This window comes from Eublepharis macularius, chromosome 11 (assembly GCF_028583425.1).
Source record: "Eublepharis macularius isolate TG4126 chromosome 11, MPM_Emac_v1.0, whole genome shotgun sequence".
Taxonomy (NCBI): Eukaryota; Metazoa; Chordata; class Lepidosauria; order Squamata; family Eublepharidae; genus Eublepharis; species Eublepharis macularius.
This window is the reverse complement of record NC_072800.1, coordinates 357832-502010: the sequence shown is the minus strand read 5'-3', so window position 1 is coordinate 502010 and position 144179 is coordinate 357832. Positions and strand designations below refer to the sequence as shown.

At 46.5% G+C, this 144179-nt stretch overlaps 2 protein-coding genes across 2 annotated transcripts; both read right to left on the bottom strand.

Annotated features, from left to right (window-relative positions):
• Window positions 1–61437: 61437 nt before the first annotated feature.
• LOC129337803 (interleukin-8-like) lies at window positions 61438–66291 on the bottom strand. Its single transcript, XM_054991753.1, has 4 exons — window positions 66135–66291; window positions 65547–65682; window positions 63312–63395; window positions 61438–62398 (listed from the first exon to the last, which is right to left on the bottom strand). The coding sequence occupies exons 1-4, from the start codon at window positions 66202–66204 to the stop codon at window positions 62377–62379; spliced, it is 312 nt and encodes a 103-aa protein (XP_054847728.1). The 5' UTR covers window positions 66205–66291; the 3' UTR covers window positions 61438–62376.
• A 13343-nt stretch (window positions 66292–79634) lies between these two features.
• On the bottom strand, window positions 79635–120007 carry LOC129337859 (albumin-like). The gene is made up of 15 exons (XM_054991814.1): window positions 119872–120007; window positions 117264–117327; window positions 116304–116439; window positions 111652–111863; window positions 110709–110841; window positions 108636–108733; window positions 105540–105669; window positions 103905–104122; window positions 97677–97809; window positions 95292–95389; window positions 94756–94894; window positions 91502–91716; window positions 89114–89246; window positions 88060–88105; window positions 79635–79789 (listed from the first exon to the last, which is right to left on the bottom strand). Exons 1-14 carry the CDS (start codon window positions 119954–119956, stop codon window positions 88064–88066), a joined length of 1836 nt encoding a protein of 611 aa, XP_054847789.1. The 5' UTR covers window positions 119957–120007; the 3' UTR covers window positions 79635–79789; window positions 88060–88063.
• Between the last annotated feature and the right edge of the window lie 24172 nt (window positions 120008–144179).

The window sequence follows — 144179 nt, the reverse complement described above, 5'->3', positions numbered from 1 at the left end:
GCAAGTGGTGAAGCCCCGTAATTCTCATTCCCAAGACAACGGGTGGTCTGCAAAGATGCTTATCCTGTCTCCTAACTAATGTCATGATAGACTAGCTGAGAGAAACCTGGTATCTGTCTGTCTTGAACTTAATCAAGGAATTCTGATAGAGATATCTTACCCAGCAGGATAGAGATAAAATGGCTCTTTTAATCCCAGAAGGGTCAAGGGGTCCCTCCATGGATCATGGGCATTTGGCACAGCACTTTGCAGATCAATTGCTGTGTGTGTGTGTGTGTGTGTGTGTACTCTCTTACTGTTGCTTCTTGCTGTTGACTTGGGAACAAAAGCTGGGATGCATCTTGTCCAGATGGAGAAAGGTGTGAGCCACCCTGGGCAGGCAGGGTATAAATGAAGCTAGTAACGTTTGGTGTCGTGGTTAAGAGCGTGGGACTCTAATCTGGAGAGCCGGGTTTGATTCCCCACTCCTCCGCTTGAAATCAGCTGGGTGTCATGTCTGAGCCCCATCCATGCCAATTTTGATTCTGTTCTGCTGAACACAGTGTATCTTGCTATAGCTCAATATCACTTTGCTAGTGTCATAACTATTCTTTTCTCAGGCTTTCACAGGTGTTTATCTGTTGAACTGTAACAGCTTCCAGTGTTTATGACCTTGTGTTCATTCCAAGGCAGTGCTGTGTCTTGCTTCCTAGTAACTCAACGTGATATCACAAATATGTGAAATGTTCTCACACCAAGAGAGCGCCAAAGTATTGTTTACGGTTGGGAGGGGGGAGAAAGGAGTACACTAGGATGTTAAAAGAGAAGTTTCTCTCATGTGATGTCATTCCTGTCAACTTCTACGCCTGCTGCTTAGGTGTCTACCTTGCTTCTAAGTAGTCCCATGGACGTATATATGGAAATGATCTGATTTCTGAATAAAAGCGATTGTGACCAAGAACTTGTGTCTTGATGCAATGGTCCAGAGATCTGTCTGCTGTATCCTGCCACCCATAGCTTGACACTGGGTGACCTTGGGCCAGTTACGGCTCTCTCAAAGCTCTCTCAGCCCCACCCACCTCACAGGGTGGTTTGTTGTGGGGATAATAATGACATACTTTGTAAACCGCTCTGAGTGGGCATTAAGTTGTCCTGAAAGGCGGTATATAAATCAAATGTTGTTGTTGTTGTTGTTGTTGTTATATTGTTATACGCCCATGAAGGTGATTCCTGTACTAGCCTAAGGGGAGCTTTCCAGGGAATGGGAGTGGCCTGTCCTCCCCAAAATGAGAAGGAGAGGAGCCAGAGGTGTCGTACTGAGCTAAATAGCAGGAGGGACACCCCACCTGTTTTCAAGAAGCCAGATGCCACAGAACAGGTAGTTGCTTCCTGAACAAAGAAGCAAATCAGGCAGCCGCTTCGATTAGCAGTATCTGAAAGCTGCTTCATCCCACGCTGGACAAGGCTCGCCCTTGTGGCCTGTTGGGGAGAGAACCGTCAGAGGAGACAGAGTGGACCAGAAGCATGGACACGTTTTTCACTACCTTAAGAAACAGCTGACCCAGTGTCTCACAGCCCTGACTTGGTGAGACCTGTTCAGCCTATGAACAGACGTTTCCAGCCCAGGGCCGGGAGGGTTCTTTTCCGGGAGTCCAGAATTCCCTGTCCCGTATAAAGCAGGAGGCTGCAGCCCAATGAGCGAAGGCCATCCCATCCGGAAAAGGCGCCATTTGTGGCAATGAACGAAGGCCCTTAACAAGCATTCTGTTTCGCCCCATTTCGTGCCATGCACCAAATGAAGGACCAGATGCCCAAGTGTCCAGATGTTACCTCTCTCTTTTAACTTTGCCATTACTATCCACCAGGAAGAAAGAGTTCATGGGAACGTCGGCTCCCAGCCCTGATTCCTTGAAAATGGCCTGCTGCACGGGAAGGAAAACATGTGCAACTGTGCACGGGAATTGAAGACCACCTGCTGTCAGATGCTGGGCGGCCCTGGCCCGGGGGAGAGTGGGGGGGGCAAGCTGGAGCAGACCCCAGGGCCATCAAGGGAAGGCTGCTGCTGTCTTGGTAACCAGCACCAGTGACAAAGGGGAGGCAGGTCCTCAGGCCAAAAGGGAGGCAGGTTTGGGAGGAGACCATCTCACAGTACCTGCCAGTGAGATCAGGCCACTCAGGGCCAAGCTACAAGTGACACCTGACACAGGTTGGACACTTGTCAGCTTCCCTCAAGTTTTGATGGGAAATGTAGGCATCCTGGTCTTGCAGCTTGGCTCTCCGACTGCTGTCCAATGGACTTTTCAACTGTCACTTGTCCAACATTCCGCCAAGCTGCCTACATTTCCCATCAAAACTTGAGGGAAGCTGACAAGTGTCCACCCTGTGTCAGGCGTCACTTGTAGTTTGGCCCTCAGAAACCAGAGAGATGATGCCGAGGGGCATGACCGAGTCCCCCAGAAGAGTCTGAGGCTGCTGGGATGGAGCAGGCTGGGCCAGCAGAGTAACCCTTTTGTCTAATTTGGCTAAAGAAACAGAGGCTCAAACAGCCCGTATGCAAAGTTCTCTAAATCAACACCAGACATAATTGAACAGTCATAAATCACGGTATAGAGACTATAATTTCATGACTCGATTCTGGTCTTGCTTTGCACCAGGAAATCAGTGCAACATGTCAGACGTGATGAGGAGAATTTCCCTTTCCAAGGTGAGGCAGAGTCCTGCTTTAATTTTACTCATCTTTTCTTTGCCTGTAAATAGTGGTTGACTAGGCTAGCAGCCACCAAATGTATGGAATGACAAAATGATTTCTCATTTCTTTAAGTAGGGGTGTATAATCTAATTCTCCACTCACTCACTTGTTTTCACTGAATATATCAATTATTGGACACGCCACTCATTTCTATACTTAAGGTCACTTTATAATTACTTCTTTTATGAGATCTCCACAGAGCCAGCCCGTTCCACACAGACACACGTCAGCTCTGGGGACTGGCTTCTATAAAGACAGCCGAGAGCAACTGGGATCAGAAAGCTGCTGCTCAGAAAACAGCACGGGGGTGGGGGGGGGTGGGGGGGAAGACTTTCCCCCTTTCTGCTGCTTCATGTGCACACAATACCTCCACGTGGAGCAGCAGAAATGGGGAAATGTCTCCCTTATGCACTGTGTTTGCATAGAGGGGGGAAGCTTGGGGGAAAGGCAGGCGCGCTCCCTCCCCTGTGGCAGCTTTTCGAGCCCATTTGCACTCTTGTTTTTGTATAGAAACCACTCCCTGGAGCTGCTGTGAGTCTGTGTGGAGCATGGGTTGGCTTCAGGGAGAACGCGTAAAAGAAGTGAGGTGCAGAGGGACCCTTAGAAGGCAACAGTTAAGGGTAGGGGAGGGAGGCACACGAAGAGCATTTGGCCCCTAGTTCAAAAATGGCTGGGTACTTTGGGAGGATGCATTCTACATAAAAGGGCCTAACAAGGGTTGGTGCCCTGACCAAGCTCCTCCTACACAGCAGATTCTTCCAGTTGCTGTTGTTGGCAATGGAGCATTCCCACAACAATTCTCTTCATGCTTTCCTTTCTTAGCGTCCTCCTGGCTTTAAAAAAAACCTCACCAAGTGCTCGATTGCTGTAGCATTTAATGATCAACTTCCACAACCAACTAGTTCTTACGAATTCCTAGCCTCCATTTTAAATCTCTAGCCCCTGGCACGAGCTCACGCTTCCACGTTGTGCCAGGAACTACGTCATTCCCTTTGTTCCCCCAGGCCCATTCCCCCTGCAGCCAGGTGAGAGATGGCGGGGGGGGGCAGAAGCTGAGAGTGGGGGATCCCTGGACAGAACAGATTTGAATTACTTGCAACAACGTCTTCAGTAGGAAAGCAACAAAAATGGAGCCTCTGGGCACGCTGAAGCCAAACTCAGTAGAAATCGCCTCCGCTCAGCTTCAGTGTGTCCAAGCCCAGTGGCTCCTCCGTCGCCGGCCCCTGCGCACTCTTCTGCCCCCTTGCTTGCCACCTCCCCTGGCCAGGTGCGTGGGGCTGGGGTGGAAGGTGGGGTTGGAGTTTCCCTGACCCTGGCAGGGGGATGGCAAGCCTGTCTCAGCTCTGTATTCGATTTCAGCTGGTTATCAAATTGTTCTGCAATCTATGCACTGTTATATTGTTGATAGAAAGTCCCAGCTGTTGATCATATTGAATTACACGGTGTAATCTGCCTTGAGTCTCAGTGAGAAAGGCAGACTACAAAGAACGCAAATAAATAAATAAATAAATTAATAAATAAATAGTTCAGTTCTGGTGCCAACTCCCTGGTTTAAGTAGCCTTTATTCCATGCAAATTTGGCATGGCCTACAAGTAATATAAAGTGGATGGGGAGTGGGGGGGGGGATTATCTAGAAATAATATGACCCGGTACTCTATTATTTCTCCTTATGGATAATCTACAAATAAAAATGAATGTGATCATTTCCCTGTTAGTTGCTGTTCTGTCCTCCATCTGAAACAGAAATCTTAACTATCTGAATGATATTGTGCAGCCACCTGTGAACATGAGCATGTACCAGACCTTGTACATGACGGATTACAAGCCGTATCCGGACAACCAGCAACCGTTACCCACAAGTGCTATGGATCATAAAGAGGTATGAATCATAGAATCATAGAATCATAGAGTTGGAAGGGGCCATACAGACCATCTAGTCCACCCCCCTGCCCAGTGCAGGATCAGCCTAAAGCATCTCTGACAAGTATTCATCCAGCCTCTTATTGAAAACTGCCAGTGAGGGGGAGCTCACCACCTCCCTAGGCAGCTGATTCCACTTTTGAACTACTCTGACCATGAAAAAGTTTTTCCTAGTATCCAGCCGGTACCTTTCTGCATGTAATTGAAGCCCGTTGCTCTGGGTCCTACCCTCTGCTGCTAACTGGAACAGCTCCTTGCCCTCCTCCAAATGACAGCCTTTCAAATATTTAAAGAGAGCAATCATGTCCCCCCTCAACCTCCTCTTCTCCAAACTAAACATTCCCAAGGCCCTCAGCCTTTCCTCGTAGGGCTCAATCTCCAGACCCCTGATCATTCTCGTCGCTCTCCTCTGCACCCTCTTGATTTTGGCCACATCCTTTTTGAAGTGAGGCCTCCAGAACACACAATACTCCAGGTGTGGCCTGTCCAAGGCAGTATAGAGAGGGGCTATGACCTCCTGCGATTTCGATGCTATGGCCCCTTTGATACAACCCAGGATTGAATTAGCCTTTTTTGCCACCGCATCACACTGACTGCTCATATTTAGTTTACAGTCCACTCTTACCCCAAGATCCGTTTCACATATACTACTGCCCAGAAGTGTATCCCCCATCCAGTATTTGTGCTTCTCATTTTTGTGGCCCAGATGTAATACTGTGCACTTGTCTTTGTTGAATTGCATTCTATTCACAGAGTATTCAGGTCTTGTTGAATTTTAATTCTATCTTCTTGGGTGTTTGCTACTCCTCCCAATTTGGTATCATCAGCAAATTTAATGAGCAGCCCTTTCACTCCTTCATCCAGATAATTGATAAAAATATTGAAAAGTACCGGGCCCAAAACTGAGCCCTGTGGCACCCCACTGGACACCTCCCTCCAATCTGATGAAACGCCGTTGACCACCACTCCTTGAGTGCAGTCCTCTAACCAGTTCCCTATCCACTGAACTGTCCTACAGTTCACTCCACAGTCTTCCAGTTTGCCCATCAGAGGGGACCTTATCAAAAGCTTTACTGAAATCCAGATAAATCACGTCAACAGAGTTCCCCCGATCCAGTAAGCTGGTCACTCGATCAAAGAAGGAAACCAGGTTGGTCTGGCACGATCTGTTAGGAACAAAACCATGCTGACTTCCCCAGATCACTGAGCGGTCCTTCAGATGCTTACAGATTGATCCTTTTAAAATCTGTTCTAATATCTTCCCAGCAACAGAAGTCAGACTGACTGGCCTGTAGCTTCCCGGGTCATCCTTCTTCCCTTTCTTAAAGATTGGGATAACATTCACCCTTCTCCGATCTTGTGGCACATCCCCAGTCCTCCAGGAGGCCTTGAAGATGATGGACAGGGGTTCTGCAAGTTCTCTGGAAAGTTCTTTCAGCACTCTTGGGTGCACCCCATCCGGCCCAGGGGATTTGTATTCATCCAGTGCAGCCAGATGCCTCTCCACAACCTCTCTGTCAATCTCAACTAGCCACTCAGGTGTCCTGCCACATTTTCTGCTATCTCTAGATGTGCCTGAGTTCTTCAGGGAGAAAACAGAGGCAAAAAAGTCATTAAGCCTGTCTGCTTTTTCTCTGTCCTGCATCAGAGTTTCTCCATCTACTCCCAACAGCGGTCCAATTGCCTCTTTTGCCTTGCGTTTGCTTCTCACATATCTGTAGAAGTTTTTCTTATTGTAGCGAGCCCTCCTGGCCAGACCCAGCTCGTACTGAGCTTTGGCCTCTCTGATGGCTGATCTGCAGTACCTAGTAACCCTCATATACTCCTCTTTAGAGGTCTGTCCTTCTCTCCATTTCCTGAACATTTCCCTTTTCTCCCTTAGCTTATTCTGGAGCTCTCTGTACATCCACATCAGTTTCTTGGAGCCCTTACCATGTTTCCGTCTTGCTGGGATAGTGAGAGCTTGAGCTTGCAGAAGCTCGTGTTTGAGAAGGGCCCACCCTTCACTCGCTCCTTTCCCTTCCAGCACACTCCCCCACGGAATGACTCTCATCAAGCCTCTGAGTTCATCGATTTTTCTCATTCATAGCCATTTAAAATTCTTTACTACATACATAGTTTTCTCATAACCAGAACCCAAGGTAGACGTTTATGGCAAGTTTAGGGGATTCTTTTAAATATGCCTCAGGGATGGTTGTGCGAGGGGGTCTCTCACGAGGCACGGGGCTCACTGCTCAGTGGGAATTGGGACGTTTCCAGGCTGCCCTGAGCAACTGCATGGTGACTCTCCTACGAACCTCTTCTCCCCCGATTAACTCCGTCTTCAGTTACCTCCCTCCACTCAATCTATAGGGTATAAATGGCTGCGGGAGTGGGACCCCGGTCCTCTAAACCTTCCTACGGTGTTAACCACACCTAGTCCAGCCAAGCTGTAGTGGGAACAAACAGACACCCTTTTGCACCCTCGGGGACGGGAGAGTCACGTTGGCCCCTCTCAGCTTTGGGAACAGGACATGGCATGGGTGGGGTACAGAAATCCCACTTTTAGCATTTAACTTACAAAGGCTTAATCAAAGAATCATGCGCACTCACCAGATTTGGTACGGGCAACATGACTGAGCAAAAGAGCAAAAATAAAATGGCAAACTGCAGCCCATCTCGCCGTGACTAAACTTATCCCTAGCCAGTATAACTAAAGGAACAGGAGCCATTCTTAGAGGCACAAGCCCCAGAGGAGTAACATAGAGTCTGAGGTTTGGCCTTCTTCCTACTGTGTGGCATCACATGGTCAAAGTGGAGCCCAAGGGCGTCTTTCATGCCAGCTGGCACAATCCCAGAGACAAGCCATGGAAGACAGACCAGGAAGAGAAAGCTTCTCTTTAAGGCCCAAAGAAGTTATATCCTGTGCCCCCCACCCTTTGGCTGGTCTGACTGCTTTTCTCTTCCTGTTTGACAGGGGAAGGTGGCCTAACTAACCTTTAGTCCCCCTCTGTCTCTGTCGTTTCTCCTTCCTTTGATCTTATACTGGTGTTGGCTTGATTGTCCTTAGCTGGGGGTCAGTTTGTTCGTAGTGTCTTGCTAGCCCTGAGAGGTGAACATTGTTTTCTTATACCAACTCCAGCTCTGAGAGCCAACCACAGACCTCCTGCATTGCTCAATGGGACCTGTGTTTATAAATAGCAGTGGGCTCCCAGGCTGAGTTTCACTTTCAGCGAGCAGTGGAGTGTGGCAGAGCTGTTGCTTGCTACTTGCTAGCCTTTGGGGAGAGAGACAGAGAGAGTATAATTGAGCTTGGATTTTGGGGATAGGGATCTATCTCCTCTGGTGCCAGGGCTGCTGCTAGGCCCTGGGGCCAAGCTCAGTGGGCACCTCGGCTGTGGGCTCACATTGATTATTATCAGTGCCTGGTCTGGTCAGGTCTGTGGGAGTGGTGGGCTAGGGCTCTAGTCCCTCCCTCTGGTGCAAGGGCTGCTCCCTGGCTCTGGGGCCAAGCTCAGTGGGCACCTTGGCTGAGGACTCACAGAGTCATCTCCTTTTCTGTCCTCCTTAATTCTAATTTGGTGGCACAATGAGTCTTCCTGTTGTGTTGGCCACCAAGGGTGGTTGTGGGGTAAAGTGCGGTGGCAGTCCTCCTGGTTTACTTGTGGAAAGCAGTAGTGGGTGTAGCTCGGGGGCAGCAGAGAGTCCTCCTGCTCCCCCCAATTCATCTGTAGGGGCTGTGGAGGAGGCCAAAGATGTCTTTCCGCAAGGGGGAGAGAATCTCTCTCAACATTTTGAGGAGGGGGTGGGTGACGGATTCCTGGAGGAATGGTTTGTGTGTTATGAAAGATCCCTCCTGTCCCCATCCGAAACTCTCGGTGGTGTCCCCACCTGCAGTCCACCCCTCACCCGTTGTTCGTGGCCAGCTCCACAGCACAGCCTGTAACCGTTCATCCTCCTTCCCCTGGGACAGTTAGCAGTCCACATTTGAACACGTCTGTATGGAGGCATTTTCGGGCCCTTCCTAATGACCCCTGTGTGGTGCATTGCTGTGCCTGTGATGTCCTGGTGCGCAGGGGCAAAAACCCAAAGCATCTGTCTTCGACGGCCCTGACTCGGCACCTGAAGATGCACCACCCAAGCCTGTCTCCCTCCTCACCCAGTGAAACATCCATTGGGGGGAGAAAGGGGACAACCAGCTCTTCTGAGTGGGGATCAGTGGGAGGGTCACTTTGCCCTGAGGGTGATGCTGGTGGGAGCAGAGAGCTCCGGCAGGCCATGTTTGTGGAGGTTGTCCCTTTGGGGTCTGGGACAGCGCCTCTTAGAACCTCAAGGTTGATGGCTCAGGAGGCGGGCCTTCACGTCTTGGCAGAGACGATTGTCCTACATGGCTTGCCCCTATCCATTGTGGAGTGTGTGGGGTTCCACAGGCTACTAAAACATTTCGCCCCTTGGTTCTCTGTGCTGTCACCGTGCACCCTTGCCCATCGAGTCCTGTGGGTATCTTGAATGAGGGCTGGCACGTTTGGATCAGGTTTAGCCAGGCCCACTCATACTGCTAACAGGCTTCTGAGACCTTGCTAGGCCTTCCTGGCACAGCCAGATCATCATGACACCTCCTTTCTGCAAAGGTAGGAAAGTGGGTGATGCTGGCGGCAGCCTCCTTTGGGCACTTGTGCAACAGCTCAGGAGCTGTTGCACGTATAGTTGAGCCACACAGTACCCCTATCCATTGCAGCCAATCCACCGCAGAGCGGATTGTATTGTATAGGGATACAGTCAGTTGCACAGTGTGGCAGCTAGCCTGTCAATGGGACTGATGGGACCCCTTTCAGCTGGGTGGGAATGTGTCCCGCAACTACTGTCCTTTCCACCAAGGCAGGAAGGTGGGTGATGCTGGCGCCGCTGGAGAAATCCTCAGGGGGACCCTCGGGTGAGGCCCTGCGGTTGCTGGGGTATCTTGCCACTACCCCTCCAAATGACATGCGAATGCTACAAATAGATTCAGAGTCAGACAGAACAAGATAGCCAAATAGATAGAAAGATGGATTGAAAAACAAAAAAAAACATTGGGAAAAGATCAACACACAAGCATACATATAGATGAAGACAGAGAAAGGTATGTAGAAAACGATATAGTTATAGAAAGAGAGAAAAAGACAGCTAGAGATGGAAAGAAATAGGAAAGGGCAGATATACATAGAAAGAGATAGATTCAGATAGATAGTGGTGGAATCACATAGGAAGAAACACAGAGAGATAGAAAGTTGTGAATAGACAGTGAGAGGGAGATACAGAGAAACCGATAGAAAGGGGCACACAGATATCAACTGTTCTAGAACTAGAAACAGAATGCGAATGCAACAAAGAGATTGAATCGAACAGAACACAACACATCCATGGATAAAAGGATTGAAAATCAAAAACAGAGAAAGATACAAACATTAGAGAATGTATAAGTATAATGAACAATACACTAGAATGTATGTACATAAATTAGAGAATGTATGTTAACAGTTAGAGAATGGTATATAGTTGGAGAATTGTATGTAGAACACGATAGAGATAGAAATAGAAAGAGAGGGGACATCTGGCCCTCGCTGGGAATAAATGTGAGCTCCTGTGAGGCCAGGGGGATCTTCCCACTTCCCCTCCACATGACATGTCTTCTCCCTCCCATCCTTTCCGGCAAGGCAGGAGGGTGGGTGCTGTTAGATGCCGCCGTATTATTCCTCTGTGGGACCCTCGGGAGAGGACAATTGTATGTAGAAAAAAATAGAGAAATAGAGAGGGGAGATCACCCACCTTCTGGCCCTCGCCAGGAATAAACGTCCACTCCTCTGGGGCTTGGCAGGCGGGCAGACCCCCCACCCCCTGAGAGGAGGCAGCATGCCTCCTCCTCCCCGTGCCTGCCAGGCCTGGCAGCTGCTGTCATCACACACCTCTGGCCTGCGCTGGGAATAAGCGCATGCTCCTCTGAGGCCTGGCAGGCAGGCACATGGGGGGTGCCGCCAGTGAGCAGCCAGACCCCCCGCCCCTTGAGGGGAGGCAGCACACCGCCACCTCCCCGTGCCCGCCAGGCCTGGCGGCTGCCATCAACACACACCTTCTGGCCTGTGCCGGGAATAAGCGCACACTCCTCTGAGGCCTGGCGGGCGGGCACATGGAGGGTGTTGCTGGCAAGCGGCCAGACCCCCCATCCCCTGAGGGGAGGTGGCATGCCTTCGAGTACACCCCTTGTACAATGGGCCACCATCAACCGGTGGCTCTAATTGTATTGAGTGGAAGTTTCCTGGGGGCCTCGGATTGGAGAGGGTATAACTCCAAGATCCCTACTGCAATCTTGACCAACCTTGGGTAATGGCTGGAGGAGAGCTTGTTAAACACTCCCCGGGAATATGGGCTCTCTACGTCCAACGGAGGCCGTTCTGACGCCCACGAACCACGAACCTTGAACCGGTTCATCAGTGGGAAAAGTTCTTTGCGGTTCGCTAGTTCGGGTCCGGCGGCGGCACCAAACCACTAACCGCTGGTTCATTAATTTTTTTGGGTTCGTGCTCATGTCTAATCATGATACTCAATATATGTCTGCTTGGATCTGGTCCAACTCAAATGGTACAAAGACCTCAGAAGGGAATTTCTGAATCTCCCCTTTCTACCACTGCATGTTGCACACACCCCAGGCAGGCAGCATTAGGAAGGGCAGAACTAGAACTGGGGATCCCTAAGCCTGGTGCCTGTCTATCTCTGTGCTAGTATCTGTCTGCTGTGGTTAAATGGCTGAGGGAGAACAAACGGGAGCTTAATCCGGACAAGACGAAGGTGATGCTGGCTGACAGAACTGGGGCAGTGCAGGGAATTGTGCTGCCTGCCCTTGATGGGGTAAGTTTGTCAGGCTTTGGGGCTTTGCTGGATAAATAAGGTGAGGCATAGCAACACATGCCTTCAGTCAGTTATGTTCAGCGCTGAGGCTGGCCCCTTCTTGGGCCCCTCCCATTAATCTGCCCATGTTGCTTTGCGCAACAGTAACCCTGAGGCTAGACTACTGCAATGTGCTCTACATGAGGTTGCCCTTGAAGGTAATTCAAAAACATTCAGCCTGTGCAAAATGCAGCTGCCGCTTTACAGCTGAGGCAGGACATGCAATGCCTTTCCTGAAAACTACACTGGTTGCCAGCTTATTTCTAACTAGAAACAAAGCCTGTTGTGGGAAAAATACAATGGGCTCTAGAAAGGGGAGAGTGGGCAGGCCAGCATCCCTTCCTCCACTGTCACTGATCCCGGCCGGTGAAGGAAGGGGGTGGGCATTGCCACCTTTTCCACTCCTAATACCTACTGGGTTAAGGTGGGGGGTCGGCATTGCAACCTGCTCCACTCCTAATACCAGCTGAGTTAAGGCGGGGGTGTTCATTACCACCTGCTCCACTCCTCATCCCAGATCGCTGAAGCAGGGGCAGATATTGCCACCTGCTCTGCTTCTAATACCACTTGGGTTAAGGTGGGGGTGGTCATTGCCATCTCCTCTGCTCCTAATACCACCTGGGTTAAGGCAGGGGTGAGCGTTGCCACCTGTTACACTCCTAATATCCGCTGTGTTAAGGTGGGGGATGGGCATTGCTACCTGTTCCACTCCTAATACCAGCTGGGTTAAGGCAGAGAGTGGGCATATTTACCTGCTCTGCTTCTGATCCCAGCTTGGTGAAGGCACGGGCAGGCATTGCCACTTGTTCTGCTCCTGATCCCAGCTGGCTTAAGGGTGGGGTGGGCATTGCCACCTGCTGTACTCCTAACACCACCTGGGTTAAGGCTGGGGTGAGCATTGCCACCTGCTCTGCTCCTAATGCCAGTTGTGATAAGGCGGGGGTGGGCATTGCCACCTTCTTCACTCTTAATACCAGCTGGGTTAAGGTGGAGGCTGGGCATTGCCACCAGCTCCGCTCCTAATACCAACTGGCTGAAGGTGGGGGTGGGCACTGCCACCTGCTCTGCTCCTAATATCAGCTGCATTAAGGCAGAGAGTGGGCATATTTACCTGCTCTGCTCCTGATCTCAGCTCGGTGAAGGAGGGGAGGGCATTGCCACCTGCTTCGCTCCTAATACCAGCTGGGTTAAGGAGGAGGGTGGGCATTGCCACCTGCTCCACTCCTAATACCAGCTGGCTGAAGGGGGAGCGGGCATTGCCCCCTGATCTGCTCCTAATATTAGCTGGATTAAAGTGGGGGTGGGTGGGCATTGCTACCTGCTCCGCACCTAATATCAGCTGGGTTAAGGTGCGGGGAGGGCATAGCCACCTGCTCACCTCTGGCTCCCTGCCTGAACTTTCCACCATGGCATGTTTTCTGGAGCGATATGTTGATTTACCTGGGCTTTCCTCTGTGGCAGCGCCCTCTAGTGGTGCACCAGGGTATAAAGTGAGTTGTCTGAAACACGCTTACTCAGTTATATAAGTAAGATTCTGGGTGCTGTTACTTTTTAAAGCTCTTTATAGCCATACATATACATCTACACAGAGGGAGACTTAGCTTTAGATACTTATTGTTGCTTTTGTGGGGAGTGGCATCTGAAAAGTTTCACAATTTATTTTTATGTGCCTCATGTGTCATCATTACTTAACTTTTATTACCACGAGAGGCCTCAAGTGTCTCTGGGCCTCTGAGGAGCCTGGTTTGGTCACTATGTCTGGTCTAGGACTTCCTTGGGTGCTTCTCCTGTTGTATGGCATGGCCCTTATGAGGAAGGCTTCCATGTTACTAAGGGTAGGACTGACACCTAATTGTATCTGAGGTGAGGGCTAAGGCAGCTGGTTAGTTCTTTGGGATGTTCTTTTTTTTTTATAATTTTTTTTTTATTTTTCATAACTACAAAACACTACACCAGACTATCACAAGGAAAGGGGAGAGGGAAGGGACAAAGGGGGGTGGAAAAAGAAAAGGGGGGGGAATGAACTACAAACACTAAACACTACACTTCAATGTTTCCCTTCATACTGTCATAATACAAAAATAGCTCCATAGAATAATGATGGAGTGGTTAATCATACAGAGAATAAACATTTCAAATTCTGATTAAACTTTCCTCCCCCTTCTAGGTCCCGGACGCAGTTCTCTCTGTGCAACTGCTGTTGCGATGCTCTCCTCCTCCTCCCCCCCCTCCGGCTCCTCCTTTTCTTCGTTCTTGGTGCAGCAGAGTTCTGGGTTTTTATTCTCAAAATCCTTTAGTTGATCTTCTGATAATATCTTATAGGCCTGATCTTTATATCTGAACCATATTCCTTCCGGGAATAACCATTTGTACTTTATTCCATGGTCCCTCAGAAGAGCTGCAAACTTTTTGTATTTAAAACGCCGTTTCCGGACTAGAAATGGAACGTCCTTCAAAATCTTGACTTTCAAACCCATAAAGTCCAAATCCGCATTGTATGAGTTCTTTGGGATGTTCAATGGTTTTAAAAAAATTATTGTTATATAACCCAGTTTGAGTCCAGCTCTGGAGAAAGGGGTTTTTAAACTGTTCCAAATAAATAGAGTGTCAGTCCCTGGCAGGTAGACCTCTCAAGCCCATCCACAGTAAACACACGTTGGTTCCATCAGAAGTAGCTTTATTAGACTCTGTGCAGTTCAGGTCTGTTCTCCATCACAGAATTTGGCAGAAGTGACAATTCAAATCAAGCAGTCTCTGTTATAGTTGATTTTCCCGTGCTCCAAATGACAGTTAAGGTTTTGACACGCAAGCCAATAAGAGTCTTGTGAGAATCTACTTAGTTAGGACTATATCTCAGGTATACAATAAAATGTTCCCAGCATCTGGGAATAGCATTGAAAGCTGGCATCTAAACACACCAAAGTCACAGCTAGCCGAGACTCGCATATTTCTCAAAGAGAACTGAGGGGGCCCATTCTGGGTCCTAAGGAAGTAACATCTGCAATATGGTTATGAATGAGCAGAGAGAGTACACAGCACTAGTAATTATTAATCAATCAGTATAGCTTCAGCATATTGTGGCACAAGCAATACAACAAACACGCAAAGAATTATGGCATGGAAGGACACAGACATGACACAGAGAATATACAGCTTAGTCACATAATAGCAACTAGAACAGTAAAGCAAATGATACGGAAATTATAAAAACACAATTTCTCAGAGAAAGATTCCAAGGTAGACAGGAACGCAACTCAGTTGTTCCACATCTGCAGGATCTGAAAAGCTCTTTCCCAGGTCAGTAAGACAGTGCAAGGATTGATGAAAACTGCACAGAAGCCAAACAGCCCATTCCTCTGAAATCGATCAGCACTGCTTATTCATCAATGTGGCTATTACATTATCAGAGCCAAGCTACAAGTGACGAATGACACTTGCCTGGCAAGTGAACAGTTCTCCCTGTTCACTTGCCATTCACTTGCTCTCCACTTGATCAAGTGGAGTGCAAGTGAATGGCAAGTGAACAGGGAGGACTACACGGGAGTCTGTTCACTTGCCAGGCAAGTGTCATTTGTCACTTGTATCTTGGCTCTCAGTTGACTCTCTCTCTCCCCACTTCCTCCTGCCACCCTTGTTGAACAGAAACACCCCTAAAAACACCTGGATGGTCAAGCTTTCCCAATGGTTTTTGGAGGTCATTGCTTATTCAGTTCAGGTTTGGTACAATGTTTAAAGAACAGTGTGCATTTCGGTCAGGTTCTGATCAGCTCCCATCCTACTACACACCCGTAGAGGCATCCCACCCACTCATCCTAGCAGGATTTATAGGCAGTTGTTGGTGTGCTGTGATCAGGAGCAGAGCTTGTCTGCTTCTCCATCCTGACTGCAGGTGGAGCAGGGGTGCATGGAGGTGGGGGGGGGCACACCACTATCCTGTTTGTCTGTTGAGTTTAAAGGGAGCATAATCACAGGGAATGTACAGGATCATATACACAGGATACACTATGTTACTCTGATGCCAGGGTGAGGCCTGAGGTTCAAGAGAGCTTAAGATACCAGTCCTGCACCATCCTTGCCCATTCTGGTCCCTCTGCCAACAGATCGCCCACTAAGGCACGCATGGGATGTCCTGCTGGCTCTGTGGTGACGTCACAGCAGTGCAGCATTCCTGGCACCAGACTGAGGGGGCCTCCTTGGGGTCTTTTCCCAGCACAGGGAGAACAGGGAATGTTTCATGATGGAAAGCAGGGCAGCCAAGTGGCCAGTGAGGAATCCTTTCATCCAGTGGTGGTTCTCACAAAAGAAGATTGCATCTCTTTATTTACCCTTGAAGATGTTACTGAAGAAACGTGTTAGCTAGGACTTTATATTTTTATGTGTAATCTTTCTAGGAAAGAGGATGGAGACTTTCTCCACAGCCTCCACAATTCTCTTAAATTTCTCACCCATGGTCAAATGTGCTTTGTTTGGTACTTTGACTTCTGTGCCAAGACAAATTCTCTCCCTGTACAAACTAAATGAGCCAGATGTGTTTGCCAAGACCCCTGGGAAACAAGACACACTCACCCCGAGTAACAAAAGGTCACACACATTTCTACATTACTGGAAATGAAATGCTCAAAGCTATTCACGTATAAGAAGCACATTCAGGGGCTCACCACACAAGACAAAATACACTCGAATTACACAGGTAATTCGAGTGTATTTTGTAATTCGAGTGTAATTCGAGTGTATTTTGTAATTCGAGTGTATTTGAGTGTAATTCAAGTGTATTTTGTCTCATGTGGTTTGCCCCTAACAGTCTAATAACTCCTCTGCAAGGTACATGTCACATCCACCCACAATATGTGTACTACAGTCACATATATTCAACACAGTGCAAAATAGCTAGTACATCCAAAATACAAAGTTCAGCGGCAAACCATGTCTCCTCTAGGAGACCATACATCCATACTCTGTCTGTTTTTCATGCACACAAAGGAGGAAGAGACGATACAGAGCTGTACATTTTTAACTCAGGTCATTGTTGCGTTTGTCATTGGCCGGAATGAATCGACCCGTTCCTTTTAAAGATCTGTCTTAAGGGCTGCCGCCACATGTGACGCCAAGGCATTTTAGAGGTAATTTGTCCATGTCCCCAAGGGACCATCTGGCTGGCTTTCTGGTGCCCTTGTAGGAAGCCATTCAAGGCTCTTCTGATTTAACACTGCTAACGCAGAGTGTTGCTGGGCTCACTTGCAAGAAAGATTCCCAAGGAATCTTCCCATGAACACCCATTATTGTCTGCCTTGGTTCTGCAGAAATGGACACTGGAGGCCCAACTGAAGGCCAAGGAGTTTGCCCAGCCCATTGAGTATGAGCCTGTGAAATACGCTGAAGATCCTGGCTGTCAAGAAGTTCGGCCGCCTTACCCTGCGAGATGGGAGAGGAGACTGGGGGGAAGCCAGGATGCCCCACCACCATTCCAACATGCCCAAGAAGATCTCCAGAAGGATTTTCTTACAGTACTTGTTCCAAGTGCTAAGAATTGTCTCCTTCAAGACTCGACTCCTGTTGAGCCATTTGCCACACAGGAGAAGGAAGCAGAGGGACTCAGTCAGCGGATGGATCCATGTGTCATGCCTGGTAAAAGCCCCGTTTTTCATTGCCATTTCATAATTCATATGTGATTGCAACTAAATGACAGTACCAAAATCAGTAGTAAAGCTTTTTTTTTTTTACTGCCCCACTGGTTGTAGCGTGCATATGGTGGGGTGCTCGGATAAAACTGCCTGCAAATAGAAAAGAAGCATGACAGAGCAGTTCTGAACAGCCTTCTTCCTGGCAGGCTACCCTGCAACATGCAGGGGAGTGTTTCTTTTTGTGGGGAGAGTGGAACAGAAAGATATACCCCCCCCCCCCCACGCACACCTACAGACTATGGAAAGCTTTACCACTTGGTCGCCTTCTTAAATTAACTGGTTGAGAGCTTCTTATCAGTATTTTATCACGTTAAGCAAGACCATTTAGTGTTTAAATTCATTCTATCAGTTCAGAAGCTAGAAAGAATGTGTCCCATGTGTCCAAAGATTTTTGGTATATAGAAAAATTAGAAATCATCTGGGAAGAGTGGCCATTATCTTCCATCAGCAGGTAAAGACTTTTTGATATTGTTTGGCATTCCTTCACTAACTCAAAAAGAGTCCAGTAGCACCTTTAAGACTAACCAACTTTACTGTAGCATAAGCTTTTGAGAATCACAGTTCTCTTCGTCAGATGCGTCAAGAACTGTGATTCTCGAAAGCTTATGCTACAGTAAAGTTGGTTAGTCTTAAAGGTGCTACTGGACTCTTTTCGATTTTGCTACTACAGACTAACACGGCTAACTCCTTTGTATCTATGACCTCACTAACTCAGTGGCCCTGTTTGTTTCTGTGTCTGTATGTTTACATCTCACCTTTTTAAAAAAAATCTTACATACTAAAAGCTAATCTGCGGATACTTAAAACCATGGATTGGGAACACTTGGAAACACAACAGAGACTTCTGCAACCTGGTCTTTCTCAGGGTTGCAGAAAAATTTGAAAAGTAAAAATTATGCATTGGAGGTTTAACCCAGAGGATGCTCCGATTGGGAGAGAAACATCTGTTGGTGGTCCCTGGCTCCAAGGAGGCCCGCCTGACCCGGAATTCTCTGTCCACTGAGACCAGGGACCGGCAGGATGAGTCATCGTTTCGCTGGGCCTGTAAGACAGAGATGTTCTGCCAGGCATATGGTTGAGGTTGGGCTTGGCCTCCACTGGTTGAAAAATGGAGAAGAATAAAATCTGAATCCCTCCCTACTAGAGTTGTCCACTACCTTATCTTGTCGAGCTGTGTCTGCTGCTATTGATTGCTGCCATCACATGTATATTTTTACATGTGAAGGGTTTTTAAAAAAAAAAAAACCAATTGGTTTTAATTGTATAAATTAATTTTAATGTGTTTTTAAAATGTAATCTACTCTGAGCCCTTTGTGGGGAGGGCAGAATAGAAATGCAAAGAAAATAAACAAATAAATAAAACCACGGCACCGTGCCCACCTGCCATTACAGCACATGCCAGAGCAGCCCAGGAGGCCCAGGAGGCACCAGCACTTCAAGAAGGGAAGAGTCCACCCCACCCCCACCCCCCACCCCCCCACCACCACTCTGGGACCCATGGAGCAGGCCAGCAGGCGGAGGAGGGAGACAGCCCTGGGACAGCCCTCACTTCTTCCTCCTGCAGCAGCTTGAAGTCCCAGCGGAGTCAGCAGAGGTGCCGGTTGTGGAGGGTGCAGTGTGGATGGCAGCTTCGTGGACTTCCTCCACTCTAACACAGGAATCCATTTCTCATGGCAATTTTTGCCCCTTAAAAATTGCTGCTGGGCCCGAAACCACACAGCTGGTGCAGATTGGGGCCTCAGGGCAATTTTAAAACTTCTATAATTGCCTTAAACTTCTATAATTGCCTGTGAAATGGCATTGAGGCAGCAGCAACAGCAGAGAGAGGGTAAGCTGTGACTTACTGGGGGGGGGAGGGAAGGAAGAATGTATGCATGGGGACATTACAGGCAAGGGGGGGCAAGAGAGTTACAGGGAAGACTGGGGGAGCGGCCGAGAGCCCTTTCCCCACACACTCCCTTCCAAATGCCTTTCCCCTTTGGCTCCTCCCCCTCAAGGGCCCTCCCTCTCACCAGATACCCTTGGCATCCTTCCCCCCCCCACAGCCTTCCCCTTTTGAGGGGGGAGGGCAAAGGGAAACGGTGTTTGGGAGGAGGTGGCAAAGGGTACATTTTTTTGCAAGGGAGGGGGCTGGGACTGTGGCCCTAGTCCCTGGAATCCCCAGCCTGCAATTTTTGTGCCCCTCCCGCTATTTTATATATATTCATGTGTATTTTGAAGCTTCTTAAGTTGTGATTGTTCACCACCTTGGGGACTCTATGTTGGGTGGAAAGGTGTCATACAAATATTATTGTTATTATTGTTACGGTTAACAGCAGCAGTTATTATTGTTGTTATTGTTATCAATAATGTTCTGCAATGCAGTCTGTCCTTTTCCAGATAAAAAAGACGATGACTGTATCAAGCATGAACTGGGACAGAACTGGGGCGACTATCAACAGTTTGTCTTGGAAACGCAGAGAGCTGGCCAAAAACAAGCTCAAAGGATTAAGGGGCTTAGCCTGGGCTGTTCTGTGTTTCCAGAAGGTCAGTTGAATTAAATCAATCAAACTGTTCAGAGGAGCTTAGCATGTTTCGAACCTGCACCATCCCTAGTAGATACAATCAAAAGTCATAAAGTCAATATTCAAAAGAATACAAAAAAACATGTAAAGACACTAGATGACATTTAAAGTTGTGCATGCTCTGTTTAATGGCCTGTTATTTGATGTTTTAACAGATTTCATTGGTAGTGCTGATGCAAGTACTTATCAAAGGGATTACAAACACTGGCCCAGAATCCGCAGCGGATTCTGTCGAGCACATCGGAATTTCTCTAACCTTCTCTTTGAAGATGGCTACTGCAATGAGTGAGTACCCTTGGCGGGACTTTGGGAGCTGGCTGCGAGAAGGAATTTGAGAGGGGAGGTAATACACCTTTCAAAATGATGGATGCCGTAGAAAACAGGAAGAGCTCGAGGAGCTGCAAATGGCCATGGGGTCAGAGTCCAAGAGTCCAAGAGCCAGGATGGATGGCCTTTCCATTTCAAGCTAAGGCATCATAAAATTTCCTCATCAGAAGTGGGATCACCAGTCAGTAGTGTCTCGGCGGGAAGAAGTGAGCTGATCCCATAAAGTTCTGATGGGGTCAGCAAAGACACTCCCAAGCTGGGGTGGGGGGAGGATTAAAACTGCCTACCTGCTTTGACAATGTGTGTCAACAAAGACAAGGAATGGGGAGAAGGCTGGAGAACAGACTTGGTTAAGTTTCTGCTGCTTTCGGCCCATTTCTGGGAGGGGAATTCTATGGTAAAACATTGATCTGTTTGGGTTTACCAGATTATTCCGGTTATGATTTCTTTCTCATAATCTGCAACTTCTCTCTGTTCTGATTTATTTATCTGCATTTGGTTTATGCCAGATTTATGCTTCATTATAGGTATTTACTTTAAAAAATCCCTGGGTGCTACGACTGTTTTTAACTCTTACCTATATGCCTAGTTACTTCACAACATAGGAATACTAAGATCTAGCAAAGCTAGAAGGATAGCTCAGGTTAAGAGAGAGACAGAAGGAGCTCTCTCCCCTGCCCAACCACCACACACACACATGCATGTGCATGCACCCACACAGACGCACCCCACCTCCACCACCTTTCTCTTTCAGTCTGGTTTCAAGTTGGGCTATGGGACAAAGATGGCTCTGGTGGCTTCAGTGGATGACCTTCATCTAAATGTGGACAAAGGCCACGCTTCACCGTCGCTCCTCCTGGATCTATCTACAGTCTTTGATACAGTAGACCTTGCCAGCCTGTTGAGGCATTTGGAAGCAGAAGTGGGTTTCAGGAGATGTGCCTTGGACTGGTTTAAACAGCTCCTCGTGGAACAGGCTCAAAAGGGTTGCTGTTGAACCTTGCCGTCACCGCCCACTGGTGGCAACCAGAGGACCTCCGCCACCCCAGACCAAGAACTGTTCCTCAGAAAAAGGCGCCATGCTTGACACCGGGCTACAGGGTGGTTCTTCTCCAGGCCCGTGGGATGGACGAGGTCCATATGGGGAAGAACATCGCCACCACCACCATGAAGGCGGCTCTGAGGGAGTGGATGGCGGGGGTGGAAGGGTTTGTCCATGGCTTAATGGTGACAGACGCCGGAAGCAACATGTTGGCAACCCTGAAAGAGGCATCCCTCCCGGGCCTGGTGTGCATGGCACACAAGCTGCACCTGGTGATGAGGGACGTGCTCGGGCTGGGGAGCAAGCCAAGGGACAGCTGGGATGAGGGAACCTTGTGGACGCGCAATCTGCTGGAGAGCTGCCGCCACATAACTTCCCACTTCTCATCAACATCAACTCTTCCCACAAGCTGTTCCAGAGGCAGGGGGAGGGGGGACCCCAAGCACCAACTCTTTCAGGACCTGCCCACCCACTGGAACTCCACCTACGATATGATATGTCATCTGGTGGAGCAGAAGAGCCTGTTGCAGGACATCCTGTCATCCATTGATGTTCTGAGGAGGGGAGAGGAGCTGAGACTCAGATCCATGGAATGGAGAGTCCTTGCCCAGATGTCCCGGATGCTGAAACCCTTTAATGAGGCCACCAAGCTCCTGTGCTCCTATGAGGCCAGCCTGGGTCAGGTCATCCCCCTGATCCACGAGCTCGACCAGTTCCTGGCCAAGGAGCTTGAGTGTGAGAAAGAGCTGCTCCCCAGGGTCTGGGACTTTGTGAGGAGGATCCAGGCATGTGTATCCGAGCACTTGCATCTTCTGCGCCACGAGGCGCCATACCAAATGGCCTCCCTCTGTGACCCCTGGATCAAGGGCAGCATCACCATGCGGGTGGGTCAGATGCTGCGCTGGAAAAAGGAGCTCCACAAAGCAAAGCAGTGCTCCATTACCAGAAAGAGAAATCCGGCATGAGGGAACTGGGCAGGAGCAAGGGGCGGGTGGCGGAGCAGGAGGAGGAGGGGTGGGGGGAGTTGGGAAGAGAGCCATGCCAGGAGAGACCCTCCCAAATGGCCCCATTTGATCTCTGGGCCTCGTCGGTGGGCTGTGTAGTTGGCCGCAGCACAGTGGGCGCATCGCTCTTGGTGGAGGACTCGGAGGGGGCTATGGTGCAAGAGTACCTGGCGGAGCCCACCGAGCCCTCCCACTCTAATCCCTTGGAGTATTGGGCAAGCAAATCTTCCATCTGGCTGGACCTGTCCCTCGTGGCAACCAACATCCTGTCCTGCCCTCCCACCAGCGTGCAGATCGAGCAGGTGTTCTCCCACCTGGGAGACCTCCTCCGCCCCCGCCGCGCATGTCTGCACCCAGACCTGGTGGACATGACCTTCGTGAAGGTCAACCTCAACTTCCTAGGACATTCCTCCTTGGACCTGGACCTATCAGCCCTCTGAGCCTCCCCAAGTCTACTGTGGCTCTTGGCCAAGGTACTGTGCAGCGGGCTCCAGCACTCCTCGGTTCTCGGGACTGCCTCCATAGCTGGCAACCTCTGGTCGTCCTCTCCCAGACAAGTCTGGTCTACCTCTCCCTCTCTTGATGGCAACTCTACAAACCCTCCCCATAACCTGTCCAGCCCATCCTGTCCTCTAGCTGACAATTCCCCGGACGGTCCCTCTTTCATCTTCGCCGTCTGTGGTTGCAACTGCTCCAACCCCTCCCAACAACGTCTCCTGCCCACCCGATCCTTTCCGCAAAGGCCAGACGGTGGGTGATGTCAGCTGCCGCCACTACCCATCTCTGCTGCTGCTGCTGATTGTGGTAGGGAAACACAGCACGGGGGCCCCTATCTATGGGCTCCTGCTGATGACCTCTCTGGGCGTGGGTGGGAATGGGTCCCTCCCACCCTTTCTGCGAAGGCAGGAAGGTGGGTGCTGCTGGCGATAGCCTCACCTGCAACACAGGTGGGGCAGACCAGCCTATGCCGGAGCAGTCTGCAAAATCCCACACAGTGGATATTGAGATCCTCCTCATCCTCCTCTCCCCGGCAACGTCCTGGGCGTTCCCTCTTTTGACCCCTCCCTCTCTGGAACCCTCTGACCCCTCCTAGCCACTCCATTCTTTCTGCAAAGGCAGGAAGGTGGGTGATGCCGGCGACAGCCTCCACTGCGACACAGGAGGGGAGGACCAGCCTCTGCCGGAGCAGTCTGTGCAATCCGACACGTTGGATGTTGGGGTCCTCCTCGTCCTCCTCTCCCCATCAAGCTCCCCCTCCCTCTATAAAAACGACCCTCTCTGGAACCACTCCGACCCTCCCCAACAACCTCTCCAGACCTGTCCATACTGTCCTTTCCATGAAGGCCGGAGGGCAGGTGATGGCTGCTTCCGCCGCTGACAAGATCAGTGGGTTTCAAAGACAAAGGCTCCCAAATCTATGGATGTTTCCCAGTCCTGCTCCGCAAGGCAGCCAGGAAGTGGTAACCCTCTGTCCCTGTCTCCCCGAAAAGTTCACCATCCGTCTTTGAACCTCGCCCGCTCTTGAACCGCCCCAACCCCTCCAAAGGACATCTCCTCTCCCTCCCGTCCTCTCCGCGAAAGCAGGAAGGTGGGTGATGTGAGCTGCCGCTGCTGAGCACATCTGTGGGTTGCTTGGAGGAGGCCTCGCAACTCCCAGCTCCTGGTCCCTCTTTCGACCTATCCTTCTCTGGAACCTGTCCAACCCTTCCCAACAGCCTCTCCTGTCCTGTCCCTCCCATCCTCTCCGCGAAAGCAGGAAGGTGGGTGATGTGAGCTGCCGCTGCTGAGCACATCTGTGGGTTGCTCGGAGGAGGCCTCGCAACTGTTGGGATCTCCCAGCTCCCGGTCCCTCTTTTGACCTATCCTTCTCTGGAACCTGTCCAACCCTTCCCAACAGCCTCTCCTGTCCTGTCCCTCCCATCCTCTCCGTGAAAGCAGGAAGGTGGGTGATGTGAGCTGCCGCTGCTGAGCACATCTGTGGGTTGCTCGGAGGAGGCCTCGCAACTGTTGGGATCTCCCAGCTCCTGGTCCCTCTTTCGACCTTTCCCTCTCTGGAACCTGTCCAACCCTTCCCAACAGCCTCTCCTGTCCTGTCCCTCCCATCCTCTCCGCGAAAGCAGGAAGGTGGGTGATGTGAGCTGCTGCCACTGAGCACATCTGTGGGTTGCTCAGAGGAGGCCTCGCAACTGTTGGGATCTCCAAGCTCCCAGTCCCTCTTTCGACCTATCCCTTTCTGGAACCCGTCCAACCCTTCCCAACAGCCTCTCCTGTCCTGTCCCTCCCGAAGGCAGGACAGTGGGTGATTGTCAGCTCGACTGCCGCTGCTGCTGCTAATACTGCCCTGTGTTGCCCTATGTATGGGCTCCTGCTGACCCCTCTGGGCTTGGGGGGGGATGGGTCCCTCCCATCCCTTCCGCAAAGGAAGGAAGGAAGGACATGTCTGCTGCTGCCCCCAGCCCATTGTCAGTCTATGGAAACAGGATACGCTGAAGTTGACTCCCACCCCTTGCAGCAAGAAATCCAAACTCTCTTGAGTCAAAGGTTCTTTAATGAGAAATCATAGTTCCAGCATATATATGTCCATAGGTTACACAGAGGCAAGTAAAAGCATCTGGCTGTACACAGGTCTCTTGTTGAGAATGACATACTGAGTGCTTGTTACAGTATATCTATCCCTCTACACAAGCCCCCCACCCTCAGTGCCCATCCAGCTGGGTACAGTCAGTGGGAGAGAAGGAAGGAGCTGTCCCAAGGCCACTGCAGTGAGCCACCTCAGATAAGAACTCAGCCGTCCCAGGAACTAGACAAAGGAACAGGGGAGAGCTCCACAGATCGGCCAAGAACTGTTAAAGGCGGGGAGATCAATGTCTTCAGAAAAGGGAAGACTAGCTTTAATGACTCCGGAACATGTTATGGGATCCCAAATAACTCTCCTGAATGCACAATTTCCTATAGTCGCAGAAATAGGAGGATCTGTTCCGCCTCCCATCACAGTGACGGCATGTAACATACCCTCCTGGAGAGAAGGAATGGGTCAAATTGGGGGCCCACAGTCTTTGATCACAGCAATTGTGAGCGGCATAGGGGCACCAAGTGCCACAATGGGGATGAGAGTGTCAAGGAACCTACCAGTTCAAGCTCAAACAAGCACAGAGGCATCAGTTGCTGCCAGTGGGATGCGGGTGCCCCAACCAGGCCAACCACAAGGAACCCCCCTCATTGTCCCAATGGGGACAGGAGTACAAATAGGACACCCACGAGTGGGGGGGGGTCCTCAAGTGGATGTCCCTCAGAGAGCCCCAAGGGTCCAAGCACAAGCCTTTCACCCACAGTACGGAGGAATACCACAGGTTGCTCCAATGGGCTATGGAGCAAATGGAGCCTGCCAGATACCTTACAGGGTGCAGGGACACATTCAACCACTCCCCTTTGGAGTGGCCCCAATTCACCAGGCAGTGGGGTACCAGAGCTAAATTCTTGGCCAGAATCCTATCAGTCACAAACACATATTCTGAAATCGAGAAGATTGTGGTTTTGTTATCTAACACTGATAACCATGTGTCCTACAGAGTCTCTCAGTTTGCACTTGCAGCCAAAAAGATAAGATCTAAGGTGGTATTGAATGAAGCTGTTTTGTGATTCCTGGGATAGTGTGGTATACTGTACTGTTTTAATTAATTTTAATTATCCTTTTCAAACTGTGATACTGGAAAAAGAGGCTGATGAGCTACCCCCTCCTAGAGGCACGGAATGTGCTATTGAGCTGATTCTTGGGGGGAAATTGCCTAAGGGGAAATTGTACTCTATGAGCCCAACAGAACGAAAGGAACTGAGAGAGTTCATTGATTAAAAACTTAAAGTGGGGATTCAGCCACCCTGCTAGCTCTGCCCATGCGGCGCCCTGTGTTATTTCTATGTACTGACTACTGTGGAATAAATGCCATATCCATGTTGAATGCGTACCCCCTCCCCTTAATTAGAGACTTGCTCAGTGTGGTGGCACAAGGAAAAAAAATTTCAAAACTGGATTTAAAAGATGCTTATTTCCGAGTGAGGATATGGGAGGGGGATGAGTGGAAAACCACATTCAACACCCCCTTAGGACAGTTCGAATACCTCATAATGCCTTTCGGCCTACAGGGGGCACCAGGAGTGTTCATGAACCTGATCAATGAGGTGTTGCATGAATACCTGTACAAAGGTGTAGTTGTTTATCTAAACGACGTGTTGATCTATTCTGTTGATAAAGAATCCCATGTAGAATTGGTCAAAAGGGTGCTGACTGCTTTAAAGAAGCACAAACTGCCAGTAAAATTGTCTAAATGTGAATTTCATAAAGAGGAGCTGGATTTGGGGGGATACTGAGTTTCTTACCAAGGACTAAAAATGGACCGGGCAAAAATCCAAGCCATAGTGGGGTGGGAGGCCCCCAAAACAAGAAGACAATTGCAGTCATTCCTAGGGTTTGCTAACTTTTACAGACCCTTCATAAAGAACTTTGCTCAAATCACCCTCCCCTTAACAGACTTGTTAAAAACGAAGGAGAAGGGACTGCAAGGGAAAAAGCCCAGTGCAAATTTGAATTGGATGGCAGAATGCCAAGAGGCTTTTGAAAACCTAAAATCCCTGTTTATTTCTGAACCATTTCTACAGCACCCTGATGAGAACTGGAAATTCATAGTCCCAAGTGGATGCGAGCGACACAGCAGTGGGGAGTGTGCTCTTACAACTCAGTGAGGAGGGGGAACTGCACCCCCTATGCATACATTTCTAAAAAATTCTCTTGAGACTGAACGCAATTGGAGTGTCTGGGAGAATGTGAAAATAGCACTTGAAACCTGGCAGCATTGGCTAGAGGGGGCTAAAGTACCTTTTGAAGTATGGACTGATCACAAAAACTTAGAGGCACAACGCACCCCCCGCAGACTGAATGCCAAACAATTAAGGTGGGTGGAATTCTTCTCTAAATTCAACTTCACGTTGAAGTACCTCCCTGGGTGGTTGAATTTCTTAGTGTATGCCCTTTTGCGCATGCCTCAACATGACAGCCAAAGGGAGGAGATATTTGATACAGTTTTCTCACCAGCTCAATTGGGAGGAGCGGTGACAACACGTAGCCAAGCTGCAAAACTGCAAAACAGCACGAAACCTGATCTCTCAGAGTGGGGAGAGTAAAAGCGGAAACTGAAAAGGAGGGGGAAAACATACCTGAAACCAAACTGAATCAAGAGAAAGATGGCCACTGGTACAGGAGACATAAACTTTACATACCAACCAGTTTAAGAAAGGAAATCTTACAACAATGACATGACTCGAAATTGGCCAGTCATTTTGGGTATCTGAAGACCCTTCATTTAGTGCAAAGGCAATTTTGGTGGCCAAATATGAGGAAGGATATCTCTCAATATGTATCTTCCTGTCCAGTATGTATAATGGGGAAAACTAGGAGGGGGAAACCCCGTGGACTATTGCAACCTTTAGAAACCCCTCCTAGACCATGGGCTGTAATCTCAATGGACTTTATCACTGATCTTCCATCCTCAAAAGGATATACCGTCATTTTAGTGGTTGTGGATTTATTTTCTAAGCAAGCCCATTTCATTCCATGTACTACTATCCCCACAGCTAAAAAATTAGCCAGTCTGTTTATGAAATGTGGTTAGATTGCATACATTTCCTACTAAGGTGATCTTGGATCGTGGAGTACAGTTTGTTGCCAACTTCTGGCAGGAGCTTCTCAAAGCTGCTGGAATTGAACAAGGATTAAGCTCCATCCATCATCCTCAGACTGACGGACAAACCGAACGCACAAATCAGGTGTTAGAACAATTTTTGAGATGCTACATTAATTATCAACAAGATAACTGGATCAATTTCATTTATTTTGCCAAATATGCATACAACAATTCGACCCACAGCTCTACAGGAGTTTCTCCTTTTAAAATAGCCCAAGGATATGAAGGGAACACTGTACCTTTTGCTACAAGCCCTCCTTCCTAAAAACCTGGAGATTTAGGAGAATGGTGGGCCAACTTAACTTCCCAATGGGCAGTGATACAAGAGACTTTAAAGAAAGCTAAAAAGGACTATAAAAATTTGCTGACAGGAAATGTTCTGAACAATGGAAACTGCAACCAGGAGATCTTGTGTACCTCTCCACAAAATACATTAAAGGATAACAACCCAGGGAAAAACTTGGATTAAAATACCTAGGACCTTTTCCTGTAAAAAGAGTAATAAATGATGTAACTGTAGAAATAGAACTGCCAAAGAACTTAAAACAAATCCACCCAATGTTTTACTTCAGCCTCCTGAAAAAAGCTCCTCCACCAGAAGAATGGCATCCAGAAAGGGGAGCTCCTCATCCAATGTTGGTGGATAGTCAAATCCACTATGAAGTGGAAGAGATTCTGGATGCTAAAATCAAACACAATAAACTTTTTTACTTAAATCAGGTGGAAAGACTTCAATGAATCTTTCCAAGAATGGGTAGAGCAATCTCATGTAAATGCTCCAAGACTCGTTTCAAAATTTCAAATGTTATCCTGTCAAACCTGGCCCCTGAGGGGGAGGTCAAGTTTTAGGGAGGCAAAAATGTAATGTCTGTACCCCTACATCCATGTCATTGTTCTAGGTGTTGAACTATTGCTAATGCTGTACCTTGGTTTCAGTTTGTAAATGCTACAATCATCACTTTCGTTTCTCTCTCACACAGCCTGAGAACACAGCTGTGTTATCTCTTTCTTTGAAGTTCACTGAAGTGACCTTGCACTGTCTGAAATGTTGCTGTTTCTTTTATGCCTCTTTGTCCTGTCTAGGTGATGTATAAACTCCAGCAGAAGTTCCCAGGCTCCTTCCCACGCAAACTTGTGGTTTTGGGAGGGGGGAAATAATTATTTAGAGCTGTACTTTTCTCAAGTTTCTATTCCTATCAAGGAAGCATGTACTGCTTGGATGCTTTCTTGCCTCTGAGTAATTCTGTGGACATATATATGGAAAGATTGGATTTCTGAATAAAAACCATTTAACCAAGAGCTTGGACTTCTTGTTGCAATGGTACAGAGATCTGTTTACCATAACCTGTCATCCATAGCCTGACAACTGATTCTACCGCTTCAATGCCACAGGGACAGATTATCTCCTTCATGGGGACCTTTTTATATCTCCCGTCCTAAACTGCAAAAGGGAGAGCTTGCTATCTTGCCAATGTAAAAGCTCTCCTTTGACTAGGTACCTCCAAAGGGAGAGAGAAGGAGCCGGAACAACAACATAACTTAAATTCTCAGAGGTCAGAATATTTGGAATGTTGTTGTCGTCTTTTTGTCATTCAGTATCAAACAGCCTTTTTTTGATCATTACTTTTACTTGGTCATTTCTCATTTTCTAAAGAGAATCCTAAACTCCATAGTTTGCAATGGATAGCCTTCACCCAAGAAGATTGATCTTGGAGAAGTAGGGGTGCCAGACCCTATGGGTTAAATGTTAGCTTTAGCCAAAAATTGATAGAGGCTAGGCTTATCCTGGCTTCCACATTAAGCAAACCAAAATCAAGGTGTAAACTAGCATTGGAGACTCAGCTAGGTACTTGGAACAGTTCTCTCAAGAATTTTGATTGAACTTGCTCTAAAGTAGTGGAACAAAAGGAGGAGGGCCAAGTATTGACCCATACATTAGTTGGGGCAATGTTTTGGCCTGAAATAGCCAGATGGCTGCTGGTATATGCAGACCACCTCTAGTACGTGCAAATTCTAAAATACCATGGGCAGATTTTTGGCCTATTGCTGCAACATACTCATAATGAGCAGTCCTGGACCCAGACAAATGAATAATCACCCCTATGTACTTACACTATGGTGCTTGTTCCAATCTATGGCCATTGATGTTCCAAGACCTTCTTTTCCAACTTTTGCCGAAGAATATGATTTTAGTTTTTTAAAAATTAATCTCAAGTTGGCTCTCATGACAGTAACAATTAAACTCCTTAAATGCTCTTTTCAAACCCACTGGGGTTCTAGAGAATATTACTGCATCATTAGCAAATAGCAATAATAATATAACATTCGATTTATAATACCGCCCTTCAGGACAACTTAATGCCCACTCAGAGCGGTTTACAAAGTGTTATTATTACCCCACAACAATCACCCTGTGAGGTGGGTGGGGCTAAGAGAGCTCAAGAGAACTGTGACTCGCCCAAGGTCACCCAGCTGGCTTTGTGGAGGAGTGGGGAATCAAACCCGGCTCTCCAGATTAGAGTCCCGTGCTCTTAACCACTACACCAAACTGGCTCCCAGCAAGGCTGGGATTTTCCTGTTTGCTAAAGTAGGGTGGTGGTGTCAGACTGAGGCTTGAATAAAAGTTGCAATCCAGAATACCCATTGCAATGAGACAAGAGTTCATTGATTCCAAAAGGCTTTTACTGAAAATAACAATTAATATAAGTCCACATTTCCAGATCCAAGGATCAGGGCTGAGCTTAGAAAATTGTTACGAATGACAGGCAAAAGCAAAGGTACAGAATAGCAGTTCCCTGTGGGCCCAATCCTCCCCCTTAGTTCTCAAAACAATCCGCCCGAGGGTGAGAAAGCGAAAGTTTCCCAAGGGCGTCGGAAAGGCAGTTATCTATAGACACAACATTCCTCTTCTCCTTGTGAGCTTCCAGTGGAAGGCTTGCCACCTGCAAAGAAAACACTTAGTATACAGACAGGATCAAAATGGAGTTTCTTTGGTTTGAACACAGTCAGAACCTGACATTCTGCTCCCTCTAAAATGTTCCTCCCCCAGGTTTAAGAGGGTACAGAGTATGAAAAGCTTTTAACAATTTAGGGGCTTGGATATGAATAGACTCCACCCACTCATCATGCCCAGAGTCAAAGTCCTTCCACCTAATGAGGTAAAACAGTTTATTGTGTCTAACTTTAGAGTCCAAAATTTCTTGTACTTCATAGTGAATTTGATCATCAATCAAAGTAGGTATTGGTGGAGAGGTGGTACGCCATTGGTTTGCAGGAGGGACCTTTTTCAGCAAACTGATGTGAAATGTAGGATGGACTTGACGTAAATTCTTTGGTAAGTCAAGTGCTACGGTAACTTTATTGATCACTTTGCGAACAGGAAAAGGTCCTAGAAACTTTAGTGCCAATTTACGGCTCGTTTGAGCTACTCGCAAGTTCTTTGTTGAAAGGTAAACAAGATCTCCTGGATGTAATTCCCATTCGGCCACACGATGGCGATCGGCGTATTTTTTGTAATCCTGTTTGGCTTTGTTAAGATGTGCCTGAATTTGAGTCCATTGATGCGCAGCTTCCCCCCACCATTCTGAAACATCTTTGGGAGCTGTTGGAGGGGGAAGAGCTTCAAAAGGATAAGGTTTAAAGTCATCGCCATAAACTACTTTGAAGGGTGTTTCTCCAGTAGAGGCATGTACACTGTTGTTATAGGAAAATTCTGCCAAAGGTAACAGATCAGTCCAATTATCTTGTTGAAAGTTAATATAGCATCTGAGGAATTGTTCTAAAATTTGATTAGTTTTTTCCGATTGCCCGTCGGTTTGTGGGTGGTGGACGGAGCCCAAACCTTGTTCCACGTCCATAAGTTGAAGGAGTTCCCGCCAGAAGTTGGCAACGAACTGTCCGCCGCGGTCGGATATTACCTTTGATGGAAAAGAATGTAATTTTACAATATGTTTCATAAAAATGTCTGCTAATTTCTTAGCAGAAGGTATAGTGGTACAAGGAATGAAATGGGCTTGTTTTAAAAATAAATCCACCACGACCAATATACATGTGTGGTTCTTGGAAGGGGGAAGATCAGTGATAAAATCCATCAAAATAATCTCCCAAGGTCTACTTGGGGTTCCAAGGGGTTGTAAAAGTCCAGGAGGCTTCCCTTTTCGGGTTTTGGCGCTGAGACAAATTGGACAGGAGGCCACATACTGGGAAACATCTTTGCGTAAGCTGGCCACCAGAATTGTCTTTGTAAAAGGTGAAGAGTTTTCAAATATCCATAATGGCCAGCAGTTGGGGCATCGTGACAACGGTGTAAAATTTCTTTCCTTAAACTCGCAGGTACATAAAAACGATCGCCCCAAAGCCATTCCCCTTGAGCAGATTGCGTTAATTTTTCTTTGGGCACATTTTCCCCCTCCTTTTCCACTTCGTCTTTCAGTGTTTGTCTCCACCCCTGATCTGGGTGAGGAGGTTGGGCTGCATTGCTGCGTGTTGTGACCACACCTCCTAATTGCGTAGGCAAAAATACTGTGTCTACTGTCTCCTCCCTCTTGCTTTTGAGTTGGGGCATGCGTGAAAGAGCGTCCGCTAGGAAATTTGTTTTGCCGGGCAAAAATTTGAGAGTGAAATTAAATTTGGAAAAGTATTCTGCCCACCGTAACTGCTTGGCATTCAGTCTCCTAGGGCTGCGTAAGGCCTCCAGGTTTTTGTGATCCATCCAAACTTCAAACGGATAACGGGCCCCTTCTAGCCAATGCCTCCAAGCGGAGAGCGCTGCCTTTACTGCAAACGCTTCCTTTTCCCAGACATTCCAATTTCTCTCTGATTCCGAAAACTTGCGAGATAAATAGGCACACGGTTTAAGGCTATTATCTTCCCCTTTTTGCAGGAGCACACCCCCAATCGCTGTATTGCTGGCATCAACCTGTACTATGAAGGGGCGATTTTCATCGGGGTGTTGTAGTACTGGCTCGGATATAAATTGCTGTTTTAAAAGATTAAAAGCCAATTGGCATTGTGGTGTCCATAAAAGCTTGGAGGATGGCTTTTTGGCTTGCTCCCCTTTGTCTTTTGTCTTAAGTAGTTCAGTGAGGGGAAGAGTGATTTGGGCAAAATTCTGTATGAATTCGCGATAGAAGTTGGCAAACCCCAGGAAGGATTGTAGTTCTTTACGAGTTGTGGGGGTTTGCCATTCTTGAACTGCTTTAACTTTGCCCGGATCCATTTTGAGCCCATCTTTTGAAATGCAGTATCCCAAATAACTGAGTTCTGGCTTGTGAAATTCACATTTAGATAATTTGATGGGCAATTTATTGCACATGAGGGTGGTTAGTACTTGTTGTACTAACTGAACATGTTCTTCTTCTGTCTCAGAGTAAATTAAAACATCGTCCAGATAAACGACCACCCCTTTATATAAAAATTCATGCAGTACTTCATTGATCATGGACATGAAAACCGAAGGGGCTCCAGCCAGGCCAAATGGCATGACTAAATTTTCATACTGTCCTAAGGGCGTATTGAACGCGGTTTTCCATTCATCCCCCTCTCTTATGCGAACGTGGAAGTAAGCATCTTTTAAGTCCAATTTTGTAAAGATCTTACCTTGAGCCACGACGTTGAGTAGATCTCTGATGAGGGGTATTGGATAAGCATTTGTGGAGGAAACTGCATTGAGACCTCTGAAATCTGTACATAATCTTAATCCTCCATCCTTCTTTTTCACAAAGAGTACTGGGGCAGCATGAGGACTATTTGCTGGCCGAATAAATCCTCTTTCCAAATTGGTATCAATAAATTTGCATAGTTCTTCCCTTTCGATAGGGCTCATTGGGTACAATCTACCCTTGGGTAAAGTAGCTCCTGGAAGAATTTCGACTGCACAGTCGGTCCTCCTATGGGGAGGTAAAGTGTTAGCTTCTTCTTCTGTGAACGCTTGTATATAGGCTCGGTATTCTTTAGGTATTTGGTTGATTTCCTCTTGGGTTAAGAGAACCTGTTCCATTAGGGTAGGATTGGTACCCCAATTTTGATTCCAACGGTGATCTTTGCAGCCGTCATGCCAAAAAGTAACGCTCCCGGCGGGCCAATTAATGTCCGGGTTGTGATCCCACAACCACCTGCTACCCAAAATCAACGGGTATTTAGCTGTAGAGCTAATCACAAATGATCTCATCTCCCAATGCTGTCCCATTCCTGTGATCACCGGTATGGTTTCAGTGGTGACTGGGTTCATATTGGAGCCATCCATTTGTTCAAAAATAACTGGAGTTTCCAGTTCTTTCATTGGGAGGACTAATCCATTAACTAGAGCGGGTGCAATAATATCTCGGGAGCATCCGGAATCGATGAGGGCTTGAACACGGATGTGAGTCTTTCTTTCAGGATTAACTAGTGTAACAGGCATGAATAATATGGACCCTCGTGGTCTTTCCACTATGGGAGTGGACCATTTGGTGATCTGCTGTTTGGGTCCTATTACGACAGATCCATCTCGTTTCCCGAACTCGGGCTCTCGGGTCCTTCTTCACCAATTAGAGCGGTGGAATCGAATTCCATAACTTCTTCCAGCTCTAATCCCCTTTCAGGGGGATTTCTCCGAGTGGCTCCGCGCCCTCTAGTAGTTCTAGGGGCTGGCGTTGGGCAGTACGGCAGGGGAAGGGTGGTCGAGGTTGGACATGCTGGCTGGAGCGGAGTTCGTTGCACAGGCCTGAGTGGACATTGCGCTGCATAATGACCGCTTCGGCCACAATGTAAGCATAGTCCTTGACGCCATCTAGCTGCTTGTGCTCCCCTAGCCGCGTATCCGGCTACTCTCCCCCCTCTGACAATTATCGAAGTTCTTCTGTGCCCTGTTGCTTGTTGTTGCTCTACGAGCCGTACCTCCTGTAACCGGTTTTCTACTTCACACGCCAATTGGATTCAACCCAGTAGTGTTGGGGGGTTGTCTTGCATAAGAGCCCGATCCAGTAATTTAGGATTCATGCCTTGTTTGAACAAAATTATTTTTGTTGACTCCTCACATCTTGGGCATTTGGCGGCTAGCTGTCGGAATTTAGTTACATAGTCCCTAGCCGACAGATTGCCTTGCCAAATGGTTTGTAATTCCATTCGGGCTCCATCTTCTTCTAACGGATCTTCGTATTGGGCACGAAGAGCGGCTACCAAGCCTTGTAAGGTGTCTAGCTCCGGGGCCCCCAATTCATATAAAGTTACATACCATTCCGCTGCTTTCCCTTGCAATCAGGATCCTAGATGTTCGATTTGACTGGCTTCGTCCTCGAACAAATGTCCCCAACGATTGAAAAACTGAAGCGCTTGCACTAGGAAAACCCCTAGCTTTGCGGGATCTCCGTCAAATGTGGCTTCCAGTTTCACCAATCCCATCGGTAATTCTTGGGGTCTAGCCACTGGAGACAGCAACGGATAGTATTGTATAGGCACTGGCCTCTGCCTAGGCCTTGCATCTGGAGGTCACAAACCCTGCGGTATCGGGGGTTGTTGAGGTCGTGGTTGCGGGTACCCCTGCGGTTTTGGAGGTGGAGGGCCCTGTGGTCTCGGTAGCGGCGGGCCCTGAGGTCTCAGAGCTGGAGGACCCTGCGGAGGTGGTGGGAGACCTGGGCATCACAGAGGCGGAGGACCCTGCGGTACTTGCCTTGGTACTCGGCCCCGTGGAAGAGGTTGACTAGGTGCTTGCTCTTGCGGCGGGAGTCCCGGAGGAAGTTCCTGGGGCTGGAGTGGTTACTCTCCAGGGGGAGGCGGCTGCTCCTGCGGCTGGAGAGGAGGTTGCTCTGCCGGTCGTTCCTCTCCATCGTCTCCTGGGAGCACTGGTGGGGCAAGACCATCATCTAGTGGGAGCTCCTGAGGGCGCTCATCTAGTATCCCGTCCGGTGGATCTTGATGTTGGTCAGGCGGTGGTATCAGCGGTTCTTGCTGATCATCCCCGGGTAAGGGCTGCAGTTGCTCGCCCTGAGGGGGCACCTGGCCTTGTGTTGGTCGTGATCCGAGCGGGCCTCTCTGGAGAGCTGCCACCCCTCGACCGATGGAGATCCTTGGACGTTCCCCAACTTCACGCGGGGGATCTTCTCCGGGTCCTTCCACAACCAGTACAGATAGCAAGTGCACTGCCTGTGCCAGGGTCTCCTCCATACTGCCAAGCCTATCTTCCAATCTTTGTACATGTCGCGGTACGGAATTATCGACCTCCTCATACGGTGGTTCCTGGGGCATGTCCATTGGAAATTGTGTATTGTCTATATACTCTTCAAAGGAGATGGTTGTTCGGGGCCAAGGCTGAATCTCTCCCATTCCAGTGGCCCCGGTAGCCTCCTCTTCTTCCGATATGCCAGCCAGGATACCTTTCGCCAGTCCCGTTATCGCCGAGATTCCGGCATCCACAGCTAAAGTGCGGCTTTGTAATTGCTGCCAACTATGATCGCTGGACTCGCGTTGCCCCGTCCACGGGGTGACTTCAGCATAGTCCCAACTCATCAGATTGCGACGGGTAGTTTCCCAAACCTGGGTACTTTCGGTACCTCTTGGGTCCCACTCCAATTGGTCGGATTCTCTATTCCAGTAATACCACGGCTGGCTACTGGTCCGCTCCATTGAAGAACTGGCAGTCCTTTTCCCATCCATCTGCGATCTGGTAAACACCGTGCTTGCTCTCCTTTCCCTCGTTTCTCTTGGCCTCGAACCCCACTGCCTCGGTGTAGGCAAGGATATCAGAGGTTTCGCCGCTGCCCTTGGTTGAGCTCCCCAGTCCATCCGGACACCCTGGGTGCCAGCTCTGTCGGGTATGAGGGTATACACTGTTGCAAGCCTTGACTCAGTTTCCCCCTGAACGGGTTGCCTTGTATTAGTAGGTTCCAGTCCTTCCGTATTAGAGACATAAGGATCAAACAAAGGGTCCCTGTTGGGCACGGCCTTGGTATCCGTCTCCTCCGGTTTAGGCTTTGGAACAGGTGTGATTCGTAAGAAAATGTCAGACTGAGGCTTGAATAAAAGTTGCAATCCAGACTACCCGTTGCAATGAGACAAGAGTTCATTGATTCCAAAAGGCTTTTACTGAAAATAACAACTAATATAAGTCCACATTCCCAGATCCAAGGATCAGGGCTGAGCTTAGAAAATTGTTACGAATGACAGGCAAAAGCAAAGGTACAGAATAGCAGTTCCCTGTGGGCCCGATCCTCCCCCTTAGTTCTCAAAACAATCCGCCCGAGGGTGAGAAAGCGAAAGTTTCCCAAGGGCATCGGAAAGGCAGTTATCTGTAGACACAACATCCCTCTTCTCCTTGTGAGCTTCCAGTGGAAGGCTTGCCACCTGCAAAGAAAACACTTAGTATACAGACAGGATCAAAATGGAGTTTCTTTGGTTTGAACAGAGTCAGAACCTGACAGGTGGATAGCAACATTACCTATACAGCCAACCATATTATTAATATATAAAAGTGGAACAGTACTGTTGCCAGGACGCAGCCTTGCTTTATTCCTTTTGCTGTTATTATTGAATTGGAAAGATGCCTGGCCCCATTACACATCTAACTTTAAGTGATGTATTTGAGTATAAGGCTTGTATTAGGTGTAAAAGTCTGTGATTGATATTCATAGTTATTCATTTCTCCCATAACAATCCCCTAGATAGAGAGTCGAAGGCAGTTCTCAGGTCAAGGAAGGCTGCATTTCAATAAACATTGCCAGTTACGGCTGATAGGATGGGACTAGCCCTGCTAATATTTTTCTTCAATGACTTCAGGTGGGTCTGCAGTCGAAGAGTAAGATCAAGGTCCACTAGCACCTTAAAGGCCAAATAGATTTCCAAGGTAGGAGCTTTTGTGAGTCAGACTCAGAACTTCCTTCATCAGATATGAGGAGTGAAAAAAGGAAGGAGTCACCAGGCAGGAGTTTTCAAGCAGAAGGTGGGAGGGGTACTGTAAGTCAGAGTGTCAGGAAGCTAGCTATAATACATGTAGTAATAATGAGTACTTATAACTAGCTGTACTATAGGTTGTAATTAGCATGATCCTTGCAGACAGGTGGGAGGAGTATCTGGCGAAGAGAGCATTGACTCTCAAAAGCTCATTCCTTGGAAATCTACTCTGTCTTTAAGGTGCCATTGGACCCGGAGCTTATGTTTCTTCCATGGCTGTATATTCTCTTCCAAAGTGAACTGAGGGAACAGCAACTTTTTCATCTGTAATAAGTAGATGTGAGGAATTTTTCTCCATCTATAAACATTCTTCAGCTTCCTTTGAAATATGCTTCAATTGAACAGGATTCTTGTGAAATTGTTCTGAATTTTTTAATTATGCCCCCCGCCTGCAGGGCCTTCCGCTCTGCAGATAAAAAGCTTCTGGTGGTCCTCAGACTAAGGGACATTCAGCTGGCCTCAACTAGGGCCAGGGCCTTTTCTGCCCTGGCCCCAGCCTGGTAGAACGCTGTCCCAATGGAGATCTGGGCCCTGCGGGACCTTTTACAGTTCTGCAGGGCCTGCAAGATGGAGCTGTTCCACCAGGCCTTCGACTAGGCATCAGCTCTCTGTCCCCTCCTCTGACCGCCACATCCTCCTTTTGCAGCCACCCTAGAGTTACATCATGGCAGTACCTGTGACTGTGGTGATTATGTAGTGGCCAGATTTGTTTGGTAGCGCCTGGATTTTTATGCTGCTGAGATAAATTGTGTACTAATATTGGGTTTTATATTATTTATAATGTTTTATTGTATTTTAATAATATATTTGTTGGAAGCTGCCCTGAGCTCGCTTGTGGGAAGGGTGGAGTATAAGTGGAATTGAATGAATGAATGAATGAATGAATGAATGAATGAATGAATGAATGAATGAATGAATGAATGAATGAATGAATGAATGCAAAATTTGGTGACCATTCCAGTAAGGTCCCTTAGCAGCCCTGACTGTTCCATGCCAGGGGTTAACCTCTTTTGGTTACTAGGGGTTAACCTCACAGCTAGGGATGTGCGTTTCGGCATTCAGAATGCCGAAAGAATGCCGAAACAAAAGTGTTTCGGCTTCTTTCGGGGAATGCCGAAACGTTTCGGGGAATGCCGAAACGTTTCGGGTAGCCGAAAGAAAAAAGCCGAAACGTTTCGGGATTCTTTCGGCTTTCTTTCGGCTTTTCTATGGGAAAATGCCTCCGTCTTCCAGGACGCCTGGAGGAGGCATTTTCCCACCGAATAAGCCCAAAATTGGTGGGGACCTTCCTCTAACCCTTCTCTAACAACCACCCAAGTTTCAGACAGATTGGACTTTGGGGGGCCATGTTATGGCCCCCCAAAGCAGGTCCCCCCATCCTCCCATAAGAAAGCGAAGGAGCAGCATATTGTTAGCATGCTGCTGCTGATCTTTCTTCATTATTTCCTATGGGGAAAAAATGAAGAGGCAGGCTTCCTTTGCCAGGGGTGGCATTTTGCATGCAAAATGCCCCCCAGCCCTCAGGGGCCCTTCTCCCATTCCTCCTCCCAAGGCTCAGCCTGCTCCCACTTGGGGGGGGCATTTCATGGCCTCCCCAAGTAGGTGCTCTAATCTCTACCACTGACAGCTGGGGGAGGCTTGTGTTGCCAGGGGTGGCATTTTGCATGCAAAATGCCCCCCAACCCTCTGGGGCCCTTCTCCCACCCCTCCTCCCACCCCCCACCAAGGCTCAGCCTGCTCCCACTTGGGGGGGCATTTCATGGCCTCCCCAAGTAGGTGCTCTGCTCTCATCTCTACCACTGACAGCTGGGGGAGGCTTGTGTTGCCAGGGGTGGCAGTTTGCATGCAAAATGCCCCCCAGCCCTCTGGGGCCCTTCTCCCACCCTTCCTCCCACCCCCCACCAAGGCTCAGACTGCTCCCACTTGGGGGGGCCATTTCATGGCATCCCCAAGTAGGTCCTCTCAGCCCCTAAAGTCCACCCCTTACAGCCCCACACAAACCCAATTCCCCCCCCAGCTGCCACACACAGACCCAAATCCCCACATTAGCCCCTCACAGACCCAAATCCACCCCCACCTGCCCCACACCCATAACCCCAGGAACAGGCTGGCAAAGGCCAGCCCTCTCCCTTTGTTCCCTATGCTGGGAACTTCTAAACTCTCTTTCCCTAGGCAATTCTGCACAGCCCAGGGGTGCCACAATGGTGGGCACACTTCTGAGTGCCAGCTGGTCCCTGTGAAAGAGCACCTGAACCACAGACACCCTCCCTCAAATTCCCCCACCACCTACAGAGATGGCTGGCCAGCCAGCCCCATTGTTCCCTATGATGGGAACCAACTGCACAACAAAGAATAAAACAAGAACAACACAAAATAAAGTTTTAAATTTTTTTTTCTCCCTTCCAAAGTACAAGTAGGCAAAGCATTATGACACATTACACCAGCAGTCCCCCACACAGAAAAATAACACAACTCACTTAACATCAGAGAATCACAAAGCATGATTCCTGTCAAAAACACTTTATTTCTTGAACAGCTTTAGGTTACACAGCAGGGGGGAACACCAAAGGGCATGGCAGCACTATCTTACACAAAAATAACACAACTCACTTAACATCAGAGAATCACAAAAACACAATTCCTGGCAAAAACACTTTATTTCTTGAACAGCTTTAGGTTACACAGCAGGGGGGAACACCAAAGGGCATGGCAGCACTATCTTACACAAAAATAACACAACTCACTTAACATCAGAGAATCACAAAAGCACAATTCCTGTCAAAAACACTTTATTTCTTGAACAGCTTTAGGCTACACAGCAGGGGGGGGGACACCAAAGGGCATGGAAGCAGTATCTTACACAAAAATAACACAACTCACTTCACATTAAAGAATCACCCCAAAAAATAGCTGTCAAAAGCACTTTATTTCTGTAACTGCTTTAGGTTACACAGTAGGAAGGCACCACAGAGCAGGAAAGCAGTGTACTACGCAAAAATAACACAACTCACTTCACATCAGAGAATCACACAAACACAATTGCTGTCAAAAACGGTGAAGTGGGTTGTATTATTTTTTGTAGTACATTGCTATCATGCCCTGTTGTGCCGTCCTACTGTGTAACCTAAAGCTGTTCAAGAAATAAAGTGTTTTTGCCAGGAATTGTGTTTTTGTGATTCTCTGATGTTAAGTGAGTTGTGTTATTTTTGTGTAAGATAGTGCTGCCATGCCCTTTGGTGTTCCCCCCTGCTGTGTAACCTAAAGCTGTTCAAGAAATAAAGTGTTTTTGACAGGAATCATGCTTTGTGATTCTCTGATGTTAAGTGAGTTGTGTTATTTTTGTGTAAGATAGTGCTGCCATGCCCTTTGGTGTTCCCCCCTGCTGTGTAAACTAAAGCTGTTCAAGAAATAAAGTGTTTTTGACAGGAATCATGCTTTGTGATTCTCTGATGTTAAGTGAGTTTTGTTTTAATTTTTCTGTGTGGGGGACTGCTGGTGTAATGTGTCATAATGCTTTGCCTACTTGTACTTTGGAAGGGAGAAAATAATTTTTTTAAAACTTTATTTTCTGTTGTTCTTGTTTTATTCTTTGTTGTGCAGTTGGTTCCCATCATAGGGAACAATGGGGCTGGCTGGCCAGCCATCTCTGTAGGTGGTGGGGGAATTTGAGGGAGGGTGTCTGTGGTTCAGGTGCTCTTTCACAGGGACCAGCTGGCACTCAGAAGTGTGCCCACCATTGTGGCACCTCTGGGCTGTGCAGAATTGCCCAGGGAAAGAGAGTTTAGAAGTTCCCAGCATAGGGAACAAAGGGAGAGGGCTGGCCTTTGCCAGCCTGTTCCTGGGGTTATGGGTGTAGGGCAGGTGGGGGTGGATTTGGGTCTGTGAGGGGCTAATGTGGGGATTTGGGTCTGTGTGTGGCAGCTGGGGGGGAATTGGGTTTGTGTGGGGCTGTAAGGGGTGGACTTTAGGGGCTGAGAGGACCTACTTGGGGATGCCATGAAATGGCCCCCCCAAGTTGGAGCAGTCTGAGCCTTGGTGGGGGGTGGGAGGAAGGGTGGGAGAAGGGCCCCAGAGGGCTGGGGGGCATTTTGCATGCAAAATGCCACCCCTGGCAACACAAGCCTCCCCCAGCTGTCAGTGGTAGAGATGAGAGCAAAGCACCTACTTGGGGAGGCCATGAAATGCCCCCCCAAGTGGGAGCAGGCTGAGCCTTGGTGGGGGGTGGGAGGAGGGGTGGGAGAAGGGCCCCAGAGGGTTGGGGGGCATTTTGCATGCAAAATGCCACCCCTGGCAACACAAGCCTCCCCCAGCTGTCAGTGGTAGAGATTAGAGCACCTACTTGGGGAGGCCATGAAATGCCCCCCCAAGTGGGAGCAGGCTGAGCCTTGGTGGGGGGTGGGAGGAGGGGTGGGAGAAGGGCCCCTGAGGGCTGGGGGGCATTTTGCATGCAAAATGCCACCCCTGGCAAAGGAAGCCTGCCTCTTCATTTTTCCCCCATAGGAAATAATGAAGAAAGATCAGCAGCAGCATGCTAACAATATGCTGCTCCTTCGCTTTCTTATGGGAGGATGGGGGGACCTGCTTTGGGGGGCCATAACATGGCCCCCCAAAGTCCAATCTGTCTGAAACTTGGGTGGTTGTTAGAGAAGGGTTAGAGGAAGGTCTCCACCAATTTTGGGCTTATTTGGTGGGAAAATGCCTCCTCCAGGCGTCCTGGAAGACGGAGGCATTTTCCCTTAGAAAAAAGCCGAAAGAATGCCGAAATAATGCCGAAAGAATCCCGAAAGTCGAAAGCCGAAAGAGATTCTTGTTTCGGCTTTCGGCTTTAACGATAGAGAATCTTCTTTCGGCTTTCTACTTTCGGCTATAGCCGAAAATTTTTGGCTTGCACACCCCTACTCACAGCTAATCAAACCATGGAAGTCCTACACTTAATGAAGCACTGTAGTCCATACCTTCCCATAGAGGCATGCGAATGCTGGAAGTGGATCAAGTAAGGGCCACATAAGTGAACCACTGAGGTCTGTTGTAAATCAATTGCTAACTCAGGGCACTTCCCCTGGTCACTCAAACACCATCCATCTGCTAATTAAAAAACCATCCCTAGACAAAAATGACGTGGCCAATTATCGCCTAGTCTCTAATCTGCCCTTTCCCGGCAAAGTGATTGAGAGAACAGTAGCTGACTGAATATTTAAGGAGTAAAAAAAGGCATTTATGTTCCTGGATGCAGAGAAAGCTTTCGGCAATGTATCTTGATTATTTTTAATGGAAGTTCTACAAAATATGAATTGTGGAACAGAATTTTTAAACCGGATGCAAACCAACAAGCTAGAATTTTAATAAATGTTTCTTTAATGGAAAAATTTGAAATAGGAACAGGAACCCAACAAGGTTATTCAATATCACCACTATTATTTATTTTGGCAATGGAAATATTGGCTATAAAAATTAGACCAGATATCAAAAATTTTGGAATAAAAAAAAAGATGAAAAGTTATGCGGATGATGTCATTATATCAGTAATAAAACCAAATATTTCCCTGAAATATACAATGGAATAAATAATTAGATTTGAAACTTATTCCAAAAATAAATTGAATAAAAAGAAGACAATGTTATTAGTGGCCACCAAAGTAAAAAGAGAGAGAGAGAGAAAATAACAGAATGTGTTGTTACTAAAAAAAATCAATAAAATATTTGGGAATATATGTAACAGGACAAAATGATAATCTTTATAAAGACAATTATCAAAAAGTTTGGGCAAGCATTATTCCTTTCTTTCCTTTTCTTTCAAACTCATTTGTTACAATGATCTTGAGCAGCGGATACAGAGTCTTTTATTTCTTTAAGGAAAATATGGTGGAGAGGCACTTGGCCAAAACCAGCATCACCTTTGGATCTCTGTCCATCAGCAGATTGAGGATATATGATCTTTTGATACAGTGGGAGGTAGTTTAGTTAAAATAGGAGCAATCTACAAGTTATAGTAAAAGTTATAATAAGGGCATTCCAATATCACATGGGACAGGGAATCAAGCTTTTTTCAGGTCACAATGGCAAAGTCTATCTGAGTAAGGCAAGTTACAATATCTCCCACATAGAACTGCTGAGGGGGCAGTGTTCAGGTGCACGAGCATGAATGCTGTACAATAGCGAGGGACTGCTAGGTATTTGATGTAAGCTGGGATGGTTGGAGATGGGAGAATGCCAAAGAACTGGGTGCAGCATACTTTCTGAGCATGTACCACTGAGCTGGAGTTATCTAGGACTTTTATACTTTTCATGATGGTTAGTAAAGATTCACTTTTCCCAAGTCTCAGTATATCATCCTTTACTAGACCAAGGCTAGATAATTTCTTGTCTGTTTCTTGCATCCAATGAGAGTAGTATTGATCTCTAGAGCAAACCATCCTTGTTTGTGGAGAAAAAGACCTTTAGCCTATGTTTAAATGCATGCGACCATGCTTTGGCTTCAATAGAGCCCTGGTCCAATTCTAATCTTAAGGCTATCCCAGCTATAGATTGTGGGGTTCCTGTAATGCATCACAGAAAATAGCAAAGCAGATAATCTAGGTTCTCATTTACTCAGAGAATCCATACTGAAGCTCCATAAAGGAGCTGCAGAACAATTTTCATAATAAATACATACAAGCCCCTGGGATATATTTGCCTCCCTTGGAGAAGAAGAAGCATTCAATTGCTGACACAGGAGGTTTGATTTTATTTATTACAAGTTTAAGATGAGATTGCCAGTTAAGATGGGGGTCTAAAACTACATCTCGGTATGGGAATTTGGAGACGTGTTCTAATTGAACACTGTCAATTCTCCAGACCAAGGAAGCAATTTTCTTGGCTTTGGAGGAGACCATAATCTTTGAGGGCAAACATTATTGAAGATTTACATAGATAGGAGCCTGGTGGCACAGAGTGGTAAGCTGTAGTACTGCAGCCCAAGCTCTGCTCATGACCTGAGTTCGATCCTGGCGGAAGCCTGGTTCAGCTAGCTGGCTCAAGGTTGACTCAGCCTTCCATCCTTCCGAGGTCGGTAAAATGAGTACCCAGTTTCCTGGGGGTAAAGTGTAGATGACTGGGGAAGGCAATGGCAAACCACCCTGTAACAAAAAGTCTGTAAAAGAAAACTTCATGATGTGACATCCACCCATGGGTCAGTAATAACTTGATGCTTACAGAGGGGACTACCTTTACCTTACATAGATGGGAAAGATTGAAAAATTCATGGTTAGGAAGAATTTCTGCAGTGAACATGAATTTATTACCAAAGTTAACTTTTTTGTTTCAATATTACCAATTCATATAAATGAAAAGTTTTTTTTTTAATGGCAAAAATGATAAACAGCTGTATGAGGAGGAAAAAGCCAAGAATAAGGTTTAAGGTATTACAGGATGTAAAAAAGAGGAGGCATAACTGTACCAACTATCAAATTATGTTGCCAAGCAGCTGCGCTAGTCTGGGAGTCAGACTGGATTACAATTTCATATCAAAGGAATATTAAATTGGAGACGATTGATATTAAAGAAGGAATACATAACTATCCATGGATAAAGAAAACAACTAAAAACAATTCAAATACAAGATAGTAATAATATCTTGAGAGATTGTCTATTAAGAGTATGGTTTCAATGCAGAAATACAATGTCAGCCAACCTTATCATTGGCACCCCAATAAACGTTTATTGTGACAATAGTACAAGAAAGAAATTTAACCATATAACTTACAATGAATATATAATGGATAAACAAGGAAAAGTAAAATCCTGGCAAGCAGTTCAAGACGAAGGAAAAAACATTTCATGGTTGTTATATCATCAAACGGTATATAAATTGAGAGAATAAATAGCTAAAGAAGGAGGATCGCTAAGAAAGAAAACGACTTTTGAACAATTAATCACTGGAGACTTATGACTAGACATGGGCACGAACAACATTACGAACGCAAAAAAACAATGAACAGGACGCTCAGCTGTTTGTGATGCGCTATTCCAGCCGAACAGGTGGTCGTCGCAAGCCTTGTTCGTTGCGCTCGGCCACTGTTCGGGAAGCGAGACACTCAGGCGCCTTCAATCAATTGCCTCAGCAATGGAGGGAGGGAGTGCCTGAACTCTATCTGCACTCCCTCTGTCACCCTGGACACCCCAATCAAAGCCCAGCTTAGCTTGATGTGCAGATCTTCCTTCCAAGTGTGGAGCTGCAAATCAGTTACAATTGGTAACGTGGGAGCAGACACCAGGGAGGAGGGAGGGAGGAGAGGGGTGTTCTGTGGCCACGGGAACTCCAATCTCATCCCTGCAAACCCTGTTAGGCAGTTCTAACTACCAACCACAGACCTCATGCGTTTCTCCATGAGACCTCTGCTTATAAAAGGGCACTGCGCTCCCAGTTCTGGCTTTCACTCTCAGCAGGCAGTGTAGTGGGACAGAGCTGTTGATAGCCTTTTGGGAGAGAGAGAGGGAGAGTGCATTGGAGCTGGGCTTTTTTCTGTGTGTGGTGGGTGGGATAGGGAGCTATCCCTTCTGGTTCCAGGGCTGCTGCCAGTCCCTGGGACCAAGCTCAGTGGGCACCTCGGCTGAGGGCTCACCCTGACTATTATTATTATCAGTATCAGTGCCTGATCTGGTCAGGCTTCTGGGTGTGCTGGGCTACGGCTCTAGTCTCAGGCTCCAGTTCCAGGGCTGCTGCCAGGCCCTGGGGCCAAGCTCTGTGGGCATCTCGGTTGAGGGGCTCACCCTGACTATTACTATTATTGGTATCAGTGCCTGATCTGGTCAGGCTTCTGGGTGTGATGGGCTAGGGCTCTAGCCCCAGCCTCTGATTCCAGGGCTGCTGCCAGGCCCTGGGGCTAAGCTCAGTGGGCACTTTGGCTGAGGGCTCACCCTGATTATTACTGTTATTGGTATCAGTGCTCTAGCCTCAGCCTTCAGTTCCAGGGCTGCTGCCAGGCCGTGAGGCCAAGCTCAGTGAGCACCTTGGCTGAGGGCTCACATTATTATTAGGGCCTGATCTGGTCAGGTTTCTGGGAGTGCTGGGCTAGGGCTCTGCCCCCTCCCTCTGGTTCCAGGGCTGCTGCCAGGCCCTGGGGCCAAGCTCAGTGGGCATCTCGGCTGAGGGTTCACACTGATTATTATTAGTATCAGTATCAGTGCCTGATCTGGTCAGGCTTCTGGGTGTGCTGAGCTAGGGCTCTAGCCTCAACCTCCGGTTCCAGGGCTGCTGCCAGGCCCTGGGGCCAAGCTCAGTGGGCACCTCGGCTGAGGGCTCACAGTGTTCTCTCCTTTTCTGTCCTCCTTAATATTAGTTTGGTGGCACAATGAGTCTTCCTGTTGTGGTGGCTGCCACGGGTGGTCCTGGGGTGAAGTGCAAAGGCAGTCCTCCTGGTTTGCTTGAGGGAAGCAGTGCTGGGTGTGGCTCAGAGGCAGCAGAGAGTACTCCCGCTCCCCCCAGATTCACCTGTGGGGGCTGTGGAGGAGGCCAAAGAGGTTTTTCCACTGGGGAGAGAGGATCTCGCTCAACATTTTGAGGAGGAAGTGGGTGACGGAGCCTGTCGTCTCCATCCTCACCCAGCGAAACATCCGTTGGGGGGAGAAAGGGGGCGACCAGCTCTTCTGAGCGGGGATCAGTGGGAGAATCACCGGAATCCACCCCAAGCAAAAATCCTTGCCCTGAGGGTGACGCTGGTGGGAGCGGAGCACTCAGGCAGGCCGCACTCGTGGAGGTTGTCCCCTTGGGGTCTGGGACAGCACCGCTTAGAATGCTGAGGTTGAGGGCTCAGAAGGCGGTCCTTCGCGTCTTGGCAGAGACAATTGCCCTACATGGCTTGCCCATATCCATCATGGAGTGCATGGGCTTCCACAGGCTACTAAAGCATCTTGCCCATTGGTTCTCCATGCTGTTGCCACGCACCCTTGCCTGTCGAGTCCTACGGGTATCTCAAATGAGGGCTGGCACATTTGGGTCAGGTTTAGCCAGGCCCACTCCCACTGCTAACAGGCTTCTGAGACCTTGCTAGGCCTTCCTGGCACAGCCAGATCATCATGACACCTCCTTTCTGCGAAGGCAGGAAAGTGGGTGATGCTGGCGGCAGCCTCCTTTGGGCTCAAGAGCTGTTGCACATGTAGTTGAGCTGCATGTTGGCCCCATCAATTGCAAATGCTGTGCCCTCTGAGCAGGGGGAAATGGGTCCCTCCACTCATGTCCTTTCCGCAAAGGCAGGAAGGTGGCCGATGTCAGCTGCTGCTGCTGCCCTGTTTCTTTCTCTCCCTCTCTGGAATCACTCTGACCCTTCCAAGCAACCTCTCCTGTCCCGTCCATCCCCTCCTTTCCATGAAGGCAGGAAAGCAGTTGGTGTCTGGCGGTGCCGCCCAAACTGTTAAGAGTAGTGCCCGTACTGCCTGTGCAGGTGAGGTGTCTCGGAGCGTTGTGGAACTGCTCTGGCCCCTCTCATTTCTCGGGGCTACAGTTCCCTCTTTCTACCTCTCCCTCTGTGGAACCACTCCGACCCTTACGAATGACCACTCCTGTCCTGCCCATCTCCTTCTTTCCATGAAGGCAGGACAGCAGGTCATGTCAGCCTCTGCTTCATGAGGGACTATCCTGTTACTGCTGCCTCCTTGGTCAGGAGGGACAGCTCAGCTGTGTATGCACATCTGATTGTACGGTATAGGGGTACAGCACGGTTGCACAACATAGCGGCTCCCCTGTCAACAGGACTGACTGGACCCCTTTCAGCCAGGGGCAATGTGTCCCGTAACTCCCGTCCTTTCCGCGAAGGCAGGAAGGTGGGTGATGGCAGCTGCTGCCTCTGCCCTATTTCTTCCTCTCCCTATCAGGGACCACTCCAACCCCTCCCAACTACCTCTTGCTTGGGAGCTTTCCAGTTCACTGTCCATACCTCTCCCTCCCAGATACTGCCACGAGTCCCTTCCCAATGACTTGCACTGCCCCATCCCCTCCTTTCCATGATGGCAGGGATGTGGGTGATGCCTGCAGCCGCTGATTTGGGGTATTCCCATCCCCCTCGTAGGATCTTCCAGGCATGGCTTGTTGCTGCGCTCAGAACCCCTTGGTCCCCCCTCCCGCCCTGACCACTTCATGTTCCCTCTTTCCTCCTCTCCCTCTTGGGTACTGCCACAAGTCCCTTCCCCACCACTTGCACCACCCCATCCCCTCTTTTCCCTGATAGCAGGGAGGTGGTTGATGCCAGCAGCTGCTGCTTTGGGGTCTTCCTGCCCCCTTGCAGGATCTTCCAGGCACGGCTTGTCACCATGCCCAGAACCCCTTGGTCTCCCTCTCCATGGCCACCCAGCGGCTGCAGTCCTCACTCACCTTGCTGCGTAAGCAGATAAGTGTCTGCCTCTGTCCCGGAGGCCTGGCAGGTGGGCACATGGGAGGTGCTGCTGGTGAGTGGCCAGACCCCCCACCTCTGAGAGGGGAGGTGGCCCACCACCACCTCCCCGAGCCCGCCAGGCTTGGCGGGCGCAGTCCTCACTCACCTTGCTGCGTAAGCAGATAAGTGTCCACCTCCAATCCGGAGGCCTGGTGGATGGGCACATAGGGGGTTCTGCCAGCATGCGGCCAGACCCCCCACCCCTGAGATGGGAGGTGGCCCACCACCACCTCCCCAAGCCCGCCAGGCCCGGCAGCCGCAGTCATCATCCACCTTGCTGCATTAGCAGATAAGTGTCCGCCTCCAACCCAGAGGACTGGCGGGCAGGTACATGGGGGGTGCTGCCAGCAAGCAGCCAGACCCCCCACCCCCAAGAAGGGAGGCAGCCCACAACTGCCTCCCCAAGCCCACTGGACCCGGCAGCCACAATCCTCACCCACCTTGCTGTGTAAGCAGATAAGTGTCCGCCTCTGATCTGGAGGCCTGGTGGGTGGGTACATGGGGGGTGCTGCTGGCGAGCAGCCAGACCAACCACCCCTGAGAGGGGAGGCGGCCTGCTTTCAGGACCACTGCACAGGGCCAAAGTGAACTGAGGAGGGTGGCTCCATTTGTGCTGAATGGGAGTTTCCTGGGGGTGTTGAATTTGAGAATGTATAACTCCGAGATCCATATTGCAATCTTGACCAAACTTGGTGATGGCTGGAGACGAGCCTGCTGCACATTCCCTGTGAATATGGGCTCTCTGGCACCAACAAATAAGGGGGCTGCTCTGGCACCAACGAACAACCAACACCAAACACAATCGTTAATGGGACATGTTCGGTTCTGTTCATCTGTTTGTGTTCGTCGTTGGGAACGAACAATGAACAACCTGTTCGGTTTTTTTCCCTGTCTACTTATGACATCTATTAGGAAAAATTATAAACTGTTACTTCGATATGACACTGAAACGGAGCAAGTAAAAAACTGTATGATAATGTGAATGCAAAATTTTGCAGAAATCACATACATGAGTCAGTGGGAAAATCTATGGGCTAAAGAAATTAAGTTTACTGAATGTCAAATATTAAGGGACAGCTGGTATAAAATGTTCTTTAGATGGCATATTCCGCCCCCCCCCCAAAGAGATAGCAAAAACATGAGAAGTGCTGGAAAGATCAGAATACAGACACAACATGGGTTAATCACATGTGGTAGACATGCAAGAGAGCAAGAAAGTATCGGACAGAGATACATGTAGAAATGCAAAAGATATTAAAATTTAAGTTTCTGATGGATCCAAAAAATATGTTATTAAACTTTTTACCAAGTGAGATTACCAAAATACACAGTGAATTATTTAAGTATATGATGATGGCAGCAAGAGTCATATTTGCAGAAAAATGGAAGGCACTGAAGGAATGGAAGAATAAACTAAAAGAATATGCGGAAATGGCAGAATTCACATCTTTTATACCTAACAGACCGACCACCTTCAGAATTTCAAGAAGAATTGAAAGTTTGTTTTTCAATTATATAGCTGAAAAACAACGAAATTAACATAGAGAATGATAGAAGGAAAGAGTTAGGTGATACATGATAATAAAAATGTTATTTGTTAATAAAAAATATTATTAGATATGAAGATAGATGGAAAAGATAGAATAAAGATATTTAAATAGAAGTGAAATATTAAAAGTAAATTTAAGTAAGTTCCATATAATGTATATTGAATACAAATGATTATAGTTTATATTTTATGTTTGTACAATTATAATTTATATTTTATGTTTGTAAATTGATATAAAATATATATAACCACTTCAACAGCAAGAGAGAGAGAGAGAGAGAGAGAGAGAGAGAGAGAGAGAGAGAGCAGTAGCTGACCAACTCCAGGTCTTCTTGGGTAACTCTAATGCTCTGAACTCTTTTCAGTCTGGATTCAGACCAAGTCACAGAATAGAGACGGCTCTAGTAGCTTAAGAATGCAATACTAAGCTGAGTTACTCCAGTCTAAGCCAACTGAAATTAATGGGCTTAGAGTGGAGTAATTTAGGATTGCACTGTTAGCGGGTGACCTCTGTTGAATATAGACAAAGGCCACGCCTCCTTATTGCTCCTCCTGGATCTTTCTGCAGCCTTTGACACAGTAGACCATGTTATCCTGTTGTGGCATTTAGAGACAAAAGATCAGTTTTCAGTCATTGAGGGGACTCAAAGGGTTGCTGTCAGAGATCAGCTATCTCCAGAATGGGAATTATCTTGCGGGGTTCTGCAGGGTGCAAACTTATCTCTCATGTTATTCATTCTCTATGTAAAGCCTTTAGGAGAACTCATTCGCAGCTGTGGAGTGCAGTGGCATCAATATACAGATCACACCCAACTCCATAGCTCACTATCCAAGTCCCCACAGGATGCAGTAGAAACCTTGGATTGCTGCCTGACAGCTGTATTGAAATGGCTGAAAACAAATTGAAATTGAACACGGACAAAATGGGAGCAATGTTTCATCAGAAGGCAGATATCTTGAAGGACATTGTACTCGCCACTTTCAATTGAGTTCATCTGACCCTTACACACTCAGTTAAGAGCCTAGGGGCTATACAGGATCCAGCACTACTACTAAAAAAGCAAGTTAAAGCAGCCACAAAAAATGCTTTCTACAACCTTACTCTAGCCTGGAAGATGGTTTTCTACCTTGGCATGGCTGAGCTAACCACCTGAATCCATGCTAGGGTAACATCAAGACTTGACTATTGTAAGGCACTCTACATAGGTCTCCTAAATTAACCAGGAGACTCCAGTTACTGCAAAATGCTGCAGCTTGGCTGTTATTGGGAGCTGGCAGGAGCATGAATGTCACTCTGAGGCCTTTGCAGCAGCGCTGTTGTCCCTGTTCAAATAAAGTGGTCGAAAATATCACACACATACTTGTGCACTTTGAATTCTATCAAGAAGAAAGGATACAATTAATTATCCCACTACTCTATAGATTTAAACCATTAGAGTATTATACAGATTTTAGTCCTGAAACCCTTCAGGTGTATCTTTTAGAGGATAGCCAGCGAACTGTATCTTACGCAGTTGCAAATTCTGTGTGATAGCACTCAGAAAGCGGAATCACTTGACGAAGGAAACGTCAATTGCTGGGAAGAAATTAATGAAGTGAGTGAGTTTTACTGATATATATATATATATATATATATATATATATATATATATATGATTTTATCTTTTATGTATTTACCATTTTAAGTATTTAAAAACTGCTCTTTTTATCTGTACTTTATTTGGCTGGTCTTGTGACCATAATAAACCTTTGGATTGGATTGGATTGGATTGGATTGGATTGGATTGGATTGGATTGGATTGGATTGGATTGGATTGGATTGGTTACTCTGATGCTGCAGTCACTCCATTGGCTACCTATCAGTTACCATGCTCAGTTCAAGGTATTGGCTATCACATGCAAAGCTCTTCATGGCCTTGATCCAGCATGCCCACGAGACCGCCTCTCTCTCAATGTTCCTCCATGGCAACTTCGCTCCTCTGAACATGGCCTCCTTCAAGAGCCACCTTGCACAGGAGTAAGATCAACAGCTGCCTGTACATGTACATTCTCTGTGGTGGCCCCCGTCCTATTGAATGGCCTGCTGGGGGAGGTCAGGAGAGCCCCCACTCTTCTGGCTTTCCGTAAATGATGCAAAAGTGAATTATTCAAAAGGGTTTTTTACTCAGAGAGGAGGGCTGTACTGTAGAGAGATGCTTCACTAAAGAGATCAGCCCCACAGAATTCACCACTACGTTGCCTTGCATGCTACCAGTTACTCTAAGTGTGACCCTTCTGGGTAGTTCTGTGTTGCCTAATTTCAGTCCTAGTTTTGCTTATGCTCTCTTTCAGCATTTATTCAACTCTGTATTTTTTTTTGTTAATATTATGTCTTTGTAAACCTGCATTTATTTACCCCGTGGCATTGTTCATTGAAATGTTCTTGACAGTGACTGTATTAGTCTCACACTACATAATCCGCTTTGAGTCTGAGTGAGAAAGATGGACCATAAATAACATAAATAAAATAAAAAGAGAAAGAAGCCACAGCACAAAAGAATTTACCTTCCATGTTTCCACCTTACCCAAGAATTATCTTTCTCCCTGCACAGGAACCCCTGGATGTCAGAATACATGGACAACTATGGCATTTTCTTACAGAAGCTGAGCTGGAAGTCACGGCACCCTGTCTCATCCACCTGCTCAGCAGTAAAGCCTGTTCCTCACCTCCCCTATGGGATGCCCTCACAGACACCAGTAGCAATTTGAAACTGAACGCAGATCCCGGGCGTCCATACTGCTGCTGGTAGGTGCTAGATTTCACCCCAAAGAACGATAGAATGCAAATGGCTTGTGCACATAGTTGGAAATGTAGGCAATTTAAGGTTTTAAAATAACTGAAGAACAAGGAAGGGGGGGGGAGGTTAAACATGATTTCTTTTCATTATCAGATTATGATGCAAGCCCAGTAAATATCTGAAAAGTCTATAAAATTACACGTTTTGAATTAAAATGTAGGGCTAAATCCATACATACATCCAAGGGTGATGTGGGCTTGTGTTTCTAGAACAGCAGTCCCCCCCCCATGCCTCACCTTTTGAAACTGAAGTGTTGATACATTGTCCTCTGATGTCATGCTTTACTTTTAGGCAGGGGTCATTTCATAGAAAAAGAGCTGCAGGAACTCATTAGCATAACTCATTAGCACAGCTCATTAGCATATGCCACGCCCCTTGACATCACCAGAAGTGTGTCATTAGCATAGCTGATTTGCATATGCCACACCCCCTGACATCACCTATCATGGCTGTTTTGAACCCAATCCTGGCCATTCAGGGCCGAAATTGGGCCTAAAATGGCAAAACGGGGCTGAAAGTGGCCAAAAAGGGGCCCAAAATGGTCAACATTGGGTTGCTGCTGAACGGGAGAGTGATCTACCGCCCGTCAGAGGCCAGATCCTGGCCATTTTGGGACCAATCCTGGCCGAAACGAACCCAAAATGGCCAAAAATGAGGTGGGCGGGGGCCCCTGACATGTGACCTCTTTGGAGAACTACCGGAACTGCATTTGTGCACGTTTCCCCTCAAAATAAGCCCTGCTTTTAGGTCAAAATAGATCCCTACTCTTTGTTAAACATGGATGGGCAGGCCAGCACATGCTGTGCCTTCCCATGGCTATCCGAGAGATTTCACATCTCGAATGAACCATTCTCTCTCTCTCACACACACACAGAGATTATAATCCTTTATCCTCATGCATGTCTAAAGGTTTGTGTGTGTGTGTGTGCGTGCTGTGTCTGCTTACAATTTGCAACTACAGGTAAAGAACTAAGCTTCTGCCTCCCTTGCATTTCTCCTCTGGGTAAAATGCTGTATTTGTTTTACTGTTTCCCCAGTTCTGACCCTGGCTTTGCCCATCCGCAGAGTGAGAGACACTTCCTGCTTTTTGAAACAATTAGTCGTTACCTTGCATGCATTTTCTAAACCAAGTCTGATCCTTCTAATTCTGTGCTCTGCTCACCTTTTCCCCTAAGTCCCTGGGCTTAGTTGTCATTGCCTTGAGGTCCTGATCTTGCTCACTTAAAAACCTGTTCCTTAACTGTGGGCTGGCATAAAACTGGTTGAAGAAAGTTTGTTTAACAACAACAACATCCGCTTTATATACTGCCCTTCAGAACAACTTAATGCCCACTCAGAGCAGTTTATAAAGTATGTCATTATTACCCCCACAACAATAATCACCCTGTGAGGTGGGTGGGGCTGACAGAGCTCCAAGAAGCCGTGACTTGGTCCAAGATCTTCCAGCTGGCTTCAAGCGGAGAATCAAAGTTGGTTCTCCAGATTAGCGTCCTGCCATTCTTAACTAGAGATGAGCACAAACAGCAATATGAACAAAAAAAAGCCACGAACAGCCCAATCTGCTGTTTGTGAACAAGCTGTTCATGAGTAGACATGGGCATGAGCAGGGGGAAAAAATGAACATGGTGTTCGTTGTTCGTTGCCATCCACGAACAACAGACAACGAACTTTGACAAACATGATCCTGTTCACGAACATGTTCGTTGTTCATGGAGGCCAGCAGGCTCTCCTCCAGCCATCAAGATCCCTACCGCACCACTCCCAGAAACCTTACCTGAGCAGGCAGCAGGAAAGGTACCAATAATAAATAATAGTTTGGCCCCAGAGCCTGGCAGCAGCCCTGGAATCTGAAGGGGTAGATCCCCTTCTGGCTTGACGAACAGCAACCAACAGCAATGAATGAGGCTTGCAACAACCACCTGTTCGTTTAGAATGGGGCTTCATGAACAGCTTGTTCGCAAACAGCAGATTGGGCTGTTTGTGGGTTTTTAAAGTTCGTATTGCCGTTCGTGCCCATCTCTATTCATGAGGCCCCATTCTAAACGAACAGGTGGTCATTGCAAGCCCGTTGCTGTTCATCAAGCCAGACAGTCTGGCACCTGCAACCAATTCCCTTGGCAACTTAGGCAGGGATTGTCTGAACTCTGTCTGAACTCCTGCTGTTGCCCTGGAAACCCCAATCTAAGCCCAATTTAGCTTGATAGGCAGGTCTTCTTTTCAAGTGTGGAGCTCCAAATTTGTTACAACAAGGGAGCATGGCCCGGGGGGGGGGGGAGGCTCCCAGCTCTGACTTTGCAGACAGTGAAGAGGGAGAGAGACAGTTGCTGTTGGCATTTTGATAGAAAGAGTGCATTGGAGCTTGAATTTTCTTTGTTTGTGGTGGGATAGGGATCTATCCCTTCAAGTTCCAGGGCTGCTGCCAGGCTCTGGAGCCAAGCTATTATTTATTATTGGTTCCTTTCCTGATGCCTGCTCAGGTCAGGTTTCTGGGAGTGGTGCAGTAGGGATCTTGACTTGGATGATGGCTGGAGGAGAGCCTGCTGGCCCCTATGAACAGCCAACCATGAACATGTTCATGAACCGGGCCATGTTCGTGGTTGTTTGTGAGTCCCTGTTCATGGATGGCAATGAACAACGAATATCATGTTCGGGTTTTCTTCTGTTCGTGCCCATCTCTAGTCTTGACCTTCCTTTGATATCAGTGTTATGTAGGCTTCCTTCCATGCCTCCAACATTTTACCTCCCTCTAAGATAGAGTTCATCATCTTTTGTAAGGGCTGGAGGAGTTCATCCTCAAAACACTTATAGTAACTACTTGGGAGTCCATCTGGTCCGGGCGCTTTCCCCAGGGCCATGTTTGTGGTTTTTCGCGAGTCCCTGTTTGTGGGTGACAATGAACAGCGAACATCATGTTTGTTTGTTTTTTCTGTTCATGCCCATCTCTACTCTTAACCGCTACGCCAAACTGGCTCTTGTAGTCTGTCTTTCGCAGCAGCTTAGCTGTTGGAGTCCTAGTCCCACAGTCTTCTTTGTGTTTCTATCTTTCCAGTGCCTTGGCCCTTCACTCTCTTGTGTGTCTCCTGTACATTTCCACATACAAGAAATCTTCCTGGTGGCCTGACCCCAAGAGGGGAGCAATTTTCCAACTGTGGGTTCTGTCTCTGGGAAATACTAATCACTCCAGGGAAGTCTCTGTAGATGCTGTGTCAGAGAAACAGAGCAAGAAACAGCAAGTAACCAGGCACCTAAAACCACGACAACAGGAGACATATTATGCGACATTTCACCATCCCCCTCCCCACATTTTTGCTTTACTTAAGGACCAAACTACAGGTGACGAATGACACTTGAAAGGCAAGTGAACAGACTCACAGTGAACAGACGTAGTGATCGAGTGGAGTGCAAGTGGAGGGCAAGTGAACAGGAGGAATACATGTGAGTCTGTTCACTTGCCATTCAAGTGTCATTCATCACTTGTAGCTTGGCTCTAATTCTGTAATCATCCCATTTCCCCAGTGATGCTTTTACCTCACTAGGGGAAATGTTCCTTCTCTCCTATGCCAGATTCCACCTTAGAATCCCAAGCCCACTCACTTATAGGACTGGATGTCATGCAGGGCTTCACTCTTGTTCTAGTAGTCCGAGCTGGATCTTGGTTTGCCACCACCCAGGGCAACCCAAGCCCAGCAGCACTCCTAGGAGTGCATGATGATGTCACTTCTGGGAAGTGATGTCATCATGCAGGGCACCCTGCCCCCCCATTGCAACTCTCCTTTTGGAGCAGCAGGCGGCACGGGCAGCCTCCCAGCCCTGACGCACAGCCGCCTACATTGCCACCAGAGGGCCGGGAACATGCAGCAAGCCAGCCGCCCCATCAGTGCGACAAGTGGCCAGGGCAGTGCGGGCGGCCTCCCAGCCCTCCTGCGCAGCTGCCCCTACTGCTGCTGAAGGGCTGGGAGTGCATGCTCCCAGCCAGCAGCTGCTCCTGGTGCCCTCTGTTTGGTGGCATCTGGGGCAAGTGACCCACCCTGCCCCCCTAAATCCATCCCTGCTGGTAGCCAGTGGTAAATTATTTGGTACTGAAGAAAGCACATCTTGCCTCCTGGGCTAAGGCCCATTTTGTCCAGCACTCAGTTTCCAGATCTTCTAGGAAGTGCAGAGGCAGGAAGATGACGGACTGTTCCTGCTCGTTATCACCATGTGGTGCTCAGACCCCTACGCCGTCTCCCTTTAATGGTCATGGCTAATAGCTATCTTTGGTCTGCCCCAAATATAGCAAATTTAGGATTCATATACACAGTAAAGCAATTATTTCCGCATCTGAAAATACTCGTGATTCAACTGCTTCCCACACATGCTTGTCTTTTCCCTTCCAATTGCAGTTCCGCAAAAGACACAGGAAGGACCCGTGGAAACATACTGGGACCGTGGAGGAGTGGGAGCTATTTTAAAAGCCACGGGCGATTATTTATACTTTTATTTGTTTTTCTGTTACCATATAGTATAGCTTTTGATGGCATGTATATCAATGCAAAACTGAAGAGCTGCTTTTGAAGTATATGTAGAATTGACAGTGATACTGCACATTGCATCCAGTTTAGAATTAATACTTCATAGAGAGAACTTTTCAAGTTGTAGTGCCTTTTCAAATTAAAAAGAATTGACAAAGAACAGCAAAGCTGCACTAAATAGCTCTCCTGACTGTGAGTCTGGGGGGCCCCAAAGCACCTTTCTGGAAAGCAAACAGTTTGACTGATGTTCCCCGGACTTTATGAGCCTTACTTGCTGTGGTGTCCCAGTAAAGAATATATTCCCTCCAAGATTGGACAAAGGTTGGATCGGTGATGACCTGATGAGACCCCAAAGACTTGTAAGATTGTCAGTCAGCCCACTTGGAAATAAAAATTTATGTCTTAAATAGAAAAAAATATTTATTTTTAAACAAATGCAAATCAACATATATGCCGCTGGAGATGTATGCTGTTTTTTGAGCATCAGGAAATGTCAGTATTCTTGATATCTGGGCCCTTCAAAACAGTTTTGTATTCAGATCAGGGGTTCTTTTTCAGGATTCCAAAATTAACTGGGTCTATTATTCCCTATGGGGGAGTCTTTCTAGGGGGCTGGAGGGGCTGTTTTTGAAGCAAATTGCCCCCAAATTACAGTGCATTGAGAGCTGCTGCTGTACCCTAAAGACCCTGCCCCCCCCCACAGGCTTCAAGTAGATTTGGTCAAGAAGTCCAACTGCATGGGCCCCTGAACAAGGTGCCCCCGGCTACTCTCCATTGTTTCCTATGGGAGGAAAAATCCAGAGCTTTCAAAGAAGCTTTAGCCAAACACACAGGAGCAACTACTGTCCAAAAAAACCCAACAAAGCACAACAGAACCAATGCAAAACCGGAGAGTCCCAACAGAACAAACTTGGCAACAGCAGAAGGCATGCTTTCCAACCCCCCTCCCCCCACACACAAAAAGCTTGCTCTGAACTGCAACCTGTTGCAGCAGCTGGTTTTTCCTCCTTTGCAGTTTTCTCAGGTAAGAAAAGGAATGGGGGGAGGAAGTGATTCTCACAGGTGAATGGCGTCACTCATTAAGGGGAGCTCAGCTGTCTTTCCAAGCAAGACGATTCCCTTACAGACCACAAGAGAGATTTGTTGTGATTGAACAGACAGTTGAGCCCCCCCCCATGTGCACTGCCACCTGTGCCTCCTGCCCCCCTCTCCTTTTTGCCTGGGAAACATGTGAAAGTAAGTAAAGCTGCCGGGTTTTTGAAATGGCAGACCCAGTTAATTTCTGGGATTAATCAGGATGGTATTTTGGGGTATATTTTCAGACCAGATATACCAAATCGCATCCCTCTATATGCCCCTCCGTCCGTCAGTAAAGGGCGGTTACCAAGGTGAGGCTGTAATAGTAGCCACTCCCTCGGAAGTGAGAAGGCCAGCGTTCCCTATCTCCTAGGCTTACTGCTGGAGAACATGCAGCTTGGGCTGGCGGCTCCCTGTTGACTGTGGTAGAAGTCTGCCTGAGGCCACCTTGCGCTCTTGCCTTGGGCCCTCCCGAGGCATTCTTCCCGTCTCCTTAGGCCGACTCAGCCACAGATCTTCTGGCCTCTTCCAAGGCCCTCTGTGCTTTTCCTCCTGCCTTTTCTTTGGTGGCAAATCTTCACTGCCTTCAAACTCTCTCACTTATTCAGCTCTTGGAAGAGCGTGGCTCAGGTTGCTGTCCTCACGGCTTTCTCCTGAGGATCTTTGGCCTCGCAGCTGCTCCTCGGCTGCCTCTCTGCCTCTCTCAACTGCCCCTTCTACATATACTCTCTCAGGAAGGTTCCATTCGATCAGCTGTTGACAGTTGGTCACGCCTTGTTCTGATCGGTTCTGGAATTCCAGACTTTAGGATCCCCCTCAAAGCATCCTTCTGAATTGAAAACCTATTCCGGGCTTGAAAGGAACCTTCTACCCTCCCCTCAGCGACACGTCTGAGCGGGGCAGGGGGGGGGGAGATAACGGGCCAGGAAATCCAGAGTGGCTTTTGCAAGGGCGAGAGAATCCACAATGAGGTTCTCCTCTGGGGAGAAGAATGGGGGGGGAGGCTTATTGCAAGAGACAGAGCGAAAGCCCCTCCCCTTGCTCCCCCCCGCCGCCCGCGTTTGCTCAGCCCTCTGCCTGGCTTGTCCCTGCCACTGATTGTTACCCAGGGCTGGGCAGGGGCATTGACAGCTGCCATTTTGAGGGGGGAGGCAACCTGGGGCTCTGTGGAAGCCCCTGCAGCTGAGGTGCTGAAGGAGGAAAAGTTAGATGCAGGAGAAAAAGATGAAGACGCAAAACGAGGTGGCTGGACTCAATAAAAGAAGCCACGTCCTCCAGTGTGCAAGATCTGAGCAAGCCTGTTGCCAATAGGACGTTTTGGAGCTCTTTCCTTCCTAGCGCTGCCATGAGTTGGAAGCAACCTGACCGCCTGTAACACACATATTTACAGTGGATACGAACTTCCCAGGGAACTCAGGGGGTCCCTAGTCTGGTAGGGAACATGTACTATGTAAAACAATATTAAATAAGCTAGTGCATATCTTTGACATGTTTGAAGGTAAATTCATAATTTTTTAAGTTGAAGAATGGTTTGGTATTTAATAAAATATCTACTTTCCTTCCATGAAAAATGTCTATTGTCCTAGTGCAGGCATAGGGGCCCAGTTGCCCACCACTGGCAGGGCGTGATTACATCACTTCCCGAAGTCCTGCCAGCCATGGGAGTGCTCCCACACTTGTGGGAGGAGCAATTTTGGCCCCAAACCGGCTGAATTGGCCCTGTGCAAAGTGGGGGAGCCCTTGCAGTGCCAGCATGATGGTGGAAGAGCTGTCCAGTGCCAGGAGCACAGGGGATCCTAATACAAATGGAGACATCCCAGGGCAGGCAAGGGCCCCTGATATGGATGGGGGGGGGCAGACAGGGCCTGCTCAAAGGCGGGCAGATGGGAGGGGGTTGTGAGCTGCCTCTTTCAGAGGCTATCCCAGGAGGCCTCAGAGCAAGCCGAGAAGCAAGCATGTACGCACTCTTGAATTTGGAAGGTCCCCCTGATGAAGCTGTTGCGAAAGGCACAGGGGTTGTATAAACATTAAAGACTCTTCCCTTTGCACCCTTTGCCTGTTCCCCTTTGTTTTGCCTTGGTGCAGCACCCCCCCTCCTGCCTTTTCTACTGAGTATAAAACAAACAAAATGCCCTGCTCATCTCTGGTTCAGAGCAAACAAAATGCGGCTACTATTTTTTTTTAAAAAAAAAAGAAATGTTTATTACAAGATTTAAAAATATAGTTCTCCAGTTTAATATTAGAATAACTTAATCAGTGCATGTATAGAAAAATACTTTGAATAATACATTGACAATAAATATATAAATAAAACCATAGCCTATTTCACATACAAAAGTGGGATTCAGGATTCTTTTTTTTTTTTTTTTGCATACAGAATTCTTGTTCAGAGAATTCCAAACCATTATTTGACAATATAAATAAATACTTTCTTCAACTGCTAATTTAAAAACTGTATCAGCCAAAAAAATATTTCCAGAAATGGCCATGTAAATAAATAATGTTAGAAAATGTAACACTGAAAATAGTGCCTGGTTCACAGGTAATAAAATAGAGGTGGTTCACAGGTGACAAAGTGCTTCTGACTCGCATGTCCTTGAGGCCCCAGTGGAGCAGAATCCCAGTTGGCTTTCCCAGTCAAACACGGCTGAAGCTGACTGCATTGAGCAATGCTTCTCGCCTGCCAGTGGACTAGGCATGCCGTTTCCCTGGTGGGGCAGAGGATCCCCGTTCCCACCTTCTACCGGTGGTGGTGGGGACGGAGGCAGGGGAACAGGCCTCCAGGGCGTGCTGCCAGGGCAGTGCAACCACACAAAGTGAAGTCATCACGCCACACTGGGAGTGTTCCCACGCTTCGCATGGGACCCATTTGGGCCCCAAACAGGAGTGCGCAGGCATGAAGAGGAAAACCAAGGGAGTGCCAGTCTGTCCCTCGTTCTGCCAGGAACCTGGCAAGGGGACCTGGCAAGCCTACAGTGGAGCTCCACTTTGGTCTTAGTTCTTTTCGTGTATCTTGAAGATTTATAAACGCTGTTTTCTGTGAGTGCTGTTGTAAAATAACTGGGAAACAGGTACCGCAGCAAAAAATCTTCTTTGAAAAAGCAAACTTGATTGAAATGGCTCAGTTTCTTCCAGTGAAGCAAAATGAGAACGCTTCCAAAGCTTCTTTTATTAATGGGCATTGCCTTGAGCCCTGGAATATAGGAAAGAAAAGGGGATATTAGAAGCAAATCCACAGAATGGCTCAGAGTTGCTTAGACCCCAAACAAGCCGGAATGTTGTATGAGTGCTCAGTATTGCTAAAGGCTTGACTTAGACAGGGCGCGTTTTGGTTTTTTAAAAAGCGCCAATACTTACGAGGTTGCACTGATTTCTGTCCTTTTTCTCCTTGGTAATTGGGAGAGCTGGAACCCCCCCACCCCCCGTGTGCTGGTACTTGGTACTGGTGAAAACCATCAAAAAAAGAGTGCCGGTTGTCTGCTCAGGTGTGACCTGTTTTCCAAAGCAATGAGCAGTTTTTCTGGACCAGGTTTTGGTTTTTTGTTTGCTAATTATACCAGTGAGACTGTAGCCGAGGTCATGCATTTTTTTCAAGTGCACAGCTTAGCACAACTGGGCTGGTGCAGCAATAGCCATGTGGCTCTACACAGGACTTCTCTGGGCACTGCTTGGATGAATGCGCAGGAAGGGAGAATGGGCGCGCACGTGTTGGCCCTGCCCTCCCCCTGCACAGGGCAAACGTGTGGAGGAAGTGTCCCCACATACGCTCCCTCCCCATGAGTGCTTTCCAAATGCTGCTCCTGATGGGGAGGGAGCGTATGGGGAGGGACTCGTGCCCCCCATGTACCCTGCTCGTAAGCCAGCAATCATGTAGAGGTGCATGGATACGGCCAGAGCACATGTGCATGGAGGGGTGGTGTGTAGAAGGTTTATGCGGCAAGGTGAGGAGGTTGACTGTGAGGGCAGATTTGGGATGCCTCTAAGTTAGCAGAATGAGAGACAGACACATCCGACCCAGAGAGCTAACACAACCATGAAGTTTCCCTAAAGCGGCAACTGAACTGACAATTTAAGGTATTATTTATTAGACGAGAACAACAACTCACTTGTCCAATATGGCCTTGATGATGATCTTCACCCAGGCAGCTGTGGGCTCCAAGCACACTTCTCTGCCGTCCTTCAGAGTAGCACTGCAGTAAAAGCAAACCAAAAGGGTAAAGCACCTACTCTGGGGAACGTGGCTACGTCAGGACTTGGCTGCTTGCTAAAATCTATTTGTCGAAGAAGACAAGAAATAAGATGCAAACAGTTCCATTTCCAGGGCTACTGATATTCAACAATTCATGGCAGTGTGACTTTCGGTTACTTTTTCATACATGAAATGGGCACAATTCACCAAGGCACAAGCCTTGTGGAAATGCATTATTGGGCCTGCCCAATAACGGAAACGTTTGTTTCCATGGGACTTGTGCAGGGGAGCTGCCTGGGGGATTCTGACCTAAATCGGTGGAGATGTACAAAGAGATCTAGAAGTCCAGGCGGCCAGTTAAGGTCTTTTTCTCTAGACCTGCTCTCAGGGCCTAGCTAGAAGTGACGTATTACACTTGAATGGCAGTGATTTGGTAGTGATCAAGTGGAGCGCAAGTGAACAGGGAGGAACATGTGAGTCTGTTCACTCGCCATTCAAGTGTAACTCGTCACTTCTAGCTTGGCCCTGAGAGCAGTTGCTGCTGCCTGCAGGGGTGAGGGGCGACACAGCCACAAGCGGGGCTTCTGGGGGGGGGGTCTGGCCTTTGGAATGCTCCCCCCACCCAGCACCTGCTTTAGGGCCTGATTGGTGCCAGACCCAATACTTTCTCTTTAGCCAGGCTTTTAATTGACATGTTCCACCTTCTTAAAGTAATTTTTATGATCCACTTCTATACTGAGGGCAGTAGGTTTTCTGTGATATTCTTGCATTTGTTTTCATTGCGCAGTCCACCTGCACAATGCCTCTGGATATGGACCATGAGTCTGTGTAAAGTGCCATCAAGTCACAGATGATTAATGGCACTGCACAGGGACGCCATTTCCCCACTGGGGGCAGGGGATACTCTGCCCCCAGCAGCCACCCCTCACTGCCACTCACCTGGCCAGCAGAGGGAAAGGAGGGATGAGGGCCAGGGATGTGGTGTGTGCGTGCCCTCATCCTCAGCTGATTATGTCATTCCCAGAATGACTCAGAAGCGGTGGCTCACACCAGAGCTGAATTAGTAAAAACTGGCCCCAAAACACTAGTCCCCGGTGCTTCTTGGCCCTCACACTCCCCCTAGTTTTACCTTGGGGGTAATCTGGCAACCCTGTAGCCCCATAGGACAGGGATACCCAATGTGGAACTAGGGTTCCCAGGTGCCTGCTGGTGGTGGGCAAACTCCTGGGGATTTACCCCCTCATCCGCTGATTGCCACAATCGGTGGGAGGGGGTAAGCTCCCAGAGGTTGCCCACCACTGGCAGGCTCCTCAGGAGTGTGCACTGCATGCACGCTCCCAACCAGCGCAGCGACATCACGTCTGGAAGTGACGTTTTTCTGCCACCCACAGGAATTGGTTCCGTGCAGAGCACGGGAGCACTTGCGCAGCTGGCATGGTGACGTCACTTCCAGAAGTGATGTCATCACACCAGCTCTGGGGCGTGCATGCAAAAGAGGACCTTGTGCAGTGCGCAAGGTAAGTGCCAGGGACTCCACCCTCCCAAGGGGGGGGTGAGGGGGTCCTGGCAACCCTACACGGTACCCATGGGAACTGTGGCACTCACCAACAGCATTCCTGATGCCCAACAAGTATTTTTTGGAAGTGGGTGGGCCAAGTGGCCCTCTTGTCTAGCAAAGCTTCTGATTGGCCATTGGAGATCTGACTGTCTGTGCAGATTTTTCAAAGTATTCAGTGGCAACGGCCAGCCACTGCATTGCTTTGTTTTCTCTCCCGCGCCTCCTTCCCAGGGTATTTTTAAAAATCACCCCTCTTCTTCCATGCACTTTCTCTGTGTGTGCAGGTCTGTCAGCCGTTTTATTACTGTGCCCCTTATCCTGGTCAGGATTCCAAGAGTGCCCACAGGCTCAAAATGTTTGGGGGCCCCGACCACGAGGTGTTCTCAAGGCAAGGCATAAATAGGCGTGGTTTGCTGGCGCTTGCCTCTGTGTCATGATGACTCTGGACTTCCTTGGCAGTCTGCCATATAAGTACTAACCAGGGCTGACCCTGTGTAGCTTCTGAGATCTGACCAAACTAAACCAGCCTGAGCCACCCAGGTCAAGGCATAGACACCAGGCCTGTCCTCGGAATAAATAAAGACGGGCACTCACATGACTTCCACATTCTGGCAGTGGGGGCCACTTTGGGTCAGCTTCACATCCTGGATGTTTTTCGGAGGGATGAATTTGGAATGAGTGTTTACACACTGGCACCGCAGCTCACCTCCAATCCGGGCCAGCGAGACACCTGCGTGGGGAGAGGTGGGTAAGCATTGGGTTCAATAAAGAATTGTGTGCGCATGCGAAGTGCCATCCAGTTCCTTCTGACTTGGATGGAAGACCACCAAGGAAATCTAAGGTTGCTACACAGGAACAGGCCAAGGCAAACCACCTTTTGTCTCTTGCCTTGAAAACCCTGAAGGGTCACCATAAGTGAGCTAAAGTGTGGCGCACTTACACACACACACACACACACACACACACACACACACACACACACACACACACACACACACACACACACACACACACTGCTTCCTAAACAAAGGGAAAAAATTAGAAAATGTACTGTATAACAAGGAATTATTTCCTATAACTTTAACATTAGAATTACAATACTTGTAGCTATGAACTTAGCCTTCTTCTCTGAGAATCTTGAATAAAGAGTGACAGGTGTGATCCAAGCTTTGAGTTGCTTACCTTCCGTCTGAGTTGAAGAAAAGAGGAAAAGGGAGAGGAAAAGAGCAGCTGCCGCAACCGTGGCGTTCATCGGGGAGAGCGGAGAGTCCCTTCCTGGGCTGTGCTTCTGAAAGGCAGCGGGAGGCTTCTTTGCCTGAGCAAGTTCATGCCTGACTGAGCTCCGCAACCCTCTTTTAAAGCGTTCTGCCTCTTGTCTCCCCAGAAGTACTCTCTGGATTGCATCAGAGGAAATTCCCAAAGCAGACAAAACTCTGTCACTAAATGAGTCACGGAGATGTAATGGGGTGAAATCCATCTCTGGACAATGTGGTTCCTATGTGGGGTAGAGTTCAACTCATGACTTTCAAAATCATGGGTGTTTAATATTCTAAATATTGTCTACATATTAAATGTCTTTGTATTCAATTGAATATTATTTCTTCATTTTAAAAAAATCACTTCATTTATTGGGTTTCTTTTCATTTTGCTAACAAAAAGTTAAAGGAACTTTTTAGCTTTTGCAAGGATAGAGTTTAAGGTCACGTTAATAATGCATTCATAAGGATTACATCTGGATAGAGGGTTGCTAGCCTCCAGCTGGGCGAAGCTACAGGAGGGCTCCTCCAGGGACAATAAAGCTCCCAACCATATATATAATATAGAATACCTTTATATATATATAATAGACATGAAGGTATATTTAGGCTCTTCAGGCTCTTTGGTTCCATCTTGGCGGGACATCTTACACCCTGCAATCACTTCAGAGAATCTTCTTACATTAGGAGGAACGCCACCTGGAAAAGATACGAAGATACTGCGACACGGGAGCCTTGGACGCCCACAACATGAACTGTTTGACTTCCCTGTACTGGTTCATGGCATAAAAAGAACAGCGGCCCTCCTCACGCAGGATTGTTCTTCACCAGTTGGGTTGTTGGGTATTGTAGGATTCTTAATGAGGAATTTGTGAATATTTAATTAATGCTATTTATTGTATTATATTTGCTGTGTTATTTATTGACTGATCCGGAATGACTGAGTGACATTAGATAGTGGGTGTTAGGAACAGATTTGTACATAGTATACCTTTATATCTCTGATGAGCACTGTAGCCCAATGCACTTTCTAAGAAAATATACTCTTAAAATTATTTAAAATTATTTATGAATGTGTAGGTATATTTGTTTTACCTCCGGTTAGTCATCTATGTTGGTTGGGGCCTCCAGCTGGGGCCTGGAGAGCTCCCAGAATTACAACTGATGAGTTTCCCTGGAGAAAACAGATGCTTTGGCGGGTGAACTGTATGGCCTAAGACCCCACTGAGGTCCTGCCCCTCCCCAAACCCATAGATGGCAACTCTAAGTGCATATGTGGTTTCCGGTGGGTGGCAGTGTGGGTCTGTACCAGAAGAGCAAGATTTGTGTGCAGTAGCAACTTAGAAATCAACTAGATTTCCAATAAATTGTCCCTTATACCAAGAACCAAGGGGAAAATTTCTTGCGAATATTTTATCTAGTCTCCATCTTCTGTCTGACTTTGATCAATTACATTATATTCTTTCAGACACAGACCCTTCTATTTCGAATAGGATGGCCCTCTATGCCCTGGCTGCTAGGAAAATAAGGGCAAATGTGGTAGCCAGGAGAGTAAACACCTGACATAGATTAGAAACCGTTCGGTTTTAATGTTGTTTAATGTTTACATTTTAGACAAAATGCATTTTACAGTAATTTTATTTATATGTATGTAACTACATCTGTATTCTTGTATTTTTTGTTCTGCTTTTAATAAATGATTTTAGATTGTGAAGGCCTACGGCCGCATACAATAAATTCCTCTGTCTCACGGTGAACTAGATTTCCCGGGTGAGATCCCAAAAGCTCCACGCTGGAAATCTAGTTGGTCTCTTAGGTGCTACTGGACCCTAATCTTGCATATGCGGTGGATTTTCTGTTTTATTACTAGCATATTTCCCCTAATTTTTATACTACTCATGAAGCTGCCATATACAGGGTCAGGCCCCTGGTCCGTCAAGGGCCGGCAGTGGCTCTCCAGAGTGTCAGGCCAAGGTCTTTTACGTCACCTCCTGCCCTGTCCCTTTCAACTGGAGCTGCCGGGGATATGGCGCTTGGGACCTTCTGCACGCCAAGCAGGCGCTCTGTGAGCCACAGGCCCTCCCCGAGGGGCCGCTCTGCTTAGCTGGCGCCAGCAGGTTCCTCAGGCTGTTTGGGGCCTTCTTCTGAAGCAAGAGTGGAAGGGCCTCCTAAGCTGAAGGAACGAGGAAGACGCCCCCCCTTTCCTGGGCCGAGTGAGAGGGCACAGCCCCAAGCTGCTAGTCTTAATTCTCTGAAGTTCTGGTAGAGGGGCCCAGGAGCCAAAAAAGGCAATGCCTTCCTGTGAAAATGAGGGCGAGGGGTGAAGTTTGTACTTGTCCAGGCGTTTTGCAGTGTAAATGATTTTTCCCCCAGTGTAAATGATGATATAGTGTGTGGAAGGGGGTAATATTCAGAACCAGAGGATGAATATTTTAATCTTCAACTGCAATTCAGTTTCTGATATTAATGTTCCTGTTCTCCCGCAGATGAACTTCAAAGAGATGGTCCAATGAAAAGATAATTAAATTTCATTAACAAATTCAAGTTTATGTACCTCCTGCCCCCACCAGGACTAATTGAGACCTTAGATCCTGGCTCACTGTAGTTTATATCTTGGATATTTAATATTTTATGGTGATAATTACTTCAACGATAGTTCTGTAGCATATTCTATCTGCTAATTTTGTTTCATCCTGTACTAGTTTTACATTTTGCTTCTCTGATAGCATCTGTTCTGAGTGAACTGATTATTCTTTGGTGGGATACATTTTGTTAGTCTCTAAGGTGCCACTGGACTCTATTTATTCAGCTGCCACCGTCACTCAAAAACCTCCCCAAGCCTGCCCCCTCCCTGTACATCCCTTACCTCTGACAGCACTGGCCAGTGGCCAGAGCTGGCCTGGGCTGGTGAGGTGCAGCGCTCTGTGAGGCTAGCTGGCGCAGTGCAGGTAACTGTGTTTTCTGTGTGCAAACTCTGAAAATGTTTGCGTGGTGTGCTCGTGCATTTCAGGGGGTTAGCTCCCCCAATGTACTTTGTTGACTAAGTTTTTTTCGGCAAGCCGGCGGGGGGGGGGGGGTGTCCCCAGATCTGTTGTTTTCCCTAGTGGCCCTGATCTGTGGGTTTAAGGATCCACATGTGAAGGGGATTTCAAAATTAGATTCATGATTATTCATGAATTTAAAATACAAGCTATAGAGTTCTAGCTCTTTTTGCTTATGTGACACATTAGGAAGCCCTGTCTGTGGAGGGCAATACATTTTTCCATGTTGTATTTGATAAAGTGAGACATTGTGTTGGTCTCTAATGTGATACTGGACTCAAGTTTTGTTCTGCTACTACAGACTAACATAGATATCCACCTGAAAATATTTTCCCTGAGGCTCTTCCTTGTACTACTTTGTCCTGCAACAAATCAGCAAGTTTCTCTCCTCCCTTTCCATACTGAAATCATCCAGAGCACCAGAGACAGTTGTGTTATAAGTGAGGAGAGCAGCACCCGTGCAGGGTGTGGCATCAGTAGCAGCCACGGAGTCCGGCACGCCTCCAAGGGAAACACGGGTGTGTCTTCGATGCCGTCATCCTGCCCCGCAGCAGCTTCCAGGCACTGGGAACGCGTGTTCACTCTGCCGTCTCGTGCTTCCTTGATGTCCAAACAAACTGGGAAGTAATCACATCATAATGTCCACAAAATTCGCTTTCTATATTCTGACATTTTTAATTTTTTTAAATTAATATAGGGAATTTACCTCACTTTTCTATTTTTACAAGCAATCAAGACAACAGGGTTTTCTGCACAGGGGAATTCGGTCGATTCTGGCCCCTACTGCTTCAATTCATCCTCTGATTTCTGCATGCATTTTTTTTTTTTTGCCTTTAGTTTTCACTTCAAGTTTTTGTTATCCCCCAAGTTTTTTCTGGTTCTTTTGAAACCATTTTTACCCCCATCTTTTTCTGGAAGCGATGTGGGTCAATTTTTTCCTTGTGAGTAATGTTTCTTCTGGTTTTCTTTGTCCCACCCTCTCCCACTCACCTCTAATCCACCTTTTGATGATTGGACATTCATCATTGTCAAACCAACTAGTTTTTAATCACCAGTTTCATATTGCTAGATCAACCGATTGTTGTAATAATAGGTGAAGAAGATTCTCTGAGTTCCCAGCGTTCATTTTTAAAAAGGTAAGTAAAAATGCAAAGGGAGGGCAGACATGTGGAACAAACCTCTTCCCCAAGGGCCCAGAGCTTCATACATCAAGCACACACCCTCAGGTTGCAATGTGGTGGGCCCGGCAGAGGGCAGGAGAGAGGAGAAGAGGGTGGAACACCAAAAACAGAATAAAGAGTGTGCACAGGGAAACAGCCGACTACAGTGCAGATTTTTTTTAAAGTTGGGGAATGTGCACTCCTAGGAAAGCTGGGGGAAAGCCGCATAGTGGCCAGAGTGACTACTCATACATGGCAGCACATCTGGTGCGAAAGGTCATGAAAAAAATGCTGCAGTATGGGAACTGAACCGGCGAAATTGACTCGAGCAGACTCAGCTTCAAAGCTGATTACTCAATATAGGATTAATCCGATCAGTGGCTGGGACACTCAAGAAACAATACGAAGCAAGACCGTAGGGTATAGGCAGCAGAGATCTGAATACAAGCCTAAATCCAAATACAGACCCAAACAGTGCTGCTGAAAGAAAACGTAACGTGACATATCAAACGATGCAGAAACTAGCCAGTAAGAGTATACCCACATCAACAGACATTGTAGTATAGGCTACAGTCCCCTTATCACAAGCATGTCTCTGAGACATTTCCTCACAACACAGCTCTATGACCTGCGTAAGAAAGCCCTCCTGAATAATTCAGTCTTGCATAGTTTGCGGAAAGCCAAGAGAGTGGGAGCTTTCCTGGCCTCCTCAGGCAGGCCGTTCCGTAAAGGGGCCGCCACCCCAGAGAAGGCACCTGTACAGACAGGTGCTGATTTTGTCTATTGGCAGAGTGGCGGCAGCCCTGCCTGGTGACGTGGACAAGCTGCCTAGAAGTATATGATTACCGCTTTGACTAGGTTTGCCTCTCCTTGACCATCCTGGTTGATATTACCATTGGTTTGGGTTGGCTATGTGGATCTGAGAGGTAGCAAACATCTCTCTGAGGAAGAGTGTGATCCCAGCTGCTTTGAAAGGAGCAGTCATGAGAACTGAAGGCCCTGTCCCGGGACCAAGTGATCCAACTGATTACTGCTGAGCAGTCAACATTCCATTCGAAGGCAAGGGGCTCAAGCAGGTGGCAGCTTGGCATGTTCAGGCAGTCTTGGAAAAAATGGATGATCTAGACTCACAGGTTTGGGGTGCAAGTAACCTGAGTTGCCCCAACTTTTCCAGAAGAATGACAGGCAATGCATCTCTGTTGATTCTCCTGGATCTCTCCATGCCTCTTAGTACCATTGACCAGAGCCTCCTTCCATAGAGACTTTTGCTTCTCAGCAATCAGTAGCACATTCTGGAGACTTCGGATGAGAGGGTTTTGGGCTGAGGGGATTGAGGAAAGGTATCCCTGGATAGTACAATTGTGCATGCAAAAAAATGAGGAGGGGTCCCTCTTATGGCAGAGTTGAGGTCATCTGATGGGAAGGAGTCTTTTGCTGTAAAAGTCCTCTTGGACAAGATGCTCCAAAGTTTTCTCTCAGTATTCAGTGGTACTTTGCTGGTGTTTAGAGCTACATGCAGTTTGATATTTTCCACGGAATGCATAACAATGGCCCACTGGAGATGGGGTGTGTGTGTGGGGGGGGGGATTTAGCCATGGAAGGTCAGTGTTTGGGGAGGGGAGGGGCCTCAGCAGGGCATAATGCCAAAAAGTCAGCTTGCCGAAACAGCCATTTCATGTGCGATTTTTAAAAATGCCCTGTGTCTTTAAAATGATGTGATCCACTCTGAGCCTGCTTGTGGGATCAGACTAGAGCAGACTAGAGCAGACTACAAATTCAATAAACAAACAAACTCACTTAAAAAACCGAGACTGTTGGAAAAAAGGGACTGTGCAATGTCTCCTTGTACCAAGCACACCAGTACTCCCCAGAGGGCTCAGCAGGGCTCGCCAGGCAGACAGGCCAGGTTCCTCTGCAGGCTTCCCCTCTTCTCTGGGCTGCTGCTGCCTCTTCATTTACTCCGATGACGACTCCTCCCCTCTTCCTTCCAGCTGCCTCCTCCTTCCTTCTTTGCCTAACCTCCATGAGGACAAGATGTGCCCCCAGCATCTCTCTCCATCCGAGCTCAGATAACTAGGCAACAGCAACGGGCAGCAAGATCTTTATGGAAACCGCACGGGACTATCAGTGAGGCTGGCTGCCCAGCCGGGATCAGAAACACGACCAGCCTGTTTTCTGTTCTACTTCATTCCCTTTCTATGTTTCTTTTACTCTTTCTTCTCACCTGAAGGCATCATATGCTGAGCCTGTCACAAAAACAAAGTTTTGGGGCAGACACGACGGTATGAGTCCATCGATCACAAAATTCATTGTCGTCAGAAGGCGACTTTTGCCTCCACCACTCCACTTCCTCTGAACAACGCAGACACCAAATTGGCCCACTCCTGTGGCCAGGCTGACACCCAAGAGCTGAAATAGCCCCAACAAAGCATGTCCCACTGCAGAACCACCCCCAAGGGACAAGGGACTCTGGGGCTGTTGTTCTCCCCTCGTTCAGGAGGATCCTGACATTCTCTTAGTGATGCTTGTCAAAACGGTGACACAAACGGCAGCCAGACCAAACCGAGGAGAAAAAAGTGTATAACTCCCCTGCTCCACAAATGATGTTCTCAAAAAGAAATTATTGCAAAAAAAACACCTCATAGCCTGTGTGCTGAAAAGCAAAGCACATGACGCACATGTGGTGGAGAAACAAAGTCGCACTCTAAGACTGCTCAGCCGGAAGGTGATGCTGAAACAGGAAAGCAAACACAGGCGCCGCTCGTCCCTGGCTTCCTGCCCAGGCGGCAGCAGCAGCAGCAAAGACTGGCCGCAGAGCACTGGGGGGGGGGGGGGGTTTCCCAATCTGCCCTGGCCTTAATCAGCCCCATTATCAGTGTTTGTTCACTCCTGGTTTTGTGCCTCCCCAAGTGATGCATTTCAGGGCTTTCCCTGTTTTCGTACACGGCTGACTTACGATGACTCAGTTTGCAGGATTACCGTTTCAGGTGTGAGCTGCTCTTACCACACCTGGCCAGGAGGAGAGACAGGGAAGTGGTCTTTCCTTCCCTCCCACTTCAACACAATTGCTGTGATGGACTCAACCACTAAGCTACAAAACGGAGTAACTGAGGAGGAAACAGTTGCCAACAACCTGGAAAAAAGTAAACTGTTCCTTCAGGGATGTTATTTACCAGCCCATTTCCACACATTAAACCTCTCTTAAAGGGACAGGACATTTTGTCCTCCAGGTTGTTGGCACTCCAGCTTTGTCAGTCTAATCAATGTCCTTTAAAAAAAAGAAATTACAATATTAATTTCCCCAATAACAATGATGCTCACAGGGCTGTTTTGAAGGAAGAATGCTCCCTTGAACTTCCCCAGAACAGCAGCCATGAGAGTGGATGCAGACAACGGTAATGGGGAGGAATGTCTTCACATACCGTCATTCTTTTGGGGCGAGGCAGAACAGGACTGGGAGAGCTTCAAAGGAGCCTTGTGTGGGGCCGCCGCTTTTCTTCTCTGTTGGCTTCCTGCCAATGTTCCCTCTAAGCGGTGCAGTGTTGTGAGCCAGAAATCCAATTTGTGAGCAGCAACTTGCAAGTTGTGAGCGCGCCTTTTCGAAAACCAGAATCCATTTGATTAAAAGACTTTTGATTTAGGTTGTCTGAGGCATTGGTATTGGGTGCCATCAATATGTTGATGACACCCACTTAGGCATGTGGTTCTCAAATGCTTATGCCTCAATAAAGTTGGTTAGTCTTAAAGATGCTACTGGACTCTTTACTATTTTGCAACTACAGACTAACATGGCTAACTCCTCTGGATCTACAGAGAAGAAGAATTGTGCATCATCCAGCCCCGCAATGCACTCACTCTCTGGCTATTCCCTTCTATGTTTTATATAAAAAGGTGTTGTGAAGCATGCCTGCAAATGGCTCCGACACCATTTCTTTCCACAGGCATCAGTGTATTGTATTGCCAGAGTTTTCTTTGCATTTTGGGAAACATCAGGCAGATGAGCTTCAGTAAGGGTTCCTCTTTGCCCACAAGCAAATCCTAAACAGAATGTGATGGGCAGTCATTCCTCCCTCTACCTCTGCTCTGTCGATTGGCATTTCCTGTCTCTTCTGTGGCCAGGTCTGCAGAAAGAAGAAGGAAGCTGGCTGAAGTTGCAGGGGGAGCACCTATTTAGCTTCCAGCTGAGAGCTGCTCATTGGAACAGCCTAGAACTGGCCTTTAGTCACCTTAGAGGCTTCATGGCTTTAAAACTCTTCCCTTTTCTCTTTGTGAGTTGTGGTCATGGAATCTTTGAAATGAAATCAAGTCATATAGCGTAAAGTCAGCATTGAAGTCCTGCCTTCTCCTTGCTTGCCATTCTGTTTTATGACACTGTATCGCAATGATCTATTCTCCCCTGAAGATATAGGCAGAATGCCATTGATGTACAAAAATACTGGTAAAACTGAGGCCGCAGCTCCCCACTCCCCATGGAGTAATTTAACTAGAGGACAGCCTGTCTTACCAACACGTGTAAAATTTCCAGATTCAGACCCTAGCTCTGTCATGAATTTTCCTTGCCATGCAAGTCTTTGTGACTAGGAAGTCAATTTTTTGTGTGCATGTAAAATAGATTTCCTTAGTCATGAATTTACACACACACAAAAAGAGTATTTCCCTATACCTGGAGCTGGCAACCCTAGGAGTGTGAAACACCACTGCCATCTCCTCCTCCTCCTCCTCCAGCAATGGAAGACGGAGTGAGGGGTGGACTGCAAGCAGGGACAGCACCAGGACTTGGGGATGGGGACTGGATGGGTGTTTCATCGAACCCCAACCATTCCTCCATGGATCCCACACCCTCCTCCTCCTCAAACAGTTTAAAGAGTTCCTCTACCCCCAGCAGCAAGAGCTCTTCGGCCTCCTCCACAGCTCCCACAGGTAAATTTTGGGGAGCGGGAGTCTCTGCTGCCCCAGAGCCCTGCCCAGTACTGCTTCCCACGGGGCAACCAGGACAATCTTGGCACTTCCCCCTATGACCACCCTTGGCCCTCGCCTGAAGCCTCATTGGACCAACAAACAGGAATTAAGGAGGAGAGAAAAGGAGAGAACACTGTGAGCTCTCAGCTGAGGCACCCTCTGAGCTTGGTCCCAGGGACTGGAGCAGCCCTGGATCCACAGGGAGGGGGTAGAGCCCAAGTCCAGCACTCCCAGAGACCGGACCAGATCAGGCACTAATAATCAGGGTGAGCCCTCAGCCAAGGTGCCCACTGAGCTTGACCCCAGGGCCTGGCAGCAGCCCTGGAATCAGAGGGAGGGGCTAGAGCCCTAGCCCAGCACTCCCAGATACCTGACAAGATCAGGCACTAATAATAATGTGAGCCCTCAGCCGAGGTGCGCACAGAGCTTGGCCCCAGGGCCTGGCAACAGCCCTGGAACCAGAGGGAGGGGCTAGAGCCCTAGCCCAGCTCTCCAAGAAACCTGACCAGCTCAGACATTAATAATAATGTGAGCCCTCAGCCGAAGTGCCCAATGAGCTTGGCCCCAGGGCCTGGCAGCAGCCCTGGAACCAGAGGGGATAGATCCCTATCCCACTACACACAGAAAAAATCCCAGCTCCAATGCACTCTCCCTGTCTCTCTCCCAAAAAGCTAGCAACAGCTCTGTCCCACTCCACTGCCTGCTGAAACTGAAAACTAGACTGGGAGCACAGTGCCTTTTATAACCAGAGGTCCCATAGAGCAACACAGGAGGTCTGTGGTTGGCAGTCAAAACTGCCTAACAGGGTTTGCAGGGATGAGATTGGATTTCCCATGGCCACAGAACACTCCCCCCCCCGGTGTCTGCTCCCATGTAACCAATTGTAACCAATTTTGAGCTCCACACTTGGAAGGAAGACCTGTCCATCAAGCTATGTTGGGCTTAGATTGGGGTTTCCAGGGCGACAGAAGGAGTGCAAACAGAGTTCAGGCAGTCCCTCCCTCTGTTGCCAAGGAAATTGATTGAAGGTGCCTGACTGTCTGGCTTCACAAACAGCGGACGAACGCAATGAATGAGGCTTGCGACGACTACTTGTTCGTCTAGAATGGGGTCTCACAAGTGAACCACCGATCGGGCTGTTCGTGGCTTTTTTGCGTTCGTAATGCTGCTCATGCCCTTGTCTACTTACAACTGATCTCCAGACTAGAGATCCATTCCCCATGAGGAAATGGCTGCCTCAGAGGGCAGAGTTTGGGGCATCACATCTTTGCTGTAAACCCTCTGTTCAGGGTCTCCCACTCCCAGACCCTTCCAGCCGCTACTCACCTGTCCAGCAAGGGAAAGGAGGCTGAAAAGGGGGCAAGGAGGCAAGGAGGCACATGCATGAAGCGCTTGTGTGCCCCCAGCATCCCTTGCCAATAATCTCATTCTTGGCATGACCTGGAAGTGACATGGTGTACCAGGGATTCTTTTAAAAAACAGTCCCTAAACATTGCTGGAGGGGGGGAGATTTTTAAAGAACCAGCCCCTGCTGCAAAATGAAGCTTTCAGGTTGCTCCAGAAATGACATCATTGCTGGGGGTTGTGGCCTCGCAGGTGAGTTCTCCCTGCCCCTGAAACAGCTTGGAGGAAGGGGGGGACCTGGCAGCCTGGCCTCTGTCCCTTCCCTTCTCGGACAGCAGCAGTAGGCAGAAAGATCCTTACGAAAACCACGCGGCACTTCCAGTAAAGCTGGCTGCCCAGGCAGGATCAGAAACACAACAAGGATCTTTTCCGTTTTATTCCGTTCCCTTTCTATGTTCCTTTTGACTTGGTCTTTCTTTTGTTCATTTGTAAGTGCTCACCTGAAGGGATCATATACTGAAGCTTGTCATACAAAAACAAAGCTTTGGGTCAGACACAATGGCATGGGTCCTTCTAGGGAATTTTGGGTGTGCCCGATTTGGCCTGGACGAAAGGTGGTTTCAGCGTGCAAATCCCCCATGTCCATACACCTCAGTGCAGTCCTGAGATCCCTTATCTCTGCGTCATGCAAGTCAGAGCTTTGTGCTGGTGAAAAAGTTGTGCCATTTGGAAGGGAACAGTCTACCAGTCATGGAGCTGAAGACGTGTTTAGAGGCAAATTCAGCACAGGTGTCCACTGTGGCTCACAGGCCTATGTTCCCAGAGGAGCATCAGTGCCAATGGTTTTCCCTGCTCAAGCCAGGCCAGGCCTTGCAAACCTCCGTGACCCTCTTTGCCTGCAGGCAGGTGGCCCTAGATGGCCCTAGAGATCCCCTGTGAGCAGTGCCAAGGTAGCAAAATCCCAAATGAGCAGTCGGCAGAGGAATTGTTTGACTGAGGGGTGTGGATGGAGCACCAGGGCAGATGGAGAACCAGTGAGGAGACACGATTAGAGTGTAGGCCTCATCTAAACCTTGGACAAGTTGTACATTCTCAGTCTAACCTCCATCACAAGGTTGTTGTGAAGATAAAATGGGGAGAACTATGCAAGTCACTTTGGAGAAAGGTGGGATATAAATGACCTAAGTAAGTAAGTAAGTAAGTAGAAATGTGGAGAAATATCAATCTGGTGTTTAGTAGTACTGGAGAAAGCTGTTTTTCATTAATGTGTATCAAAATGCATTTTTTAGATCTCTAGACAAAGTGTTCACGTACTTCATTTTAGAATTCAAGTGTTTTTGAAAATCTGTCAGTGGCATAATGTATGCCAAGGGAAAGAGTTCTGGAGGTATCTGGTAGCAAGCAAACAACACATGAACACAACAAAGGAGTTAAGCGAGAGGCAATACACATATCAAAAAGTTGAGTTTTCACCTAGTCAAAGACTTCATTCCAGGGTGTGCCCAATTTATCCATGAAGCCTTGATTTGAGCTGACCGTCCCTCATTCACAGCCTATTGAACCCTGTCGGCCAAAGTACATGATACAATTTCTAATGACAGCTGCAAAGGATCCAGTCCTGACTTGTTGGAAATCTCCCTGTGTAGTTTGGCCCTGAGACAGCTCTCTCTCACAGGGTAGATGAGTTGGCAGGGCCCAAAGTTTACTTTGGCATGCAGACGCACATGAATGGCAGTTCCTTCTCATGCAGCTCTCTAAGAAGGAACTGGAGAGCAGGAATCCACTTCTGCCTCTGCATTTGTGCCTGCCCTTTACTTTTCAGGACTCAGGGGGTCTCGCTCAATGACCTGGGTTTGGGGGCCCCTGGACTCAGCTCACAGTCACATGCGCCATTGCAGGATCCACAGCTGAAGCGCCTGTTCCTCGCAGGGGCTTGTGAGTGCTGTGAGGGGGGAGGGACTTCAGGCTTCCCTCCTACGCAGGAACATCCTTGAAGCTGCCTTAGGCTGAATCAGATGGCTGGTTTCCACACGGCTTACCTTATTCTGCAAAATAGCGAAATCTCGTGTGAAGCTGCTATTATTGCGTGAGAAGACGCAATAACAGCATCTTCTCATGAAATCTTGCGTGAAGCTGCTATTATTGTGCGAGAAGACGCAATAACAGCGTCTTTTCATGAAATTTCGCACGAGATTTCGCTATTTTGCAGAATAAGGTAAGCCATGTGGAAACAGTCCTGGGTGGCCCACCAAGGTCAGTCTCATCGATTGTGGCTGGCAGTGGCTCTCCAGGGCCTCCACAGAAGTATTTCACATCACATCACCCACTACGTGATCCTTTGAACTGGAGACACCCAGGGTGGCACCAGGAACCTCCTGCATGTTCTGCCACAGCCTCTCCTGCACCATTTTGGGGGGTGGGGGGTGTTTGCCCTCTTCCCTGGCTCCATGTATCCTGGGATCATGTGACTCATGGAGCCTGAGAAAGGGGACAAACAGTCCCCTACGGCTTGGGACTGTTTGGGAAAATGATGCGGGAGGGGAGCCTGAAGCCCCTCCTCCCTGCTGACAGTGCTCATGATGAGCCTCTGCAAGCAACAGGCTCTGCCGTAGGGGAGCCCCCCAATGACACGTGTGACTGCAGACTTGGCCTGTATTTTTAGCTAGAACCAAAAACTCTGCCAGGAGGTGAGCAGGGATCCATGCTGAAAGAGAACCCAGAGAGAGAGCGGAAGAGTGGGGCCCAGGGGGCAGGAGGGAGGAAGGGTGCGAACGTATCAGAGGAGATAATCCCCAGTTCCTGCTCGCCTTCTAGTACTTGGAGGTGCATTTCACACGGCAGCACCAGCACTCACACCCCCGCACCCCGCAGCACATATTTGAGCTCTCACAAGCTGAATCAGTGAGTTTCAAAAAGGGGGAGTTTAGCTTAGAAGTTTTATTTAATATCATGAAAGATGGTTACAGAAATAATAATTTCATTCCCTTTGAATCAGGAACTTGATACATTACAGGAAAGTGACCAAAGAAGGGTGTCTGGGCTTGCTGGATTTGGTCCCCATTGGCTCTGTTGCAGGACTAGAAGAAAAGAAGAGCAAGGAATTACTTGAGCCAGCATGAACATAACTTTAGCCTAACATGCAAAACACTTTGGGGAAGATGACTTGGAAGTGAATTTCTGAAGGCCAATTCATACAAATCTGCTTGAGGCTCAGACATCAACCTTGGGGGTCTGGGGACCATTCCCACGGCAGCTGAGAGCTCAATGGCTGCTCCAGGATGCTGTTTTTTATCACCTGGTACAATGGGAATACTACAGTGGTCAGTGCTACGGTATGAAATATTCTGAAAGTCATTCCATTTTAAATTACATTTAGATTTTAAAGAAGAAATGCAGAAGGGCCACATAAACAACAATAGAAATAAAACATCTATTGGGGAGCCACATTTCAACCTCTGCAGCATAACTTCAAATGTACTGCCTATGGATAATTATTAATTAGTAAATTCGTTTAAATGATTAACTAGATTGTTACTAACTAGATGCTTAGGCTGAATCTGAACGTTTTGAATTTGTTATTGCAGTGTGAATGTAAAAAAACAGACTCATTGAGCTGGGACCCCTGCACAAGGGAGGAAATTCACAGTTATCTTCCCCCCCCCCCAACTCTTCCAGTGACTCTTCCTGCTGTATGCCCAGAGGAAGACAAAAAAACCTCCAGGGTCCCTGGACAATCTGGCCTGGAGGAAAATTCCTTCCTGACCCCAAAGTCGTGATCAGCATTCTCCTGGACATGACTTCCGGCTTGGGATCCATGAAGGTCTAATGCAGTTCAGGGAGCTGAGCTGTCCGTGCCGCTGTTTGTAGGGGCTGGAGGGGCGCAAATTGCCCATAGACCCCTGTTCTCAGGCAGAGAACAAGCAAGTACGCTCAAGACCTCGAGAGTGCATTGATCTCGGGTGTGAGGGGGGTCTACGCAACGATCCCCCACCCACCCTTGAGGTCCCACTCGAAGACAGGCAGCCAAGATCTCTGCAGCGGCTCTGGAGTCATTTTCTGACATAAGACCCTCATGCCCAAGCGTCAGCAACACAAAGAAGTACTTTGAATCAACTGGATAATTGAAGCAGTGATTACAACCCAAGAGAAACATCTAAGAAGGTAAAGATTGCTATCTCTCAGTACGGGACAGATTACAATAAGAAATAAAGTGATAAAGAGAATTAGAAAGCTGCGAGAGACTTAATAAATAATTGAGAAAGTTCCGGCAAATAAATTGCTAAGAAGTGACTTTTTAAAGAGAAGTTAGAGCGGGAAAATGAAGATTGTTTACATACCTGCGGCTTGGAGGAGATAGTGGACTGTGAGAAAGTTTCAGTATCGCGAGAGCTGCTGTGCAATGGAGAGGAACAGGAAGTGCGTCACAACCATAAAGAGACGGGCGAGAAGCTGCTTGTAACCAACGGAAGTGGAATATCACCATTTTGAAGAAGGGCAGAGCTTTGACTTCAAGGAAAAAGGAAGTAGGACATCTTGGACAAGGGTAAGGGTGGCTGCCTCAAATAAGATCATAGAGAAAAGACGCCCGGCATTTTGGATTTAGTAAACACTAACTTTTGGAAAAACAATTTAAATTCGGACTTTTAAAAATAAAAGAAAAGAACAAATTTGTGCCACGGAGTTAAGGAAAAGAGCGGACTCGTGGGAGCGAAGTAAAGCTAGCCCCACGATGTCGAAAAAGGACTGGCAGACGGCGCTGGAAAATTTAGATAGAAAAGTTACAGAGGGAAATAAAGAGATGGAGAAAAAAGTCATGGAAGGAAATAAAGAGCTTAAAGATATGATGCAAGAGATGGCAAAAAATTTGAAGGACTTCAAAGAGGCATTTAAATTGGAGATGGCAGAGCTATCTAAAAATATGGACCAAGTCCAAAAAGACCTACAAGTTACACAGCAGAGAGTTAATGCAGTAGAAAACGCGGCTGACACTTTGGCAGATGTGCACAGAACGGAGATGAGAGGAGTGAAGGGAAGAATGGCCATAGCTGAATGTAAACAAATGGAAAAACAACTCAGATTTCGTGGAATCCCGGAAGTTTTGGAAAAATCAACCCAAGAGCATATTACAGAAATTTTGGCAGGTTACCTGGACAAAGAGGAAGTGGAAATAGCAGATCTTCTGGATGTGGCATACAGGATTAATTCAAAATTTGCGGCTCAAAAGAACCTACCAAGAGATATGATTGTGCAATTTACAACTAGAAGCATCAGAGAGTCAATCGTGAGTAAACAATTTCAAGATCCATTAGAAGTCGATAGGAAAGCGGTGAGAATCATGAAAGAGCTGCCCAGATCGGTGTTGCTGGAGAGGAAAAAGTACAGAGAGCTGATCCAGATGTTAAAAGACTTGAAAATTAGATATAGATGGGAAATACCTGAAGGGCTGGCTTTCGAATTTGGTGGAACTAGTTGGAATATCAGATCTGGTCAGGAGATGGAAACGTTTATTAAAGACAATGAAAAAGACTTACCAAAGAGTGCTAAAATTTGATCATGGAGTGTAAAATTATATCTTGGAATGTAAATGGACTAAATTCACCTTCTAAACGCAAGATTATATTCCACTGGCTTTTAAAACAAAAATGTAATATAGTGTGTTTGCAAGAGACACATATTAAAAAGCAGGATGTAAAATATTTAAAACTTGCAAAACTTGGAAACGAATTTGCAGCGGCTTCCAAAAAGAAGAAGAGGGGAGTTGTATTGTATATAAAGGAAGAGCTGCAGCCTAAATTAGTTTTATGTGATACAGAAGCCAGGTGTATAGCAGTGGAAATAATTTGGAATTCAAAGAAGACCTTGGTGATTGGAATTTATGCGCCTAACGGTGCAAAACAAAAATTTTTCAAGGATTTACAGAAACAGTTAGATGCACTGACCTATGATCAAATAATTCTGGCAGGTGACTTCAATGGAGTTACAAACTTGGAAGAAGACAAGAAATCTAAAAGTGCACATAAAAAAAGAGGACTTTTGCCAAAATCTTTTTTTGCGATAAAAGAACAAGAAAGTCTGGAGGATGTATGGAGGAGACAAAACCCCAAAAATAGACAATATACATTTTATTCAGTAAAACACTTTACATTATCAAGAATTGACATGATCTGGGCCTCCAAGGAACTGGCGTTGTGGACTAAGGATGTGGAGATAATGCCCAAGGTAGGCTCAGATCACAATCCAGTTATGTGGAAATTTGGGAAAAATACTAAAAGAAGAGGATGGAGGATAAATGAGGATTTGCTGCAGATAGAAGATAATATGGCGTTGCTACGAAGAGAGACCAAGTTCTTTATACAATATAACATGAATAAGGACGTGCCAACTCACAAGGTACGGGACACATACAAAGCTGTGACAAGAGGAATATTAACGGCCTTAAATGCAAGAGACAGAAGGAGAAAGGAAGAAAAGAGACATGAAATTATGGAAAAAATTAAAGCCAAAGAGATACAACTTAAGAAAAGACCAGGGAAGAAGAAAATATACCAGGATATAAAAATCCTGCAAGAACAACTGACGGCAATGAACAATAAAGAATTGGAGTGGAATTTGAAAAAAATGAATCAAAAACTATTTGAGGGTGCAAACAAACCTGGGAAATATCTAGCTTGGCAATTAAAAAAGAAAAAAGAGAAGAAAACTATAATTAAAATCCGAGAAGAGGATAAAATACTGTTGGATCAACCAGCTATTAGTAAAGCTTTTTTAAAATTCTATGCAAAATTGTACCAAAAAAAGGAGGTGAACAGAGATTCAATAGAGGAATATTTGGAGAAAACGAAGCTTCCAATGATGTCAGAGGAATGGAAAGAAAAGTTAAACAGAGAAGTGACAGAGGAAGAAATAAAAGAAGCTATACAATCAACTAAATTAGGGAAAGCACCAGGTCCGGATGGAATAACGGCAAAGTTCTATAAAATGATGGCTAATGAATTGGCACCTTTTTAAAGAGAGGTAATGAATGAAATCTTGCAAGGCCAAAGGATTCCTGACTCATGGAACGAAGCCAACATATCGTTGATTCCGAAAGACGGACAAGATCTGACTAATGTTAAAAATTATCGGCCAATTTCGTTGTTGAATAATGATTACAAGATATTTGCAAAAATTTTGGCGGAGATTAAAGGGATGGCTGTTGAAATTTATTGCAGAAGAACAGGCTGGATTTTTACCTAATAGACAAATTAAGGATAACCTGAGGACAGTAATAAACGCTATTGAATACTATGACAAGCATTGTGATAGGGAAGTTGGTTTCTTCTTCGTGGACGCGGAAAAAGCATTTGACAATCTGAATTGGGACTTTATGTTTGCCACTATGGAAAAGCTGCAAATGGGAGAAAAGTTCATACAAGCAGTGAAAGAAATTTATAAAGACCAGTGTGCAGTGATTGTAGTGAATGATGATTTGACCAAAAAACTGAAAATAAGCAAAGGTACAAGATTTTATGTGAATAAAAAGAAGTCGAAGATATTGTGTAAGAAAATGACAAAGCAAAAACAGCAAGAACTAATGGAGATAACGGACTGTGAGGTAACCAACAAAGTGAAGTATCTAGGTATTGAGCTGACTGCGAAAAATATAGACTTATTTAAAAATAATTATGAGAAACTGTGGTTACAAATAGAAAGAGATTTGATAAAATGGAATAAATTAAACTTGTCATGGTTGGGAAGAATAGCAGCAATCACGATGAATGTGTTACCACGTGTGATGTTTTTGTTGCAAACAATCCCAATTATCTGAGACTTCAAACAATTTGATAAATGGCAAAGGAAAATCTCAGACTTTGTGTGGGCAGGCAAGAAACCCCGTGTGAAAATGAAAGTATTACAAGATTCGAAAGAAAGAGGTGGACTGCAACTGCCAAATATAAGATTATACTATGAAGCAATATGTTTGGTATGGTTAAAAGACTGGATAATGCTAAAAGACCGTAAATTGCTGGCTTTGGAGGGACATAAAAAACTGTTTGGATGGCATGCATATCTGTGGTACGACAAAGTAAAAGCGGACTCTATGTTTTTGCATCATTATATTAGAAGAAGCCTTTTCACAATCTGGAAGAAATACAAGGACTATATGGAAGATGGTATCCCCTCATGGGTGGTACCATACGAAGTAATAGATCCGAGAGCTGTTTATAATGAACAACAATGTTTAACCTATAAAGAGATAACAATAATGGAACATAAAAGGTTAAAAATAAAAACGCGAGAAGAGTTATCTCCTCATTATGGATCGTTTCAATATAGGCAAATCAGAGATCTTTACAACTCGGACTGCTCAAAAGGAGGAATAAGATTGGAAAAGTCGGAATTAGAAGAAGTGATTTTACAAGAAGGTAAAAAAGAAATCTCGAAAATTTATAAAATACTTCTAAAATGGTACACGGAAGATGAAACAGTTAAAGTCCAGATGGTGAAATGGGCAATAAATTTTCATAAAGAAATAACAATGGAAGCTTGGGAGCATTTGTGGAAAAATACACTGAAGATTTCAACTTGTACAAATATTAAAGAGAATGTATATAAAATGATGTACAGGTGGTATCTAACACCAAAGAAAATTGCGCGAGGAAATACTAATATGTCAAACAGATGCTGGAAATGTAAAAAGCATGAAGGATCATTATACCATATGTGGTGGACTTGTGAGGTAGCTAAGCAATACTGGGGAGATATAATTGAAGTAATTAATGAGGTTTTGCAAACCCAAATAAATAAGAACCCAGAATTGCTGCTACTGAACTTGGGAATGGAAGATGTTTCAATGCAGTACAGAACATTGTTATTTTACATGACTACAGCAGCAAGACTTTTATATGCGCAGAAATAGAAAGTACAAGAAATACCAACTACAGAAGATTGGATTTACAAATTGCTGTACATGGCTGAGATGGATAAAATGACAAGAAAACTCAAAGACCTTGATCCAGGAGAATATATAGCAGACTGGGGGAAATTGAAACAATATCTAGAAAAAAAATGGGATGTGAAAGGAGGACTGTGGCAGTTTGAGAACTATTAATTTGTTATTTCTTAAATAGAAGAGAGGAGTAACTTTACCATTAATGGGAAAATTTAGCTATTAATTAACCTAAGCTAGGATTACTATTAAGAGACTTTATCAAAAATATTCAGTTTAAACAGTGATGTAGAGAATTGATATTTTAGTGGATTTGACAGAGTATATATAAGAGAATTTGAATATGCTTAGAGTAAGAGATATAATACATATATAAATTAGAAGAATTTAATGGGAAATAAGTTAAGTAATAAGATATGTTAAGGGTTGGAAAGCTGTTGGAAGTCTACAAGGAGGGGGGAAGGAATGGGTGGGGGTTGAAATAAATTAGGTATGATGGAGAGTGTATGTAATAACTATGTACTCACCAATAAAAATTTTTTTTTAAAAAAAGCATTCTCCTGGACATATAAGAAGGGGCCACGAGAACCCAGCCCCGGCTCATCCCGTTTAAAGGGCCCTGCCGCTTCCAAGCAGCAAGTCCCTTTGAACTATCAGCTGGCAGGTGGTGAGGGGGGGATAGTATAAAGGGCCCTGCCACTTGCAAGGGGCAGGAAAGGTTTAAGTAGCCATTTCCCAAGGGAAATGGCCATTTAAACTGCCCCTTTAATACGAACCAAACTAACCAGTAGACCAGTTTGTGGAAATGAGCTTCCACGAACCGCTGTTTTTTGGGGTTCGTATTTAGGTTCGTGCCCATCTCTAAAGCTAACTAGACGCTCAGGGCTTCTTCAGTGCACACCTGGATCTGATGCAGGCCTGACCAGAGTCCTCCAGAATAGAACTTGGTCATCCTGTTGGCTTGGATAAATTAACCTGACACACAAACTCCATATCCCTGATTCAGAGACTCTGAGAAGCTGAGATATATGAAGAAAAAAATATACATTGCTATAGTCTGACACAAAAGAGCCGCAATAGCAGGCCCATTAAGCATTTCCCCTTCGTTTGTTGCATGGAAACAAAAACTGCCAGGCTGAGCTGGTGGGGGTGGGGGTGGGGGGATCCACGCTCATTTCATTTGCGGGGTGGGGGATCTATTGCATGTGGGTGTGAGCGAGCTCCATTCTGCACCCTCTGTGTGTTCCACTGTTTGGAGCACTTCCCCACCCACCCACCCCCAGTCCTGCACTGCTACTAGAAGTGAACCGGAAATACGAAAGATGCCTCAATAATGGCGCACAGGTACACGCTTTCCTTCGAAAACCCAGCCCTCGCTCTCTGCTTGAAACGTGAATAGCTTGCCATTCTAGGGTTGCCAGGTCCCCTTATCCTCCTGGAGGGAGGGTAGGCCCTGGCACTCTCCTTCTCAGAGTCCTCACGCTTGCGCAAAGAGGGCATGTGTTCCCCGCTGGGCGCGATGGCCTCACTTCTGGGAATGACATCATCATGCCCCGCGGCAGGCATGCTTCTGCCATTCCCAGGGGCCAAGGGAGCATGCCTGCCAGCGAGTATGAGATCATCACTCCCAGAAATGACGTCATCACGGGGAGTGTGCCAACTGCACTCTGGCCTGGGAGGTTTTTTGGCCTCCTGAGCACATTTGCCAGGGCCTTCCCCCTGCCATCCAGGTGAGTGGCAGCGGGTGGTAGAGGCTGGGAGCAGGGGATCTCCTACCCCACTGGGGGACTGCCAACCCTAGTGTCCTCGTCACATTTACTCTGGCAATTCAAGAATTATAAAATTAGCACAATAATGTTGAGACTCCATTTGATATCTGCCCAGCAGGACAGGCAGTCATCTTGGGGGAGCAGCGGGGGCGGGACAAAAACAGACCACTGACAGCTCAAAATAACTTTTCAGACTAAACACACTAAAATGGGGTTAAAAATTAAACTGTTTAATTGAAAGCATGGGTGAACATACGTTTTGGCCTGGTGCCTACAATAAAGCATCAAAGGCACCAGGTAAGCCTCCAGGGGAGGGGCAAAAGGCCCTGTCTCTGGTGGGGGCACAGGCGGCAAGGCTTGCAAGGCAAGCCTTGGCTGGGGGGTGGCTCATATGGGATTGCCGTGTGGTCCTCACTCTTCTGAATTCCCAGCTTTCTTTTTTTTTTAAAGAAGAAGTATGTCTCTAGCCTTTTATCTCTGCAATGAAAAAGATTTATTTTTTTTAAATGAACACTGGGAATTCAAAGGAGCAGAGAATCACGGCAATAGATTGGTGCAATGCAATAATGTTTTAACATTCTAGGAAATGCCAGGGATGCAAAGGGAGCCCAGGCAAGCAAAGTGTCCTGCACCTTGTTTTTCAGCTTACCTTTTCAGCTCAAAGCAGCTTGAGTCCGTTCGACCAACTTTGGACCCTAAAAGAAAAGATACCAACTCAGAGATGTTACTAAATGAAAGGTAAGGTTGCCTGGTCCACTTACACTCCCAGCAGGAGAGGGGGGGGAGCCAGCACTCCCCTTTGTGTCACCCCAGGAAGTGACATCATTGTGCAGGTGCGGGAGTGCGTACGTATCATAGCAGGCTGATTTGGGCCACAAAAGGGCCTGGTTCATCTAGGGTTGCCAGGTCCCTCAATCCTCCCACCGGGACCCTGGGACTCACTGGGACCTGGCACTTACTTTTTGCTGCTCTTCTTTTAATCATCACATGTGTGTGCAGTGCGTACACACTCCAGTGGCAGCATGATGACATCACTTCCAGAAGTGATGTTGTTGCACTGGCCACTGGAGCGCTCCCATGCTCCGCACGGCTCCGATTCTGCTGATTTGGGGCCCAAATTAGCCCCAAAACGAAGCACGGGGACGCTCCTGCAGCCAGCACAATGACATCACTTTTGAAGTGACATCGCCATGGTGGGTGGGAGCGCATGCACGGCCTGCACTCCTGAGGTGCCTGCTGGTGGTGGGCAAGCTCTGGGAGTCTGCCCCTTCCTGCTGATTGCTAGGCAATTGGTAGGAAAGGGGGTAAATCTGTGGGAGTTTGCTCGCCACCGGTGGGCACCTGGGAACCACAGATTCAGCCCATGTTGCACCTCCCTGGGAGTGTGGCCAGGAGGCCCATCCCCTGCCTCCCTCCTTCTGTGCACTCACTGGCTAGTGAAGGGGAAGAGCAGATTTATGGCTTACTTAATGAGCCCTCGTGCAGGACATGAGTTTTCCTTATTTTTGTTAAAGCAGAAGGGCAACAGTCTTTTTTAAAAATCAGAAGTTTAAAATTCAGTGAAGGTATATAGGATGGCACTGGGGGGAGGCTCCTATGTCTCCATTTTAGTCCTACGGCTGCATCTTTGGGACAGGCTACCTCTGAAGAAAACCACCTCTAAAGAACACATACGCTGGGTACGTGTCCTTTAAAAACCATACCTCTTCTTGAAAGCATCTCTCGTGGTTTTCAGCTTGGCAGCATTTGGCCACTAATCCATAAAAATCTGTGATAACAGCCTTCATTTGTTCTTCCGTAATAGCAGGCTTGCATTTAACCAGGTTGACAAGGAGCCTGAAATGAGATCAAAAGTCAGCTGAAGGCTCAATCACAGTGCAACGTCCCAATGTCCTTTAAAATCAGTGGCTGCATCTGTGTGGGCTTTGATAAGGTGAAGATTCTCAGAAATCTTTTGAGTAATTTTATAATATCTGGTCAACTTATCCCATGTTGATTTTTAAAACTGAAGTTGGTAAAAAACCATTAAAAAGGGAGGGGCTAAAAAGATGTAAGCACCTCCCACCCACCCCCACAAGTCAAGGGTTTCCCAGGAACACAAGGGGATGGGCTATTCTCCCTTTTCTTCTTCTTTTTTCTCTTTTTTATTTTTAATATTCGTACATTATATACATTACATACAATGAAACAAACAACATAAATATACAGTTTGCAGCCAGCTTAAGCCTGACTAAAGGAATAAAACTAATACTACTAACCTCTAATAACAATAACAACAACATTTGATTTATATACAGCCCTTCAAGACAACTTAATGCCCACTCAGAGCGGTTTACAAAGTATGTTATTATTATTCCCACAACAAAACTCCTTATGAGGTGGGTGGGGCTGAGAGAGCTCCAGAGAACTGTGACTAGCCCAAGGTCACCCAGCTGGCTTCAAGCGGAGGAGTGAGGAATCAAACCCGGCTCTCCAGATTAGAGTCCTGCCGCTCTTAACCACTACACCAAACTGGCTCTCCAAACTAGAGTTTCCAGGTTCTCCCTGTCAAGTGGCTGGGCTGGGGACACAATTTACTTACGTTTTTGTGCATGCATAATGCGTACGTGCAATCTGTAGAGCCCACAAAACATGTCACTTTCATGGGACCCAGCAATAATGGCTTCCCACTGGGGCTGATTCTTTAGGCATCACCTCTGTTTGGGACTGATTTGCTGTGTTCAGGGCCAATACCCCAAGTTTTGAAGGCAACACTGGAATCAAGGGCATTCAGGTCAATTTCCCCGGCCTTCTTGCCAAGCTCCCAATGATGGCAGAGAAAATCTGTGCAGCCTGCCTTCTCCACCACGCATCAGTGATTGATAGGCAGAGGCTACAATCCCCAGGAGATTGCTGCCATGGGGGGTGGGGGGACCTGGAGAGCCTGCGTTCCAGACCGTGCACGTACCAGCGCATGAAACAGTCAAGTAAGGCTCCCACTAGGATTTATTCTATTTCACAGTGAAAGACACACAAGATTTACTTCATCATGGTTGGGGACAAGCCTCATTATGGCACAGACTTAGTGTCATCTTATACTCTAATGCACTGCTTTTAAAAGAAAACTTTAAACAAAATGCTAAGACTTGTGGTGAGCAAGATGGGCACAGCTTTGCCAGAATCCCCTGGCAAATTGCCTCAGCCCACCCCACCCCCAGCTCTCTGTAAAAAGAGAATCGCAAACTCGCTGTTGAGAAGGAAAAAAAACCCTCAGATCCTCCTGATCTAGGCCAAGTTCCAAACCTGTCTTTTTGGACCAAGGTATTCAAGAGTGGTTGCAGATCGACTCTGGTTACTCCTGGACAAAATTATCTGAATCCAGTTTGGTGTACTGGCTAAGAGTGGCAGGATGCTAATCTGGAGAGCCAGAGTTGATTCCCCGCTCCTCCACCAGAATAACAACAACAACATTTGATTTATATACCACCCTTCAGGATGACTAACACCCACTCAGAGCGGTTTACAAAGCATGCCATTATTATCCCCACAACAAAACACCCTGTGAGGTGGGTGGGGCTGAGAGAGCTCTGAGAAGTTGTGAGACTGACCCCAGCTGGCTTCAAGTGCAGGAGTGGGGAATCAAACCCAGCTCTCCAGATTAGAATCCTGCGCTCTTAGCCACTACACCAGACTGGCTCTCTGAAGCCAGTTGGATGACCTCGGGTCAGTCACTGCTCTCTCGGAGCTCTCTCAACCCAGCCCACCTCACAGGGTGATTGTCAAGAGGATTATAATAACACACATTGTAAACCACTCTGAGTGGGCATTAAGTTGTCCTGAAGGATGGTATAACAATCGGATGTTGCTGTTGTTGCTGTTTTGCTGGGGTTCTGAGTCAGATCCGCTTAGGGATTTGTTTGGGCCTGGGCTGAAGAAGCCATAGCCCAGGGGAGAAAGACAGGAAATGAAGGCAGGAGGCTAAGGAAGACAGCAGGAGCTCAAAGCGGAGGGCCAGTGGTGTGCCAAGGCGGCCAGTGAGGAGGAGCGGCAGAAGACCGAAGCAGTTTAACATCACTAGCCCAACCTGTGCCTGCAGCCCTCCAGTTCCTTACTTGGGCTTCTCCACATTAGCATTCGGTGTGCACAAATCTTCATGGAAGGGGAATAGTTCTGCAGTGCATGGGGCAGGGACATATTTTTCGTCTTCTTTTATGCTGCTGAAGCACTCCCGCTGGAAAGCATACTCGTTGCTGCAGCACTGGCAAATCCGCCCGTTTATGTGATGGCGTTGATGCCACAGACATATATTTCCTAAGACAAAGGCCGTCTTTACAAAAAGAGAAAGAATGGGTTGACGTTTAACACAGAGATATATGCAAATAGCCCAACTTATTTCGTACGTAGCAGCACACTTTCATTTTACTTCAGTTTTATACAATCCCAAAATGAATAGCAATACAGGGCAAAAGAAGACAAGCTCATATGCTGCCCCTAAAAGCAGCAGGCCACACATCTGGCAGAACAGAGCAGGAGGCTCAGGGCGGGGGCACTGGGCTGAGTGCTTCCTGTTAAGCTTTCCAACACCCCCCCCTTGGGGTGGGGGAACCCCACCTGCTGCCCCCAGCCCCACTCGCCTGTCCAGTGGGGGGAAGGCATGGGGTGAGGAAGCGTGTGCACACACTTCCCTGCCATTGGGCATGTTGAAGCCGAGCTCCGTAGAAATTGCCTGTTTGAGGGCGATTTCTACTGAGCTCCTCTTCAGTGTATTCCACAGCCCCTCCATTGCACCAGAAAATGACACCATTTCCTGGTGCAATGAGGAAACATGGAAGTGTGTGCTTTTGAGCACACAAAGGAAGTAGGTCCAGAGGAGGTAGCCATGTTAGTCTGTAGTTGCAAAATAGTAAAAAGTCCAGTAGCACCTTTAAGACTAACCAACTTTATTGTAGCATAAGCTTCCAAGAACCACAACTCTCTTCGTCAGATGCATGCATGAAGAGAGCTGTGGTTCTTGAAAGCTTATGCCTCAATAAAGTTGGTTAGTCTTAAAAGTGCTACTGAACTTTTTACTATTTTACAAAGTAAGTAAGTACCACATTGCTTCCCTGTTCCCTGCCCCCCCTTGGCCTGTGGGACCTCTGGCAACTGTATTTCCTGTGGCTTATCCAATAGGAAGCTTGCGTAGCATGACCCTGACCCACATGCCCCCCCCATCTGAATCAGGTGGGATTAGCTAGTCAGCTTCAGGGCTGGGCAGGGATTTTAGGGCATTCCTTCTGCCTGGCTGAGTAGGAGGCCCCTTTTAACCTCTTCCACATCCTTGGTAGAACTAGTCTAATGCTTAGGCCTTGTCAGGCTTTCACTCGGGGTGGCAGGAATACTGCCGGCTGCTAGCAAATCTGGAGGCCTCAGTGGAGAGTGCCCCGGGCCTGTAACAGTGTCGGCAGTACTCCTGCCCTGTTCCTGCTGGGGCTGGGGACATCTTTATGTCACCAGAGAAGAACCCCCCCCCAATTGCCTCAGGGCCTCTCCTGCTGTTTTCAGCCTTGTGCTGGCAACTCTGGGCAGGTCTCCCAAGCCCTGTGTAGGGATGTTGGTTGGTTTTGCAGTGGAGGTGGGTGGGTGAGGAGAAGACCACCCGGTGGCCGAGCAGCATCACCCAGACCTTAGCTGCATGCGCTGCATGTGTCAGGAGGGCTCAACAGCTCCTGGCATCGTTTCCTGTGCAAGTTAGGATACTCAGATCCAGTGGCAAAGCTGACTGAGTTTAGAACCAGGGTGGAATCGACTAAACATTGGCAGTCAGTCATCATCTGTACTAAAATTCAGATGTTATAGCAGCAATGCAGCCGGGGTGCCAGACTCCAGGTGGCAGCTGGAGATCTCCCGAAATTATAACTGATCTTCAGGCTAGTTCTCTTGGAGAAAATGGCTTCTTTGAGGAGAGGGTTCTAGGGCATTATACCCCACTGAGATCCCTTCGCTCCCTGAACCCCACTCTCTTCAGGCTCCACCCCCCCCCCCCAAATCTCCAGGAATTTCTCAACCTGGATAAGTTAATCTAGTTTAACCAGGGCTTTTTTTTAGGGGGAATGTGGGGAAACAGAGTTCCGGGACCTCTTAAAAATACTCAGCAATAGTGCTTGAAAATAATATGATTTCAAAGAATCCCATGTGTTTCTTCCTCATTTTCCTCTTGAGAGTTTCGCCACCTCTTTTCCCAGAAACGCCCCCCCCCCCCCCCGAGTTTAACCCATAATTTGATGTCTTTTGCCTTCAGGGTACAGGTACAATGTTACTTCATAAATTGCCACTAATCTTCTATATATATATAGAAGATTATATATAAAGACAAGTGTCCTGACTGACTCATCAATTCCCAGCCCAAAGCCCTGGACCTAGAAACATGAAATTTGGGGAGAATATTCCTTTCATGATGTAAACACCCACTAAGAAGGGATTTTAAGAAATTTGCCCCCAAGGGGTCAAATGTGTTTTCCCAAAGGGATACATCTTCTCTGTGTGGCTGGCAGGCTCCTGCCTGCTTGTGCACGTGTGCGCACGCCCACAAACACACACACACCTCAGATGGGTCAGCTGTGGAACTCTGTGTTCTGAGGTAAAAATCAAGTAAAGGAAACTGCAGACAGTTGGAGAAAGACTGTACAAGACTCCTGAATAGGGGTTTTATATAAAAATCAGTATGGCAGCTGAGTTTTTAAATGTTTTTAAATGCTACAAAACCAACTCAAAACACACACACAAACACATACCCGTAAGTATTATAACTGGATATAAGTAGTTAAATACCATTGCGAAGCACAGGTATCAAGCTAGTAGTGCTATAAAAATCACAATAATTCTTACGTTCTTATCAGTGCACCCCTTTCTGATTATACAGTGCAAGGAAACTTAAGCAAGCACCTTACTTCACCAAAGAAGTGCGACTTCCTAGCATTTCTCATCTTGCAATAACATTTTCCTTTAAACAATTACTGTTCAAGTCGCACAGCCTATCTGCTCTGTCCAAGAAAAAACTTTCCTCTTCCACCCTGGGCGCTGTTTCGGTCGGCATCTGCTCTCAAACAGCCACTTGACCCCACCCTACGGGAATCCTGCCCCTTTTGGAGCTCTCGGGATGCTTTGGAGAAGGCCCCTGAATGCGGCCGCAGCATCACTCGGGGTTCTGCGTCACCCACAGCCAGCCCCGTTCCTCTTCCCCCTGCAGCATTACGTGCCAGGTTGGCAAGTTCACCACAGGGAGGGCTTCTAACGCGAGCATCAGCTAAAGAGGACCCGGCTCCCTTTCTCCTCCTTCAGTGTGTAACATTCAGGGGAAAGACAAAGGGGGAAATACTCTACTCACATCTCCTTCAGCACAGATCAGTTTTTTATCATCACCCAGTTGGCAACATTTGGCAGCAACATGATGCAGGCTGTCTGCATACTCGTTTAGTTCCTTAAAAGCCAGCTGTGGGGCTTTCTTGGTGTAGCGGACAAGAAGCCTGCAAAGCAAGAGTTTGGTGGGTTCCAGTCAGAGTGGATTTGAAATTAGATTTTTGCGAGGGTGAGCCTGGAGTGGGACTCAAAACCAGAGTGAGAGAATCACATCAGCTTCTGCAAGCTGGGGGCTCTTGGCGCACACATTCGGGGAGGCGGGGGGGAGATGTATTGGTGCAGCAATTGCCGTGAAGATTATGTTGCTGCTGTTCAAGGGACAATCCTATGCCATCCGATGTCTTTCCCCACCACTGTGAGTCTATCCACCATTTCCCTGAATCTAGAACACTCTCAGCAGAACTTCATCTATCAGTTAATTGATGCCAGCAGTCCTAAAATGCTCTGGATTCACAGGGCTCTTGGCTCCTGTTCCCAAGTTTGAAGCGTTCAAGAATAACGTACGCGTTTTTGAAGTGGTAGTCTCCCAATTTTTCATAAAGGTCGCAGTTGGTCCTTACTACTTCCAGGGTGTCAGCAATGTGTTTTCTGAGCAGAACTTCCTGAAAGAAAGGGGAATTGTTGCTGAAAGGAGTAGAGGACCACAGCTTCCAGAAAAAAATGGCACATGTTCTTCTCTTGAGAAGCATGAACAGGCCTCATAGGCTTACCCTGAATTGATATGTACTACTGATATCTTATTCTTATATGATTTTAAACTGCAATTTATTGTAGTTATTGTATATATATATCTTTTGAGTATTGTGGCTTTAGGTTGTTGTGACCTGCCCTAAGCCTGCTTGTGGAAAGGGCGGGATATAAATCCAACAAATAATTAAAAAAAAAATAGAATCCACAGGAGTGGAGTTCCATTAACTGAGGCCTGAGACATCCAATCTTTTCTTTTAAGCTGAATGTGGGGTGGCAGAAGCATCGTTTCTCTTTAAGTACACATTAATTCCCTTTGCTGGTAACCAGCCGGAAGCTGGGGAGACAGAGCCTGGCAAAAATGCTATCACGCAATAGAGCCATATCACTTCCAGACAACAGGTACCCAGAAGTGACATCACCACATTGTGCAACATAGTTCTCCCCTCTCTTTGGAGGACTGGGGGCTGGTGGCAGGAAGTTGCCTGTCAAAGCAGGCACCGTAGAAACCATATCCTTTTCTCATCTCTGGATGATAACTTTTTATTTAAATCGGGAGCCCTGTTGGTCCACAGGCCAATCTCAAACCAAAATAACACAACACATGATGCAAACTTGCAAGTTTCTCTGGAAAGGGGAAACTGGGGTGGGGGGGGGAGTCTTTCCAGCCATGATCTTAAGGCCTTTTTTGATGCCATCATAAGCAAAGTTGCCCTGACCAGGATGGGGCCCAGGCTAGCCCAATCTCATCAGATCTCGGCAGCTACATAGGGGTGGCACTGGTTGGGGATGGCGCTGGATGAGTGACCACCAAGGAAGACCAGGGTTACTAAGCAGAGGCAGGCAATGGAAAACCAGCTCTGTTAGTGTCTTGCCTTGAAAACCCCGTTTGGGTCACCCCAAGCTGGCTATGAGTTGACAGCCCCCCCCACACACACACAGAACGCTACATGCTTCAGGTCCGTCCAACTCAATGGACTTAGAAGGGTGTAATTCTGGGCCGTTCCCACACGGCTTACCTTGCTCTGGAAAACAGCGAAATCTCGTGTGAAATCGCACAAGAAGATGCTGTTATCACAGGAGAAGATGCGATAACAGCATCTTCTCTCACGATTTCAGCGAGATTGCGCTGTTTTCTGGAACAAGGTAAGCCATGTGGGAACGGCCCTGCTTAGAATGGCATTGATAGTGCTAAAGCTATATAATTATAGTGCTAAAGCACTACAAAAACCTACAAAATATTTGGTCCAGAAACTAACACTGGAAGGCAGCAATGCCTCTACTGTATTACTTTTGACTCACTCTGAAAAAGGGCACAACTGGAATTTCCTTTCACCAGTGGTCGTGCTGGAAAGTCGGATGGCCCAGTAATGACTTTTCTTCATTTCCCTGAAATTTGCTGAGATAACCAGTAACTGCCACTGAAACGTATCTTTGCAGACTGTCAGTGTGATTAAATTTAACCTGTTGTTTCCTTGAGTTTTGCCTTGGTCCCAGAGGGGCCCATCTAAGGGAATGTGGAAACAAGGTACACTGCCAGAGGCATTAGGAGGTTCCCCGGCAGGCTCCATGTTCAGGAGCTGTATCCACACTGCAGGTGTAAATGGGTTCATCCCTCTGCACCCAGGAACTCTGCAGGAAAGGAACTGCAGTTCTGTGGGAAAGAGAGGGACAAAGTATCTCCAAGAGAGCTTGCAGCACCCCAACACACTACGAATTCTCTGGAGGAAGCTATGACAGTTAAACAAATATAAAACCCATGTAAATTGGCAGTATATCTAGGCCCAATGTATTTTTAGGACATGGTAGGTGATGACATAGCATAAATCATCTCTAGTTATGGGAGAACATATTTGGCTCTCTTGGACACCGGCCTTTCTCAGGTGACAGTTGACAGGGCCATTCTAAGACCTCCTGTGTTCTAGGGACAATGGCTATAGCCTTTCCTTGGCTTCTTTGAATGCTACTGAGTAGATGCATCCTCTTCCTTCTTACTACATTCTGCCCTACTGAGCATTTTTCTGCTTCCAATCTAGACCACTGGTTGCCACTGGTTGCACATGGAAATGATCATACTGTGGCAGCAGGCTTTGACCCAGGGCTGGAATTTGGATAGTGACTCCATAATTGTATAGCCTGTGGTTCCTTCCTTAGAGAAATCATCCAGAATTTGGTTTGTGACATTCATCACCTACAACCCACCCCTTCAATGAGGCACTCTTCCGGCACGTCGAGTCCACAGCACTTCTCCAGCAAATCATGATATCCCTTCTCAGTTCTTAGGAGCAACTGGGCCGAAAAATTTTGGTGTCTCCGTGCATACTCGTACAAAAAGCTATAAATATTAAGGAATAATAACAACAATAAATATTTCAAGTGTCCACAGTGATTAAAACATCAGTAATGTCTACAAAAACCCTGTACAAGGAAGAGTTTCTCCACTTTGAGATCTCAGAGGAGCTGTAAGAACTGAAATCTAAAATCATGGTTGGATTTTCAAAATCCATCTCCATAAAGAGAGATTTTCTGGCTTGCCACTTCGGAAATTGCTTAATTCCAACTCTTTTTCCTTGCTTTGTAAATTACGAAGCAGGAAAACCGGATCTTTTTTTGCTGCACACCCCTACTCCCAAGCAGTTAAAATAAGTGTTTTGAGGATGAACTCCTGCAGCCCTTACAAAAGACGATGAACTCTTAGAGGGAGGAAAAATGCTGGAGGTGTGGAAGGAAGCCAACATAACACTTACACCAAAAGAAGGTCAAGACCAGACATTGACAAGAAATTACAGGCCAATATCATTATTAAACAATGACTATAAGCTGTTTACCATGATCTTGTCAGGAAGACTTAAAAGTATCCTGCAGGACATTATTCATGAAGACTAAAGTGGATCTTTACCTAAGCGGCAGCTGAAGGACAATGTAAGAATAGTATTGGACATTCTGGAGTACTTGGAAAACATAATGAAAGACAAGCCACTTTAATCTTCCTAGATGCCAAGAATTTAAATTGGAAATTTTTCTTTAAGATCTTGTAAGATACGGATTTTGCAGACAAATTTTATAAACTGGACTAAGTCAGTCTATACATCCCAGACTGCACAGATCATTGTTAATGAAGAGTTAACCAAACCATGTGGAATACAAAGAGGTGTAAGACAAGGTTGCCCATTGTCACCCTTGTTATTTGTACTGGTACTTGAAGTTCTGAACAGGGTCATAAGACAAGATGAAAGAATTCGAGGCTTAAAGATGAAACAGGAGAATTATGTTAAGAGCCTTTGCGGATGATTTGGTGTTGGTTTTGGAGGACCCTTTAAAGGGAATTGAACCCTTAATGTCAAGATTGAAATAATTTGGTGTGGTGGCTGGTTAATAAATGGAAGACCGAAGTGTTAACAAAAAAATATGAACATACGTGACCAAATACTTGGGTATTACTTTGTCAAATATGAACTGTATGTTATTCCAAAATATTTATATTATGATTGGGAATGAAATGAAAAGGGATATGTTAAGATGGGATAAGATTCAATTATCATTGTTGGGAAGAATAGCTACAATTAAAATGAGTGTTTTACCTAGAATGTTATTCCTATTTCAGAAAATTCCACTATTGACAACTGAGGCACCATTTAAGCAATGGCAGAAGGATATATCGAGATTATATGGCAAGGCAAAAAACCAAGGGTTAATCTACAGGATACAAAGGAAAGAGGAGGTTTGGGTCTAACAGATTTAAGGTTATATTTTGTGGCCAACTGTTTGGTTTTGATGAAGGGATAATGTTAAAAAATAGGACTATTGGACCTGGAAGGACACGACTTAAAATTTAGGTGCCATGGATATCTATGGTATGACAAAGTTAAATCCAATGCAGAGTTTAATAATCATTATATAAGGCGAGCCATTTTGAGAGTACGGAATAAATACAAACCTAGGTTTTATTCAAAAATACCTCTTTGGTTGTCATTGCAAGAAGTTCATTTTAGAAGGGAAATGGTAAGTCCACCTAAATGGTTAACTTATCATGACTTGTTGGAATTTTCTTAAGATCAAGTTAAAATTAAACCAAGAGAGGATTTAGCAGCAGAAGGGCATACTTGCCAGTGATTTCCCTATATGCAAATCTTGGAGAGATTTAAACTAGACAAGAGTCAATATGACTTTGAGCAATCTAAAACTGAATTTGAAATTGCACTCTGTACAAATGATGAACATGTCATTTCTAAAATGTATAAACTTTTATTGAGGTTTGAAACAGAAAAAGAACAAGTAAAAGAATGTATGATTAAATGGGCAAATAATTGTGGATGTGACATATTAATGGAGCAATGGGAAAATATGTAGACAAGGGGGTTGAAATTTACATTAAGCTCTAGTATCAAAGAAAATTTCTACAATTGGTATATGACTCCTGAAAAACTGGCTAGAATGTATAAGGATGCTTCAAATGGATGTTGGAAATGTGCTAAACAAGAAGGGACATTTTATCAGATGTGGTGGACATTTAAGAAAGCAAAGAGTTTTCGGCTGCAGATACAATCATCGATTCAGAAGATTTTGAAGATTAAAATCCAGTTGAAACCAGAGACTTTTTTGTTGGGAATAATAGACATCCAGTTGGAAAGAAGCTTTGGAACTTTGTTTTTATATTTGAGTATGGCACCAAGAGTGCACAAAAGTGGAAAACTCCAACATTGTCTACAGCGGAGGAATGGTGAATAAAAGTGTTGGAGTTTGGTCTATGGCAAAACTTACTTCATTGATTAGGGAAAAGACATTAGTTACATTTTTGACTGAATGGAAACCATTTATAGACTGTTCACATGAAATGGATAATAAGGACTTGATGACATCTGGATTTATGGATTAAGAATCATGAACAACAGGAAAAAGAGGGCTCATGTTTAATTTAGAATAAGTTAAACTTCTTAAGTGAGACTCTGAAAATGATCCATATTTGTGGCGGAGAAAATCGGAACTCAATCTGTAGTTTACTTTAATGTTGGTTTTTTTTTCACTTGTTTATGTATTTTTAGTGTGCCTTCTTTTTAGAATATTGTTTTTTATCTTCTGTTTGTTGTCTATATCTTTTATGTTATTGTTTATAGTCTAAATAACGAAAAATTCCACAGTAAAAAAATGATTATAAGTTGTTTACAATGATATTGGCTGGAAGATTTAGAACAATTCTTCAGGATTTTATTCATGAAGATCAAAGAGGATTTTTACCTAAAAGGCAGTTGAGGGATAATCTGAGATATTAGATATTTTGAAATATTTGGAATTGAAACTTTAATGGTCAAATTGAAAGAATTTGATGTAGTAGTGGGTTTTTTTAGGCCAATAAACAGAAGATTAAGATGTTAGTTAATAAAAATATGAAAATACAAGACCAAACAAAATTGAAAATAAAAAAAATAGATTTTAAAATAGAAAAGAAAGTAAAATATTTGGGTATTGTTTTGACAAATATGAATTGTATGTTATTCCAAAATAATTATATTAAGACTTCAAATGAAATTTTAAAAATTTGTCAAGATGGAATAAAGTTCAGTTATCACTTTTGGGAAGCATAGCTGCAATTGAGATGAATGATTTACCCAGAAGTTATTTTTATTTCAGACAATCCCTGTTTTAACAATGGAGGCAGCATTTAAACAATGGCAGAAAGGTATACCTAGATTTATATGGCAAGGGGGAAAACCATGAGTAAAATATAAGATATTGCAGGATGCAAAAGAAAGAGGTGGATTGGGTTTACCCAATCTGAAATTATACTTTGCTGCCTGTTGTTTTGTGTGGATGAAGGAACTGATCTTGTCAAGAAACAGAAAATTATTGGATTTAGAAGGACATGATTTGAGATTTGGATGGCATGGATACCTGTGGTATGACAAAGTTAAGGTACATGCAGAATTTAATAACCACTATGTTAGACATGCCATTTTTAAAATATGGAATAAATATAAACTTAGGATCTGTCTGAAAATACCTTTGTGGCTATCACCACAAGAAGCTCACTTTAGAAGGAATATGTCAAGTTCACATAAATGGTTAACATACTGTGATATGTAAGAATTTTCAAAAGGTGAATATAAAATAAAATTATGAGGCAATTTAATTACAGAGGGATATAGTTGCCAATGGTTCTCTTATTTTTAAATCTTAAAGTAGACAAAAGACATTATGATTTTGAGCAATCCAAGACTGAAATTGAGACAGAATTATGTACAAATGATGAACATGTTATTCCAAAAGGTATAAACTTTTGTTGAAATCTGAGACAGAGGAAGAGCATGTGAAAGAATCTATGATTAAATGGGCTAAAAATTTTGGATATGACATATTAATAGAACAATGTGTAAATGTGGTCAAAAGGGTTGAAATTTACATTAAAGAGAAATTTTATAAGATTATGTATTGTTGGTATATGACTCCCAAGAAATTGGCCAAAATGTACGAGGGAACCTCGAGTCTATTTGATGATCTGTGGTAATTGTGGAATAAGGAACTTTGACATTAGAAAAAAGAGAGCTTTTCTTTGTAACAGAGGGTAAGAGAAAACTTGATAATTATAATTATTTGTCACGGAGAAAATCAGCCTCTTTTTAGCTTTTATAGTTTCTTTTAAAAATATTTTTTTTGTTTGCTAGTTGTCATTATTTGTGTAGTTGTTTGTGTAGTTGTCTTTCTTGTTAGTTTGTTCATTTATATGAAATTTTTAATAATAATTTAAAAGAATCTTGGATCCCAACTTTCCTGTAAGTAACTAACTATTTAAAAATCTTAAATGTGTAAAAATATAGGAGCATTTCTTTTATAGGATCACTTATAACTTTTTGCCATCACCAGTTCTTGAGAGTTGTTTCAGATGAATCCTTTAAAATGAGCAATTGTGTTTGTGTGGTGGAGTGATAATGACGACCTCGGGCTGCCAACTCCAGGTTCGGAAATTCCTGGACATTTGGGAGTAGGGCCTGTGGAAGGCGCCAAAGCAGCCACTTTCCCCTGGGGGAATTGATCACTGTATTATGAAGATCAGTTGTAATTCAAGGAATCCTGCAGCCCCATAAGAGACCGGCAACCAGCTGTTGCCCGGGTGTTGTTTTTTCAATTAGAAATTAAGTTATTGCTTTGTTCTTCAATAGGATTCCAGGCCTTCTAGTGGAAGTGTTTGTACCCTTCTCCTTGCAGGGGAAAACATACAAAATACTGAAAGAGTTTTGTAATATAACCATTGAAAGTATCCTGAATATTAAAAGAATTCTGTCAACCAAGCATGTACAAATTCTACACTTTTAATGACTGCAAGTTGACCGTATAGTAAAGCTGTGGGATACTTAACTTGACCCTTCCTTATGACTAATGCTTTACAGATGGGACCCTTCTTCTTAGGTTTTCTATATGTGACATTAAATCTACTGGTGTGAACAGCGTGGTCTCTTCCATTGTGGCTCCTATTTTGTGGAAGATGCTGCCACAGATGCATTTGTTTGGCGTAGTGGTTAAGAGCAGCAGGACTCTAAGCTGGAGAACCAGGTTTGATTCCCCACTCCTCCGCTTGAAGTCAGCTGGGTGACCTTGGGTCAGTCACAGCTCTCCCAGAGCTCTCTCAGCCCCACCCACCTCACAGGGTGATTGTGGTAAGGATAATAATAATACAGTTTGCAAATGGCTCTGAGCGTGGCGTTAAGTTGTCCTGAAGGGTGGTATATAAATCAAATGTTGTTGTTGCTGTTAAAATATTTATGTCCTACTTAGCCCAAGATGGCTTTCAAATACAGTATTGCTGCTTGCTTTATTTTTGCCAGATGAGGGCATCTGAATTTCTGTTTCCACCCTCACCCTCATTGGAACCGTCATGGAACCGGTGCTGTGCCAGTCCCTAAAGCAGCCAAATGTGCAGCCCACACAGGAAAGAGACAGTTCTGTGCACTTTGGGGAAATTGAGAAAAATTCAGAAAAATGTCTCTCCCCCCCCCGACACACACTACTCCCCACTTTTAAACTGTGGGTGTCATATTTGACGTTTGCCTTTGACTTGTAATTGTTCCAGCAAGAGCAACCACTTTGGTTATACCTGAGCATGACCTCTCCCTGTTGGGTTCTGGTGGGACTGTGACAGGCAGGGCTGCCTGCTCTGTGCTTGGGGGTGCAACCTTTGAAGCTCCAGGATGCAGGATGGGGGAGGCCCATGAAGGCTGCCCAGACTGTGCCCCGAAGCGTCACTCCAGTTGCCTCTGCCTGTCCCTCCCCTGGCTCTCTGCCTCACACCCCCACTACCCTTCCGGTTTGCCATCTTCCTTGTCTCGTCCACCTTTTCGTTTGCTCCCGGCCTGCATGAAGCCTTGACTGGCCCTGCTTTGTTTGGACAGTGCTGTAAGTCAGATAGGACTGAAGACAGGCAGAAATACGCAGCTGTACCTTTCCAGATGATTGTCATGGTTCTCAGCATATCTCTGGCACACTTCTTTGTTATTCACAAATTCCCGGACTGTTGGAGACAAATCTGCAGGTGGGTCGTCATTTTCGACAGTTGTCGCAAGGCATATCGGTCGCTCCAGCAGGGGCCCTTCACAGCATCCTCTTATCTTAGTCGATATAATGTCTTGGTGCCCACAGAGGAACTTGGTCAGTGCCATCTGTGAGAACGGAGGTTAACAAAATGGATTGTATTGAGTTGTGTTCCCAGTGCTGTATCCCAGGAGGGGGTGGGTGGGTCCTGGGAACCTTGGAGGGGAGCCTGATCCTGAATAAGCAGGTGAGTATCGGTAGTCAAACTTCCCAGCAAGACCATATGCCAGCCACCAAGGTTGCCGGCTCTGGCTTGAGGAATTACTGGAGATCTGTGGGTGGGGCATGGGGAAGGAGGAGTTTGGGGAGGGGAGGAAGCTCTGCAGAGATGTGATACCATGGAGTTGACCCTCCAAGGTTGCCATTTTCTCCAGGGGAACTGATCTTTGAAGTGTGGAGATCAGTTGTAATTCCAGGAGAACTCCACATCCCACCTGGATGTTGGCAACCCTTCTACCACCAGCTATCTGGTTCAAAGCTCAATAAAGTGGGAGGGAGGAAAGAGTGACTCAGGCCATGGATAACATACAGGTGTTTCCAATCTGCTATGCTGTAGCACAGTGGTTAAGTGGCCCTGGTGCCAGGCCAAAACTTTTCTGTTTACCCAGGCTTGTAATGAATCCCACCCTCCCTCCCAGCTCAGCTTCACCATGGCGAGTATTTCCCCCCCCCCAGGCTCCCCCTGGCCTCCTCACACCCTAAGCCTTCTCCTTCCCTCGCCCCATCACTGCCTCCACCTGCTCCTCTGCTGGGCCCTGTGCCACTTCCAGGCCTCTGCTGGCAACAGCAACAATGGAGGAAGAGGTGGAGGAGGTAAATCATTTCTGTGGATGCGCAAACGATGCACGAGGATTACCAGGCCCCCTTACCCTCCGGGCAGGAGGTGGGAGACCAGGCGCTTGCCTTACAGGCGTCCTTCTTTGCACACTTCCAGGGCTACGCAATGATGTCACTTCTGGGAAGTGATGTCATCGTGCAGGCCACATGCCGCCCTTGGGGCACAGTGTGCAAGTGGATACATGATGTGACAGAAAGTTCCCTCCCCCATGAAAATAATGCAGATATTTAAAATGCACAATTATTAAAATATTAACATGGATATTAAAATATTAATATTAAATATTTAAAAGTTCATATCAGATCACGACCAATTTATTGAGATGTATTTCTGAAGGGGCCTTCCAGAAAGTCAATGTGCCAATGTATATACACGTCAAAGGGAAAACCTCATATTGTAACGGTAACTTTAGACTACACCTGAGATGAATAACACAACTGAATAGCTTGAATAACTAATTTAACAAAACTCAGCTTATTTTTAAAAATAAACTAAAAATTCTCATTCTCTCTCTTTCTCTGCCTAAAGAGATAGGCCAAAGGAGCAAAAAATCCTAATTTTCAGAGAACACCATCAATCAAAAACGGTCATAAATTTCAAGCCTATTGATGGTTTGATGTGGTTCTCTTGAAATGAGTTGGTTGTACCTGGTCAAGGTGGCTCTCCAGTGTGTCGCCTCGGCAGCGTTCCTCATGGATGTGAACTATATCTCGTGTAATATTATGCAAGACTGAACGGTCAGCTTTGGGGAATCTCTGGACAACCTGAACAAATTTCCTGGCAAGAAATCCAAAAAACACTGAGTTCTTCAAATACTGCTTGTCATATTTAGACTTTATTCTCATTGAGACAATATAGTCATTGACCTTGTAGAAAGTAAGATAGATCTATCACTGAAATGTTGCCTGAAGTGAAATGCCAAGTGGGTTGGGTTGTTTTGCCTCAGGTGAGAGGCAGAAGGCCTCCCTATGCTTTAGGCCTGCCCAGCAAGTAAGCGCCAAGACCAGACCAAGTTTGCAAAAGGGAGGAACTTAGTGCGTTCATACCCAATTTTACCTAAAGTAGAATACAAAGCATGTGGGGTGGTGGCGGGGGGGAGGGCTTTCAAGAGAAGTCAAAAAAAGCTTTGACCAGAGTAGTGAGATGACTCAGGGGGGTGGCGCTTCACCCTCTTGATGACGTTCACATTGGAGTTGTAAGGTAAATCATCACAGCCTACTCAAACATACTCATTCCCAGCAAGTTATTGGGGGAGGGTGTCACCCCACAGTGGTTCATGCTTTTAAATGAGCCAGGTGGGGGTGAGGGGCATCACCCCGATCATTGCTGGGCTTTGCAGTTCAAATGTCTACCCAGTGTCTGTGAGAAGCAGCACAACATCTTCTTATCTTTGCACCCCTATCATATGTACATTGTGTCAGAACATAGGTGCTAGATAAACCTCTTTCCATCTAACCTTTCTAAAATAAAATTATTATGAATAAATCAGTTAGAATATCGTGTGCTGTGACAAACAAACAAAATGTACTCTACAAAATGTCATATAATTTAAGTATTTTCTATGCTTTCTTTAGCATAAAAATCATTCTTTCATATTTATACACCTACAAATTTTGTTGGCGTACAAAAAAAAAGTAAAAGTAAAGGTAACCCTGTGCAAGCACCGAGCACCGAGTCATTATTGACCCATGGAAGGGTTAGTGTACAAAAATATTCTAAAATTCTCTGTGCAGATATGGAAAAGGGGAAGGCAGCATTTTGCTTGGAAGATAGTTCCATTGAGTTCCATGGGATTTATTCTGCTCTAGCGCTGCTTTGAATTGGCTTCAGCAAATCTCACATGATCTGGACAATAGATGCATAGATACAAGGAAATAAGTTTTGATAAATATCCTCAGGCATGATTTACCATTTATCCTCAATTTCCTCTCATGATAATGGGAATTGCAGCCTGGGCTGGACACCTCTGGACCCTAGTAAAAGTGTACTCCTTCCCCCCCCCCTTTGTGGGGGCCCTACTTAGAAGCAGAGATGGGCACAAGCAGCAATACGAACTAAAAAAACCCACAAACAGTCCAATCTGCTGTTTGCGAACAAGCTGTTTGTGAGGCCCCATTCTAAATGAACAGGTGGTCGTTGCAAGCCTCGTTCGTTGCTGTTCGTCAAGCCAGACAGTCTGGCACCTGCAATCAATTCCCATGGCAACTCAGGCAGGGATTGTCTGAACTCTGTCTGAACTCCTGCTGTTGCCCTGGAAACCCCAATCTAAGCCCAATTTAGCTTAGGTCTTCCTTCCAAGTGTGGACTGGAGCTCCAAATTTGTTACAAAAGACCGGGGGGGAGGGGGGCTCCCAGCTCTGGCTTTCAGGGAGAGACAGCTGCTGTTAGAGAGACAGAGTGAGTGCATTGGAGCTTGAATTTTCTTTATGTGTGGTGGGATAGGGATCTACCCCTTCAGGTTCCAGGGCTGCTGCCAGGCTCTGGGGCCAAGCTATTATTTATTATTGGTACATTTCCTGCTGCCTGCTCAGGTAGGGTTTCTGGGAATGGTGTGGTAGCGATCTTGAATGGCTGGAGGAGATCCTGCTGGCCCCCACGAACAACGAACAACAAACATGTTCATGAACAGGATCATGTTCGTCAATGTTCATTGTTCGTTGTTCGTGGATGGCAATGAACAACGAACACCACATTTGGGTTTTTTTTTTCTGTTCGTGCCCACTTATAAGTAACTGAGCATAGGGGTTGCATACACATATTTAGCTGGGAGTTCAATGGTATGTACATCTGAGTAAGCATGCATAGAATAAACACTACAAGTTTATTTAGAAAATATTTTAAGATACTTGTGTAAGTGTGGGGAGGGGGGTTGCAAAAAAGAAACTCTCAGTATTTTCATGGAAGGTAATAGAAGCAATCAATGTCACTTATAAGTGATTTTTGTTGCAAAACTAGTAGTGAGAATTGTCCCTTGGGTTTAAATAAGGGCCTTCAAAGAGTACTGCAATTGCAAAGATAAGCCATCCATTACTGAGTGCAGCAGGAGAAAGCACTCTGGAGTCTGCTTGCCTGCTGTCCAGGGGTCTCTCTGGTGAGGGAGAAGGAAGTGATTTATGATTTAAGTAGCCTAACAAGGAATACAGCTGTGTGCTCATGAATGAAATTTCAAGCCAGTTCTAAGACAGTTACAGAAGGAGACAGAATCAACTGCTTGGCATCTCACATGAGCAGAAGATTTTATCCAGCCCGATCTAAAGGCACCTTCTATGGTGCGCCTGCCCTTAGCTTTCAACATACTGTGGTCTAAATTGCTCAACCTGATCTTGCATTGTATGGATTTTAGATCACTTATTTCACTTCTCAGAATATGATTCTAAGACTTTCTCTCAATCTAAATGTGGCTTCAAATAATCTGCTGGAGTAGAGAATATTGGACAAAAGAAACATGTCCGTCATATTTCATAGCTGTTAATCGTATTGACTTGTGCTGTATAATCTGCCTTGGGTCTCAGTGAGAAAGGAGAATGAATGAATGAATGAATGAATGAATGAATGAATGAATGAATGAATGAATGAATGAATGAATGAATGAATGAATGAATATCTCCAACTCCTGCAAAGGTAATCTTTGTATCCCACCACTTTGCTGGTTCTGAAATTTATGCCCAAAGTTTTCTGCTACTACTATGGTCAAAGATCTGACCAAGCACATAACTAATAATTTTTAAAGCAACTAGACTTACAAAGATTGCAGGGTTTTTGGTCCAAACTTCTTCAGGATGAAACAGTTCTGCTTCTCCACCAAAATGGTATGTTTCAGTTGTTGTTTGACAGCTGATGCCTGTTATAAACAAGATTGGTCAGAAAGAGGTCGTGTTTTTGACATAGTGAAATCTTCATTGCAAAGATTAGACTGAAAGAAAAAAAAACAAAATAATCTTCTCTATCCAGCCAAAATTAATATCAGGATTTGAATTTAGAGACCAACAAGATTTCCAGAGTGTAAGCTTTTGAGACTCAGAGCGCCCTCCTTCAGACATGGGTAGGAATGGAGATCCCTGAGCCTCTTTATCCCAGCCAAAGTGGGTGGGGTATTGCAAGGGAGGGCATCAGGGGGGAAAGAGATAAAGCAGCTGGATTAGAGCTCAGGGATCTCCAATCCTATTTATGTCTGAAGAAGGAAGCTCTGAGTCTCGAAAACTTCCACTCTGGAAATCTTGTTGGACTCCAGTCCTGCTGTTCTACTGCAGACCAACATGGCTACCCACTTAACTAGTCAAAGTAACTTACTTTTAAGTCTAGTTGATTCCAAAAGGAGAGAAGCTTAACACTGTCCTTCTGGGGAATAGGGTGATCAAATGGTGACCTTTCACTGGAGTGTGGGTGTATGCTATAGCTGGGCAGCACAATGTATGTTGAAAAGTAGTGCATGGATATCCAAAGCTGTGATCGCAGAATGTTGGAAAGGCTCTCCCCTCATACAGGAAACCTCTGTCCTCCAGGTAGCCCCAGCTCAAGAACCTGAGGAGTCACTTGAGAACAGAGAGATGTTTTGGGGGGAGCAGCCAGGAACGGCCCACAGCACAGGTCCCCATGCAGTGCTGATCGGAGAGCTGCAGGCCATGCACTGCCTTCGTGCGGGGAGGGCGCTGGGGACACGGTCAGAGCAGAAAGTCGTCTGCTGACGGCAGCAGAACGTCCAAGGACAATTTTATACATTCCAACAGTATCTACGGTCACTCTGGTCAAGCAGTACAGCCGCTCCACTGAAACAAAGGCAATAGTAACTATTTGCCAGAAACAGAGTATATGTCTTGTCTCTTCTATTTCCATGTTATAATCAGCATAGTGTAGAAACTAAGGGCCAGACCAGATAAGTTGAAAAATGATTGAATGGATTTCCCACTGGATGGACACAGGGACACCAAAAGCTGCCTTCGACTGCAGCAGACTCCGTCCTGGCCCACCAAGGCCAGTCTTGTCTACTCGAACTGGCCGTGGCTGTCCAGGGTTGCAGGAGGCTACCTGAGCCTTTTCACTGGAGGTGCTGCTGGGGACTGAAGCTGGGCCCTTCTATGACCCAAACATGCTCTGCCTCTGAGCTCCATCCCAAGAGTCTGATTCGGTTTGGAGCTGTGCCACAGGAAGGGAGACGGCCTCTTTCCCTGGTGCCATTCTCTCAGCTTCCATGGGTCTCCCATGGCTCATGAGGCAAACCGGGGGAAGGAATGGAGGTTAGGGAAATAGCAGGAAAAAAGGGTTACTGGAATTAACGATGAAAGAAATGTGCAACTCCACTTAGTGGAAGGATTACTGAAATGCTGCATGAAAAGGCTTCTGGAGACCCCAAGGGCCAAACACAGGACTAAGATTAGCACCCCAGTCGTGGCTGCGTGGGGGGAGTGAGAGTGACCCTGGCGCTATTTCCGCTTGGCATCTCTTCCCTGACAGGCGATGGTACCACCCAACTGCTTGAAGTCTCAGGAGCGGATAAGGACAAGGGCTGCAGCCTCAACCCACAATACATCCGTATGCCCACAACAAAGGGTACTCTGCAGTGCAGGAAAGTGTCGAATCCCAGCAACATGCACTTCCCACCAGAAGAGCTCGAGGAATGCTCGGCCTTTGGATCTTCAATTCACCCTGGAAAACTGCAGTTGATGAAATTCCCAGCTGGAAAAGTAATGCTTGACTCAGCCTTAGAGACAGCACTGGCTTTGGCTGTATGGCTGTATTGCAAATGGCAGACCTCTCCTCAGTGTTTTGGGTGAAAACGTTTTAGACTCTCCAGGCAGGGCCGGGGTAGAGGGACGTACCTTTTCCTTGAAACAGGCAGCCTTGTCATCTTCTTGGCAGCAGGTTTGCAGAACCTGCTCATACTTGGCAGCCGCGACAAAGAGAGCCAGGATACTGGCGTCTTCATACCTCCTGGAAATCTCAAACAGGAACCTACAAAAAAGGTACCGTGTATTGTGTGAGACCAGTTCTTACAGTAAGGGATCTGGGCTGATAATCCTTGGAAAGAAAGGAGAGAAGAGACAACCATTTAGCTACCAGGACCCCTAATAATGAGGTTTTGAGGATCCAGATCCCAGCCCTGTCACTTCTGCGGTGCTCTTAAGACTTCAGTGCAGCAGTAGGCAACAATTAACAGAATCCACCAGGAATTAGTGGACAGTTGGCAGCTGAGATGCAACTGGCGCGACAAGTTAGATACTATTTGATTATTATTTGATTTCCAACAGAAAGTAGTATGTTTTATCAGGGGTCATTTCGTAGAAAAAGAGCTGGAGGAACTCATTAGCATAACTCATTAGCATGTACCATGCCCCTTGCCATCCCCAGAAGTGTGTCATTGGCATAACCGATTTGCATATGTCACACCCCCTGACATCACCTATCCTGGCTGTTTTGGACCAAATCCTGGCCATTCAGGGCCGAAATTGGGCCCAAAATGGCAAAAAGGGGCTGAAAATGGCCGAAAAGGGGCCCAAAATGATCAGGATCAGGCCGCTGCTGAGTGGGAGAGTGATCCACCACCCGTCAGAGGCCCGATCTGGGCCATGTCGGCCCCAATCCAGGCCAAAACAGGCCCAAAATGGCCCAGAGTCAGGTTGGCGGGGCCACCTGTCATGTGACCTCTTTGGGGAACTGCCGGAACTGCGTTCCTGCGCGTTCCGCCCTCGAAATGAGCCGTGCATTTTATATTGATGCCATTGATCCCTAAAAGGAGAACCGGCATTAAGTCCGTTCACTTACCGGCCCAGAACGATGAGCCTGTTGTCGTGAAACGCTTTGCAGCCCTTTTCAGCCTCTGGGTGTTCAAAGGGGGGGAAGGATGTCTGAGTTGCATTTTTGTGCGACAAGAAACATTCATTTCTTTCCTGATGAACTTTACTGCAACACTCAGTAAATGCATACTTTCCAGCAATATTTGGCTCATGACAGAGTTCATCTAGGATAAGAATATCCTAATGGAAAGAAGCAAAACATTCCTTTAATTTCTTAGCTGTGCACTGGAACGTCACAGAATTGCAGCACACACGATTGACACTGGATTCTGCAGCGGAACGGCCGTGGCAGGAGGCCCCATAGACTCTGGGCATCCCTTTGACATCCCTGGATGTCTGACATCGGGCCAAAAAGGCATGAATGATGTTGTGGGGCAGTGACAGGAACCAACCACACTGAGTTGCGACCCAGAGGAGGCTTGCCTAATATTGGAGAGGAGGTGGGATGATTCTGGGCTGTGCAACACACCAGCCAAACTGAGAGCCAAGCTACAAGTGACGCCTTACACAGGTTGGACACTTGTCAGCTTCCCTCAAGTTTTGATGGGAAATGTAGGCATCCTGGTTGTACAGCTTGGCTCTCCATTACAGCTGCAAGACCAGGATGCCTACATTCCCCATCAAAACTTAAGGGAAGCTGACAAGTGTCCAACCTGTGTCAGGCGTCACTTGTAGCTTCGCTCTGAGAAATGTCTCACGGTTTCATTTAGGTGTGGAGGATCCCAGAGGACACATTTGTATCCCTCTCTTCCTCCAAGGAGACTGGAGTGGCTCTTATGATTCTCTCTGCCTTATCTTCACAACTACCCTGTGAGGGATATTAAGTTGAAAGAAGAGTGATGGGCCCAAAAGTACCCAGTGAGTTTCAGGGGTGAGAATAAACTCAGATGCCAGCATTGACCAAGTTTAGATATTGTAAATGTTAGAAGATTCAAGAGCGGAATCTGAGCAACACTGAAAGAGATTTTCTGTTACTACGTGCCAGCAACAGCTGCTCTTGAGATAATAGGCAAAGTATATTTTTATGGTGCATGGAATCCAGACTCCAAATGGTTCCCTCCTGGCTGGGCTGGGCTGGCGAAGTTGCTGAGTGCAAGGCTCTTGATGGGAGAGGGGGCACCCTTGAAGGTCGTTGGCTTTACTCACTTGCTCTCTCCTCAGCCTCATTACACTGCATTGCGCTGCATGGCGTATTAGTCTCAGACTAGGATCAGGGAGTCCCGGGTTCAAATCCCCACTCAGCCATACGCTGCTGAAGCCCCTCCCCTCCCCAAGCCCAGGAACCTCCATGAGGAACCCCCAAATCTCCCGGAATTTCCCATCCGGGCACTGGCAGCCCTGGCCACAACCTGTCCCACAGGGTTAGTGAGGATAAAATGGAAGCCAGCAGGCAGGGGGGATGCAGGGGGGAAGCCGTCCCCCTACAGTGTGACTCGGCCCATCCTGGTGCTGGGCTGGCATAATAGAACTGGGTCAGTCTTTCTCAGGAGGGGCAGCGAGGGAGCGGGAAGGAGGGAAAGCTGGAGATGGGGAAGGCAGGTAAAGGCAGGTTTGCTGGTGGGTGGGAAGGAGAGAAGGAAGCGCGGGAAGGGAAATGGGGGGGGACCCACGAGGGCTTGAGCAAGGCATCTCACTTTCCCTTCCACCACTATTTTATCTTTTCCTTTCCTGAAACTCCTCATTTCATATCACCTCACAAGTGATATGAAATGCAGAGATTCCTAACTCCCAATAAAATGAATTTGCTGACCAGGACTGCAAAACCACAAGTGGGAGAATGTGTAAGCCGCTCTCTGGAGGACTGCCTTCAGTTCAGGAAGTTCTTTTGGAAGATGGGCGTGGCATCGGAGGGAACGGATGCCTGAAGAGCTGGCTCCTTCCCTACCCACCCCCTAGCCTGACTAAATCATCTTTTGAGACTTCTGGCAAGCTAGTAATGAAAGGGAAAAGTGACTCTATAGTTAAGAGACAAAATACAAAAGTTGCAAAAAACCTGAAGGAGTACTTCACTCACTCAGAAAACGCAGCTTTTTCAGAGGCAAGGATGAGTGAAGCAGCAAAGATGGCGACGCCTGAACCTTCGGTAAGCACACAAGATATAGAACTCACTGACCTTGCTCTAAACGCCTTGTTTTTAAAACTGGAGAGAAGCTTTAAAAGCCAAATTACTGTTTTACTTAACCCACTGACTGAGCAAGTTTCAGAAATAAAAACTGTGTTAAATGAAGTGGCTCAAAAAACAAACAAAGCAATTGATCTAAGTCATGCAAGGCAAGAAGACATCAGAGCTTTACAATCTGAAAATATAAATATGCAAAACAGAATCTTATCACTTGAGATGCAAGCTCGCTGTCTGCAGTTAAAATTTAGGGGGGTTACGGAATCTAGCACCCCTAAATCGGACCTTGCTGACTTTATATCAGGCTGGCTTGCATCGGTACTGCAACTGGAAAGTGTTGCAACCCCGATTGTAAACAAAGCATTCAGAGTGGGTTCTCCTAACTCTGAAAAACGAAGAAATCCCAGGGATATACTTGCAGTTTTTTCAGATCGGAAAATGAGAAAAAAAGTTATTGAAATGGCACGGAGTCAAAAAACCCTTACCTATAATGATCTACAAATCTCTGTTTATACTGATCTGCCCAGAGAAGTCCTTGAAAAGCGAAAACAACTCAAACAGGTCACAGATGAACTGCGACAGGCAAGAATTCCTTACAGATGGATAAATCTTTATAATCTGCAGGTCAGACATAATGGCAAAACCTTTCAAGCAGTAGATCATGAATCTGGAATGTTATTGCTGCACTCAGTCGGAATTACAAACTTAATGGACACTGTATTGTCGAAGGCTTTCACGGCCGGAGAACTATGGTTGTTGTGGGTTTTCCGGGCTGTATTGCCGTGGTCTTGGCATTGTAGTTCCTGACATTTCGACAGCAGCTGTGGCTGGCATCTTCAGAGGTGTAGCACCAAAAGACAGAGATTAATGGACACTGAATCTAGTTCTCAGAAGAGGAAAAGAAGCTTGCCTTCAACTCCTCAGAAGATCAGCAAGATCCCAATACGAAATACCTGAAGATTTATTATTGCTTGACTGTCCAGGAGTTCTGTTTGCTCTATTTACATGTCTTTAGTTTGGTCTGGGGGGGTGGGGAGGGAAAGTTTAGCCAGACGAATTAGCCCTTCAGAAGGAGATAACCCTTTTTTTGTTGGTTCAACAATAACCCTGTTCAGGAATAGCAGGGTTATAGTGGGTTGTTTAGGGACAATTAATTTCACTTTCAGATTTAGATAAAGCTGAATAATAGTATATTGTTATATAGATAGTTCATTAGAGATTGAATAGAAATTTATTACTGGGAAGTTTGTAGTGTTCTTAGTGTGGGTGTTTATAAACTTGATTTAAATTATATTTACTTGTTATCACTACTAACTATTTAATCAAGAAGATAATTCATTTTTACTAAAATATAATATTTGATAGTTTGCTATTAAGAAATTGTTGTTTACATTTATTGGTATGTATTAGAAACCTTCATTCTAATTAAAGTAGTTGGTTTTGTAGGGTTTGTTAAATATTAGGTAGAGATTAAGGAAAGTTTATAGAAATAAGGTTACCATTATTGCTTACTCTTATAATTTATTAAAACTTCTGCAGGATATTATTAAGATATTGTTAACAACTTTTTAGCTATTCTTCTTTTGTTAGTTTAATACTTAGGTAAAGAAATATATACTAAATCTAACATTGTTCTATTTTATTGTGAGGGTTAGGCAACCTTTAGTGTTATTTGTGTGTGTGTGTGTGTAACACACACACACATAAATCTAAATTTTAATTTAAAAATCTGCAAAATACATTTATAGCTGTTTTATTATTCTACAAAACAATAAAAACATTTTTTTTAAAAAAGGAAGTTCTTTTGGCTGGCTCCACATGACGTGTGTGCAGTGTGCTGTCAAGTTGCTTCCGACTTACGATGACCCTATGAATTAATGACTTCCAAAATGCCCTATTATTAGCAGCCTTACTCAGATCTTGCTAACTGAAGGCTGGGGCTTCCTGTATTGAGTCAATATGAGGAGAGGCTGAAGGAGTTGGGAATGTTCTACTTACTTACTTACTTACTTACTTACTTACTTACTTACTTACTTACTTACTTACTTACTTACTTACTTACTTACTTACTTACTTACTTACTTACTTACTTACTTACTTACTTACTTACTTACTTACTTACTTACTCTCAGAGTTGGAAGGGACCACCCTGACTAACAGGTATCCAATAAATATTTAGAAACCTCCCCTAAAGGATTTTTGAAGCCATTCCTTCAATATGCACATTTTCCTACAGACTCAATAATACACACTTTAACCTTCATATTGTTGCACTTGGCAAGATAGTTCTTGTATTCTTAAAACGGATATGCTTAGATGTTTCTGTCTAAGCAGGTTAAATAGATACTGTTCCTCTTCAATCTGCCATTTCTGTGTTCCTTTTCCCAGCTGCTTTACCAAGCTCAAAGTGCCAAGTGACACCATGATGGGCCATGATAACAAAATATATATTATATGAATGTTTCAAGCATAGTCCACAATTCTCATTCCCAACCACTTACAATAGACTTTGTGCATTCTGGGACGGCGTGTTCATCAGCTGCACATTTCTTTCCAAGGTCTGTGATGTCATATACCATTTTTTCCACATCTTCAAAGGTGATATTTGGCACATAGTGAACAAATGAGACGAGGACACTGAAAAGGAGCATATGCAATTAATAATACAGTTACCGCTTGGCCTTGGATACTTAGGAGAGATTTTATAGACATCGGCGGAGGGCTACAAGAATGGGGGACCAGTGAGGGAAGCTTGAGATCAGGAGAGCTTGATTTAAACAGTCAGAAATGCCTTATTTCCACCAGAACTCTCTGTTTGAATCTCTTTTGCTGGAGAATGCTTTCTTTACATAAATTGTGTGCCAGTCTGCAATCCACATTCCAAAGACACAGTCCGATATTCTTTAGGAGGACACAACCAAAGGCACTAAAAACAGTCATTGGACATTACCTTTTAGAATGACCAACTGCTCTAAAGTAAATTCAAAATTTAAATGTTCACTTAAAAGATGAATAATATATGTTTTAATTACTTCATTTGCATCAATCTCTATGTGAATATATAGCATGGAGGGGAAAAAAGGATGTTTCCTTTGCTTTCCAGTGATGGAGTTCCGTTTTGCAGCCGGCACCTCCAGAAGGGGCAGCCCTTCCTCCAAACGCATCACGGAGAAGGCAGTGGGCACGCAGCCGTCTGCTTTGAAAAACCATTTCTAAAAACAGGTTGCCTGTGGGAGGGGAAATTTTATCTGAACGACAGGTTATAACTGCTCCACAGTTTTCCTTTAATCTACCCAACAATTAATCAGCTAAATATTGCAGCCTGTTGTCTCTGGCTCCCTTTATTATTCTGCTCATTGGTCCTACCCATAGTCCTTTTTATTTTTGAGATCAGGTCACCTGCGGCCTGTTTTTTGGATAAGAGCAAGTGAGAAGTCAGGCGAGTGACTACTGAGACTTACATGCCTTGAAAGTCGTCCTCCTCTGGCAGTTCAGAGTAACTGTGCCCAATGGTGTTGCTTGGACCTGTCAAGAAGACACTTAGCAAATTGGCAGTGCTTTTCATTTTTATAGCAATTTTATAGCAATATATTGCCTAGTGCTTTCAAAAGGGAAGGCATGGAGAGCAGACAGAGACAGAACAGCTGGTATCTCCATGGACACAGTTCCCATCATGTAGTTGGAACTGATATCAGTCAAAATTAATACGACGGACACAGTATTATATCACATAATTCTATATCTTCATTCACTCTGGGCCAAAAAAGGAATGCTCATGTTCAGAAGGAGGCTTCCACACAGCCAACACGGGTGAGAACGTGTTCTCCTAATGCTCCTTCAGTCCTCCTCTTATGAAGTTGGGAGGGCGCATCGCTTGCTAAGGCCATGGGTCATATATATATTCAGCTCTGTGTCTTCACATTGCCTCCATTTGGGCCCTGTTGCCATTTTAAGGTGCATTTTTTTTACAATTCCCAAGTGAATCACCTTTCACGGGTTCCTTATCCTTACTGTGAAGAATGCGGCCTTTTTTGGCCAAAGTCTTCCCTGCTCACTTGCTGTGAGAAGTTGCCAGATCAAGAAGGGGACATGGGTTAAAATATTAAAAACAAAGAAAACAGATGTTGCACAGCCATCCAGAAGGATACAAGAGGTCTGGGAGTGGCAACAATGCAATGCACACCAGACTGTGTTTCACACTGATTGCGAACTATGTGAAAGTTCAAAGGGAATGTATGTGATTGACAATCAGTTGCTCACCACAGCATACATCCCTGTTAAGCAGTTGTAGCACAATCCTAAGCAGATGTCAATGGGAATTAGGGTTGCCAGCCTCCAGGTAGTGGCTGGAGATCTCCTGGAATTACAACTGGCCTCCAGACCACAGAGATCAGTTCACCTGGAGAAAATGGCTGCTTTGGCAGGTGGAGTCTATGGAATTATGCCATGCCAAGGTCCTTTCCCTCCCCAAACCCCACTTTCTCCAGGTTTCTCCAGGTTTCACCCTCCAGATCGCCAGGAGTTTCCCAACTTGGAGCTGGCAACCCTAATGGGAATAGATAGGTGTGACTCTACTTACAACTGCATTGCTCGTAACCTATATTGTCTTGCCCATTGCAAGGAAAGTTGTTCTTGCTCCTCGGTTCTTCTGATTTCTGACTAGTGCAGAAAACTCTCCTCACAACTTAGCAGGCCCAGACTCACAAATGGAATAGACTGTTGGAGCCCCATATATGCCACGTGTTCTAGCATTAGGTTTCCCTGGGATTCAAAAGACATTACAGGGTGGTTTCCCCAATGAAAGATTTTGTCCCTACAGCTAATCTTGACTGCTAGAGAAAGTGCTGATATAGTCATGGAAATTATTGCCAAACAGTACCAGCTCACACAAGGTGTTTACCATTTGTTCACATCATGGGAGCAGAGAAGGAAATATTCCTGCATTCAAAAGCTGTATTCCTTAATTTGTCCCTAAGAAGCACAGGTGGCTAGTAGGAAAAGTTAGAGGGACTCTAAATGAAATGTAACGGGCTAGAGTTGCACATTTAGGATCATAGAATCATAGAATCCCAGGGCTGGAAGGTGTCTCAAGGGTCATCTAGTTCTACCCCCTGCACAATGTAGGAAATTCACAACTACCCCCCACAACTGCCCCAGTGACCCCTGCTCCATGCCCAGAATATGGCATTAAAATGGTTAGAAGGTCTTACTAGCACAAAAAGGGAAATGGGGACAAAACATAACTCCAAAGAACCAATGCAGATCAGAAAGAAGAGAGGGGATGGACTTTTCCCAACTATAATAGAAAAGTTCCACAATTTTTTGTGTAACAACAACATGCCATATTTAAAGTTCAATAGCAGCAAGGAGAGAGTATCAAGTGGTGTCACAAAAGTATAACAGCAAAAAACTACGTGACGTGTCTGACAACAACGGAACCAGTGTATTTAATACATAAAACACATTACACAGTAAAACACACAATTCTAAAATAGCAATTCATAAAACAACCATGAGCAACTATTTTAATGGTATTGTATATGTGGAGTGTAGTATTTGTTTTATAAATTGCTATTTTAGAATTATGTGTTTTACTGTGTAATGTGTTTTATGTATTAAATACACTGGTTCCATTGTTGTCAGACACGTCACGTAGTTTTTTGCTGTTATATTTAAAGTTCATTCATCTGCTGTGAGAAGGAAAAATTACAATACATAGTTCCTTCCCTTGTATTTTGCATTGTCTAGTACAAGTTACCTGTGTCTGACAATACAGTGTTGTGTATTTCCCTGTCCCCAGCTTGTCGTAGTAACACATGATACTGTGAGAGTAGGGAGGGAGTTGTACTAGAAATATGGCTGCTATTTTCAACAGTAGCTGTTTGTATATAACGATGTCTCGTCTACCCCAAGCTCCAATGGACTGGGCCACTTTCTCTGTAGACAGAATCCTGGTTTTCAAATAACATTGCAAGCCCAACAATGTCTGATGAATTCGCAGAACCAGGTTGATAGCAACGGTATGAAAAGCATATAAGGCACAGTGAATGGGTTTAAAGCACTTCTTACCTACATCCCGATATCTTCTGGGCAGATGTTTTGATTCAGTAGAACATACCAAGAAAATAAAAGAAATGAATGTCACCCACTTCATGATTCCAAATTGTCTGGGGGCTGGAATGTGCAAGGTAGAAAGAGCAAAGGAGTGGACGGAGCTTTTATACTCTACTTCTATGCGTGTCAGGTTAATTGCTGTCGTATAAAAGGGAAGGTCTTGAGAGAGACTCCTGCTAATAATTAAATTGATAAATATTTACTCATTATGTTTGTTAAGTGGACATCTTGTAACAGAAAGACCTTGTGAACTCAGTATTCTTTCAGAATCTGTACAAATAGACATTGGTAAGTTTCTTTATCATACTGCAAATAACGGAGTTAAGCAAACTGCTTTCTTCATGTCCGTAACCTGTACACCAACCTTCCCTCCAACAGACATTTGTCCAAAGGTGAACTAAACTGCTTGAGCGGGCAGGGTGCTCTGTCAAGTGAAAAACCTCCAGTTCAGGGAGGAAGCCTTTGGCATTGTTTTCCAAGGCTGCTGATGAATAAACATTGGATCCTTTGCTATGAAAACTGATAATTCATAGTGGCTGTTATCCATACACATCACATACTTGCCCATCCTCACTAAAACAAAGTATGTTCTGATTTAACAAGGTTTGGTTGGAGAGCTGATGCAAAGCAGCAATTCAGACACAGAACAAATTCCGTTATTTCTAATCATCCCTATGAAATTAAAAGCCAAAAAACTCCACTGTGCTTGCGTCATGTCTCTTAGCAATGCCTTGTGGCAACCCAGACCTGGATCTCTTCCCAGCAAATTAAAGTCCTCCAGGCACTCCAGCTACGCTGCCCCTTCTTAATCCATAACAACTCAGTACAGACCAGAAAAGACACACTGTCCTTTGTGGTTGCAGGATTAGAGGAGGGGAGTCGCCCTTCCTTGCAGTTGTGGCCTGAAGAACTGCCCCCGGGGATCCCTGGATCTAATCTCTGGACCTCTTTTTCTTCCTAAGGGTCTCTTCAAAGAGTTCAGTGCTTCATTCAGCTATTGACAATGCTTATAAGATTGAACCATCGGACTGATGTGTGTGTGCATTAGTCGGATGTAGGAAAGAAGACACAATACACCTCTTTCGGTGTAGCTAGCCCTGGATGTTACAATCCTCAGTTATCTAAGCCAAAAAAATTATGTCTCAATGGCTGCTGATTCTTTAGCAGGCTATTTTTGGGCTCCTGTTCCTTCCACATCTTAGCTAGCCCTGGTGAACCCATTTAGTCATCAAAGAGGTGAAAGTCATTGCAGTGGTCAATCACTATAACACACACAGAGATATAAGCAAGCGGCTCAGAAATTACAATTAATTTAGTTACTAGTAATACAAACCATTCTAGACTCCTTACATGTGAAAGCCCATGTTATCTCCACATCAACTGGCGGGTTATAAATCTTCACAGTATATCATGTGGGCTATGGGAAAGTGATATATTTCTGATGTATTAGATCTGATTTCTGATGTATTGCATACCATAATGTAGGTAATAAGAAATAAACGCTTGTAATATCTGTCTTTGCTTGTGTGTTCAACTGAGGGTTTGCAGAGATTAGCGGCTACATGCTGGAGGCTTTTGAGGAATAATGGGAAGGGGGAACCGATCTGGGAACCCCCCATGTCCCAAATTCACCTTTCCAGGGTTCTCTGAGCTCTCAGGGGCTCGTTCTTACCCCCCCCCCCACCCACATTTTCTTTACTGATACTCAGCTGCTCTTGGGCTGCTTTGAGGTTTTTCTCCTTTTAACTTCTTTGAAGGCATGGGCAGACCCCTGAATAAGCAGAGGACACACACACACACACACACACACACACACACACACACACTGGCTGTGGGTGGCCCCATTGACTGCTTTCATCATCCACACAGGGACCAGCCAGTCCACAATTAGATACAGGCAGGGCTTTTTTTTTCAGCTGGAACGTGGTGGGACGGAGTTCTGGCACCTCTTGGAAATGGTCACATGGCCAGTGGCCCTGCCCCCTGATCTCCAGACAGAGGGGAGTTGAGATTGCCCTCTGTGCCAGCGGTGTGGAGGGCAATCTAAACTCCCCTCTGTCTGGAGATCACCAGCCACCAGCCACCAGCCATGTGACCATTTTCAGCGAGGGTGATTTAAACTTTAAAAAACTCCCGCCTTGTTCCAGCTGACCCAAAGTGACGTCATTGTGTGGTCCTGAGTTCCACCTGAGTTCCACCACTGCGTTCCACCACTGAGTTCCACCACCTCTTTCCCCAGGAAAAAAAGCCCTGATCTTTTGTTACAGTCATCCTCTCTGCTCTCAACTCTGGTGGGTTAGGAGTAGGGGTGTGCAAGCCAAAAAATTTCGGCTAAAGCTGAAAGCCGAAAGCCGAAAGAAGAATCTCTTTCGAATAAGCCGAAAGCCGAAACGGCCAGCCGTTTCGGCTTTCGGCTTTCGGCTTGCTTTCGGCTTGCTTTCGGCTTTTGGCTTTTTCAATGGGAAAATGCCTCCGTCTTCCCGGACGTCTGGGGGAGGCATTTTCCCACCGAATCAGCCCAAAATTGGTGGGGACCTTCCTCTAACCCCTCTCTAAAACAACCCCAAGCTTCAGACCGATTGGACTTTGGGGGGCCATGTTATGGCCCCCCAAATCAGGTCCCCCTATCCTCCCATAAGAAAGCGAAGGAGCAGCATATTGTTAGCATGCTGCTGCTCATCTTCTTCATTATTTCCTAAGGGGAAAAATGAAGAGGCAGGCTTCCTTTGCCAGGGGTGACATTTTGCATGCAAAATGCCCCCCCAGCCCTCAGGGGCCCTTCTCCCAACCTTCCTCCCACCCCCCACCAAGGCTCAGCCTGCTCCCACTTGGGGGGGCCATTTCATGGCCTCCCCAAGTAGGTGCTCTAATCTCTACCACTGACAGCTGGGGGAGGCTTGTCTTGCCAGGGGTGGCATTTTCCATGCAAAATGCCCCCCAACCCTCTGGGACGCTTCTCCCACCCTTCCTCCCACCCCCCACCAAGGCTCAGACTGCTCCCACTTGGGGGGGGCATTTCATGGCCTCCCCAAGTAGGTGCTCTTTTCTCTACCACTGACAGCTGGGGGAGGCTTGTCTTGCCAGGGGTGGCATTTTGCATGCAAAATGCCCCCCAGCCCTCAGGGGCCCTTCTCCCACCCTTCCTCCCACCCCCCACCAAGGCTCAGCCTGCTCCCACTTGGGGGGGGCATTTCATGGCCTCCCCAAGTAGGTCCTCTCAGCCCCTAAAGTCCACCCCTTACAGCCCCACACAAAACCAATTCCCCCCCAGCTGCCACACACAGACCCAAATCCCCACATTAGCCCCTCACAGACCCAAATCCACCCCCACCTGCCCCACACCCATAACCCCAGGAACAGGCTGGCAAAGGCCAGCCCTCTCCCTTTGTTCCCTATGCTGGGAACTTCTAAACTCTCTTTCCCTGGGCAATTCTGCACAGCCCAGGGGTGCCACAATGGTGGGCACACTTCTGAGTGCCAGCTGGTCCCTGTGAAAGAGCACCTGAACCACAGACACCCTCCCTCAAATTCCCCCACCACCTACAGAGATGGCTGGCCAGCCAGCCCCATTGTTCCCTATGATGGGAACCAACTGCACAACAAAGAATAAAACACAAACAACACAAAATAAAGTTTTTTAAAAATTATTTTCTCCCTTTTAAAGTACAAGTAGGCAAAGCATTATGACACATTACACCAGCAGTCCCCCACACAGAAAAATAACACAACTCACTTAACGTCAGAGAATCACAAAAGCACCATTCCTGTCAAAAACACTTTATTTCTCGAACAGCTTTAGGTTACACAGCAGGGGGGCACACCAAAGGGCATGGCAGCAGTATCTTACACAAAAATAACACAACTCACTTAACATCAGAGAATCACAAAAGCACAATTCCTGTCAAAAACACTTTATTTCTTGAACAGCTTTAGGATACACAGCAGGGGGGGCGCACCAAAGGGCATGGCAGCAGTATCTTACACAAAAATAACACAACTCACTTAACATCAGAGAATCACCCCAAAATATTGCTGTCAAAAGCACTTTATTTCCTTAACTGCTTTAGGTTACACAGTAGGAAGGCACAACAGGGCATGAAAGCAGTGTACTACATAAAAATAACACAACTCACTTCACATCAGAGAATCACACAAACACAACTGCTGTCAAAAACGTTGAAGTGGGTTGTATTATTTTGTGTAGTACACTGCTATCATGCCCTTTGGTGTGCTCCCCCTGCTGTGTATCCTAAAGCTGTTCAAGAAATAAAGTGTTTTTGACAGGAATTGTGCTTTTGTGATTCTCTGATGTTAAGTGAGTTGTGTTATTTTTGTGTAAGATACTTCTGCCATGCCCTTTGGTGTGCCCCCCTGCTGTGTAACCTAAAGCTGTTCAAGAAATAAAGTGTTTTTGACAGGAATCGTGTTTTGTGATTCTCTGATGTTAAGTGAGTTGTGTTAATTTTTCTGTGTGGGGGACTGCTGGTGTAATGTGTCATAATGCTTTGCCTACTTGTACTTTGAAAGGGAGAAAATAATTTTTTAAAAACTTTATTTTGTGTTGTTTGTGTTTTATTCTTTGTTGTGCAGTTGGTTCCCATCATAGGGAACAATGGGGCTGGCCGGCCGGCCATCTCTGTAGGTGGTGGGGGAATTTGAGGGAGGGTGTCTGTGGTTCAGGTGCTCTTTCACAGGGACCAGCTGGCACTCAGAAGTGTGCCCACCATTGTGGCACCCCTGGGCTGTGCAGAATTGCCCAGGGAAAGAGAGTTTAGAAGTTCCCAGCATAGGGAACAAAGGGAGAGGGCTGGCCTTTGCCAGCCTGTTCCTGGGGTTATGGGTGTGGGGCAGGTGGGGGTGGATTTGGGTCTGTGAGGGGCTAATGTGGGGATTTGGGTCTGTGTGTGGCAGCTGGGGGGGAATTGCGTTTGTGTGGAGCTGTAAGGGGTGGACTTTAGGGGCTGAGAGGACCTACTTGGGGAGGCCATGAAATGCCCCCCCCCAAGTGGGAGCAGGCTGAGCCTTGGTGGGGGGTGGGAGGAAGGGTGGGAAAAGGGCCCCAGAGGGTTGGGGGTCATTTTGCATGCAAAATGCCACCCCTGGCAAGACAAGCCTCCCCCAGCTGTCAGTGGTAGAGATTAGAGCAGAGCACCTACTTGGGGAGGCCATGAAATGGCCCCCCAAGTGGGAGCAGGCTGAGCCTTGGTGGGGGTGGGAGGAAGGGTGGGAGAAGGGCCCCTGAGGGTAAAATGCCACCCCTGGCAAAGGAAGCCTGCTTCTTCATTTTTTCCCCATAGGAAATAATGAAGAAGATGAGCAGCAGCATGCTAACAATATGCTGCTCCTTCGCTTTCTTATGGGAGGATAGGGGGACCTGCTTTGGGGGGCCATAACATGGCCCCCCAAAGTCCAATCGGTCTGAAACTTGGGGTTTATTTAGAGAGGGGTTAGAGGAAGGTCTCCACCAATTTTGGGCTGATTCGGTGGGAAAATGCCTCCCCCAGACGTCCGGGAAGATGGAGGCATTTTCCCATTGAATAGCCGAAAGAAAGCCGAAAGAAGCCGAAACGTTTCGGCTTTTTTTCTTTCGGCTAAGCCGAAACGTTTCGGCTTTCTCTGAAACGTTTCGGCTAACCCGAAAGAAGCCGAAACACTTTTGTTTCGGCTTTCTTTCGGCATTCAGAAAGCCGAAACGCACATCCCTAGTTAGGAGGTGACGGGGATGCAGATCATCTGCTGGGCATTGTAGAAATCCCCGCAGCCACCCATGTCTTTTATTTTGGTGACCTGATTTTTCACTGGAAGGGAAAAGTTTACAAAAAATGCAATCTGGGTTTCACTTATCTAAAATATTTGCAATGTGTTGTTATTTAATATTTTATATATATATATATATATATATATATATACATATACACACACACGCACACGCACGCACACACCATTGAAGGGAAAAATTAAGTGAGTGTGTCGTTGATCTTCGCCTGGAATAGCTTTTCCTAGGATTCCCCTGCAAGTTGTTAAAGAACAACATGAATCTGTCAGCTGTATGGAAATGACAGAACCGTGTTCACTGACGCCACAAATCGTATTTTTTATTAGTGGCACTTACCATTTTTTTTTAAATGGGCTACTTTGGGCTACTTAGCCCAAGCAACATCATCTCACCTAGACTCCCTACTCTATACTGAGGCTGACTTGTTATTTCTTCAGAAGTTGTTTTTCAAATAAATTGGATGAAAATGAAACATGGTCAATTATGTCCTCATTTGTAATTTAATCGGGGGGGGGGGGCAATTACATCTATGTGATGATGACCTCCCAGAATCCATCCATCCCCTTGAGCTCCACATTTACCTTCTGCTGCCATCTATCCATTTGACACACACACACACACATACCACCTGGCCCTGCATATTGCCTGTACTCCAATAAATTAGTTTAAACGAGTACCCTGGTCTTACTCCCATGGAGAATGGATGAAGAGAATATGGGTTGGGGGACAGCACTGAGGGAAAGCCAACGCCTCATGTTCCCTCACTTGAGACTATGAGGCTCTGGGTCGAAAGGTGAAGGACTTGGGAATGCCGGTCGTGATTTCATCACTTCTTCCTGTTCGAGGGCCTCGGCTTAGGAAGAGAGAGGACAATACTGGAAACAAACTGGCTATGCAGATGGCGTCGTCAGGAAAAGTTTGGATTTTTGGACCATATTGCCTGGTCAGGAAGGCATTTCCCTCCAGACCAGATGGGCCAGGGACTTGGCGGTTTTTAGCCTTCCTCTGAGCATGGAGCAGGGACCATGCGGAGCGTGGGGGTGGTAGCGAGGAATTGCCTGCCTTGTGCAGGGGTCCGGATTAGATGGCCCTTGGGGTCCCTTCCCATTCTATGACTGTATGATTCTATGATGTGGGGTTTATTTGTTTCATTATTTCAACCCAAGCCACTTTCCCTCTAACAGGAGACTGGACTCTTTGGTGTCTATAGTCTTGTTTTCTGCTTCAAGAGAAAATCCATTTTATATTTATCTCTTGGGAGCTTGGTAAATAATGCTATTGAGAAACAGGACAGTTGGACAATGAAAGCAGATTGTGGATCGGCACCGGCGATGATCCCGAATTAACGATCCACACCAATCATCTCTCGTTTCCGATCCGTCGATCATGTATCGTGGATCGTGGAGGCAAAAGCGGAGGGGCACCCTGCTGTTCCCAGCGATACAGGAATGGTGGCTGATGCCGGCGGCATCTGTGTTTGTGTTCGGCTGTCTGTGTTTGCCTGTCAGAGCTGCCTATCAGGGTTTGCAGGGATGAGATTGGAGTGCCCATGGCTACAGAACACCCCCTTCCCCCTCCCTCCCTTGGGTGTCTTTTCCCAGCTGGTGACTGCTTTGCTGCTCCGTGGTTGGAAGGAAACCTTGCTGATCAAGGCAAGCTGGGCTTCCATTCAGGTTTCCAGGGCGACAGAAGGAGGGCAAACACAGCTCAGGCATTCCCCTGGCTCCGTTGCCAGGGCAATAGATTGCTGGCACCTGAGTGTCTGGCTTCCCGATCCGAGCACAATCGCCCCGATCAAGCCCCGATCCAGCCCCCCTCCCAACCACTGGATCGTTGGCCGTGCCCAAGCACAATCCGCCGGGTCCCGATCGCATGATTGCCATTATCATGATTTATTTCCGATCGTAATGCGGATCATGCCCATCTCTACTTAGGACTCCATGTGCAAACACTCTCAGCATGGGGTTTCCTGCTGTGTTTCTGAGGAGACCAAGACCGGACTTGGCCTATGGGGCCATGGAGGGGGGACATTATACAGCTGTGGTGCTCTGTGTTATGAAGTTTGACCCAAAAACCTTTATACAAATTTTCCACTTTGCTTTGTGAATGTTGTTTACATTCTGTGAATGCTCAGGGGTTGCGCTCAAATAGCCCCAACAGATAGGCTAGTCAAAAGAAAGCCAGCCCCTCCCCTCTCAATTCCAGCCAACTTTCAAGCTGCCGAGATTGGGCCATCAAGCTATTAGTGGAATAATGAAGGCAACCCCCCAAATCAAGATGAGTGGGCTGTGCAGGTCTGCAGTGGAGACCGTCCAGTTTCAAGGTGACCAGATAGCTCCAGCCTTTTTCCTCTCGTATAAATGTACAGTGTGAGTGGTTTTGAAAGCGGAGGGGGAAGCTCTCTCTTGAAAGATCCAGAGGAGGGTAGCCGTGTTGGTCTGTGGTAGCAAAAATAGAAAAGAGTCCAGTAGCACCTTTAAGACTAACCAACTTTACTGTAGCATAAGCTTTCGAGAGCCACAGATGCATCTGAAGAAGAGAACTGTGATTCTCAAAAGCTTATGCTACAGTAAAGTTGGTTAGTCTTAAAGGTGCTACTGGACTCTTTTCTCTTGAAAGAAGCAGCCGTTCTTGAAGAGGGGCAGCTGTGCTTGAGTCACAGGGAGACACACTAGAGGTTTCATGGGGACTTTGAAGGAGACACACAGTGGCACACTGGCACTGAAGAGAGGTAGACAGACAGGTGGAGAAGGAAGGTGGAACTGAGGTTAACAGAAGCTGAATAAACGTGAACCCACAAAGATATTTCTGCCTGTTTGTTTGATAACATAGAGATAATATCCTAAACCTAGGGGAAGAGAATTGCTATATACCGATTGGATTTTTCTCTGCTCAGATCCTTGTATTAATCTACTGTTCAACAATATACTTTTGCTTATGATATCCATTGTTTGCTTATATAGCTGTGTGAGTGCTAAGTGCCATCAAGTTGCCTCTGACCTATGGCAATCCTATGAATGAGAGACCTCCAAAAAGTCCTATCATTAACAGACTTGCTCAGATCTTGCAAACTGGAGGACGTGGCTTCTTTTATTGAGTCAAGTCATCTTATTTTAGGTCTTCCTCTTTTCCTACTGCCTTCCACTTTTCCTAGCATTATTGACTTTTCCAGGGAATCTTTTCCAGCCTGGTTCGTGGTTCATGAACCAGTGGTTCGTGGAAGCTCATTTCCACAAACTTCCACGAACTGGTCTACTGTTTTGTTTGGTTCATATTAAACGTGCAGTTTAAATAGCCATTTCCCTGGGGAAATGGCCATTTAAACTTTTCCTGCCCCTTGCAAGCAGCAGGGCCCTTTAAATGGCCCAAACCCTAGGGAGAATTCAGGCTTGATTTGATTTAGAACTCACTTATTTGTCTTTTTGGCTGTCCATGGTATCTGCAAAACTCTCCTCTAGCACCATATTTCAAATTAATCAATTTTCTTCCTTTCATCTTTCTTCTCCATCCGATGTTCACATTCATATATAGTAATGGGGACTACGATCATTTGGATTATCTTGAGCTTGGTCCCCAGGGAGACATCTTTATCTTTAAGGATCTTCTCTAGCTCCCTCACAGCTGCTTTTCCAAGTTTCAACCTCCTTTTGGTTTCTTCATTGCAGTCTCACTTTTGGTTGATGATTGAGCCAAAAAATAGAAAATCGTGAACAATTTCCATTTCCTCATTGTCAACTTTAAAATTGTGTATTTCCTCAGTGGTCATTACTTTTGTATTCTTGATATTCACCTGTAAAGATAACTCCCAAATATTTATTTAAATAGCCTACACCTGGACTATTTTAATGACTCTTTTAAGATTATTATTGATTTTATGGTTTTGTAATTGATTTGTTGTTTGTGAATGTTGTTAGCCACCCTGAGCCTGTTTGTGGGGAGGGCGGGGTATAAATCAAATCAAATAAAATAAATTTTCTTCTTTCTGAAATTGACGTTATCCGGTCTTTACAACCACAGACAAGCCTCATGCTTTAGCTCACACTTATCAAAGTATAAGAGCGAAGCAAGGAGAGTTGGGAATATGTCTAATCAGTGAGATTTCCAAAAATCCTGCCCCCCCCACCACGCCCACATTGTCTGAATTAAGGAGGGGGTTGTGAATGTTGCAGAGGCTGTCAGGCTGCAGCTGCATCAACGCCCTGCTAGTGGCAGAAGAGAGTCAACCTTCTTCACGAAAGAAATGGAGTGGGATGAGGCTGGGGGCGTCAACTCTGGCAGGGTCCAGCAGCTTGAGGGCTGGGACACTTGAGTATATCCCTGGTTCTCTGTAGTAAAAACAAGGGCCTGTGGGATCATTTCACCACATGCACAAGGTATTGCTTGGAGGCCTCAAAGAGTCTGCCAACACATGGGCCGTTTCCAGATGGCTTACCTCCCTCCGGAACGTTGCGCCATCTTGTGGGGAAAACGTGAAATATCGCGTTCTCTCGCGCGAGTTTTGCGCGACGTCGAGCGAAACTCGTGCGAGAAAGCGCGATACTTCGCGTTTTCCCCGCAAGATGGCGCGATGTTCCGGAGACAGGTAAGCCATCTGGAAACGGCCCATGTGTTGGCATGATGCCCCAACCCCACCCCGTCCTTCCTGACCTCTCCATTCTCCCAGCTGGCTGCAGTTCCACGTGAGGCCAGTGCAGTGGTGCTAACGAAGCAGCACCACACGAGCCGAGCGGCAAGCCTCGGGCAAGCTGCCCAGAGCTATCCCACAGAGCATGCAGAGCATTCTGCACGGGAGATGGCCAAGAAGGACCCCCTCTGACAGTTGCCTCATAGGCAACAGGTGGGCTCAAGAGGAAGAGGCAGTGCAGTGTTGGCAGCAGGGGGTGGAAGGCAAGCAGGACAGTGTCAGATCCAGTGTATATCTAAACTGTACTGACTCCATTTTCTAATGCTTCTAGTGTTTAAGTGCTTTCTTCCCAGGTGCACCAGTTCCCAGGCAGCATTCCCACCGGAGGAGACTGTTTTGTCTAACACTGTTCCACCAAGCATTGGCCTTGAAGGAGAGCAGCTTCCCAGGACTGAGAGATGTTGTTTTGAGAACTGTGGGGGGAGGCTGATCCAGATGGGTATTGTTACTCTGTGTCCTATGCTTGCTCTTCATTGGTAACAATGATCATGTACCATCCTGAGTCTCCTATTCAGGACAGTGGACTATAATGGACCTTTTCTGCAATAAAGCTTCCTTTGCCAGACACTGGACTTATTCTTGCTTCTAAAGGGAACCTTGCAGAGAGTGCCTTATCTAGCCACAGTCTGACATTTTGTTACCAATCATGTCTGAGTCGGGCCCAGCAGAATCCAAGGTTGTCCCGGACAGGGATCCTTTGTTTGATCCGTATGCGTCTCCCGACAATCAACCTGTGCAAGCCCAAGACTCCCAGGAGCTGGGAGCAACCGGGAACGGAACCGGAGCTTCCACTTCCACCCCGCCTCTCATCGACCTCAGTACTCGGGACGAGACCGAAGGCGACCTCGGGGCAAGGCCGAAAGCAACCGCTCTCCCCTTGATCTCGGTACCCACCCCGTCGGAGTGGGGAGCCAGACCCCGAGAAACGAGAGAGCGCCGGGCAGGTGGACTCCATCCACGAGTTTCGATGGACGGGCGCCGAAGCCTAGAAACCGTCCCGGAGCTAGATAGCAGCCAACCATGGCGATATTGGAACAGGACGTTTGAGCAGACGGAGGGGGACACGTCTCGCCGCGGCGCCCTGAGTTGGGATTATTCCGAACTTGCTCCGTGGAAAGAGCCAACGGAAGTCCCTGAACAAAGTTGGGAGCAGATACAAGGTCGCACCTATGCGGTAGATACCAGCATCTCGGCCGTGACAGGTATGGCCAAGGGAATTCTAGCCGCGAGGTCGCGAGTCGTCCAAGGGGACCCTCCTCCTTGGGGCCCTTTCTCCCCGGTGAGTACAACGAATGAAGGTTCCATGAGTGAACAACCGGGGCCAAGTCGAATGCAACAGTTAGAAGCTAAGCTGATGGATATGGAAGAAAGTTTGGCTCATGCCATTCATTTAATTTCCTCAATGGGAGCAGGAGAAAGACTGTCCCCTGAAGAGATGGCGATACAGATAGCTACCCTCCAAAGTGTCATCTCCTATCCAGTGGAGGAAGTTCAGCAGCGGTCGTCACCTACAGGCGAGGGGGGCACCTATCCTGGCGAATCGGGAGAACAACCCAAGGAACTTCCCACACAGCAGGAAGTTCCACCGAGAAGGGATAACCCGGTTGAGCCACCCGGAGAGACTCCCACCGAACCTCCTAACGCGGGAGGGGATGTGCCGCCAGACGAGACTCCCGTTGAGAGGCCTACGGAAGGGGAGGAAAAGCCAAGTGATACACCGGTGATACCCCCCCATACTTCTCCTATAACGGTCCGGCCGGACCAAGCGGGAGCACACGCGGCTCCATCCGAGGGGGGAGCCCCTGGTCAACCGCGAGAAACTGTTCCCGTCGGGCAACCTTCGGGAGATGGTCTACCAGCGCCACGAGGCCAGCCGTTGCTTCCCAGAATAACAACGCCTGGAGGGGCAAGCCCGCGCGGCCTTCCGCCCGTTCGACCCTCGCCGCTGCGGCCCCTCTCACCTCGACCGCAGCTCATACCGTTGCAGCAGCCCCAGGACCAGCCCGCCTTACCACCTCCGAATCAACCGGGAAGGCCTGCACCACTACGGCACCTCCAACCCCCTCCTCAGCGGCCGATCTCCACTCAACCACCCCAGCCTCCTCCACCTCGACAGCTGCCGCCAACGCCTCCCGTGTTACCAGCCAGGCCAAGACTGCCGCCACCTACTCGCCCGCCACTGCAGCCTCCGGCCCAACCGAGACCACCCCCGGCAGCTCAACCACGGCAACCTCCGCCCGCACCGCCGGCCCAACCTCCGCCGGCACTGCCGGTTCAACCGCCGCCAGTACAGCCGCCACCGTTGCCCCGACCGAGGCTCCAGTTACCTCCTCCCGCGCCCCAGGCGCAATTAAGACTGCCGATGGACTTCTACCCAGCGCCTGCTCCGAGACAAGAACTCCCGATGGGCTGGGTGAAGCTGGAAGCCACTTTCGATGGGGATCCCTCCAAACTGGGATTTTTCTTGGTGCAAGTGGTACAGTTTTTCAACCGGTGGGGGCACCTTTTTGGCAGTGAGGCTAGCCAAATTGAACATCTTGGATCTCGTTTACAGGGCAAGGCAGCAGATTGGTATGTAGGACTATACAATGTTGGGGCCCCAGAACTCGATACTCTCCAGGGGTTAGTGGATGCTATCCGAGCACAATATGAAGACCCCTTAGAAGAAACCCGGGCCCGAACAGAATTGCAAGCCATCAAACAGGGCAGCATGTCAGCAAGAGACTATGTCACAAAATTCCGGCAATTAGCAGCCAAGTGCCCTAGGTGTGAGGAGTCCACCAAGATTATTCTGTTCAAACAAGGACTTAACCCGAGACTTTTGGACAGAGCCCTCATGCAAGACAATCCCCCTACACTGTTAGGTTGGATCCAACTTGTTTGCGAAGTGGAGAATCGCATTTTGGAAGTCCGTTTGGTTGAACAACAACAACAAACGGGACAAAGAAGACCATTGACCTTACAGAGGGGAGCACGGGGAGCTGGCTACGCCACCCGTGGAGCGAGAGATGCTAGATGGCAACAAGGGCTGTGTTTGCAATGCGGACAGGCTGGTCACTTTGCAGCACAATGCCCCTACCGGCCTGTGCAAAGACCTCCGCTTCAATTACGGCGTCCAACCCTTGCTCCGTTTCCTACGCTCCAACGCCCGACTCCCGCTCCACGAGCGAATAGAGGCCGCGGCGCTTCCCAAAGGCCAGCCTCAGAGAGAGGGCTGGAAGCGGAAGAAGTTATGGAATACGATCCCGCTTCCCCAACTTCAGAAGTCAATCCAGAAAGTCCCCAGTCGGGAAACGAGATGGATCTGTCGTAAAAGGGCCCAAACGACAGATCCGCCCCAAGCCCGTCCCTGCTCGGAACCGGCCACCTGGGTCCATCTTATTCATGCCAGTGACTCTAATCAACCCAGAGAGGAAAATGCACATTCGGGTGCAAGCTCTTATTGACTCGGGCTGCTCGAGAGACATCATAGCCCCAGCTCTAGTCAATGGACTGGTCTTACCAACTCGGGATTTACAAAATCCAGTAATCTTTGAACAAATGGATGGTACCAACATGAATCCTGTCACAACTGAAACCATCCCGGTGATCACAGGCATGGGACAACATTGGGAGAAGAGGTCCTTTGTCATCAGCTCTACTGCCAAGTACCCGTTAATTCTAGGCAGCAAATGGCTATGTGATCACAATCCCTATATAGACTGGGCACAAGGATGTATTACCTTCAGTCATGCCAACTGTAAAAATCACCGTTGGAATCAAAACTGGGGCGAAGATCCAACTCATAAGGAAAAAGCCCTTCTCACCCAAGAAGAAGTCAACCAAATACCCGAACCGTACTGGCCTTTTCTAAATGCTTTCTCTGAGGAGGAAGCTGATACTCTACCCCCACACCGACGAACGGACTGTGCGGTGGAAATTTTACCCGGAGCCTCACTGCCCAAAGGACGACTCTATCCCATGAGTCTCCATGAACGCGAAGAGCTCCGGAAATTCATCGACACCAACCTCCAACGAGGGTTCATCCGCCCAGCCTCTAGCCCCCACGCCGCTCCAGTCCTCTTCGTGAAAAAGAAGGATGGGGGACTCCGACTGTGCACGGATTTCCGAGGACTGAATGCAGTATCCACCAACAACGCCTATCCTATACCGCTCATCCGAGACCTTCTCAACGTCGTGGCCCAAGGTAAGATCTTTACGAAATTAGATCTAAAAGATGCTTACTTCCACGTTCGTATCAAGGCAGGGGATGAGTGGAAAACCGCGTTTAATACGCCCCTCGGACAATATGAATACTTAGTTATGCCTTTTGGATTGACGGGAGCCCCGTCTGTATTCATGTCCATGATAAACGAAGTTCTACACGAATTTCTGTACAAAGGGGTGGTGGTGTACCTTGATGATGTTTTAATTTATTCGGACACCGAGGAAGAACATATTCAAATGGTACAAAAAGTCCTAGCCACCTTGATGAAGAATAAACTGCCCATCAAGTTGTCCAAATGCGAATTCCATAAAACCGAACTCACTTACCTCGGGTATTGTATCTCCCAAGAGGGTCTGAAAATGGATCCAGCCAAAATACAGGCGATCCAAGACTGGCAGACACCCACCACCCGTAAAGAACTACAATCCTTCCTGGGTTTTGCCAACTTCTATAGAGACTTCATAGCAAATTTCGCCCAAATCACACTCCCCTTAACAGAGTTGCTGAAAACCAAAGATAAAGGGGACCAGGCTAAAAGACCCTCTTCCAAACTACAATGGACCCCCGATTGCCAAACAGCCTTCGAATGCCTAAAAAAGCAATTTGTAACGGAACCCATCCTCTCCCACCCCAACGAACAATCCCCCTTCATTGTACAGGTCGACGCCAGCGATACGGCGATAGGGGGGGTTTTGCTACAGAAGGGGGAGGATGGGAAATTGCGGCCTTGTGCTTTCTTGTCTAGAAAATTTTCGGAGGCGGAAAGGAATTGGAATGTGTGGGAGAAGGAGGCCTTTGCAGTAAAAGCAGCCCTTACTAACTGGAGACATTGGCTGGAGGGGGCGCGATACCCTTTCGAGGTCTGGACAGATCATAAAAATTTGGAGGCCCTCCGAAGCCCACGCAGACTGAATGCCAAGCAATTGCGATGGGCGGAATTCTTTTCCAAATTCAACTTCACTCTAAATTATCTCCCGGGCAAAACTAACTTTTTGGCGGACGCCCTGTCGCGCATGCCCCAACATAAGAGCAAACGGGAGGAGACTGTCGACACGGTCTTCTCGCCTACACAACTTGGGGGCGTGGTGACTACTCGCAGCCGTGCCAAGCAGCCCCTCCCGGCCAACCAAGAGTGGAAATCGAAACTTAAAACTGAAGTGGAGAAGGAGGGGGATAAAGCTCCGCGAAACAAACTAACCCAATCCCCACACGGGGATTGGCTAGCTGGGAGCAAGTTTTATGTCCCAGACAGCCTCAAGCTGGAGGTCTTGCAGCGCTGTCATGATGCTCCCACTGCTGGACATTATGGGTACTTGAAAACTTTGCACCTAATTCAAAGGCAATTCTGGTGGCCGGGCATGCGCAAAGACATTTCCCAATACGTTAGTTCCTGCCCTGTTTGCCTCAGCGCAAAAACCAGGAAAGGGAAACCTCCGGGTCTCCTGCAACCATTGGAAACGCCGAACAGACCCTGGGAAATAATATCTATGGACTTTATCACTGATCTACCTATTTCAAAAGGACATAATTGTATTTTAGTTGTGGTAGATCTGTTCTCCAAACAAGCTCATTTTATCCCCTGTACTGCTATACCCTCCGCTCGAAAACTAGCGGATCTGTTTCTAAAACACATCGTAAAATTACATTCTTTTCCGTCCAAGGTGATTTCGGATCGCGGCGGACAGTTCGTTGCCAACTTCTGGCGGGAGCTTTTGAAAATGTTGAATATTGAGCAAGGCATCAGTTCAAGCCACCACCCACAAACCGACGGGCAATCCGAAAAAACAAACCAAATATTAGAACAGTTCCTTCGTTGCTACATCAATTTTCAACAAGATAATTGGGTGGACCTTCTCCCTCTAGCCGAATTCTCCTATAACAACAGTGTACACGCTTCAACGGGAGAGGCCCCATTCAAAATTGTCTACGGGACTCACTTCAATCCCTTCCCGTTGGACGCACCCCCTCTCCATTCCTCTAAATTGCCAGATGTATCTTCATGGTGGGGGGAGGCGGCGCAGCAGTGGACTCTTATTAAGAAACACCTTGAAAAAGCCAAACTGGATTATAAAAAATACGCAGATCGCCATCGTGTGGCCGAATGGGAATTACAACCCGGAGATCATGTGTATATTTCCACAAAAAACCTGAAACTAGCTCAGACAAGCCGCAAACTCGCTCTGAAATTCCTGGGACCTTTTCCTGTGCGCAAGATAATAAATAAAGTGACTGTTGCTGTAACTTTGCCCAAGAACCTGCGCCATGTGCATGATACGTTCCATGTCAGCCTTTTAAAGAGAGCCCCCACCGACAACAAATGGCACATCAAAGCTCCACCCATTCCAACTTTAATTGACGACCAAATACACTATGAGGTGCAACAAATTTTGGACTCTAAACTCAAGCGAAATCAGCTTTTTTACCTCATTAGATGGAAGGACTTTGATTCTGGTTACGATGAATGGGTGGACTCTGCACATGTTCATGCTCCTAGATTAACCAAAGCTTTTCATACTCGCTACCCATATAAACCAGGGGGGGATCTGTTTTAAGGGGGGCAGAATGTCAGATCCAGTGTATATCTAAACTGTACTGACTCCATTTTCTAATGCTTCTAGTGTTTAAGTGCTTTCTTCCCAGGTGCACCAGTTCCCAGGCAGCATTCCCACCGGAGGAGACTGTTTTGTCTAACACCGTTCCACCAAGCATTGGCCTTGAAGGAGAGCAGCTTCCCAGGACTGAGAGATGTTGTTTTGAGAACTGTGGGGGGAGGCTGATCCAGATGGGTATTGTTACTCTGTGTCCTATGCTTGCTCTTCATTGGTAACAATGATCATGTACCATCCTGAGTCTCCTATTCAGGACAGTGGACTATAATGGACCTTTTCTGCAATAAAGCTTCCTTTGCCAGACACTGGACTTATTCTTGCTTCTAAAGGGAACCTTGCAGAGAGTGCCTTATCTAGCCACAGTCTGACAGACAGAAGGGCGGCTACGGGTGCTGGGGGTTCTTGGTCCCTTTTTCTGAACCTGCTTCTGGAAGGAATGTACCATGTCCTAACAATTCCTTTCTTGTACTACAATGACAAAGTAGTCGGGTTTAAGGGTTGCCAAGTCCCCAGAAAACCAAATCCTGAGCTTCACAGGGTAGAGCCTGAGGACATCGTATCCTTTCAAGGCAGGGAGCGTCTTTCTCTAGCCTCCTAGAAAAACAGGGCTGAACAGGCCTGAATCCCAGTCCCCTGCCCCTGTGGAGCTGCCAGCCAAGGGTAAGATGCAGCCCTCAGCTGGGATCCCAGTCCATTGGGGGTGGGGGTGCAGAAAAGAGCAATGGCTGCGCAGTGAGGACTTCTCAGGGCAAGATAAGATTGAGTGATGGTCTGAGAGGCAAATCCTAGTCTTACAGACTAGCCATAGTTAAAATAAGCCTGTTCACCTGATGGAAATCCTGTTTGGAATCTTTCGTTGTCTAAGGGCCAAGCTACACATGATGAATGACACTTGAATGGCAAGTGTATTTCTCCCTGTTCACTTGCCCTCCACTCAATCCACTTGCCGTTCAAGTGTCATTCGTCATGTGTAGCTTGGCCCTAAGACAAAGGGAGAAGGTTTGGGTCTCGGTCCCTAGCCTCTTGCAGGCCCTCTTGTTTTCCTTCCTTTCTCAATGCTTCATAACTCCAATTCGTTTTAGGGTTAGGGTTCTGCGGAAGCAGATCTTTGTTGCAAGAAAGTACAGCACTGCATTCCCCCCCCCCTTTTCAACAAGGGAATTTTCTAGTGAGGCTGAAATCTCCCTCTGCTCCATCGGGCAGTGTTAGCTTTTCCCGTTAAATAAACAGAACTATCAGCAAATGCAGAGGTCATGTTTATTTCCAGATATGATAAGGAGTGAGAGGGATTGGCATGATTTGCACCAATATTTCTCATTACAGATGAAGGAAGACTTGGGGATTTAGGAGTCAAAACTAGGGATGTGCGTTTCGGCTTTCTGAATGCCGAAAGAAAGCCGAAACAAAAGTGTTTTGGCTTCTTTCGTGTTAGCCGAAACGTTTCAGAGAAAACCAAAACGTTTCGGCTTAGCCAAAAGAAAAAAAGCCGAAACGTTTCGGCTTCTTTCGGCTTTTCAATGGGAAAATGCCTCCGTCTTCCCGGACGTCTGGGGGAGGCATTTTCCCACCGAATCAGCCCCAAATTGGTGGGGACCTTCCTCTAACCCATCTCTAAAAAACCCCCAAGGTTCAGACCGATTGGACTTTGGGGGGCCATGTTATGGCACCCCAAACCAGGTCCCCCTATCCTCCCATAAGAAAGCGAAGGAGCAGCATATTGTTAGCATGCTGCTGCTCATATTCTTCATTATTTCTTATGGGGAAAAAATGAAGAAGCAGGCTTCCTTTGCCAGGGGTGGCATTTTGCATGCAAAATGACCCCTTACCCTCAGGGGCCCTTCTCCCACCCTTCCTCCCACCCCCCACCAAGGCTCAGCCTGCTCCCACTTGGGGGGCCATTTCATGGCCTCCCCAAGTAGGTGCTCTGCTCTTTTCTCTACCACTGACAGCTGGGGGAGGCTTGTCTTGCCAGGGGTGGCATTTTGCATGCAAAATGACCCCCAACCCTCTGGGGCCCTTCTCCCACCCTTCCTCCCACCCCCCACCAAGGCTCAGCCTGCTCCCAGTTGGGGGGGGCATTTCATGGCCTCCCCAAGTAGGTCCTCTCAGCCCCTAAAGTCCACCCCTTACAGCCCCACACAAACGCAATTCCCCCCCCCAGCTGCCACACACAGACCCAAATCCCCACATTAGCCCCTCACAGACCCAAATCCACCCCCACCTGCCCCACACCCATAACCCCAGGAACAGGCTGGCAAAGGCCAGCCCTCTCCCTTTGTTCCCTATGCTGGGAACTTCTAAACTCTCTTTCCCTGGGCAATTATGCACAGCCCAGGGGTGCCACAATGGTGGGCACACTTCTGAGTGCCAGCTGGTCCCTGTGAAAGAGCACCTGAACCACAGACACCCTCCCTCAAATTCCCCCACCACCTACAGAGATGGCTGGCCAGCCAGCCCCATTGTTCCCTATGATGGGAACCAACTGCACAACAAAGAATAAAACACAAACAACACAAAATAAAGTTTTTTAAAAATTATTTTCTCCCTTTTAAAGTACAAGTAGGCAAAGCATTATGACACATTACACCAGCAGTCCCCCACACAGAAAAATTAACACAACTCACTTAACATCAGAGAATCACAAAACACGATTCCTGTCAAAAACACTTTATTTCTTGAACAGCTTTAGGATACACAGCAGGGGAGCACACCAAAGGGCATGATAGAAGTGTACTACACAAAATAATACAACCCACTTCAACGTTTTTGACAGCAGTTGTGTTTGTGTGATTCTCTGATGTGAAGTGAGTTGTGTTATTTTTATGTAGTACACTGCTTTCATGCCCTGTTGTGCCTTCCTACTGTGTAACCTAAAGCAGTTAAGGAAATAAAGTGCTTTTGACAGCAATATTTTGGGGTGATTCTCTGATGTTAAGTGAGTTGTGTTATTTTTGTGTAAGATACTGCTGCCATGCCCTTTGGTGCGCCCCCCCCCCTGCTGTGTATCCTAAAGCTGTTCAAGAAATAAAGTGTTTTTGACAGGAATTGTGCTTTTGTGATTCTCTGATGTTAAGTGAGTTGTGTTATTTTTGTGTAAGATACTGCTGCCATGCCCTTTGGTGTGCCCCCCTGCTGTGTAACCTAAAGCTGTTCGAGAAATAAAGTGTTTTTGACAGGAATGGTGCTTTTGTGATTCTCTGACGTTAAGTGAGTTGTGTTATTTTTCTGCGTGGGGGACTGCTGGTGTAATGTGTCATAATGCTTTGCCGACTTGTACTTTGAAAGGGAGAAAATAATTTTAAAAAAACTTTATTTTGTGTTGTTCGTGTTTTATTCTTTGTTGTGCAGTTGGTTCCCATCATAGGGAACAATGGGGCTGGCTGGCCAGCCATCTCTGTAGGTGGTGGGGGAATTTGAGGGAGGGTGTCTGTGGTTCAGGTGCTCTTTCACAGGGACCAGCTGGCACTCAGAAGTGTGCCCACCATTGTGGCACCCCTGGGCTGTGCAGAATTGCCCAGGGAAAGAGAGTTTAGAAGTTCCCAGCATAGGGAACAAAGGGAGAGGGCTGGCCTTTGCCAGCCTGTTCCTGGGGTTATGGGTGTGGGGCAGGTGGGGGTGGATTTGGGTCTGTGAGGGGCTAATGTGGGGATTTGGGTCTGTGTGTGGCAGCTAGGGGGAATTGGGTTTGTGTGGGGCTGTAAGGGATGGACTTTGGGGGCTGAGAGGACCTACTTGGGGAGGCCATGAAATGCCCCCCCCAAGTGGGAGCAGGCTGAGCCTTGGTGGGGGGTGGGAGAAAAGGTGGGAGAAGGGCCCCTGAGGGTTGGGGGGGCATTTTGCATGCAAAATGCCACCCCTGGCAAAGGAAGCCTTCCTCTTCATTTTTTCAGCATAGGAAAAAATGAATGAAGATCAGCAGCAGCAACCTAAAGCTATGGCTTTTTTTAGGAGAGGATAGGGGGACCTGGTTTGGGGGGCCATAACATGGCCCCCCAATGTCCAATCGTTCTGAAACTTGGGGGGTTGTTAGAGGGGAGTTAGAGGAAGGCCCCCACCAAATTTGGGGTGATCCGGTGGGAAAATGCCTCCCCCAGGCTTCAGAGAAGCCTGGGGAGGCTTTTTCCCATTAAAAAAAAACCTGAATCAACCCGAATCAACCCGAATCAATCCGAACCGGTAAAACCGAATCGGCTGGGCGATTCGGGTTTCTGCTAAACCCGAATCGGCCTCTCGATTCGGGTTTAGCAGATTCGGAAAACACGAATCAGGGTGCCTTTGCACACCCCTCTTCCTGACGTTTCACCATCAGCTGTGACTGGCATCTTCAGAGGTGTAGCACCAAAACCACCTCAACAATATCCACCTGAACATATAATTCACCATGGAGAAAGAAATGGGGGAGAAACTTCCATTTCTAGATACCTTGGTCATCCGCAAAGCAAACTTTTAGTTAGGTCACAACGTCTACAGGAAACCAACTCACACGGATTGGTACTTACACAAAAATTCCAATCACCACCCCCAACAGAAAAGAGGCATAATAAAAAAATTAGTAGACCATGCAAGACAGATATGTGAACCGCATTTTCTCAACGAGGAAACTAATCATCTAAACCACGCACTTAAAGCAAATGGCTACTCCAGAAATGAAATCAGAAGAGCAATCAAACCCAGGATGAATCTAACAACCAAGGAAAAACAGTCTCCTACAGGAAAAGTGTTTTTGCCATATATCAAAGGAATTACTGATCAGATGGGAAAACTTATGAAAAAGCATAACCTTCAAGAGTATTCAGACCCACCCGAAAAATACAACAGATGCTATGATCAGCAAAAGACAGTAGAGACCCCCTCACCTCTGCAGGAGTATACCGCATACCCTGCAGCTGTGTACAAGTTTACATCGGGACCACACAGCGTAGTATCCAGACAAGAATAAAAGAACATGAAAGACACTGCAGACTTGGCCATCCAGAAAAATCAGCAGTGGCTGAACATAGCCTAACTCAAACAGGACACAGTATCCTATTCCAGGACACTAAAATGCTTGACAACACTTCCAACTACTTTGTCAGATTGCATAGGGAAGCCATTGGAATTCATAAGCATAAGCACAATTTCAACAGGAAAGAAGAGACTTTAAGAATGAATAGAGCATGGTTTCCAGTTCTGAAAAACACCAGGCTAACAAAATACTCTATACCTGACAATAGATTAGCATATCAAGCACCAATCCATATGCAAAAGATCCTCCTCAGGATACAGTGAAGCCTCCTGCCATTAGCATTCCACACCCTGGGAAACTCTTACAGGATGACGCAGCCCAACCCCACCTTCCTGAGTAGATATAAATGACCTGCCAACATCTTTTCCACACTGTGACACTGAGAGATCTCTGTCTTCTGGTGCTACACCTCTGAAGATGCCAGCCACAGCTGCTGGCGAAACGTCAGGAACTACAATGCCAAGACCACGGCTATACAGCCCGGAAAATCCACAACAACCAATATGAACTTTAACACCAAATAGTAAGACTTCTTTTTATAATACAGTTTTTATTTAAAATAGCGTACTGAAAGATTTGTTCAGAATTTATTTGATTGGCTCCATCCATCCCTATCAGGCACCTGTGGTATTGAACTTTCCTTTCTCTTGTTCATCCTCAATTTTGGAACGTTACCAGAAATAATAGTGGAGAAAGACCTCCCAGGTGCATTTCTTTGCACATTGTATGGTTTTATTCTGTACCTGCATTAAGGATATATTAATGAAAATCATACCAACGTTTCCTAATTGGGATTTGGGGTCGTTTGTTTATATATGGGGAAAGTTACCTCTTCTAACTTTTTTTTTTAAATTTTTTATTGGAATTAGAAATATTTTGTCATTTATAACAATCAAAATACTCTAATATTCCAGTTCTAACCCCCTCCCTTTCCCCCCCGTTTGTTGACTTCCAACAGTTTTCCAACCCTTTGTCTATTCTTCCCCTACTCATTTCAACTTATTTTGTCAATTAAACATATACTTTCACACTCTTCTAAACTAATCTATTATAACACAGTGCTAAGTCAGTTTCCCTTCACTTATCAACTAAATAATATATTCCTGGCATATTATTCAATAGTAATAATACTGGTAATATTCTCAATATCCTGTACTCTAACTTATTCATTCTAATGTCATCAATATGGGACAAACAATTTATCCCTCCCTATACATAACTTGGGTACTCATAAGTAATGAATACATTTATAAGTCAACCAATTTAACTTATACTCTATATGTTACTCTTTACTTCCTCTTATATCTCTTATCTTTATAACATAAAGTCAATCAATTTGACTCATATTCTACACATTTCTAAATATAACTATAAACACAATATACATTCAACATAAGTCAATCAATTTGACCCATGTTCTGCACATTTCTAAATATCGCTATAACCAAAAATGCCTTCAGCATAAGTCAATCAATTTAACCTATATTCTATATGCTACTTCTCATTCCCTCCCTTCTTGTATTCATGAATTTTAATTCTGTTAATTCTCAATTACACCCCTATCTGCCAGCAACATAATTAATTAATTAATTTCTATTCTTATATATCACATAATAACTATTACTCAATACTGTATAGAATAATCAAATAGAATAATTGCTTAGTAATTCTTCTTTAACTCTCCTCCCCCCGGTATAGTTACTTCTCTCTTCTTTTGTTTTTCTTCAATAATTTTCAAACTGCCACAGTTCTCCCACCTCCCATTTTTTCACCAAATCTTGTTTCAGCTTCTCCCAATCTGTGTTAAACTGTCCTGGATCAAGGTCTCTTAGTTTTCTTGTCAGTTTATCCATCTCCGCCATGTACAGCAATTTGTAAATCCAGTCCTCGATAGTTGGCACTTCTTGTACTTTCCACTTTTGCGCATACAAAAGTCTAGCCGCTGCTGTCATGTAAAAAAACAATGTCCTATGTTGTGCTGG

Excerpts from the sequence above, each read along its gene's own strand:
- LOC129337803 (XM_054991753.1), bottom strand. The coding sequence starts at position 66,204 with ATGAACGCCACGGTTGCGGCAGCTGCTCTTTTCCTCTCCCTTTTCCTC. Across the intron at positions 63,396-65,546 it reads TGCCAGAATGTGGAAGTCAT|TGCTACTCTGAAGGACGGCA; the intron begins GTGAGTGCCCGT and ends CTTTTACTGCAG. Across the intron at positions 62,399-63,311 it reads ATCAAGGCCATATTGGACAA|GGCTCAAGGCAATGCCCATT; the intron begins GTGAGTTGTTGT and ends CCTATATTCCAG.
- LOC129337859 (XM_054991814.1), bottom strand. The coding sequence starts at position 119,956 with ATGAAGTGGGTGACATTCATTTCTTTTATTTTCTTGGTATGTTCTACT. Across the intron at positions 117,328-119,871 it reads CAGAAGATATCGGGATGTAG|GTCCAAGCAACACCATTGGG; the intron begins GTAAGAAGTGCT and ends TCTTCTTGACAG. Across the intron at positions 116,440-117,263 it reads GAGGACGACTTTCAAGGCAT|TGTCCTCGTCTCATTTGTTC; the intron begins GTAAGTCTCAGT and ends GCTCCTTTTCAG.